This window comes from Mus musculus, chromosome 1 (genome assembly GCF_000001635.26).
Source record: "Mus musculus strain C57BL/6J chromosome 1, GRCm38.p6 C57BL/6J".
Lineage (NCBI taxonomy): Eukaryota > Metazoa > Chordata > Mammalia > Rodentia > Muridae > Mus > Mus musculus.
Window position 1 is genome coordinate 163227370 of NC_000067.6, and position 144179 is coordinate 163371548.

Sequence of the window (144179 nt, forward strand, 5' to 3'; positions counted from 1 at the left end):
TATCCCTGAGTAAGCCTGCTCTCAGTGCCTCTTCCCAGAATCTTTTCTTTGTGCTGCACTGTGTATATCTGACTTGTTTTGAAGATCTCTCTGTACCAACTTCATTCGGCAATTTCATGAGTAATGATCAAAGATTGCCTTTGTCTATCCCAGTTCAGTCTCTTTATCTTACTATTCCTAACAAGTTTCCATAGTAACTCTTTCAGTATTCATGTGCATATATTTACTGTCCAGTTTCAATTCTTGAGGCAGGGCTTCTTATAGATCAGCTTGGCCATGAAGGCAACTCAGAGCCAAAGATGGTCTTACACTCCAGACCCTCCTGTCTCAAGCTTCCCAAGTGTTGGAATAACAGGCCTGTGATACCATTGGTCTAGTTTTAACTTATCTTGCGAAGGCCTTCATTCTACAACTGATGATAAGATCTTCTGGGTTGGAATAGGATTCCAATGAACCTTGGGTTCCCAGTAATCAAAACAATAAGTGTTAATGTGAGTATAGGACTTCATATTGTCTACCTGGCTTTGCTCTCACAATTCTGTAAAGTATGTATATTTAGAGAGGAAAATCTAAAGTGTTTTGGAGACATGCATTTGGTATCATAAACCCAATATCCTATGGCTCTAGCTGAGAACCTAGAACATGTTCCTTCCAATGTCTAAAAGAATGAGATAATAGCAATATTTTAAATTCCATGAAGCTTAATGATTATGAAGGTAGGGTGTTGAAGATCTTTAAAAGGTAGACCCTGCAACAGTCACCCAGGCACATGCTTCTGTAAGTCTCCCAATAAACTGTGCATGTGTAATAAAACAAAAAAGAATTATAAAGCTCTGTATACATTTTAATAAAGAAGAAATGGAGAGAAAATAAGTATTTTGGAAGTGAAACAGAGGAATACCAAAGATTGAGGTGATGAAGTGACAGATGAGGGAAAGAGTCTTTGTATCTCAATGCTAGGAACACAGTGATTGAGCTATACAGTAATGCAGTAAAGAAGGCTTAAGGGGTAGGCTAGTTTAATAGTGTGAATGCATATAGTTTTAATAATGCTGGAAGAATAGGAATTGAATTAAGCAGCAATGCAGTCAGGGAAGTCTAAGAGATAGGCTAGAAAAATTATGCAGCACAGTGCAAGGAGTATCTCTCTAAAGAGTTACAGGAAATAAATTAAAACAAAGGACAATGTGAAGTAGTAAAAGATAAAGCTATTTTAATATTTTTAAAAGATACTACAGATCTACCAAAAATTGAAGTACACAAAAGATTGCTTCCTAAGGTCTGTGATGTCAGCAGCCTCAGAAGCTGGCTAGGTTCCAAGTACCAGGCATGTTTTTCCTCCTGCTGTGTGGGTCTCAAGTCCAATTAGACAGCTGTTGGTTGCCAATTATATGTGAGTGCCACTAATGCACCTTTATGCAGATCTTCCCACGGTAAATGTCATGGCTCATAGGTACAGTAGCCCTGTGGATTGTGAAGGACTGCTTAACTCTTTCTCTCCCTTGGCAGCTTGCATAGTGTTTTCTGAAACAATGGAAACTAGAGGGCAGGAAAGAGACTTTCAAGTTAGATCCAGCTCAAGTCATGAGTGATGTGTCCTAAGTACATAGTATCATTAGCAATTGAGGCTCATCTCCAACCTCCAAGAGGCAACCAAGGACTCTGTGGATAATCTATATTGTTTGGGAATAACATGGACTACCCATGTCAACCCTTGGAATGTAGGCTTCTTGTGTCTGATACTGGGCTTTTTTTAGTCTATGGTTCTTCTGGGGAGCATTGTTAACTCAAGTGGCTTCGCTTCCTTTAATGTTTATACTATGAGCACACACACACACACACACACACACACACACACACACACACACATATATATATATATATATATATATATATATATATATTACACACGTACACATACATACATATATGTATAGACATTAATGTGTGTGTGTGTGTGTGTATGCTCCTAGTATAAACATTAAAGGAAGCGAAGCCACTTGAGTTAACAATATATGTATGTGTGTGTGTGTGTATATATATATATATATATGTGTGTGTGTGTGTGTGTGTGTGTGTGTGTGTGTGTATTAATTTTAGCTAAATAGAAAAAAAATCCCTTGATGCCTTATCAAAGAACCTTGATGCTATTTGCTCCTTCTCCTTCCTCCCCAGTTGGAGCCCTCTTTCCCATTATTCCCTCTACAACTTCCATATCTCTTGTATCCTGCCATTCTCCTAACAATCACCCCTCCAAACACACACACACACACATACACACACTGTGACACACTTATAGTCCTTTTTTACACTCCTTGTTTCTGTTTATGTTGTATGCTCACAACTGAGGATGTGGATCTGGGAACCACAGATGGGAGAGAGCATGCAGCATTTGTCTTTCTGGGTCTGGGTTACTCCACTCAAAATAATCTTCCCCAGATTTGCCCACTTCCCTTCAAATTTCATGATTTAATTTTTCTCTACAGCTGAATAAGATCACATTGGGTTTGCGTTCTATACATTCATTGTCCACATGTCTGTTGAGGGACAGTTAATTTGTTTCCATTTCTTACCTAGCATGAATAGGGCAACTATGAATCTTGCTGAGTAAGTATCTGTAGAGTAGGATGTCTAGTCCTTTGGGCATATGTCAAGGAATGATATAGCTTGGTAACATGGTAGATGTGTTTTCAGTTTTATTTGAGGACTCTCAGTACTCATTTCCAGAGTGGCTGCACCAGTTTGCATTGCCAAAAACAATGAATGAGGGCTTCTCTTTCTCCACAAACTTCCCAGCATTTGTTGTAAGTCATATTTTGTTAATCGTGGCTATTCTTGACTACTCTTGGCTGTGACTGAGGTGAGATGAAACCTTGAGCTTGTTTTAATTTGCATTTCCCTAACTGCTAATGGTGATGAGCACTTTGGGGGTATCTTATAGCTATTTTTATTTCTTCTGTTGAGAATTTTCTGTTTAGATCCCCAGTGCTAGGCCATTTCTTTCCTTGATTTTTCATTTTTTGAATTTCTTGTATATCCTGGGTATTAATCCTTTGTCATTTGTATAACTGGCAAAGATTATCTCCCATTCAGTGGGCTTCTTTTTCACTTGATAGATTTTTCTCTTAGTTATACAGAAGTTTTTTAGTTTTATAAGACTCCAGTTGTCAGTTGTTGGCCTTAATTCCTTGGCAACTAGAATCTCCTGGTTTAAAAAGTGCTATCTTACATCTATAGCTTATAATGCACTACGAATGTTTTATTCTAGCAGTTTTTATGTTTCAGGCCTCAAATTAAGGTCTTTGATCCATTTGGATCTAATTTTTGTTTGGGATGATATGATACAAAATAGGATTTTCCAGCAACATTGGTTGAAGATCCTGTCTTTTCTCTAGTGTGTTCTTGCAGATGCATGCATACGTGTGCACACGCGTGCACACACACACACACACATGAAATTTTAAAATGCATTAAATCTCTAAGCTTTAAAATGAAAATTACAAACCAGAGCATGGTATATCTACACAACACTAGGATTTAAATGCCTTCTTTTCTGCACTTGATACTCTTCAGCCATGAGCTTCTTTTCTTCACAGCGACTCCTCAAAGTAGCTGTGCTTACTCTCCATCTTAGGGTGGGAAAATAAGTCTCAAAAATAAAGTCTGAAAAATTATTAATCGTGAATAAGTGAGTGTGGAGACTCAAATCTGCATGTCATTGGGACATCTGCCTCTGGCTTACTTTTTCCAGGGAAGGCATATCTCTGACCTCAGAAAATGTATCTCCTCTGATTTGAGATAAGCAGGGGACAAGCACCTGGGAGATTACTACAACCTCTTGTCTTTCTGGAGGAACATGAGGAAAAAAATCATAAAACACCATTTCACATGCGTCTCTGAAACACTTAAACTATCTCTGATGTGCAGAAAATACTCTGTTACTGACATTGCCTGTGTTTATGAAATTCATACAATGTCTCAGTAAAAGGAGCTACAGGAAGAAGAAATCTCTCCTAAGAAGGTTATGGTTCATGCAATTCTTTCCAGATCCACCATGTGGTATTGTTGTGCAATTAAAATAACTGCTTCCCTTAGCAATCTAGCTTTAACCAGTCCTGATCTAAAGAGAGTCGTTTCTGACCCATATTGCATTGATCCCATAGTTGTTGCTCACCTACTCACCCCCAAGTGGGTCCTTTTCTGCATCTCAAATTTCTCCAAAATCTGCGAGACATGGCTGGCCAGATACATTTATTTAGAAAAGCCAGTAAGATACATGTTCCTGTGATTCATGGAAGAGGAATAATTTTGATGTTTGTTGGCTGGCTACTTTGTATCACTGACTACTACATGGGAGAGAAAGGTTGAGTCTCAGGCACCCTTCAGGAGACACACGATGTCTTGCACATAGGATATCTATCACCCACTCAGTCTTTGGATGCTCCCCAGCTCCTCAACATGAGAGCCACATAAAAGCACTTAAAAAACAATTAGGTCTCACTTTGCAACTTCCTAAGAAAGAACTATGATGAGGAAGGGCAATTGCTAGAGAAGGAGCACTTGGAGTGTTGGGATTTGCATTCAAGTTCAGGAATCTTCTTTCATACTCCGGGAAGCTTCAGCCCTTAGATATTTATTTCATCTATGCATTAAATATTTGCCTTCATCATCATCCGAAGGGATTATTAAGCCTTTATTGATTTTTTTTTTTACTTTTTGACACTTGCATCTGGACACCCGATATGAGAGCCTCAGAACTATCTACAACTGAGCCACCCACTCAAATCAAATATGAAGAAATACATTAGACAAACAGTAGTAATCCCCAACATTTTTCTGTTTAGACATTTTCAGAGTATTCTTTCTGAAAGGTGTGTGCGATAGGGCAAGACTGTGCATTTTGTATTCTTACTGAGCCCATTTCAGGTTTGACTAGAGTTTGATCTTGATGGAGAATCCCATGGGAAATGACCAAACTCTATTCTAGAAACCCAAGGTCAAGATGCCCTAGGTAACTTACACTGCTTGATTGTGTGAAGTGCCCTTCCTCCCAAAGCTTCCCAGCAAGATGCCAGGAAGTGGTTTCTGCTCTGGACACTGTGATACACCTAGGATCCAAATACCTGAGTGAAGTCCCAGCTGACTGAAATAGAGACTTTCAATTGTTTATAAAATGTATCTGAATGGTCATCTCTTGCGGGCTCCTCCTAACATATGTATTAAAAACTATGAATCAGGCCAAGTGTTGGTGAGGTAAAATGGTTTTCCTCCTTTTGCAAGGTGGGGATTTGATTCTCAGTGTCCTCAGTTTCTACTGCATCTCAGCCTAGCTGAGTGTCAAAATATCATAACTGAATACAGCCCAGTAAATGCAGTTTGGGATGAATGGCAATGGTAGAGTAAGGCACTAAGGGAAGAAATGGCTTCCAGGGAGAGAGTGAAATTTCCATGATCAACACATGGCACTTGCTTTGAACTCTCCTTAGGTAGAATTCTTCTAAAGCAGCTTAGCATGCTGCCAGGAAGTTGATTCCATGGCTTAAAATAAAAGCACCTCTCATCAGCTAATATTTGTCATGGTGTCTTTCACTTGAAAATGTGCTTCGCACATGTGAATGCTTAATAAATGCTAGTTGATAATGACAATGAGGACCAATGAATTGAAATCGCCTTTGGCATTGAAGTTGTCTGCTTTCCTGTGAGTAGCACATGATGAAGAATTCTGTGTCCCATTAGCAGCTTTCTGAGCACTTGAGTCCATGAAAGTAACTCTTTGAACCCACAGTGATGGGGGTCCAACGGTTGATAGCACAAGGCTATACACATACAATGTCAATCATTCCAATGAAAACTGAAAAATTCAGTCAATCATCTGGGGGATTTATCCTCATGACACCAAACATCTGGATTACTGAGTGTTTGCAGTTCTCACTAGAGCGGTGTCCTGTAGAATCATACACCTACTATTTAAGATCAGCAATATTGCGAGGTCCACTTTTACATAGCATGCTGCAAAAAGGAACCCAAGAGCATAATTCATTTATTTCTTCTCTGGGTAGCATTTTAAAAGGAAGTACATGTGACTAGTCATGCTTCTCATACACGAGAACAAACATATATAAAGAACCCACAGCCTAGTGGTGAAAGTCAAGCAGGTTGTGATGGAAGTCCAAACAAGAGGACAACGGAATCCAATGCAAAAATGAACTCTGAGAGTTTACAAAGCTTCAAAAATGGGGTGGCACTTGATCAAGATGCCTTACTTAAGTGGAGTAAGTTCTCTTTTTTTATTTATTTTTATTTTTTTATTAAGTATTTTCCTCGTTTACATTTCCAATGCTATCCCAAAAGTCCCCCATACCCACCCCCCCCCAATCCCCTACCCACCCACTCCCCCTTTTTGGCCCTGGCGTTCCCCTGTACTGGGGCATATAAAGTTTGCAAGTCCAAAGGGCCTCTCTTTCCAGTGATGGCTGACTAGGCCATCTTTTGATACATATGCAGCTAGAGACAAGAGCTCCCGAGTACTGGTTAGTTCATATTGTTGTTCCACATATAGAGTTGCAGTTCCCTTTAGCTCCTTGGGTACTTTCTCTAGCTCCTCCATTGGGGGCCATGTGACCCATCCAATATCTGACTGTGAGCATCCACTTCTGTGTTTGCTAGGCTCCAGCATAGCCTCACAAGAGACAGCTATATCTGGGTCCTTTCAGCAAAATCTTGCTAGTGTATGCAATGGTGTCAGCATTTGGAAGCTGATTATAGGATGGATCCCTGGATATGGCAATCACTAGATGGTCCATCCTTTCGTCACAGCTCCAAATTTTGTCTCTGTAACTCCTTCCATGGGTGTTTTGTTCCCATTTCTAGGAAGGGGCAAAGTGTCCACACTTTGGTCTTCGTTCTTCTTGAGTTTCATGCGTTTAGCAAATTGTATCTTATATCTTGTGTATCCTAAGTTTCTGGGCTAATATCCACTTATCAGTGAGTACATATTGTGCGAATTCCTTCTCTTAAGATGCCTTACTTAAGTGGAGTAATGTTCTCTGTGGGAAAGGAAGCCATTGGGCGTGACTTATATAAAGACAAAAAGATGCTCAGTGACATTCCAAAAGTAAAAGGAGTAATAAAGTAGGAACAAAGCATAAATCTGTGTGTGGCCTCCTGCATTCAAAGGTCAGGCTTCACACTCTCTTAGCTGCATACCCTCCAAGAAACAAAAACATCATAGGTAAATATGACAGCCTGGCCCTGAACCTGGCTCTGCCTCTGCAAACCACAGCCTGATTTCCTGGGATCCAGCATCTCCTTCTCACGTTGCCCTATTGAGTACCTGTAGAGGCCATTCCCCAAAGTCTCTGCTCCCAAAGGAATGTATCACTGATGACATGCATAGCCCTATACCAAGTGGCAGCTCTTTGTGAGCTATAAGGATAGGTGCATGCAGAGGCCCTAATGGTAGACTGAATAGTGGTAGAGAGAGGGGGCAAGCAGATGATAGGACAGGTATTAGGAGCCAGACATCTGCACTCCACTCCTGGAACCCATGATTTCTAAACTGGAATCTAGCCTTACAGGTTCTTATAAATATAGGATAATCAACACAGAGTGATATGGTGTATTTATTTCATGGTTTGTAACCTTTTTTTATAGCATATCAGTATTTTTTAATTTAATTTTTTATTAGATATTTTCTTTATTTACATTTCAAATAATATCACGAAAGTTCCCTATACCCTCCCCTGGCCCTGCTCCCCTACCCACCCACTCCCACTTCTTGGCCCTGGTGTTCCCCTGTACTGGGGCATATAAAGTTTGCAAGACCTAGGGGCCTCTCTTCCCAATGATGGCCGACTAGGCAATCTTCTGATACATATGCAGCTAGAGACACAAGCTTCGGGGGTACTGGTTTGTTCATATTGTTGTTCCACCTATAGGGTTGTAGGTCCCTTCAGCTCCTTGGGTACTTTCTCTAGCTCCTCCAGTGGGGGCCCTATGTTCCATCCAATAGATGACTGTGAGCATCCACTCTAGAGACTACCCCACCCAGGGATCCACCCCATAATCAGTCACCAAACCCAGACACTATTGCATATACCAACAAGATATAGCTGTCTCGTGTGAGCATATCAGTATTTAAGTGAGAGTAGGTTGGCCTCCATTGGTCCTCTTGGTGGGATTCTGTCAATGTTAGGGTTAGTTCTATATTTGGGGAGATGGGTCAGAAGTGGAGTGGGAGAGATTGGAACGAGATGCTAGAGAGTCTCCCATGGCTTGGCAGATACATTCCTAAAATAGATACATGAGCTGTTTGGTGGCTCAAGTTCTTCCTTTTTCCCATGTGCCTCAGCTGTTCCTACCCTCAGAGAGATCCCCCCTTTTCAAACCATTATTCCAATTATAGCCCACTGTATGAAATCAGACCCTTATGTGTGGACTATATCTAATTATAGTGATTATATCCCCTTAAGCTAATAAGCTAACAGATATCTAGAACTTTTGCTTTTGTTTGTTTTATCTTCCATGGTTGTCTTGGACAGTGTTTGGGCAGAAGTTTCCCTAACAGCTTTCTAATGATTCATTTTAAAGGGGCTCTTGAAATCAAGAATTCTTCAGTGTCACCACTGAACTACACTGGCTGCCAGCCTTTCATATTGCTGTACCCCCTCAGGGCTGGCTATAGAGTTTGCATGAACCCTGATGAAAACTGAAAATGTGGAACCACTTGTTTAAAACATATTCAGATTCTCAAGAAGGTGACAGCTGAGCATTGAAGGAAGCCTGGGGCCCTCTGAGCATGGGGCCTTGTGTGGCTGCACGGGTCTGCTTACTTCACTCATCCAGGCAAGATGCTTTTCCTCCAGGCTTCGTGAGTGAATTTGGTGCAAAGGGCCTTTTAACAATTTCCAAAAGTGTAGTCCAGCAGTCAATGATGCTAGGTGGCATGCAGATGGACATTTGTTTAGTGTCATACTTATGTACCAAGTTGTTATGATATGTGTAATAGTTATGCAAATGTGCCTTAGGGAAATATAATTTGCACATCAATCAATAATTTCATGTTTATTATTATTTGGGACAAGGCTAAGTAACAAAATAAGCCAAATTAAAGACAATATTAAGTAAATAAGAGTCCAGGTGGGTGACAGATGTTTGTACGAAGTACAAGATGGTACTTACATGACAAGGTTGGGAAACACTGGGAATATTGCAGATCCTAATGACCTTGACTATATGGTAGGATCCTCAGGTAAACCTGACCTCTCACTTTCTATTCCATCTGATTTCCTTTCCATGTTTCCCCCCATTTAGTAAGTAGGGCTTTGATTTGAACAAAGAAAGGCCCAGTTGAAACCAGACCTGGAAAGTGTCGTAGGTCTACAACTTCACCCTCTCTCCACAGAATACATTCCTGGTGCTGTTCTGTAGATTAGAGAGACCCATTGACCTAGGCAGAATGCTTATAATTACACATGGAGCTGTTCCCAGGCAGCCTTGATGGACTTCAACATTCCCTGTGCTGTTTATTGTTGCAAGTACTTAACATTGCTTATTTGATAAATAATTACCAATTACCCCCAATTACTATTTTCAAAATTACACATAGGCATACAAAATTTAGTAAATATTTCATATGGTTATTCTTTGCATTGGTATGGTGTATTTATTAAGAGTGCATTGCATGGTACAAGTAGTATAAAGACTAACCTTAATTTGATTTTACCGGCAATTTTGTTAAATGTTAGTATTTTCCACTTTGTAAGAGTCTCAGGAGCCTGAGTAGCCTACTCTAAATCCCCTGATTTCTAAGTTCAAAATAGTTTCATCCTCCTTTGCTTGTGCACTGAACATCAGGGTCCAGGAGTTAGATTCTAGAATGGTGTTTCTCCCTAAATTTACCCAGGACTAACTAGTGCTGCTTCAAATCAAAAGATGTTAATCTTAGGGATTTAGAGAACAAGACATCAGAACTTCTGGGAACTCTTAGGAATTATATGTCTGAGGTTATTCTTAATGGACTTCTGACCTCCTGTATATTCTTGGCTCACTATTATAGATGTCTAAATGGCGTAAGAGCTATAAAATATTTGTTTAATTAAATTCATCAATAATAATGTAAATAGTAAATATGGTTTGGTATAATCAAAAAAGCTATAGCTTTTAACTAATGTATAAACACTAGAAAACACCAGAGAACTTTATTTATTATAGTAAAAGACTCTGATCATCTAACATGAATAGTAACAGAACAGATAATCACATGCTGGTGTGAACAATTTAAGGATCATTTTTTGCTTCCAAACTCTATTATTTCTTGAAACACTACCCAAAGAACATGACACAGTGTCCGATTAAGCTTACTAGGATTTAATTTACTTGCAAGAATGACTCAGTATGAGATGCACACCAGGCCATGAACACACATCAGGACCACGGGAGCAGCTATGGGCAGGGCTGGCATCAAGATCCGTTCTCACACATGATACTCACTCACTGATAAGTGGATAGTAGCCCAGAAACTTAGACTACCCAAGATACAATTTACAAAACACATGAAACTCAAGAAGAAGGAAGACCAAAGTGTGGATACTTAGCTCCTTCTTAGAATGGGGAACAAAATACCCATGGAAGGAGTTACAGAGACAAAGTTCAGAGCTGAGACAGTAGAAAGGACCATACAGAGACTGCCCCACCTGGGGATCCATCCCATATACAACCACCAAACCCAGTCAATATTACATATGCCAGCAAGATTTTGCTGACAGGATCCTGATATAGCTCTCTCTTGTGAGGCTATGCCAGTGCCTGGCAAATACAGAAATGGTTGCTCACAGTCATCTATTGGATGGAACACAGGGCCCCCAATGAAGGAGCTAGAGAAAGTAACCAAGGAGCTAAAAAGGTCAGCAACCCTAGAGGAGGGTCAACAATATGAACAAATCAGTACCCCACAGAACTGTGTCTCTAGTTGCATATGTAGGAGAGGATGGCCTAGGTGGCCATCAATGGGAGGAGAGGCCTTTGGTCTTGCAAAGATCGTATGCCCATATACAGGGAAATGCCAGGGTCAGGAAGCAGGAGTGGGTGGGTTGGGGAGCAGGGTGGGGAGAGGGTATAGGGTATTTTGGAGATAACATTTGAAATATAAATGAAGAAAATATCTAATAAAAAAAAAAGAAGTGGAAAAAAAAAAGATCCGTTCTCGCCGTACATTTTCTCATTCTCCTGTCCAGGTAGCTAGCTCAGTGTCACTCCCAAACTCTCCTATGTGATCATTTCCCGAGAACCCTCTAACTTAACAACCTTTCTTTATTAAGTTTGATTTTCTCAGGAGATTTTGCTTAGGATTCAGGATTAGGAAAAAAATTAGATTTTTTAAATGTCGGAAAGAAAAACCCAGAGGGATACATTATCTAAAACAGACAGTATTGTGGGCTCGTGGGCATTTGGGTGGAGCAGTTAGGTCAAAGTATTTGCGTTCCAAGAAAGAGGAAGGCAACAATTAAATAAGGTTTTGAAGAGAACCTCCTTCTTTTAAACGAAAGAACACGGGAAAGCTTATATTGGATAATGAGCATTTTACATCAAATTAAAATGCACCCGGACCCTACAAGGAATTATTCCTAGTTGTTAATTGCAAGACATTTAGAGTGTCTGCGGCTGTCAGGTTGCTGCTGAGTGGAGGCCCTCATAAACAAGAAGGAAGCTGCCTAACGTGTCCTCTGCAGACCAAACGGACATGTGTTTCTCATTTAAACATTTCATTGCCCCAACTGAAAACAAATCAGCTGTGTCCTTGGGATCTTAAGGGGAGAAGGTTGGGATTTATTCCTGGACAAGCCTGAGGAAAACATTACCCTAATGGATGAAATATGTTTGTACTGAAGACTTCTGAAAAGTGTTGAACTAGCCTTTCCTAACTTGAGCTCTCCTGCCTTGGAAAGAGTGAAAATTCAGAAAAGTCCATTGGCAACAGTCTAGCTTTGTCTTCATGTGAGGAATGATATGTAAACCTTGCTTTGATTTAGATAAGCATCAAAAGTAGTTAAGGTCTCCAGGATTTACACACAACCCCTTACCCACCTTCACCAGAGTGGTCTACAAATGCCATCCTTGGCTATAGACAGCAATTGAAGCCCCCTTCCTGTTTTCTCAGGTCAAATTCTTCAATCAATTCAATGTTATTTCCCTGAGAAAGCATTCCCTGATTTCTCAATGCTCAACAAGGCCAGCAAGAACATTGGTTCTAGAAACATTATTTGCCTTTCTACATTGAAAATAATGGTCTGTGAGCCTACTGTGGAGGAATTTTGGCTTCTCTTTATGGTTTTTAACCCTGACAGAGCACAGGAAATAGGAAAATAGATTTATTTTCCTTGGCAACATTGGAGGATGCTTGGTTCAGCAATCTAAAGGTTTTTAAGAGTTCAAGCTGGGCAGCACAACGTGAAGCCACTGTAAGAACTATAGGTCAGATGCTCCAGGATAATTAGAGAACTGCATCACAGTGAATTGTCTCAGTCTTGGTTCCGTGTGATAGAGGACTGCCCAACAAGCAGGGTGGTTGACTTCTTCTTTTCTTTTTCTTTTCTTCTCTTATTCTGCTTTTTTCCAAGTTTCTTTTTTCTTTTCTTTTTTTTTTTTTTTTTGTCCATGAAAAGGCTGAAAAATTTAAAGAAATTTGAGAATTGTGAAGTCCACAGAGTACACACAGGATGGCACTGTTAGGATGACCAAAAACTGGTGACCTGCTCACTCTGGTGTGATGTCTCCTTGGCTTTGAGACAATGAAAGACCAGTGTAAAAGAGATATGAGAAATCTAACTTCATACAGGCAATGGATTTAAATTCAGAATAAAACATAGATATCACCATGTTGTCACTCAGATTTGTGAGACTCCATCCACCTGGAGAGGAGCCAATATGTAATTGCTATCTTAGGCTTTGCCCGCACCAACAATCAGACTTGTATCTGTCAGTAGAGTACATTGTAGGAGAATAACTTGAGAGGTTAATCTGTAGTTTTAACTTCTAGCGTTCATACTTCATAGTATAAGGTCTATCTTTTAATTTTTTAATCTTTTTGAACAACTTCAGCTTCCCTCATAATCATCGTTTTAGAATGCAGCATGAGATTTTATTTGACAAGAAAATTCACATTGATATGAAATATAAGCATATTGTATTATATTGGGGAGACATTGCTGTTTGTAATTTATACCAGCATTATTGGCCTTCAACAGGAGATTGTGATTAACTTTCAAGAAATATCAAAATGAGCATATGAGCAAGTTCACCAAGATAGGAATAACTATGTTCCTGTCAGTGATGAACATTACTTGTTTTCAGACCCTAGTCAATGTCCTTCAGGCCTTGAAGTCAAGTCTACATATATATATATGCTAGTCTCTGAAGACAGACAAATTTTACTTTTGGTAGGATTTCCAGTTATTTGAATTAACCAATGTATGCCAATGGCTAATATTTGAAGATCACTTTCCATTATCAAAATTTATAAGGATAGTACTTTTTGTGTTTTTTTAACTTTCTTTTAAACTAAAATTAAATTTCTCATCTGGTGCTCCACTTTACCATTAATAGAGTTGCTTATGTTACTAATGTAGTCATAGCAGCTTTTCAAAAACCTGATGTGGTGCCAGACACCAGGCTTTGGGGGAAAAATTAATATGTTTAATCTTCATTGTCTATTTTACTGAATTTAGAATCACCTAGGAGATAAACATCTGGGCACAGCTGTCAGGGTATTTTAAGAGAGGTTTAACTGAGGAGAGCATAGACACCTGAATATGGGCTGTACCATTCCATGGGCAAGGGTGCTGACTTTAGTGGTGGGGGGAATAGAGAGGGAGAGAAAGAGAAGAGAAGAGAAGAGAAGAGAGAGAGAGAGAGAGAGAGAGAGAGAGAGAGAGAGAGAAAGAAAGAGAAAGAGAAAGAGAAAGAGAGGAGAAGAGAAAGAAACTCATTTCTCTCTTTTTCATGACTGTGAATACAAGGTGTCCAAGCCTCTTCAGTTCCCCTACACCGTGTCTTTCTCACCATGATGGGCTGTAGCTTTAAACCATGAACCAGAGTAAACCCCTTTTCGGAGTCTAGAAAGACAATCCAATACAGGAAGAGCAAAACAGCATGGTCTGCCTTTCATTGGGGCCACTGCTTGTACCAAATGTGAGCCTTGACATGCACAACCAACATGGCCACCCGCAGAGTCACTTCATGCAGTGATTTTCTCAGTCACCCATCAATCAATCAATCAAACTGGAGAAGCCTATGCAATCCCAGAAAAGTGGGTTTGTGATGTTTTCTGGTCAGGGAATTCCAAACTTTAAGTGCCTGAAGTGATGTCGAAAACTGGGCTCAGCCTTCCTGTGAGCAACCTCTGAGTTTACTTCAGATTACTCGGGACTGCTTGGTGTTGGTGTTCAATTCACTGTTGAATTATCTTTAAGTGCCTCTATGGAAATACATGACTTCTGCTACACGAGGCTTGTTCTTGTGACTGTAGATACCTTGAACTCATGAGAACGTTACTCATGGGACCTTTCTTAACCCTCACAGTGTAAATTGTGCGGGGTCCTGAATAAAGTTGATTATTGTGTGAGACTTTAGTCCGCTCCATTCTCAGAAGTCCCACAGCCTCTAGAGTGGTGACACATATTATAAGAGAAAATATGCAGTGCTATTTTTCTCAAAAGGGTCTCCAGCTCCACCCAGCTTCATGAAAATGACATTTCATCCTAGGTTGTAGTTGAGTAAAACTCCACTCTGTACATCTTGAATCTTTAAAACTCGTTCATCTATTGGTGAGCATGCAGGCATATTCCTTATCTTGGTTACGGTAAATTATATGTTTACATTCACAAAGAAACTCACACAATATGTATTCACTGATAAGTGGATATTAGCCCCAAACCTAGGATACCCAAGATATAAGATATAATTTGCTAAACACATGAAACTCAAGGAGAATGAAGACTGAAGTGTGGACACTATGCCCCTCCTTAGATTTGGGAACAAAACACCCATGGAAGGAGTTACAGAGACGGAGTTTGGAGCTGAGATGAAAGGATGGACCATGTAGAGACTGCCATAGCCAGGGATCCACCCCATAATCAGCATCCAAACGCTGACACCATTGCATACACTAGCAAGATTTTATTGAAAGGACGCAGATGTAGCTGTCTCTTGTGAGACTATGCCGGGGCCCAGCAAACACAGAAGTGGATGCTCACAGTCAGCTAATGGATGGATCATAGGGCTCCCAATGGAGGAGCTAGAGAAAGTAGCCAAGGAGCTAAAGGGATCTGCAACCCTATAGGTGGAACAACATTATGAGCTAACCAGTACCCCGGAGCTCTTGACTCTAGCTGCATATATATCAAAAGATGGCCTAGTCGGCCATCACTGGAAAGAGAGGCCCATTGGACTTGCAAACTTTATATGCCCCAGTACAGGGGAATACCAGGGCCAAAAAGGGGGAGTGGGTGGGCAGGGGAGTGGGGGTGGGTGGATATGGGGGACTTTTGGTATAGCATTGGAAATGTAAATGAGTTAAATACCTAATAAAAAATGGAAAAAAAAATTATATGTTTACTGCAGTTTATATGGAAGTTCTCTTTTGAGTTTTCTGCAGAGCCTCTATATTGAATTTCACCCTCCCCACAAAGGATTCTCCTCAGCAATTGTCACTCGTTTTGTTTTTTTTTTTTTTTGTTTTTGTTTTTGTTTTTTCTTGTCACTGAGAGAAGGTGGTGCCTCTGTAATTTTCATGTGTTTTCCTAATGGACAAGGATTAAAACGCACCTCGTCTTAACTCTCAGATAATAACCAGTTTCCATCCTTCTGAAACAGATTCTTAGAATCAGAATTCCAGAGACCTCTTTCCCACTGTAGCAATTCTTCAAAGCACAATATTTATCCCCATGTTGAAACTACTTCCAAAAGTCAGTTATTAAAATTAATTATTGACTACAGGGCAGTTTCCCATCTTGAAAAAAAGCATTCATATTTGTATGCCAAATTGTCATTTTAAACTATTCACTGTGTCCCTGACCTCAATATTCAGTCCTACTTTTGTGTCTTCACTCACTGGGAGCTTCCATTTGGAGTGGTGGGTTCAACCATATAACAAAGACTGCAGCCTTCTTTCCCTTTGACTGAACCTCAGCTTCTCTCTCTCTCTCTCTCTCTCTCTCTCTCTGTGTGTGTGTGTGTGTGTGTGTGTGTGTGTGTGTGTGTGACTTTGATGAGTTTGGTCGATGATTTGTTCTCTGAGTCACCAGGATTCAGTAAGTGTTGTCTTCAGGGCCCCTCTCTTCATGCTAGGGAGCCCTATTGATTCTTTCTTTGGAGGACTCTCCCTAGATGCCATTTGGTTTTAAATCCTCCTAGGGCACCTCTACCTCCCAGTGTTTGCACTACTCTCTGATATATTTGCCCCTTTACAAAAAGTGTCCTGCCTTCTACTTAAAATCCCTTCTATGGGTCCCTATGGCCTGAAGAAAAGTTCATGTCTTTTGTCTTTTTTCTACTTAGTTTCCAAACAAATTCTCCATCCCACCCAGGCTCATCTTCCCGTGAATCCTACTGTCTGCATCCTTGCCTCACTCCATCCTCTGTTTCTCTGCTGCTGCCCCTCTTCTTACTCTCTCCTCCCACACTACTTCAAACCAAAATCCTCTTAACCTAGTCTGCCTATGTGTCTGTCTCTTCCTTCCTTCCTTCCTTCCTTCCTTCTTTCTCTCTTTCTCTCTTTCCTTTCCCTTCCTCCCTTCCTCCCTTCCTCCCTTCCTCCCTTCCTTCCTTCCTTCCTTCCTTCCTTCCTTCCTTCCTTCCTTCCTTTCTCTCTCTCTTTCTTTTTATCTTCCTTCCTTTCTTTCTCTTTTCTTTCTTTCTTTCTTTTCTTTCTTTCTCTCTTACTTTCTCTCTCTTTCTCTCTTTTTCTTTCTTCCTGCCTTCCTTTCCTTCTCTTCCTCCTCTTCCTCCTCCTCCTCCTCCTCTTCCTCCTCCTCCTCCTCCTCCCCCTCCCCCCTCCTCCTCCCCCTCCCTCCTCTTCTGGAATTATTCTATCTACTCTATTTGTTTGATGACTATTAACTGATTTTCTTGGATTGTTGCATGAACTTGTTTGTGTTCAAGTTGCCTTTTTGACTAGATTTTAATTGGTATGAAAACAATTTGTTTCTTATGTTTTTTTTTCTATTCTCTTTTGTAACCCACTCACGCTGCATACAATGATTGCTTAAAAATGCCTCATTTAGATGTCATTAAAACAAAAGGTTGTGTCTTATATACAGACAATTTGTCATACTGTAACTAGTACTGTAGATGCTAAAAGTATTGGTAAAATTGCTACATTTTTACCAGAAGTTCTATCCTGATCTTCACATTATAAATACAGATATTCCTTCTTCCTCCCACTATTTTTGCTTCAGAATTAAAATAGATTGTTTTCCTTTTATAGAAAAACTTGTTTCTCACAATGTGGCTTTTCTAATCTCTTTATTGTCACCCACCCATGCCGTGCACAATGATTGCTTAAAATACTTAATTTTTATGTCATTAAAACCAAGGGTTGGGGATGACACTCTGATAGGAAATTATTTTGCTTATAAATCATTCTTACTGTCATGTTTCTCAGTGTCTTCTTGAATCTAAGCAGTTCTGCCTTTTGGGAAGTTGAAAGCGAAAATAATCATCTGAGTCCAGTGTATTATAACAAAAGACATTGTATTATCACTCTTTCATTTTATTGAAAAGAAATCATTTCTATTCTAGCACAAACAATGTATATTTTACATCATAAAGCAAGATATAATTTACATATTACATTTCTTATGAGATCTTTATTACCATATGCCATTCCCTTTTTTGTAATTAGGTCATTACTTCTGGTTTAATTTAACCTCCCACGTGCTGAACTAATTGGCCTCTTCTTTGGTAAGGGAGTGTGGACATTGATAGTTCTAATGCCTTCATCTGGGTATATTGATGGAGCGCAGTAGCTATATGCCTTGAGTCTGACACTGAGACTCTCCTCTGGTAATTGACTTACAAGCTAGATATCTAACCCTCCAAACCACTTGTTAAACTTATATTCTTTCACAAAGTTTACCACAAATGAACAAAATTGAGCGTCAGTGCTTCAGGTGTATTTCCTGGTACGTGCTCAGATAAAGCTGCTGTGCTGTGGGTCTACCAGCTGCAGACATTCCTATGATTAACTAGCAGGGGTTATTCTGTGAAATTCCGCGAAGCTGCTTGTACGAAGCATCAGACACAACATCCCACTTCCTCCTTTGAGTTTATGGGATCAGGTTTGTTTGACGTCCACTGGAAATGGATGCCAGGATGAAGGTTTCAGATGACTTCCAACAACTGCCTTCCAAGATTCTGCTCTCCTTAGAAAACACTTTTCATTTATAATTTCTCTTCCTTGCCTATAATCCAAATATTTAAGCTATTCTCTACAAACGCTAAATTCCCGGTTTACCAGTCTCTTGGACCTGTACTCACTTACAAATCAAAAAACATTTTTACAATAAGGATGTACTGGTTTTTTTGAAATGTGATAACACGCAGCAATCGATGGGACAAATACATGAGTGGAGATAAAAACAAGTAATGTATATTAAGCCAGACCACATAAACTATTCTGAAAGAAATGCTTTAATAGTAGTTGTTGAGAAGGAATCACTTCATGAGATCAAAGTACACAAGATGATCTTCCTTCTTATTACTGAACAAAGTACAAAATCACTTGAAATATATTTTCAGATGGGTGCCTGTTAGACTGGGGAAAAAAAATCACCATTAACACAGCCAGATATGCCAAGGGAAGAACAAGTATGTGCTAAAAGTGAATCTTATACGCCAAATACTTTGACTGACACGCATATTGCAATGTTGACATATTTGGCCAAAATCACTCTGAAGATTTTCATTCACTGAGAACTATGGTTAATAAAATCGAGCTGTTGATGAAAATATAAGTTAAAAAATATCTCTATACTTTGTGCCTTAAATTATTCTTTGGTCAAATGATGTTATTGTTGAGATATTTGAAAATATAAACCTATTTATCATTTCCAAATAGAAGGTTATATTTATGTACAGTCAGATACCATTTCCTTACTAGAAAACAAAGCTTTCAAATACCGTGTTAATCCATGAATATTGTATGCTCTTAATGTCCCTTCTCCTTTCACGGCTACAAAGTGCTGGACAAACCAGGAACAAGGAAGGAAGGAAGGAAGGAAGGAAGGAAGGAAGGAAGGAAGGAAAGGGAGGGAGGGAGGGAAGAGGAGAGAGAGAGAGAGAGAGAGAGAGAGAGAGAGAGAGAGAGAAAACAAATGGATGTAGCCTCACAACATCCCTGTGAGGTAGGAATTGTTAAACCATTTTATAAACAGGTAAACTAGACACAGCATGGCAACGTGGTTTGGTCAAGTTCACCAGGAAAATTGCCAAAGCAAAGCTGGGAACAAAGAGAAACAAAGAAATACCAGCTCTGCCTCCCACCCTCGATGCTAAACCTCATTTCAAAACAACTAAAATGTAAGAGTATGATTGTATTTAATTTTTAAAATTTAAGCAAGGCTTTAAACACTTCACTTCAACATATTGTCTTTCATATTCCTATGAAGTAGAGAAAGAGTGCTGTCTTCCCTCACCCTTCCAACTGTATTTCTCATGATAAGTCAGATGATATAGACTTTACACTCAAGATCAGAGTCCAAACTCAAGGTCAACTCTATAGCATCAAATAATTCCTAATTTTATTAAAGCCCTAACATAAAAATGGAAGCTGTTCTCAAACAGCTGCCTGGCTAATTGCTCTCTGACCTTAATGAGGATTTTATATAGACTATGAAAACAAGATGCCGCATTAACATATAATTATTGTGTAAATAAGGGCAGTGGTGATGGCAGAGAGTTTGCTTTTATAGTTTTTGAGAAACTGCAAACTCAAGCTTTCAATATTTTATATATAATATATATAAATATATACAGCATATATATGTATATATAAAAGTGTGCATCTGACCACCTCTAAGGCACCAAAGAAATATAGACTATGCCTTTCACAACTCAGTATTTTTCTTCCTACAAAATTTTTTTCCATCTCTAAAACTGAAAGGATTTCTTCTACCAAAGAACAAGTGAAACAATTGTTTAAAAACGATGAGTATCTTTAACTTAGGATCTTTTATTGTTTGGGTTGGGTAAGGGGTAGGGTTAACGGTGACATCATAACCTAGAGCTTAGAGCTTAGAGTACACCAGACATGACCAACCACATTGATCAGACTGGTCAGTGACCAGAACATGCGTACATTTATTTTTTTCCTGTCACTGATAGAAAAACCTTACCATGACCAACATGGACACAATAATACAGATTCTTCAGAAAGACTTTGGATTTTCAAAAATCTCCTAGAGAGACTTGGAAGGAGACAGAGTAAGGCACTGAAGTCAAGCAGGTTACCGAGAAGTGATCTTTCTCATATATATATTTCTTTGGCTGCTGGAGATTTCTTTTATTCTCATACAATTATAGGAATGGGTGGGCTGAGCCTAACAGAAGAAGCCTGGAGTATAATTAGCTAAGCATGGATAGAAGGAAAACAAAATACACACACAAAAGCAAATGGTGATGGTAGGTATCCGAGAGCAAGAAGAAACATTTGTTAACTAATTTTCATTTTGTTCCTCTCCTGCTTTGCTCCGCCATGGTCCCAATATTTTAGTTCTGGCTTTGTTTGTTTGCTTTTATTTTTTTTTCCCCGGCGGATGAAGATATGACAGAACAGGATAGGTGTCTTATGGTTTTTGATTTCTTCTTAGGCCTGTTTAATTATTTTTTTTTCCTCAGTTGACTGTTGGCACCTGGTTCCTCTGTAAACTATATTCCTTGGCCTTCAGTCTCAGGTTGGCAATGCTGTTGGCCATGTTGATACCCTGTGCAGGGCTATTGTTGGCACATGTGGCAGAATAAGTAGCCATGGCGCTGTAGGGACAAAGGAGAGAGCAGGGAGAATAACAGACATTAGTTTCATGAAGCTGTAAGACCATGCCCTGGATGGATATACTCTCAGGACAGAGGCAGGCAGGGCAGTGGGGTAAAGAGAGGACCTTCGGGGTCTCTTACAGCTCCAGTTTTCAATTAGTTTAAGGTCCTTGGAAAAGGGTGTCCATCTTTTTACAGGGCATGGGGAAGCAGACAAGAATGAGACAGGGTAGGGAAAGGTTTTTGCTGTGTTGGATACAGTGAGTAATGATTTATTTCAGGGGTAAGAGGAGACTGCTCATGTCAAATAGCAGGAGTTTCATCAGCTAGTTCAGAGTCTAATCTTTCCTACCTATACCAGATAACCTGTGAAACCATCGAAGGAAAATGGCAAGCATTTGACAGTGGATAAAAAGAATTTTGCTTCTTCATTCTAGGAAATTGACCTGGACTCCAATGTATTTTGGATAATCAATAATACTATAGAAAATGATTATAGATTATAGAAATGGTTATATGTGCTTATAGAATTATTAAACAACCCATCATATTCCTCTGGCATTGTGATTCATTGGATGATTGTAACAAGCATTGTCAAGTCAAGGCTTTCCTATCAGTGGGTTTTGTTTTTAATAACTTTTCAAAGGTATTTGACTAGCACACATTACCTTTGGGGACAGTCATTTTGGAAATATTAAAATTTCAAAATAAACTTCCCAAGTTATAGTTTTACCATTCTTGATCTCAGATGTAACTGTTCCTCACTATTTGTGTTGTTTGGAGAAACAAGAAGCTAGATGATTGTCAGAAACTATAACTAGGACATAGGCAAGAATTCATTATTACTGGGGTTCTATTCGTTCCATACATGAATCTCTTTTAATGGAAAAAATGGTGTGTAAATGTGGATGCAAATAATCTTTTACCTTATGTGAAATAGTTAAAAGGAAACTTTGAAATAAATAGAATGATTCTAGCTGTTTCTAAGATTAGTAAAATTTCTTCCAACAGAGAGCTGGGATAGGGCTTATAAATGGAATGACATATTCAGTTCTGGTGCCTGCATTCCAATGGGATTTTGTCAGTGACACTGGAGTTTGTAGTTCTGGGATCAGATGACAAGATCAGAAAGAAGGAAACCTAAAGCTAGAGAGACTAGATCCTTAATCTTTATCTGGGACAGCACAAAGTCAAGGATAGAGTTAAGACTCAGTAGTCTATTTCAGCTCAGAGTCTAGCATTTGCCAAGAAAAAAAAATAGTTAAAGAAATATACTGAATATCGGATCTCTTAGTCCTTCTACAAAACAAATCCTTGAAAACCTTTATTACATGTGTATAAGTGATTGGGAGGATGAAGTCTACATCACAGCAGCAGAAGGAGAAACACTCAGGATTACAAAGATTTGTACATTTATTTTACTTGTTCTAGCTGTTATTCTTATTGATCATTTCTGAGTAGCTGGATTTCTGAGTAGCCGGTCTTAAGCCTCCCTCTCCCAGACAAGGTTCACCTGCAGCATCTTCCATTTTTGCCTTACTCACTTCTTTCACTTTTAATTTCTGACTTGTTCAGTAGCTGTCACTGTCCCCTACTAGCTGCAAGGGGTCACCACATTTTCTTTCTTCTCCACTATATCTTCAGGTGAGCTGACACTTCATCCAGCCACACATTTGGCTTTCAATAAACCATTTGGTAAGTAAATAGTCATAGCCAGATATAGAATTATTAAACTGACCTCTGTTCAGTGCCTCTGATGTCTATAACCCTACTGTAGTGATTTCGAAAAAATAATTCATTTATTCTTGAGAACTAGTGCTTTCTGTAAAATTAATTATCTTAGTGGAAGAAACAAAGCCAGAAGGCTGTGGAATACAAGAGCATCATCATTGCATATTCTTGGATCGATAAAACATCTTTTCACAGTTAAAAATGCATTAATACATTAAAGCTTAATAGAACAAACATTGTTTTTATCACCATTCATCCACGAGGCAGAAGAGTCCTCGGTTGAGGCAGGCTTGAATTATGAGTGAATGGAAAGAACAGTCCACTAAGACCAGACAAAAGCCAGATAGATAGCATTTACTTTCTAGATGAACAATGTGCTTCTATCTAGTATCCTACAGGAAATAAATGCAAACCTCAAATTTACAGTTCACATCTTCCCAGGATATACCAAACATTCAAAAATTTAGTGGCTAATAAAAGAGAGAACCAGATTTGGAGAATGTGCCAAAGTCACAGATTATTATAAAATAAAATTAGCCTTTCTAAACCAAGTCTCTGTGAGAATATCAGGTTCTAAATATGGTCCACGGCTATTAGCATTTTAAACAAATGGTGCAAAAGTTGGCATTAGAACATGTCTGTATTATTTGTTAAATACTGGGAAGAAATTTAAGTGACCTTTGAATATACAAGGCTATTAAATATCATGAGAGAAGAAAAAAATGGCAGTGGTAAACTATAGCTTGTTATGGAGTAAGTTTGTGTTTACTTGGCCCGGGTTTCTAAGAGAGCGTCCTCATTCTTTGAGATTCTGGGCAGCAGGCTCTTACTTAACAGAAACCCACCTTTTCTTTGATAACTGAAAGTCTTCCATTTCCTCACTGGAAGGAGGGATTTGAACTTTGGGGAGCATGTGTTCATTTTCTGAAGTTGTTACTATCTTTCCAAATTGTCTACTACAGTATCGATATCAATTCTGTCTATACATCATTTTGTCTGTACATCATTTTGGCTATAATTACTTCATAGTCTCCTATCTATCTTGTCTGATGCTGTAGCTGGGGTAGTTACTATGGTAACACATCTCTTAGAAATACTGTGTTTCTGTCTAAGTAGGTTGACAGAATAGTCAGAAGGATTGATCAATTTTCTCACTCAAAACCAAATGAATGAGAATTAGGGTAGTACTTGCAGAGAAGATTGGATATTTACCAAGGCATTCAAGTGGCAGGCTGCACAAGCATGGCAGAGAACAGTGTCTTTCCACATTCTGTGGCACTCCTGAGATGACCGCAACATTCTAGCAGTGATTTGGTGGCAATGTTATATGGAGTCCCTCAAGTTATGAAGCCAGAAGTTAGGAGAGCAGTTTACATTAACAAGTGAAGTTTGCACTTCCATGGGAGGTTTGGTAAGCAATACCCCTTTCACTTTATAGATGCTTAAGGAAGTCATGAACATCCAACCATTGTGTTAATGTATTATAGCATTCGGTAGCTGAATATGTAGGTTACAAAGAACTGACATCATCTCTATTCTCTACCTCTTAATAAATATTTAAGATGGCCCCATAAGTCAGACTTTCAGTGACATTTTATATACCTCCTTCCAGGTGTTTGGCATGGGTCTACCTTTACAGCTCAAGCTAAATGTGCAATATAGGCAAGCCAGCAGCAGCTTTTTGACATACCCATGACAAACAAGACTCATTACCAGTCAGAAAAGAGAGAATTAACTACTGGTGTGTTACTGGGTAACTAACTGGGTGTCTAAAGAGTTGCTTAGTCATGCTTTAAACATGGCATTGGGATATGGAAGACTTGCTTGCTTAAGTGACAACAGATGCAGGAGAGCTTTGGACGACTGCCAATCCAAGAGACTGTTCATGACCACCTGTTTTCTAGGTCATGGAAACTTCTGCTTTAGGAAACAAAAGAATCCTAAAATCTCTTCCCACCAGAAGGACATCCACAAAGGTAACTAATTGATTTCAACCAATTCATGGGCCAATTCAGTCAATGTAAAATTACTATTTGTTGCTTCACAGAATGAAACTTCCTAGAGTTGAGGGTGAGAGGAAACTTCCTAGAGTAGAGACAGACAGAGAGAGAGAGAGAGAGAGAGAGAGAGAGAGAGAGAGAGAGAGAGAGAGAGGTACTTAGTGAAGTGTATTAGCTAAACACAGGACAACCACCAAGAGCCCGGTGAACAGACAGACATCCAAGTCCTGTATGCAGGAACTCATCTGAGCTGAGTCCTGGGACTGAGGTTTAAAAGATTGGCTAATGTACCATTTCTATTGAATTTTTAACAAAGGTCTTTGTAACCAAGAAGCTGCATTGCCAAACAAAGCATATGGACACATTAGGGATGTGAACGAAAGGCTTGTCTTCCATCTGCTGACTCATCAAGTCTGCAGTGGGACTTCGCAGAGCTGACACGTTTCTGGAAGCATGAAGTTCTCCCTCTTCCTTATTTGGAGATTCCAAGCAGATGCAACCCAGCAGAGTGCTAACCCTACCAGCAGGATTAGATGATTGTTTCCTCCGGAGACAAGTCATTTAAGACCAATTCAACTTTCTCTGAAAGATCGCCAATACCAAGGAAGTACAGCAAATACTCTCAATGGTTTGCTTTCTAATCACCCATAGGGTCAGTCCTGTAAATCACAAAACAACTGGGGAGAAAAACGTAGTGCCTGACTCAATCTTTAATGCTATTTTTTGTTCAGCCTTTTCGAATAAATGATGACAAGCAGCTTAAGGCATCATCGTGATTGTGGATGACAAGCAGCTTAAAGCATCCTCATGATTGTGGCAGCCTGAGAAGCATGGGCATGGTCCTTAGAATCCAGGTTTCCACCCCCTCAGGACTGCCTCTCACAGGCTCTGCTTCACTGTTTTCTGGATTCTGAAATACAGAGGTCAGAGGCCATCTCTTTGGTTTGTCGTCTTGTCAAGGCAAGAGCAATAGAGGTATGTGTGTGTCATCTAAGAAAATTTTCAGTCATCCTAGGAAAACTTACTTCTAAAGAGAGATTCCATGAAGCCTTTGGAGGCATGCCTGTGCAACTTAAATCATCATGTCTTGCTTCTACTTGAAATGCAGAAGCTGAGTTTTAAAATGTAGCCTTGGCTTTCTTGAAGTGGACACATGGGACCACTTCTCATTGGTAAGGCTTTGGTTCCTATCGCTTGTTCTGTTCCATCCCTCTATAATGTTTAACTTTTCTTTCTAGAAATATCTCTCTACTGCCACCAGATCTTTTGCATTTCTCTGATCTCAGTATTGAGTATACATACTACATTGTTTATCCCTGGGTTCCAAACTCCCTTGTGAGGCATACAATAGGCAAGGTATACCTAGCTCTATTTTAAAATATTAAGTTACAAGATAAATCAACTATGGTACTGGCCTGAGAAACCACAGAATCAGGATAATAACATAGTCAGACCCCTGGCTCATACTCTGATATCTGAAGTCACCCCAGTCAAAGTTTGTAAATGGGATCCCCATGAGAATGACTTCAGTGGAGCAACCGAGAGATGCAGAATTCCAACTCCACTCTAGACTTACTGGATCAGAGTCTTCATAGGCTCAGCCCAGTGATCCCTGAATGTAGCTGTGTCTGAGGGAGGCTGTTTTACCAACTCTTACACTCCCTCAGTTGGGCAGGCTTTTTTACATTCTTGACTTCTAATTCCCCATATGGAGACCTCCACTGCTTACATTTCTAGGATGCCTTTCCTCAGTTTCTTTAAAAAAACAACAAAAAAACAAGAACGAAAACCCTAATTCACCCTTAAGCCCTACCCCAGAAGCCACCCTCCTGCCCATCTGACAAGTTACCTTTTCAGTGTCTTCCGTTAGAATCCGTTATGAAGCCCCTCGTGTAAACAACATCTTGGGAGGGACGAAGATCTATTTTTGAAAGTGTGAAAGGGAGAAATGAGCCAAATGCGTTGAGCAGATGTCAGCAGCACCATGACCAAGACCACCAGAGGGGAGGGGCACTGTACAAGAGGAATCAGCCTCTTTCCCTTGCCACTATGCAAGTCCAGCCCTCCCTCTACAATTGGCACTCCTGACCAGTACTACAGAGCCAAGCCATTCACTGTCTACCTCTTGTAGGAACTACGATGTCCAGGGAAAAGTGTCTTGGCAACTTCATCTCAAAGAATTATATAAAATTTAGTTGATTTTTACTACTCATGAGGCAATGACAGTGTACGGATAGTGAGTCTTGATCATTTTAGGGTTGGTGTGCATTTCCATTCTCATAAATCACTTAAAGAAAATGATTCTCACCTAAGAAGTGGGGTTATGTCCCAAAGACATGGTTGCCTCAATTAGCTACAGATAATAACAACCTCTGTCAGGAAAGTGGTTTTTTTTTTTTTTTTTTTTTTTTTTAAGAAGTGCATTGCTTCCTCTAGTACCTTGGCTGCCTGTCTGATGTCATCATCTAATGTGCTCAAGAGAAGGAGTGATGTCATCATGATGAGCTATAATTAGAGTGAACCAAATGTCCTGGTTTGCCTGAGACAATCTTGGTTTATACCCTTCGTCCTAATGTAATCATTAGTATCATTCCAAAACCTTCCCAGTCCAGATGATATAACTGTTATATGATCTTTCCACTCAATAGCAAAGACATCCAACAAAAGCAAAGGGGACAGAGGTTACTTTTCAGCCCATGATTCTGACCATAGGCAAATAACTGCTTTTATGACTTGGTTTCCTGTTCTCCTGAGACAAGCTATAGAAGTCAGAAAACCATTCTCTCTGACAAGAGTCTGCTCTCTGTCCCTGGTTTCATGAGCTAACCATGTAAGCCATTGCCTTAAGATGCCACACCCTAGGATAGAGACCTCAGCTTTAGACAAATTTTGCTGATCAAGAAAGAATGCTTGAGCCATGAGGTAGAATTTAGATAGTTTCCCAATCTTATACATTTTGGCTTTTCCAATACAATGCAATGTTAAATTTGAATAGGATAGGCTGGTCATGCAGCCCAGTGACTTGGGTAGAAATCAGGCCCAAAAGTACTGTTCCAACTCTGCTTGCTGGAGACTTAAACTTGGGGGAAGTGTCTGGTCTCCTCTTGTTTTGAACCAGAGCAAGAATAGAGCTATCACACAGGAGTGCTCTAAAGGTTGACCAAGAGAAAGATCTTTTAATGAATATCTCATGTGAGGTACTAGCTTGACATGATGGTACTGACAGAAACAACAAGGTTTGTCATCGCCTTTGCTTTTCATTATTTCTTGCTTTTATATATATATATTTCCTCAATAACAGTTATGTTTCCTAGAAAGCTTCAAACTGTAAAACCATAATATATTTGATTCTAAACATAGCAGAAACATCCCCAAGTAACAGAATAGTCTTTGACACTTTTGGAAATTAATGAGATTAAAAACACTTCAGTTAACAATAGGTCAAAGAAACATACCATTGATTAAATTGTGGCCTTAAACTTTTGCTTTTTTTACTTATATTGGATATTAGTTTTATTCTTCATACAAAATATGAACAATTAGCTTCTATATTGCTTCAATTGGCTTTTTTTACAAACATTGTGTATAAGAGAAATAAATGCATACCACGAAATTAGTATAAAGTACTAAGTTACACAGTTTTAAACGATAAAAGAGCATAATACAAAATAATATATACACTAAGACTATCCCTATATAAACTAATGGACTCTAATCATAAAATGAGCTAACTAATGTCAAGATGGTGAGATTATGAGTGGATTTTCAAAATAGAATTTCTATATTTTTTTCAATTAAAATAGAATATTTCCCCAAAAGGCACACCAAACCCCCATGTTACTAGTTTCTGCTAGATGCCCACACTGGGGCATGTCTCTTTGGTTCAGATTGCCTAACTTGATGCTAGTTCAGGAAGGATCTCATTTCCATTTGTGCAGTATGCTGTGTTCAGCTCCATGAGTAGGGACCACATGGCAGCCATCTGGATGGTTAATTGCTTGGGGTAAAAATCCCAAAGAAGACATAAGGAGAAAAAGGAGCAATACTTCCCGGGTAGACGCAAATTCAAACCAGAGAGCTTAATGCACCACCTCTGAACTATACCCATATTCCTGTTCACTGACTCTATGGACTACCAATAGTTGTAGGGAAAACAGTCCTTCTCTTACTTAAAATATTATAGAATATGCTATACACAAACAGTCTCCAAAATGTGTTTTTAGTAAGTTCTACAGGAGAAGCATCTAAATATCAAGTAGGTAACATAGACATGGCCACAAGGGTTGGGCCAATGAAGACCCAGAACATACATGGGTTTCTCTCATTCTTACAGACACAGATACCTATCGTTGAGATCAGAGCTGCTTCAGGCTAAGTTCACAAGGGGTGTGTAGAAAACTTCCAAATGCATCTACGACGTTTCTCTGAAGAACTTACTTGGACCTGAGAGAGCATTTAGATGAGGCTTTGGGATTTAGTGGCACCTATCAAGTGTGTCAAAGCACTTGTGTTTCACAAATGTGGCATTTCTCATCTTTATCTGGGCCCAATTCCCTGTAACCAGTTTTAAATCCCTCCATGGGTCAAGCATTAACTTTAAAAAGATACACAGATGTCATTCAATAGAAAAATGAATGTGAACATAGTTCTTCTGGGCAGGATATATAATAGCCTTGACTTGGGTTTCTCCAAGGTTTAAAGAAAGGCATACTAGCCTGATCGGGTTCAGTCCAGGAATCCTAGGTGCGTTTATGTCAACCTGTGATTTCTGAAAGGCACCATGAATGGAGGGCGAAAGTGTCCAGATAGGGATTGAAATAGTCATCTATTATTTCCAGCTGTAAATGATTCCTTCTTAATATAAAAGTTTAGTGTATTCTTCTTTTCTATTTAAAGCATATCACAGGAGAGAGAGAGAGAGAGAGAGAGAGAGAGAGAGAGAGAGAGAGAGAGAGAGAGAGAGATTGGGATACATAAGAAGTACAAACGGAGTAGGAAGTACTGGGAATCTAAAGAAAACCTTCTCCCTAACAAAGTTCTAGGGTCATGAAAGTGATTAAAATGAGCTTCTCTGTTGCTGACTTTTCCTCTTTCCCTCCTGTCTCACTCCTTTCTCTCCTCCTCCTCCTCCTCCCTCCATCCTTGCCTCACCCCTCCTCCCTTCCAGCCTTCCTCCTTTCCTTTTCATTCAAAATCAGATTTATTGTGAAGAGTGCCTTTAGTCCTACACTTGGAGTAATTACACGTTGATTCCCTACTTGGCCATAACACAGCAAATGTGTCTTAAATGGGATACTTTTGTTCCAGAATGGTTCCAAGAGGGCCATCGGGCACAGTTTACAAAGGATCTGTTCATTTATATTCTTTCCCAGTCTTGCAACCTTGGCAAGAATTCCTGAGTCCAGAAGGAGACTGCTGGTGGCTGCCCCTCTCTCTTCTGCCCCAAGCCCTGCTCCTGGGGCAACTAGAAATCTCCTGGAAAAAAAAAAGTGTGTGGATGCCAGCAAGTTGAATGTCTCTGAAGAGGTAAACCCAGTAAGGAATGTCAGCCAGCTGCAAAAGCAGCCTTGAGAGTGGTGGATGGCTGGGGAGCGTGTGGAAGTGGAGCAAGAGAGAGTGGGCCAGTCATTCACCTGTACGGAGAGGCTGTCCCCCAGGAGAGATAATCGGTTGGTCTGGGAGCAGGACGAGGTACGATGGGTTGCTCCACAGCAGTCACGTCTCCTGAGTAGGACTTGAGGAGAGAAGCGTTTTTATTGGCCAGCATGGCTCGCTCATTCCTGCGGAACTTGGCTCTTCGGTTCTGAAACCACACCTGGAAGATTGTTAGGAGGGCAGAAAGATGTCAAGAGGGAGAGGAACAACAACAACAACAACAATAGGTTACATGAATAAAACTTTGGTTGATCTTTTTACTATATAATGCCCTCTCAAGAAAAATACAAGATGAGTCTAGACCCCTTCCTAAAAATCATAGAAATCCTGCAGTGTTATCCTTCTTCCACAGGCAATGAGTTTTAGAGTTAAACCTCTGTATCTGTGGAATTCTTCAGGGGTAGAGCTTAGCATAAAAAAGGCCCGGCACAAAAGGACCATGAAATAATTGTAGTAATTAAAAATCCAGAGATGGGAATCTATGAACATTCCAGAAGACAATAAAATGTTGGTTATAAACCCTGTTGAAATTATATTCAGTAAAATTAGAATTTCCTTAGATGTTGGCAATGGATACAATAGGTTTGATTTTTTTTTTTTTGGCATTTTAAAGATTCTTCAAAATTTTTATCTGCTTCCATTGTGTTCATTATTTAAAGAAAACTCTCTATCTCCCCACACCTTCTGGCAAGGATTAAGAAGAAAATTATCCATAGAAAAGGTACAGGAAAAGCCATAGGAGGAGTGAAGGCGCAACAAAAGAAAAAGAACCACTAAAGAGCGCTCCAGTAAACTGGCAACCCCGATGGAGCCCAACCAAATGGGGACTCTGTAGACCAAGGCTAAGGGACCATAGATGTTTAGGGGTATCCCTCTCTCCTCAAGGGTGGATCTGTACACTAGGTCCTGGCTTTAGGGTCCCAGCACTTCTACCATATTGAATCAGACAGAGAAACCTATCTACATTCTATACAGGAACTCTCAGCACGGAGGAAAAAACAAACAAACAAACAAACACATCAGGCACTAAGCCCTGAGATTCAGTTGGAGGACATTTATTTGTACATCTCAAGGGATGTGCATAGCCGGACAGGATCTGCAACAACTAATTATAAACTCTTAACATATTTAAATTGATACTAGGACTAGTAACCAACATTGTGACTTACGGTATTTCTAGTTAGCATGATAATTCTGCATGTTGGGTTTTATCATTTCTACTTTAAAGTTGAGGAAATGTGTTATAATCCTGAAGTTCATGCTAATGATAACTGCATTTATTTTTACTTAAGGGTATCTAGCCCATGACCATACAATTCTTCCAGACTGCAATGTGATTTTATTCATTTATTATATTCATTCAAGAATGCTCTATGCAGTACTCATTAGAGTGCAGACCTTGTACTAAATGGGAAGAAAGAGATGGCGAGGACTTATTGACTGCTCTTAAGCAGTTCAAAGTTTGTTGAAGCCTGATGTGTATCTACATCTAAATATGTAAACCAAATATTTTTGGTCAAGTTTTTAGAAAGTATGCTGGTGTGTGGGAATAAATTGCTCTAGGGGACAAGATTTACCTAAAATGCCATGTGACTGTTGCCCCCCATAGAATCATGCAGCATGCAGGGCCTGGATGGAAATCAGCAAAGGTGGTTTTAGACACCTCCTCCCTATCTGCCCAGTCCTCAGATCTTTCCTTTGTAATAGGAACAATTCATTGCCATTAGAGTTACCATTTTAAATGTAAATGTAACTGATGCCTTGTTTGATACCCTCTACCACCTTCCTACTGGAAACTAAACTGAAAATTTCTTAACACACACACACAAAATATCACTGTCCAAGAATTAGCTCTCTGTTTATCGTAAAGCCACACTTGTTTTTTTAGTGTGTCTTAGGCTTATGCCTGTCAGAGATACAACACAGTAGATGAGTGTCAACCACATCCAGTGACACCTTACTTTCACGCTACCTCTAGTGTTCCTGCTCTCTGCCCAGGTTTCAAACCCAAGATTTTATTCTACCACCACTTCCTCTGTGAGGTGTTATAGTGAAAGGTATGTGACATTAAGGTCTAAAAGAATTGGATAAAAATGCCAACTCTCCTCACCAAGGGTTTATCCTCAAATTGTTATTTAATTTGCCTGTTACTCTCTGTCTTGTGGTTGATTCGATGACCCACATGAATACAAATAATTTTGAGTTGGTTGACAGTGTACAGGTAATACACAGGTAATAATGGGGTACTCTTCCCAGGTGGTTCCCTGGGTAGAGTAGAGTGGACCATTCTTTCCTCTACTCTATGGGCCATACTTTCAGATCCCTTTACTGTGGGAATCATCTTGTGATGACATCATCAGTCAATGGCCTGCACACCTTCTCTCTGTTCTAGGCAATGGTACCTTTAATAAGAGGGCCAGTGCCTTATTTATCTCCAGCAAATCAAATCAAGTCAAAAAAAAAAAAAAAAGCTGCAGTAGCTCAATAAGCATTTGAGGCAAGGGGGAGAAATGTATTTTGCAATGATGAATAAAACTTATCTCCATGAAGGAAGACTTTAGCATACAGGGAGAGGACTAAACCCACAGATAACTTGATACAGTACACGCCCTGTTACGACAAATGCCCTGAATATGGAGTCCCAGAGTCAGTGATTGGTTTGGTCTGAAAAAGGCTAGGAGATTAAGGAAAAATAACAAAATCACAGAGGGACAATTCTTTGCCACTGGCCCAGGAAATGTTCCCAGCAATAGAGGAGTTGCTTTGTAGTGTAGTGGGAAGGAAGAAGAAAAAAGATACAATAGACATGGGTGATACATAGATGGCATTTTCCTGTATTTCCTATCATGTGCGTATGTATGTATGTATGTGCATATGTATGCATTATGTGTGTACATGTATGACATTCAACCACTGAAATTGGTCAAGCTTTATCTCCCAACTCAAAAGGCTACCCTTCTGCATTTTAAAAACAATTTTCACCATCACACAATCTATGTTTCCTTTTTAAAATTCATAGCACTACAACAAAGTGGTGCTGTGGGAAACTAGGGGATATTAGTTCATTTGATTTCATTGTTTTACCTATAATATATTTGACCATATTCTTTCCCTTCCTCCAACTCCTCTCAGATCCTCCCTACTGCATTACCTATTTAAGTTTATGTTCTCTCTCTCTCTCTCTCTCTCTCTCTCTCTCTCTCCCTCTCTCTCTCTCAAAGTTAAAAATAAAAACCAAAAGATCAAAGTAAATAGAAAGGAAAAAGAAAACACCCAAACTAAGAGCATGCTTTTTGATGTGCTTTTCTTTCTTCTCTCTTTCTTTGTTTCTTTCCTGTGTGGGTTACTCGTTTGCAGATATCATTTCACTGCAGGTAGACGTTGGGAAATAGGAGATGTAGAGGATTAGGAAGGTGGAGGGAGTTTATAGCACTGTGTGAAAAGCAGCCTGGGGTGGTGTGCACTGAGGTTAACATCAGTTCTGTGAGGATAGCGGGACAAGGAGAACAGGGTCAATGCTGATGCTACGGAACTATGCTATGATGCTATGGTGCATCATCTGAGCCCTGACTGCTGATGCAAAGGTGTATCCTCAACATTCTGTCCTCATTTCCCTGGGGCCACAGATATATATATATATATATATATATATATATATATATTCTCCCAAGCTGGTGAGGAAGGCTCAGGTGAGGAAGAGTTATCTATGGCCACTCTAGGATTTAAATTGAGAGCTGGCGGTACAGAGGCAAGCCCTCAGTGGATAGTAGTATATCGAACACAATATAGAAAGTTTACAACAGAGAAAGGAGATAGCCTTCCCTTCCCTACAGCATATTCCATCCTTTCTAAAGGTATTCGGCTTGGATTTTTTAAGATGCCATTCTACCCAAAGAAGCACAGTAAAGATATGAAGCCTGTTGTTATACTTTACTTTCATGACCCACATCAGTACGAGCTCCAGCCCCAAACCTACAATTGGTATTCATAAACAATGTTCAGCGATGTGTCACTGTGGAGGGCATGCTTGGTGCCTGCCACTCAAAGCCTGAGTTACCTGCACTCTGGCCTCAGTGAGGTTCACCCGACGTGCGAGATCTTCTCGAACAAAAGCATCCGGGTAATGTGTCCGCTCAAAGACACGCTCCAAGGCCTGCAGTTGGCTGCTGTTGAATGTTGTCCTGTTTCTCCGCTGCTTTCTCTTCTTCTTCTCCTCAGAGTTCAACTGGTCATCTGGAATGAAAATGGTGATAAGAAAGAAAGGTCACTCTAGAGGTCCCAGGTGGCCTGGATTTACTGCCATCTATAGTGAGAGATTGCTTCGTTTGCTCACGTCCTTAGCAAAGTACGACAGTCAAATGCCATTTTTCTTATACAAATGCCAGCAAGGGCCAAGAATCCTCCTCAGTCCTGGGGCCTCACTACTGCATTTCTATATAAAATTAGACCTGAGATGATTGCCTGAAGAATGCAACTTGCAGCTCATTGAAGTCTGTTCGGTAAAAGAGGGCTAAAGGAACAGTCTCACTCTTTTCTATGTTCTCTGCATTTCACCAAAGACGGGGAAAGAAAAGTAGGTCTTATTTTACCTCACTCCCTTATACTCTATGATGTGCATTTATGCAATTTCATCACAAAATATACCAGCTCATCACAGACACACAGACACAAATGCACAATATACAGAAAAGAGACTGTTCAAACCAAATCAGAAAGGTTTCCATGTTAAATTTCATTCCTTAAAGGCAGTGACTGATTCAGAGCAACACTCATTAAAACCTCCATGCCTTGCCATTGCGCAGTCAGGCTTCAGCTTAGATCAAGGTTTGGTCCAGGAACAGTATCAGGAACCCAAGCAACCATTACTAAGAACATACAAGAATGAAGAGCTGTTCCCTGAAACAGTTGCATCCCATATTGAGATGTAGGGTCTTGAGAACTGAGGGACCTTCAGAAAAAAAAAAATCACATCTCTGAATTTTTACCTGCAGAGGTCCTTCTTGAGTTATCTCTGAATCATCCCAAAGCCACCTTGATGTACCCATCATTCAGAGAGCAACGTGAACCTGTCCTGAAACCCCTCCCAGCCCCAGTACAAGAACTGACTGGAAACCAAGTGGCTGACCAGATGTGTTAATACCACCATCAAACAACTATCTCAGAGGTTTGTACTACCAGAGCCCATATGGGTCATATACATTCTTTTATGGCACACGCTGTCTAGAGAGGCTCAATCACAAGTAAATCACAAGGAGTAAAGATGAGGATAAAGGGAAAATTGTATATTTGCTCATTTTTAACAAAAAGGGGCTCTTTTTGTTGTTGTTGTTGTTGTTTGTTTGTCAAGGCAGGGTTTCTCTGTGTAGCCCTGGCTGTCCTGGAACTCACTCTGTAGACCAGGCTGGCCTTGAACTCAGAAATCTGCCTGCTTCTGCCTCGAAAATGCTGGGATTAAAGCCATGTACCACCACTGCCCGGCCAAAAAGGAGCTCTTAGCTCTCTGTTTCTAACACGTCTAATCAGTTTCCTGTGTGTAAAACCACACAGAGCTCTCAACAAAGCTGCCAGCAAGAATCAACTTGTCTTATTCACAGCCACTTCAGCTGTAATATCATTACAAAGTAACAAATTAGAGCCTGCTCTACATTTATGTTTGGGATCAAAGTGCAGGGTAGACTGGAGACTCCTGCAGAGTAGCTCTCTAGATGTCTGATGGCGGAGACTGCTATCTCTTTTCCCTCTTAGGCTCCTCCAGGACTTAGAACAGATACTGTATATTGTCCTTGGTAATTAAAGACCCAGTTAAAATAAACACTGGCTAATTTTTCCCCCACGGGAAACACAAAATTTCTCTTGTCCTCAGAAAGTGTTTCTGTAGTAAAACGTGTAAGATCTTATCCAGTTTCTCGAAGAAAGAAGTTGGGGACTATCATTCCTGATTGGTGGATGCAGGTGTTGACTATCATTCCTGATTGGTGGATGCAGGAGTTGACTATCATTCCTGATTGGTGGATGCAGGAGTTGACTATCATTCCTGATTGGTGGATGCAGGAGTTGATTATCATTTCCTAATTGGTGGATGCAGGAGCTCCATTAATCCTCCCTCTTCATTATGCTTTTGCACCCTGATGGAGCATATGCCATGCTGTGCTGAGACTCTCAGATCAGCCTCGTTTTGATTTGAATTATAATTTTTAAGATCTCTCCAGGCCTGGAACATCCTAGCTAACATGACTGGCATGGCCTACCTATTAGAAAAATGAACTGACCATAATATCAACACTGTAATTCAAACATGTAGGACCAAATATCCTTTAGGATATACAGTCTCCTCCCTGTTCAATTGTTTGGAAGCATATGTATTGTTCTTTCTTATCTTCTTCATACTAGAGCTCTTGAACACAGTTTCGTGTGCCTGGATCTTCAGTTATCCCTTGGTCTTCGGGGACTTTGAGACAATACCTTATTATGGATGTCATGTTTCTACAAAATGTGAATCTGCAAAAAGTCCTTAGTTTCTATACTTTTCTAAATTTGAGACCAATCAGACCACAAGTTACTTTTTTTTTTTGTCAAATAAAGAAAACACAGGTTAAGTAAATACTTTGATTTTTCTTCACCCAGAATTCCTTTTTCCTGCAAAACCATAAGTTCCATATCCTTTGTTCTGTCTTGTAATCCTGTCTCTTCTTGTACTGCCAAGCTCTGATCAAGATCAAGAGTATTTTTATGTCTTGTTCTTAGTGCTACAATCATCTCTTGGTAGTTCTTTGAGATCTCCCACTGTTGATTGAAATTCCACTGACTGTCCACTATAAAACCACCAATTCCCCTGATGTGGGAGTAAGGGAAATGAAGGATTACAGTTTATGACACTGAATAAATAGCAACGATGATCTGAAGTGATTCCAGCAAGAGTTTCCCAGTGAATGTTCTTGGTCTTTTTTAAACAAATGAAAACATCAGTTCAGATCAAGTTGAAGGTGAGAAAAGACATGAAAATCACAAGGGTCCCAGGAGTCTGGTTCTGGCAAATGTCCTTCAAACCCCAAGTCAAATGGAAAGAGACACTGAGTAGGCAGAGGCGCAACTGGAGCAGCGAGTGGTCCATTGGCTCATCTGTCTTTGCTCACTGCTCACAGCCTGAGAGGTTTCCCTACCATTGAAGAACAGGACCCGATAGAGTGTCTTCCACAGCAGGAGAGGGTAAATAAACTCTGCTGAAGTTGACAAACTCAGGACACTTGAAAAACGTGTGATAAATCCATCTATCACATTTGGGGCTCTGGGAAAACACAGTGAGGGCTTATCATAGCAGGAGAGTTATCCTTCTGCTTGGCCAGCTACAGTGAAGACTAATTTCACTGTGATTGAAAGGCGCTAATATTCAACTGGCTGATGGAATGGACCCCATTTTTAGGCATCCTGAAGGGATTGGGGTTTACTAAGATTGGAATAACCAGGAGTTATGAATACATTTTCACAAAAAGAGATCATATGTAAATCCAAAGTAGATATGGATTTTACAGGTTTGGTATTTGAATGTCTCGCAAGTATACAGTTATTGCTACTTTCTTGGTGAATGACTAAACTGGCTTAAAGGACAGGTGCAGTCTCACTTGGAAGCCTAAGGTTCTGGCACCAAATACAATGCAAGAAATTCCCCAATCTATCCCACTCATTTTGCAGATGAGGTAAGGATCGAGCAGAACAAAGTGATTTGCCCCAAATAACAATGACATTTTGGGATCTCTAGATAGAACTGGGGGGGGGGGGTGCAGGGCAGCCAATTCGATTCCATTCTTAAGTGCAAACACATGCTGTACAAAAGAAAACCACAAAGACACCAGCAAGGAAAGTGGACTTAGCCGTGGAAATGGTTCACGGGAAATGATTTCTCATGCTAGCTGCTATAAAAATATTATAAGGCGGGTCTGTGAACAAGAATCAATGTGTCATGGACTATTGCTGCCCAAGTGTCCATATGTGCATCTTTAGTAGTTGTTTAGGTCTGATGTCCAGTGCTTTCTCTCTCGTTGCCTCCCTAAATACCTGTGGCTATTTACACTCAACAGAACACCCCTGCCTTCCATCATTTCCCCGGGAACACATGGACACACTTCTCTTTCATTTTAAGGAACACATTAAAATCAAGGTGTCCTAGGAAGCACATTTCATGTTTAACTTCTTGTGTTAAGATTTGGCCAATAGTTTCAGTCCATATTGACCTATCTCTTTCTAAATCTCCATATATATGTTGCTATTTTATCAAATACTATGTAAAAATTACAATCCAGTCTAGACCCTCTAAATGTATGTAGCAGCAGATGTGCAGTTTGGTCTTCATGTGAGTCCTCGCCCCACTACAACTAGAGCTAGAGATGTTACTGACTGTTGTCTGTCCATGGATCTTATTCCCCTAACTGGGCTACCATGTCTGGCCTCAGTGAGAGAGGATGTCACTAGTCCTCCAGTGTGAAGGAGGGAGACATGGGGGGGGGGGTTAGGGGGGAAGCTGATATTGGGATGTAAAGTGATTGATTAATTAATTCATTCATTAAAATTCCAATCCAGTTCTTTCTGTGTGGGCATTTTCTTGACTTTGTGCATTCAATCAGTGTTACGAGAGAGATACAGGCAACATAGAGGTGCTGGTGATAAATGTTGGAAGGATGGACCCTATACTGTCATATAAAAGCAGGACCAAGAGTTAGAGCCTCCACCGCCAAAGGGCTCAGTGAGTCCTGAATTCTGATGATTCTTTTTAATAGTGAAACGCAACTAGTTAGGTCAGGAATGTCTTTGATTCTGGGTAATTTTAAATACGAAAGGAAAAATAAACCTTTTATAGCCGAGTCTTCCCAGATCCAGGCACAGGAAAAGACTTAGGGTCTTGTTTCTTTGTAAATGGTGAGAGCTCAATCCTTTGGTTTCATCTCTTATGTGAAAAGCATCTTTGAGATGATGAATGAGCAATTTAAATAATCAGAAAACACATATGAGTCAGAAATGCTAAAAAAGAGTAGTGTTTTCAGTGGGTTGGAGTGTTGGTGGTATTGGAATAGGGACCAGAAACACTTGCTAGATAAATTGTGTATACCTACATGGGTTGGAAAGAAACCACTAACACACCCTGGCTGTAGCATAAAATTCAGTCTGTATTCTGTATGAGGCTGCTGACATTTCACCAGACATAGGGTAAAGAAAGCAGAAAGCACCAAGACCAGGCAGCTATGGCAACCCCTACTTACTAAGACCTTGTACCCCATGCAGACTCCGACCCGCTGCTGTGCTATATCCAGTAGGAGGAACCTCTGAGGTCCAAGATCAAGGGTCAGCCCAGTGTAATTTAAAGGTACAGTAAAATATATATTTTAGGAAGAAAATCGCAGTAAAAATGTGCTCCCTATGCCTGAGTCACATCAATTTGGGAAGAAATCTGATGCAAGAAGATAAAAATGCCAACTTCGGTAGCAGAAACCAACCACCACATCAAAGCTCATCGTCTGTCTCTGGGTTGAAATCATGGCAGGCAAGCGGATCTGAAGTGCAGACCGCTGATCACTTTATGGGCATTGAAGAATGTTTTCAAAGCAATTTATATTGCACAACAGCTACTTACTTTAATGGGATTTGTGTGGTTCGGGCCCTGTAACCTTTAGAAAATTGAAGGGAGGTATGATTGCAAAAGCCACTAAGAACTGTTTTGCTTAGGTTGCCAGACCTAGGAAAAGCATGAACACAACTGTGGTGCTCATTAACATTTCTTTGAGTACACTTAGCTTTAACTGAAATTGGGACAGCATCCTTCTAATATGTGCCCTAATAAGTGGCCCGGGCACCACTGAACTGGAGACACTGTTGCAATGTAAACGGGGCTTAGCTATGTATCACAATGACCAAAGCCAGGTTTAGCATCATGGTACTTTGATGGTTCTCCATCACTGAATCTCATTCACTCTGACAAATATGCAGCTATTCAGTCATTGTTGGTCAATGATGATCTTAGAGCTGATAGGCCTACCCGGTGTGATAACATTAGACATGTGCCTTTTTCTTTACCATCAAGTTGTATTTGGCTTAATTTTGTTAGTTATTAATCTAAGTCTTACAAAAAATGATATTAAAACATGTAAAATGTGATTGTTCTTTAGAGGAAAAAAGAATGTTCTAAACACATGAAAAGGGGATGGGGTGGGGTGGGGTGGGGCTGGAGAGATGGCTCTGTGGTTAACAGTTCAGATTCTTCTTGCACAAGACCAGAGTTCCCAGGACCCACATCAGGGGATCATAACCACCCATAACTTGAGCTCCACAGAATCTGTCACCCTCTTCTGGCCTCCACATGTCCACAGGTATCTGACTTTACAAGCACAAGTGTTCACATACAAATACAAACACACACACACATACACACACACGCCCACACACGTCTTTTTAGAAATTTATTTTTAATGGCTCTTTAGAGGTGAGCCTCTGGCTCTGCATACAGTCTCAAAGTTTAGCTTTCTCAGTGCAGACAACGTTCCTTTGAAACAGAAAGCCCTAAAAACTGTGAAGTACCTTAACATGGTTGGTATTGCTTTACATCTCTCATCTCTATATTTTATTTTTGCATCTGAAAGGCAAATGTATTTCCATAGTACTAAAAAAATGTTAATACAATCTATATCACTTCCTGTGCTTTAACTCTCAAGATGTGTCTTAAGGCATTTCCAATCAGAACTCCTGAGAGAATCCAGTACAAACAAACTTTCCTGTGCAGGCCTATATCAGAACTCTAACTTTCTTCAGGATCTGTGGAGAATGTGTATAAAGCTCTAGGTTTGATTTTCAGCACCACCAAATAATAATAATAATAGTAATAATTTACAAGTATTGAGTTATTGGATAGAGTACCTTCTCTTTGATAGAGACAGAAAGATCTAGCTTTAGATATGTACACTACCCTCAGTTTCTCTATGGAAAATATTAAAAGAAAAGAAAGAATAACAAAGTACGAAATGAAAACCCTTGATCAGATCCACTTGACTTTAATGGAGGTGGATATAGGGCAACAGAGAAGAAAGCTTAGCAGCTTGGAGACCAAGATAACCGTGTTTTCCTGCAGCCCTCCCCGTTATTAATTGTGATGGGGGACAGTGGGTTTCACTTCTCTGAGTCTGTTTTCAAAAGAATGGCATAGAGGAAAGGACTTAGGTGTCAAGGTTGTCCTAGGCCTTCAGGAGTGCATCCTGAGCAGCCAGTGGGACTCAGAGAAGGCATTTGCTCCTGGCTGTGCTCCTATCATCACTGAAGTGATTTCTCCTTGGAAATGGACTAGTGAAAGCCATTGTGCTGTTCTTTCTTATTGTCCTCTGCTCCCTGTTGGTAATGAGCCATCCTATCACAAAAATAACTGCAGGGGAAGTTGGAAGAGATTTCCGATATGGTAACTACAGCTTGATCAAATTTGGTGAGTGTGTAGATGAAGCTGGGTGCAAAACAAAACAAAACAAAACAAAACTCACAAAAGCTTTAAAAGTCAGTAGGAACTAAGACGTGGTGGTAGACCCAAAAGAGCGTAAGGAAATCCACAGTTTGTCCTAGACACCCCACTGGGGGATATTCTTCTGCTGTTAGTTAATTCTTGGCTTTCTATCAAGCCAAATTTTCTCTCTAAAATTCACTTCTGAAAAGAAATATTCAAATATCGAGCAGATGCCCGCACTCAACTAGGTAAGGAATTCATAACTTTTGTAAACAATCTCACCAGAAATTAGTATTTTGGAAAACACTGGAAAAAGAGGAAGGCCAAAGGCTAAACGCGGACTGTGAAAATTCAATTATTCTCAGCTCATTTGCTTTGTGTTAAATAATTTGGTTGCCACATGCCTAAACTAAAAGTCACATTACTCAGTATTTACACAGTGACTTTTCTTTCTTCCTCCTCCTTTCTTTCTTTTCTTTCTTTCTTTCTTTCTTTCTTTCTTTCTTTCTTTCTTTCTTTCTTTCATTTTTAATGTGTGAGCATTTGGGGAAATTCCAAAAGTTGTTTTTTTTGTTGTTGTTGTTTTGTTTTTTAAGAAAAAAAAAAAAGAAAGCAAACACGGAAAGAAACAACAAAGTAAGACAAAATTCCAGGAAAAGAATAATTTTAAATCAGATTTTAAAAGCTTTCCAAACTTTTTCAGTATTCCAGGTGTATGGTCCCCTGAGGGACCAGACAGCTCTGGGTGAGGCCTGTGTTCCAGCTTCTTCTTCCTCTGACATTCTTCCTTTGTAAAGAGGGTTTCCAACTTTAAGGAAGGCTTAGCATCAATCGTGACATGACCGGTAGGACTGGCAATATGGTGTGGATCAACCTGCCCCAGGTCGTTTTTAAAGATGATGCTTTTATTTTTGTTAACCTTTTAAAATGTTACTTTAAGAGCTGGGAGGGAAAAACAAAACAAAAACAAAACAAAACAAAACAAAACAAAACAAAACAAAACAAAAAAAAAAAAAAACAGGCTCAAGGAGCTGACGGCAGTGAGGGAAATGTCCATACTTAATGAATGAGCTCAGCCTTTGGAAGGACAGGAAGAATAGAACAGAGAGGGCTCCTCTCCTTGGATTTAATAGTTACAAGGTATTTTAAAGTATGACTTATACTGCCCTGCATGTTGTTATTTTAGAGGGAAAGGACAAGATGCTTCAAGGAGAGAAGCTGTGGAGAACAGAGAGTTAGCTGTCCATCACAATAAGACATTGGGCAAAGGGCTCCGTCTCAGTAATCTGCAGTAAACAAGGAAATCTGGAGGGGAGATTAAGTCCCTCCGGGTGGTTACTCTGGTCTTGGATACCAAAAGGCTTGGAAGACGGGAGGACGCAGATGTGCCCAACATAAATAATCTGAAATTGAAGAGTAATGTTTAATTAAAGGAAATTAAAATTCTCCCCAAAGAACAAGAAAAGTGAAAGTATCTATGTGCTGGCTCAAGCTTAGAATTTTTTTGTGGGGTTGGGAAGTGGACACGACTCCACCACATCTCTTGGTTTTAATACTTTCACACATAAAATCTGTTGCTGTCTCAGTCAGTTCAGGTTGCCATGAAAAAGTCCCGTAGGCTGGGAGTTACACAGCAGAAATTTATCTCTCACAGCCTGGAAACTGGGGAGCTTTAGTGCCTGAGTGTGGGCCTATTGAGATCCTTAAAAAATATCTGTGGAGAGGGTGGCGGTGGTGGTGGCTGCTATGTTTTCTTGAGGTAACAAGAATCATATTCTATTGTGAGGGCTCTACCCTCATGACCTCATCTGAACCTCATTACTTCCCCAAGACCCGACCTTCAAATATGTCTGTCTCACAGAATATTACAGCTATAACACGTGAACTGGATTGGAGGTGAGGGTGGGGTGGGAATACACATTACTGCAGGAGAATTGTTCTGACCCAAAGAATTCACTCACATACTTTTAGAGGATTCCAGTTATGAGGACTTCGTTGCATTTTGCTTAAAGATTTATTGAGTCTTAGCAATTCTGGAAGTTGAGTACAGGTTGGAAAATAGGAAGATTGGATTCTAATTCAAGGAGTTGCTGGCCAAGTCTGATTTGTCAACCTACAGTGCCACCAACATCTCACTGTGTTTTTATATTTCCAGTATGCAGCCAGTATGTAGTCATTGTTTGTTTTAGATGACAACTAAATTATGCTCTGTTTGGTGGTAGTATGCTCGTTTTTCTTTCTTTTTAAAAGAAAATCATTGCCTGGATTATAAATCATGTGAGAGTTACACTGTAATTAGCTAGCATGCCTGAAGAAATCCTGAGAGATTGATAAATACCTGGATGTGAAAAGGATCCCACAGGGATAAATATCCAGATTAAAAATTATGTGAATGCTCTTTTATAAGAAACAATTCATGTACAATTATTGTCTAGACAAGGAAGAGCCCTAACAATCAGTTGCCATGTCTTCTAACTGACCTAAAGGAAGTAGTAACAACTATAATTTACTTCCCTTTCTTCCACCATCTTTGACCTCCTTCCCATGAGTTAGAGGGCATTCACCTTGCTGCAAACCCTGTTTCTATCAAACATTGTAGACTAATTCTAAAATTACTGACACTAACTTTGCTCAACAACCGATCGTAACCTTCATATCCTTTTACCACCAGCCCAAATATCCACCAATTTCCTGTTGCCAAACAGGGAAAGCAGGCTCTCTGAATGCAGAGAGGTATGACAGACAGTCTGTTCTCAGAGGATTTTATGGCAAGCATGTCAGCAGAAAAGTAGCAGCAGAGAAAACATATCCATTTAACTTAATGGCCACCAGAGCCAGCGGTAGGCAAGGGAGGAGGCCTGAGGTATCATGTGCTAGGGTAGAGACACAACCTTCATGAGCTTCATTCTCTAAGGTTGGAATCTCAACATCCTTCCTCAGTTTTAGCACCACTTTCTCTCCATTCTCTCCACCCTAGTCGTAGCACCAATGATGACCACCATCTTCATTTTCATACTTCAATTGTGTCTGTTGTGGCCTAACAAAACATCCTTGGCCTTACTCTTATCCATACACTTTACGTCAGTGGTGCCTTCTCCTCTTGGAAGTCTTATCTTCCTGCTTTCTCTTCGCATGAACCTCCTCCACCAAGCATTGTTTACCCAACTCCCAGAGTTTTAACCCATGTTATAACCTTGTGACCCCCTTATGGCAATCTGTAACATCTTATATTCATGGTTGGCATAGTAGACTGTTATGTCTGGAAGGCAAGGAAAAAGTCTGGATGGACTTTGTCTGACTTGTTAAGTGTGATATTGTGGCATCTAGAAATAGTACCCAGTACAGTTTAGGAACTGTTCTTAGAATACCTAAAGGTATACATTAAACTGGTTAGTGAAAATGCTCTTTATGACCTACCCACTTCACACTTAGCTACCAAACATGGCAAGTCTTTCACTGTAGTGAACCTTATAAATGTCTTCAGATCTTTGATGTACCTTTTCACTCAGTGGCTTTCCATCAGAAATGGAACTCTTGAAGGCAGATGAAGTAAATGTAATACCACAGTCCTAGTAGCCTTTAATAAATGTTAGACTCTGATAGTAGGGGCACTACGGAATTATTGACCAGTTTGGTCTTGTGAAGAAGGCAAAGGAAATCTTGAAAGATGGCTCAGTACAGCTCTTTCTGTGTTCTAAAAGTCATGTGTACTTCCGATTGTTTTAAGTCAGTCATCCCTAGGCACTGTGTTTGCTATTACCTTTCCCTGGCAAAGAAAGCTCTGGCGAAAGCTTAGATAATTGCCTCTCTAACATACAGGAACATGACTGCCTACCAACCACTTCTAACCTTAACTAGATGATGAACCTTAACTAGATGGAGAATCCCTTCCCCAGGGATTTTCAAATGTCTTAACTAACAAGGAAGTTGATGTACTGAGGGTATAAGAGAAAAAGAAAGTTATATTTGAGCAAAACTCCCCCTAAACTCCATGTTGGACAATCTTATTCCATTGAGTCATGTGCCCTGGTTTTAAGCACCCTAAGGAAGTCCTTGTTAGTAGATGTTCTGGGGTGGAGACTATGTGAGAGACCTGTGTGTCACTGTGACTCACATCATGACCACATGTCCACACCCTAGCATCTGAAAGCCAGTAGAAGGAAGTCATGCTATCCCAAGAAGCCACGGTAGAGGATGTCCATTAAAAAGGCTTTATTGATTAGAAGAGGATGTCACTATTTCAGTGTCCCCTGGGGTACTCCCTCAGCGTCGGTTTTCAGTATGCCTCCCATGTCACACACTTTTCTTTCCAGATCCGTGGGCTTTTTCTCTGCTTCAGTATCTCATGAAAACTTTCTGACTTTTCAATTTCTTTTAAGGAAGACTTTTAAAAAGTTTTAATTTTTTTTTAAATTTTGAGACAGGGTCTCTCAATGTGGCTCTGTCTGTCCTGAAACTCCCTCTGTAGACTAGGCTGGGCTTAAACTGAACTCAGAACACCTGCTTCTGCCTCCCAAATGCTGGGATTAAAGGAATGAACCACTACCACCCAAGTAAGGAATGATTCTTTTTTTTTAAACTATTTTTAAATTATGTGTTATGTGTGTGAATGGGTTTGTGCACATGAGTGCAGGCACCTGTAGAGTTCAGGGGTGTGTTAGAAGATCCTCCTTGAAGCTTGAATTGCAGATGGCTATGAGGTCTTCAATGTTGGTTGGAAAATAACTTGGTTTCCTTGCAAGAGCATTATGAGATCTTAATCTCTGAGTGCCCCAATGGGTGATCCAAGCATAAATGGTAGACATAAGAGCAACAACAGTAAGTGGAGTCAGCAGCGTGTCACACACACACACACACACACACACACACACACACAAGGTCAGAAAATCCACAGCTGAACTAATAACAACAGTGCTATAAATTTAAGAACTCCAGGCACATCCAACTGTCCATGGTGGAAAGGCCCAGACTGCTGCATTGTGAAAGATTTACTTATTTGAACTGTCTGCATAGCCCACTAAAGCTGCTGAGTCCTATCATCATTACCTGGTCGGATACTAACTATATCTGGTAACTCACTTTGACATATTAGTTGCTGGTGGGAGTTCCCAGATAATGGTTCACATGTCACTGCCAGCTGGACTTAGCTTCAAAACAAAGGAACATTTAAATAGGTATTTCAGACGTTTGAAATTTAAATAAAGCAAGGCAGAGTATGTAGAGTTCCAAGTGAAGCCAACTGGCACATTGCATTGGTTGGCATGACCAAACACCACATCAATGAGATCTTAAATCATTGTACAATTCAAGCATGGAAAAAAATGGAAGTTAATGGAGACATTGTAGACAAATCACACAAAGAAAAAAACCCTTCCATTAAAATTTGAGTGTTTATACATTGACACTGAGACCACCCCAGTCCCACTAGAACCCAAATGATATATGCACCTTTGGAGCCATTTGTGGTGTATATTTCAAAGTTCTGAGCTAAGCCACTATGCAAGTTTTATGGGTCCCTCTAGAAAAAGAGGGTTTTGGTCAGAACTGGAAAAATAGTAGCATAAAGCATCCAGTCACAACAGAAGAGAAGCCTGTTAGGTTCCAAACAGATGCCTCTTCCAAGAAAAGACAGAAAAACAATTTATTCTCCAAATTCGATCTGAAAGTCTAATGCTTAACATCAGAAAACTTTTTGTTCATGGAATATATCACACGTGCAGACCTACTGAGGAAAACCTGGTTATCATTTTCTTTGTTAGGATTATGACTATCAAGACGGTGAGTTTCTCCAAGACCATCATAGGTTAGGGTGGAGAACATGACTAACGTGCATGTCACTGGCTTTCTGAAGGCTACCCTGCTTCTCAAGTTTCCTTGAAGAAAATGATACAACTCAGAAGGCAGGTTTGCAGATGGCCCCAGACCATCACTGCAGTGACCCCTAGCCAATAAATCAGTTACTTTTAAGGCATCCAGCTATACCTATGGATTCAATGACTATTTTGAGTGTGTTTTTTATGGTCTTGAGCCAAAAGCTAACCACAGCCTCAAGATTTTTCAGTCTCAGAAAAACAAGTTGGACTCTACATCCCCCACTCTATTATTGCATGGTTAGAGCAGAGTTCCATCAGCAAAGTGTAATGGAATTGTGTTCTCAGCTTCGGAACATTTGACAGGTCAGGTTTGTATAGGTCTTCTCTTCCTAAGATCATAAAACATCTCACATATGCTATTTCATTTATGTTCTAAATGTTTTGAATATAGCAAAGGAGCACTTAATACAATGTCAACCAGAAGGTACTATTTTAATATTTTTAATGTGACTTAGCAGAGTCACATTTATCTAATTAATTGCAGGGAACAATAACACCTAATAATATTTTGGAAAAAAATAGCCAATGAGTAGGTTTATTATTTCTTCCTTTTAATTAAAATTTATCTGGGAGGTATGGTGGCTCTAGAGAAATGGTTCAATAGTTAAGAGCATTGGCTGCTCTTTCAGAGGACCCAGGTTCGATTCCTTGCACACACATGCAGGTTCACAGCTGGCTGTAACTCCAGTCCCAGGGGATCTGATGCCCACTTCTGGCCGCTGTGCTCACAGACATACATGCAGGAAAATCACCAGACAACTATCAACAACAACAAATATTTTTCTTTTCTTGTTCTGAACCTCTAGGCCACCACATTAATTACATTTTTCTCCCTTGAGTTGGTATTTGATTCAAACAATTTATCACATTGAAGCAGATTTCATACTAGTTGAAAGACTGAACCAGTAGGATCTGCCATTTACTTCAGCAAATGCAGCCTTCTTGGACCCAAACACATTAAATGGCAAATGATGGAAACAAACCCTAAACATTTTCGAGGGCAATGTTTTGTGGTTTAGGCAAGCATCCTGGTGGAGGGCTTGCAGCTGACATCTAGCTTGATGTTCAAGGACTCAATGATCTTGAAAGAACTCAGAGGCTATAAAATGCTGTTTCTAAGAACTAATAAGCAATGGAAAAAACTGGGTGTGGTAGCGTACGCCTTTAGGGGGTGGAAAGAAGAGGATTGCATACAGGAGAACATTCTAGGCTACACAGTGAAACCTGGTCTCAAAACACCAGAAAAGGCAAAAGAAGAGAAGGAAAGAGAAGGGGGGAATGAAAGAATTCTTTCAGTAGATAGGAGTTTTCCCTGAGTCTATTGCATGCCATTTGAACCCTGAAACTGAAACAGGCTCATGAGCCTTCGCCTTCATCTGATCAGGGTGTGATCCTGTGACTTTCGTAAGACATGTTCTTCTAGGAAATGTTTGTGCATCTTAGAATTTTTGTTGCCTTTGAGAAAATGAACTTCTGGCCCATATTTCTATCCCTCTTCAAATTCTCATTACAAACCTTTCTTGGAGTCATGGGAGCATCGATCTGATAATGGGGGTAAGATAGTTGCACAAATCTATTACCTACCCATCACACTCAGCATCCTAGATTATATGCTACATCGTTGGTGTTCTGAAATTCCCAAGTTGTTGGAAACATCCCCCACCCCTCCAGCTATGCAGATGGGAGAGGCATATTCAACTGCCTTCATCTCGAGTATAAAAGAAAAAAATAGGGTGCTCATGTTCACAGAGGGGTTAGATAATAAACATCAGAAAGCACAAGAAAACAAATGAAAGTGTGACATCTGTCAATATATCATAGATAAGAGGCTTGATCTTCAGCCTTAGGTTCAGCTATCCCGTGCTTATGAAATCAAACTGGATAGTTCCATGTTTAGTCCTTTTGTTTAAAAGAAAAATTACTTTTATTTAGCAGAAGTGCAGATCTGCTCCCTCCTCAAACGTCCATTCCACAATACCTACTGCATACAGCAAAGTCTAGTAAACCTACTTCTTAGGTGCTTCTTAAAAACTCATTTATGGCTTAGACGTTTTAGGAAAAAAAATTGTACACTCTCTGAAGCCTGAAATGGTAATGCTTGAGCAATGCAAGGAGAACGTCTGCCATGAACAGAGAGGAAAGAAGCAGGAGAACATCTGCCATGAGCAGCGAGGAGAGAAGCAGACGCCCACAAATCAAACTGAGTTCGCCCCAAAGCTTTACCTAAGCTTGCAACTGGTGGGATTCAAATTAAGCAGCAATTTAAAAAATCGCAATTCAGCTTTCCTATCTTCTGTTTTCTTCCTGACTATAAGGATGTATGCTTAATGAACAAAAAATGGTTGGTAATTATGAAAGAAGAGTTCCTTCCAACAAGGAGCTCCCAGTTTAGTGGGGGGAAGAAAACTATGTCAGCAAGTAACTTCAACAAATGAGTTAAGTAAAATATCTAAATGAGGGTGTGTACTATAGAGTCGACACAGGGGGACCGACTGTATCATGATAGATGAGGCTAAATATTAGAAAAGAGTCATATAGAATGAGAGGAACTGAATGAGTTGCATTGTCAAAGAAAAAAGTATGTATTTTGCCTAGTTCGGGGGACTGTTTCTAATCAGTAGAGCAGAGTGATAAAAAGCTGTATGATTCATTGCTAAAATTTATTTTCCTCATTTTTATCCTAAGACCACATCACTGTATAATTTTAGGTTCAGAAAAGTAAGTCTGTCAAGAGCCCAGTGTCAGTCAGAGACAAGATGGTGGCTTTTCAGCGTTGCAGGCACTGAGAGTTTGGGAGCTTTGAGGTGGATGGCAGTGGGCTTTTCGCAGCACTCTCGGGTGGTTAGACTACAGCCTCTGGCGCATGGAAGTCAGTAAGGGTTTCCAGTGGGAGAAAGTCACATGAGCACTTTAGCCTTTCACATAAGATCATGGCGCCTGTACAGAATTCACCTTTGTCTGGGCATGAAAAAAGTGCCTCTACGTTCTAAGACTAGGGAAAGCTTTAGCACTAGCAATGTGCATTGTCCCGCTGCTTTAATGCTTAGTGTGCTCACGCCTCTCTGATTCCCAAATATCTACCTTGATCCTGCCCATCACATGCACCCCCCCATATTCTCTTCTGTCCTGTTCTTTTTTGTTGTTGTTGTTGTTGTTCCCAGAAGTTTTTTTAAATTAGATAATTAGATGTTTTCTTAGTTTACCTTTCAAAGGCTATCCCCTTTCTAAGTTTCCTCTCCGAAAAATCTCCTATACCCTCCCTACTCCCCCTGCTCCCCAACCCACCCTGTTCTGTTTTTAAATCTCCAAAGTCAACATCCTTAATCATCAGGGAAATGCAAATCAAAACAACCCTGAGATTCCACCTCACACCAGTGAGAATGGCTAAGATCAAAAATTCAGGTGACAGCAGATGCTGGCGAGGATGTGGAGAAAGAGGAACACTCCTCCATTGTTGGTGGGATTGCAGGCTTGTACAACCACTCTGGAAATCAGTCTGGCGGTTCCTCAGAAAATTGGACATAGTACTACCGGAGGATCCAGCAATACCTCTCCTGGGCATATATCCAGAAGAAGCCCCAACTGGTAAGAAGGACACATGCTCCACTATGTTCATAGCAGCCTTATTTATAATAGCCAGAAACTGGAAAGAATCCAGATGCCCCTCAACAGAGGAATGGATACAGAAAATGTGGTACATCTACACAATGGAGTACTACTCAGCTATTAAAAAGAATGAATTTATGAAATTCCTAGCCAAATGGATGGACCTGGAGAGCATCATCCTGAGTGAGGTAACACAATCACAAAGGAACTCACACAATATGTACTCACTGATAAGTGGATACTAGCCCAAAACCTAGGATACCCACGATATAAGATACAATTTCCTAAACACATGAAACTCAAGAAAAATGAAGACTGAAGTGTGGACACTATGCCCCTCCTTAGAAGTGGGAACAAAACACCCATGGAAGGAGTTACAGAAACAAAGTATGGAGCTGAGATGAAAGGATGGACCATGTAGAGACTGCCATATCCAGGGATCCACCCCATAATCAGCTTCCAAATGCTGACACCATTGCATACACTAGCAAGATTTTACTGAAAGGACCCAGATGTAGCTGTCTCTTGTGAGACTATGCCGGGGCCTAGCAAACACAGAAGTGGATGCTCACAGTCAGCTAATGGATGGATCACAGGGCTCCCAATGGAGGAGCTAGAGAAAGTACCCAAGGAGCTAAAGGGATCTTCAACCCTATAGGTGGAACAACATTATGAACTAACCAGTACCCCTGAGCTCTTGACTCTAGCTGCATATGTATCAAAAGATGGCCTAGTCGGCCATCACTGGAAAGAGAGGCCCATTGGACACGCAGACTTTGTGTGCCCCGGTACAGGGGAACGCCAGGGCCAAAGGGGGGGAGTGGGTGGGTAGGGGAGTGGGGGTGGGTGGGTAAGGGGGACTTTTGGTATAGCATTGGAAATGTAAATGAGCTAAATACCTAATAAAAAATGGAAAAAAAAAATCTCCAAAGTCATGTTGTAGGCCAATCTGTGAAGTATATCTGTATCTAAGTCACTATCAAAGGACATGTAATGATTTTTGTTTGTTTGTTTCAATACAAAGGAGATCTGAAATATTTCCCAAAGGGTACAGATATATCCCCTAAAGGCCCATGTTCACCTCTATAAGCAACAAGTGGTCACACAAGTCATGATTGGATGAGCCTTGCCCTCTTGTATTTCACCTGAGACCTAGTGAACTTCCTGGGCTCCTGGAGGGCCTCACTGTAAGCATTCTTATTCATAAAAACTAATTTCCCAAACCATAAAATCAGATATGTCAATTTACTTCCTTTTTGAAAAAGAAAATGACCACAGGATGTGTCTAGGCTGCCAGCTTCACTGACATTCAAATATCATTACAGGCATGTGTGCGAAGGGCCTTGAAATCCTTCTGTCTGTGTTGTGAGGCATGCTGGCTCTTCTCAGCATGTGGGGGAGCAGTAATAACAATTTAATTCTAAACAAGCCAAAGAGAGTCTGCCTCTACCGTTCATAAATGAGGCACTACTCCTTGTCACCTTCTATTCTATGTAGAGATGGGCAGGCCCTTGGGGAAATCTTTACTTGGTTCTATACCCCATAGCACCCCAGCATTCTGTGAGCTGACTACAGAGTGTCTTCTTGGCCCTTATGTGGAGGCTGGAGGTGCTTTGTGCAAATCAGAGCCTCTGGATGGAAGAGGGAATGAGAGAAGCGTACACAGACACTCAACGAATCCTCATTTCAAGGTACTAAGGCATTTATTTCTGAAATGGTTTTGTTAAAGTTTAAAAATATAGGTGGGAGGGAACTTTATTAATGTTTTTTTTTTAGAAAAACAAAACTGTCTTTTCATTTCATAAGAGAAGTCTTTTCTGTGCTGAAATTGGCAGTCAGTCTGCCTGGCATTTATCTCCCGTGTAGAAAGTGCTCTGTCAGGCGATCTGTGACTAACAATAAGCTGAGAAACACACCACAGACGTCCACTGTATTTTATTTGGCAGAGAGGAATTATTTCTCAGCACAAAGTATTTGCAACTGGCATTAGTTAAACAAGAAATTACAACTTTAAAAGCTCTATTTATCATTAGCTGCAAAAGTGCAGACTTCGCTGTCAATTAACCTGACAAAGGATTAAGGACCATCACCAAGAAATCACAGGCTTGGCAGCCAGGTCTCACAGAAGGGGGGACTGGAAGGGGCTTGGCCAGGGGCCCCTTCTCTAGAGACCCTTTGGCCCTTCCATTCCACTCTTCTCTTACAGCTGTCGGTTGACTCCCCCATTCTCTCTCTCACTTTAGCTTGGCTAGCTGATACTGGGGGACGAGCAAAGATGTGAACACTGTATGCCAGCCACATCTTATGGTCCACTGGCTGAATCCAGTCCACAGCAACTTCCCTCTGGTTCTGTTCTGAATTTATTCTGATGGATGGTGCAAATCAAAAGTACAGGATTAATTTCTGGAAGTTAATGAAGTAATAAGGTGCTATTTCTCTCAACTGCTACAAGAGGCTAAACAAACAAAAAACAAACAAACAAACAAAACCACCACCACAAAAACAAACAAACAAAAAAACCAACAACAGCAGAAAACCTACAAGAAGACAATGTATTAAATGTTAAATATTAAATTCATCTGTCAATGATACAATATTGATATTTTCTTTTCTTTTCTCTAGTCTTCTCTAATTGTCCATAGTAAGCTTGTCTCACAGTTATCAGAAGAAGAAGAAAGAAACTGATGATGTTGGCAAGAAAACTCACCCAGACTAACATATTAGCCTTGTACAATGGTTTTCAGGAAGCTTTAACACATGTAACAGGCTCAGATTCAATTACAACCCTTCAGGGAAGAGAGTTGGTTTCCACTACAGTAAAGTGACTGGGTCTTAAGGAGGTGAAGTAGTTATCCCAGTAGAAACCAGCTCTCCTCCACAGCCAGAGCTAAGGCACAATTGTTCTGTACAGGCAGCCTACGTCATTCCTTCTGTCCTTCCCATATGTCCTGGCTATGTATGTGATTGCTCTTGTAGCTCCTGGTTCATATCTTTTCCAGTTATTGTATGTTTAAGAAGTGGGTCTATTCATGCCTATGGCCCCTAATCTCTTCCTTTCGTGTTTGCTCTGCAGTGCGTACATAACAACTATCTCAGGGATATCCTGTGTGGATGACCTTCTCCAAAAATCATGCGAGTTTGGATAGCTTTATTTAGCTCTACTAAGTTCAAAGAATGTGCCAGGCAGATTCGCAGTCCAAAAATAATCTCCTTTTATTGGCACTCGAAATTACCTCATGGAGCAGTGAGCTGAGCTAAATTAAAGCTTTCATACAGCAGGGCCCAGGGATTTTTACTGAGTGGTAAACGTTTTTCTCTCTGTGTGAGAACTTTACTGTTTCCTTCCTCTGAGAGAGACTGTGCTTAGAGGCAAAGTGGCTCAAAGCAGATCTGTGAGAACTCATTTTATTTGACAAAGACTCTTAGTGTAAGCCCCTGGTGTGGAATATTTAAAATTTTATAGGTTTTCCTAGCATTTTGACTAATTTGCATATAAATGAAGGGACACTAACCTCTATCACAAATGGCTGAATACGTTCATTGCTTTTTCTTAGGCAGAAAGTTATGCTCCTAAGAGTCATTGAGTGTGGGATTTCTCCTTGTAAATGACTTTAAATAGCTTGACAAGTCTTAACCACATCCCTTCTGGACCTCCGGCTGTACTTAATGTTATCTTTTCATAACTGCTGGAATTCTGGGATATATTCTTCTTTGCCATCTGCACACTAGGGAAACAGCCAATATAAAACAGAAAGGAAAGTTTCACAACTACGTTTTTTTTTTTCTTCTTCCTCAAATTCAGAATAGGATGTCCTTGCTGATCTCAGCTAACAATGGGTTCAACCACTGTTCTTAAGGTTTCTGGGTGATAACCACTGGGGTTTTGGACGGCCAAGACTGGCATGCCTGCTTCTCCTTACTACCATATTACCCTGGCTCTTCTTAGTGTCACTGTCTGTTAAATGAGGGATCTGTGCAAGGGTGAGGCCTATGTGTGTCCCCTGTGTCCCTGTTTCTCTACTGAGTTTAGGACACACCCACTGCTCTACACAAAATAAACTAAAGCACCATAGACTTCATGTAGGTTAAAGAAAAGTCGGCTTGTATTTTATTTCTCCACACCGAACATCTGGATTCTAGGTGCTGGATTATCTACTCGGATGACGGGTTCTAGAATATCTAGAAAAGACGCCCGATGTTTCTCCGAACACATATTTTGACTTCAACAAAAAGCAAAAGAATTTACCCAGGAAAAAGGTGGGAAGAGAAGGCAGAGGTCAAGGCATTATGGAGGAGGGGTGCAAAGTTAAGTTTTTCATACAAGGGATTCCATGTGAGAAAATGCACTGCTCTTGGGGTTCTTGTTGATTGGAAAGAGGTAGAAAATGTAACCAATTGGATGCTATATCCAAGATCCCGACGCTAGCGGCGTGAATGCCGTTAGCCCGATTCAAAAGCAGAAAACACTTCTCTGCTGTTGCTGAGAATCTCATAAAATTTCCACTTAAAAGAATAAACAGTCCAACTCAGAACATTCACAACTCCTACCACGTCTACATAAAGTTCCTGGTGGTTTCGGTAGAAGGAAGAGAAAAAAAATAAAGCTATAATCACACAGAATGTTTAGGTATGTAGTATTGAGTATATAGCATCTAATAGGATTAAAAATACTGAATGGGTAGAACATAATGGCTATGGTAAAGCCACTGATGGACTATGATGAGCAGCACACAGGGGCTCAGGTACATGCTCTGCAAACTAGCAAGCGACTGTGTACATCTCTCTTTTGCTCAGTTTGCATGTAAGTGATGACTTGGAGGGACATGCTCTTCGCCTCCTTTTCCCTCTGATAGTCCACGGCTACAGTTACTGCTTTGGGTCATGCTAACATCCAATGCCTCACTTCTCATGCCTCCAAAGACATTCGGTGAACTTCTCCCACCATTCCCAGGGAGTGAGAGTTGACCACTGCAAGTTCAGTGATCGCAGATCAACTCTGAGAACCTGGGCTTTCTCTTCCATAACAAATTACATGGAGAAGCTAAATGACAAATTTGAAGAATTGATGCCTCTAGCCTGTTCCTAGTTCCTTAGTCCACTCTTATTACAACAACAACAACAAAAATCCTAAAATGCTAACATACTTTTGATTTTTATCTGTAGGACCCTTTCAAGCACAGCTGTTACTCATTAGACTCCAGTGGGTAAAAGCATTTGGTTGCTGCAGAAAGAGAGAGAGAGAGAGAGAAAGAGAGAGAGAGAGAGAAGGAAAATCAGTAAAGTTTTATTTATAATATGTTCTCACCACAGACATTCTAAATCAATAAAAATATATGTTTGGTGCCAACAACAAAAGTATATCCCCTTAAAACTGCAGTAAAGACTATGGGCACCCTTGCCAGGTTTATACACAATTTCACTCTGGTCTTAACTTCCTCATATGTAAGGCTGTGATTCTCAGCACTGTGGTCAGCTTTTAAATAAGAAAATACAGCTTTGTGGGATTGGGCCTTTCCTAGCTGGGTATACAAGTTATGCACATACATACCTATAATTCTCATATAATTTTGTAACAAGAACATGCACCCCCTGAAGGAAACACCACTCTGAGAGCTAGTGTACTCTGTGAAAATCTTTAAGCAAGGTTGGCTCATGTCTGCCAGGAATGCGAAGAAGGAACTGAAGCTTCCCGGATCGGCTTTGGTTGCTTGCTTACAAGTTCTCTTTCAGTTTTGATGTTCACAGGTCTGTAAGTCACCAGTGTTTCCTAATTTCATTTTGAGAACTGATCCTGCCTCTCGTGAAGTGGCGGGTACTGCATACAGCAGACGCAAGTGAGAAAATGAAAACGCATGGTGTTGAAATTTCGATATCCTTGCACCTGGGGTCTGGACCCCCGTGCACCTGGAAAGCAGAGTACGTGGTAATAAAGTCCCTCTGGGCAGCAGCTTTCTTCCAGGAACTACAAAGTCTTCCAAAAATTAAAATTGTATTTGTTTCTTGGAATCTCTGTGTGGTGGAAAATAGTGTGCTCCCTTCCTATGGGCAGGAGACATAGAAAGTAGGATGTAGACAGGTATAAGTAAGATGAAAGAATTGTCCATAGCCACTGCTGCTTCGAGAGCATAAAACCCACCTGAGCCTCATGGCCTGCAGGTGCTTCATGTCTAACTACATCTTCCCATACCCCCAGGACCAGATTTCTCAGAGAATATATTTCCTTTATCTTTTATCTCATCTTGTAAAACCTAGGCTTGCCCAAGGCCTAACTAAGCCTTTCATCTGTTTTGATTAAATTTCTGAAGAAACTGTAAGTAATAAATTGCCACAGTAAACGGGCTAACCACTGCCCATAATACTATCTATCCTAGAAAATCTGTTATTGCTAAATGTTTTCTTTTAGGAGGCTGGCTGAGCAGCCTTTACTTAACACACATATTTTGACATTTTTCATGGTGGTGAGAGTTAAATTTAGTGGCAGCCAGTGACAGGGAGAGTGGGATCCCAGCACAGCAAGAAACCAAAGTGTTTTTGTTCTCTTTACCCCTCCATAAGCAGAGCTGTACTGCCACGTTGAACAGCCTGCTTCCCAATGCCTGCTTCTGAGATTGGTATGTGCAAGGATTACATCATAGTGGAATTCGGTCACCCTGACCCTAACTGCACCACACTCGAGCAGTCATCCTCTGACCCCATCTCCCTAATCACATTTGCATGCTGTCTCCACTCTTTATAGTAGATTTAGGGCTCTTTTTTTTTTTAAACAGCATTTTCTATTTTGCAAGCCATTTATCAATGCTTATTCATCTTTTTTTGCCTTCATTCCTTTGAGGTAGGGCCCTGTGATTAGTAATAATAATAAAGCCATATTATGTAGCTTTTCTGGAGTTCTGTCCCCTGAGAACTCTACAAATATTAACAGCACACACAGAGGTCTCCTGGAATGGCTTAGGTCACAGACAGAGTAAGGGAAAACGCAGTGACTAGCCTAAATGGAATAACTTGAAGGTTGAGTTGGAACTGGATCAAGATGCTAGTGTTAACATGCCTGACTATTTAGGAAAAGTTCCAGGATCACTTAATGATGAAAAGCAATAAGCCTGTCAAAATTTGCCTGGAATATATATAGGATTAGGCCAGCTCCTAAAATTTCCCAAGGTACCTCTGGGTCAAGGACTTTCTGCAGAAGGTAAGCATTCTTGATGTTATAAAAATTCCAAAAGTCTTAGTTGCAGAAAAAAATGTAGTAGTTGGGGGGGGGAGTGGAAGGAGAGAGAGAGAGAGAGAGAGAGAGAGAGAGAGAAACAAAGGGTTTCTTTCTCTTGTTTCCATGGACATTATTCAGTGAGCTTGTATTAATCCCCAATATTTGTCATAGATTATCACTTCTAGGGAAAAATAAGATTCTATAGCTAGGATCAACCCAATTGTCAAACAGTAGAAGAACTCCAGTGGTCTGAAATAAAATACAGCTTCAGATGGTCTTTAAGCCTGCCTGGTGATTTAATAATATGTAAGGTGGTTCTTTCTACAGGGACGTTAGATACAGTCTAAAACAAAATACAAGAGTGAGTCAAGGAAGTTTACCCCTAATTATTGAGAAAGGAAGAGAAGGAGGGAGAGAAAGCATAGAAGACATTTTTCTCAGTGATGTAAAAATTCATATAAGGGGCAATTCTATAAAAGCAAGCTCATTCTCATTATTCTTCCCTGTCAGTGGCCCCTAAAAGCCAATACTTTATATTTAATCCATAGATTCATCCAGTTCATGTCTGGTTGCTGGTACCTAACTCATCATCCTGGACAGCCATGGAAGACCAATGGTGAATGAGGTAAGAGCCTCACTTGAAAGCTTTGCTCTGCTCTCCTCGCTGTCCCTAAACTCAACTTGTAAATACTATACACACATGAATGTTACCAAACATTTTCTCCCCGTAATCAATCCATTGCTAACAGACGCTTGACAAACAAGTCATCGTATCCTTGTTCTGATCCCTGCCAAAGCCTGAATCAAGCTGCCTTTTTCTTTTTAACCTCTTACTTTATGAAATAGCCATCCCTCCGAAGAGCTTCTAATTTTCATTTTATTCATTTTATCCCACAATCACACTTGCAACAGCTTCCTGGCACACAGTCGAGATTCCCATATTTAATCTACCTGACCCAATAAAAATATTTGAATATTAAAGCCCAATTTATATTATAATTGGAATGCACATGCAAAGCCTACACTACTACTGGCTGTGGCGATGCAAGCCTGTAATTCCTGCATTTGGGAGGCTGAGGAGGGAGTTTGAGGTCATCCTAGGCTACGTAGTAAATTCAAAGCTAGCCTAAGCTACTACAGAGTGACACTCTATTTCAAACAAAACAAAACCCAGAAAAGTACCAATGCAAGAAGCAAACATAACTAAGCTGTTCATGTTAATTCCTGATTGTTCTTCTAAAATTGACCATAGGTAAAGGCTTAGACCCAGCCAACTTTTCTTCTATATACTACACATGCTTGAACAGCTCAGGGAGCAGAGCCTTGTATTACGATAATTTCCTTAACGTATATCCCATCAGCCAGGTTCAGCTGGAGGTTCACATTCATCCTAGTATTTGTTTCTTTACCCTTTAGACTGGCAGCTCTCCTTAGTAAGCCTTGCCTTGACTTTATTTTCATGATGACTTCATAAAATGTGGCCAGTTTAAGGTTTTATACCAACTTCCCAGGCAGCGGGTACCAGGTATTATCTGCAATGATATTTCTAGAGCTTACTTCACTGTGTGGGCCATGGTTGGTAAGAGGAAAGGCATAGAAACTTTTTGTGAGTGAAATACTCATCAAATGGCTATCAGGATCAACAGGTCCAGTCACTCCTACATTTTCCAAAAATGGATTACATGTAATAAAACTATTTCTTTCAGATAAGCGATGCTAACCTATTGTTTCTTAGTCAAAATGTAACTAAATCTTCACTGGGTTCCAGCTTTTAATTTGTCTCTCAAACCAGCGTACACACTCATGCACACACACACACGTGCACACACGTGCACACACTTGTTTGTTCTCCAGATCTCAGTGGGTTTCCTTTTTAATTTAGGACATAATCTAAGCTGTCTACCCACCATGCACCTCACAGCTCACCTCTCATCGCCACCTGGTGCCCAAAAGCAAGAAAAATACCTAAAACAAACAAACAAAAACCTGAATCATAAAAATAATTTTTATCTCTTTATTTTTGAAATTACTTCCCATGTTGGCCTCAGTCTTGCTATGTAACCAAGGATGACCTTGAACTCTTGTACCCTTTGCCTCCACCTCCCAACCACAGGGATTATAGGCATGTGCTACTATGTGTGGCTGAAAATGATTTTTCAAGGTGATAAATATCCAGTCCCTGGAATCATGTGCTGACAGTGTTTCTAAGAGGCCATATGTTTTCTGATATAGACACATGGCCACAAACATGATTTAAATACAAATTTGCTTCAGAAACCAACGTTTCTATTCACATCTTTTTATAATAATATAAACACTCTCCAGTCCCTGAGTTTCCTTCCCCAACATACTGCATATCTCAAAACCTTGTTTATCAAGCAAACTGTTCCTGTCATTTGTATTACATAACCTTGGGCTATGTAGCCTGTGATAGCCACGCATAATATTTATTTGCTGATTCATTTCTTGACCATATTCTAAGAACTATGCAAAACTCCACAGAGATATTGCCTATATCAATCCAATTTTAAAATAATAGATTTTTTAGACAATATAAAAAAGTAAAGAATAGCCATCACTGCATAAATGAAATTAGCCACTGTATAGTAAAATATAGCAACCAAAAGACATCTCCATCAGTGATTTCCAGTACACACATCTCAGAAGTGTAACAACCTTCAAGTGTCACAATAAAATTGGGAAAATAAGTACAGATAGCAATTATTTTTCATAAGTTAAATATGCTTATTTTATTTTGGAAATAAACTCTATCATTTTAGTGCTGCAAAGTGATTTGTTCTATGAAATAGCAAATTGTAGGTTAATTTAAATATTCTCACTAATCTACATAGGCATTTTCCCAGTTTCAAAAAAAAACCCAAAATTTTACTGCTACATAGATTTCTAAATTCTGGGTCCATTTAAGCATGAATCTAAAATTAATTTTCAAGGAAAGTTAGAGGTTGGAAAGCATTGGAAATATCTGACTTAAAGCTATCCTTAGAAGCAAGAATAAAGCATCCAATTACTGTTTTTCAAAGTGATTGGTGAAATAGGAGCACAAAAAAAGAAAGACAGAAAGACAGGAAGGAAGGAAGGAAGGAAGGAAGGAAGGAAGGAAGGAAGGAAGGAAGGAAAAGAAAGAAAGCTGGCAGTGAAGAATCAGAGTTTAGTTTTCAGCCCAGTGCAGTCTGGGTTCAGAAAAGAATATTCACATTCTATAAATCATTTTTTCCTAACCCGTGTCTGCTGCGAGTGCGCCAACGCTTCCAGAAGTTCCTTTCTTACTTTACTTTGTAGGTTCAAAGTCCATACAAAGGTCTAGAATTAATCTTACCTTCAACAATCTCTAGGTTAATAATGATGATAACAACTGTTGGGATGTATAACAATGAATTCAAAGGTCGCCCCAGTGAGTGGATGTACTGCCTACGTGTCTGAACTTCTGTTTACAGGAGAGCAGTGTGTTCCCATCAAAGTGTTCCTGTGGCTTAACTTTATGCAAAATCTATTTCCCCAGGTCCCTTCCTTTCTCCTTTTCCTATTCTCTTGCCATAAAGGTTTGGAGATTGAGGAGAAGTATTTGGTCGCTTGCTCTGTGACCTCCAGGTCTTCTGAGACTATATATTCATTTTGAGATTGAGTCCCTTTAGTTACCTAAAGGGTCCACACACTAAATTGTTTCCAGATGTTTACAAATATTTCAAGGAAATATCCACATAGTTTTTATGGCTGAGTGATAAAGGACTCCACAGTGTCTGTCCCGTTGTAAAATGAGCTCCGAGCACTTATTATAAAATAACTTTGAATTGACCAGGACTCACTACATGACAGGCATAGTACTCACCCCCTTCAATACATCATCTCATTAAGTGTTCATGAACACGTCATATGGGGGTCTGGGAGTGTTTTAGTCTTCCTTTTAGGGGAAAGGAAAGGAGGCTCAGAAAGTCCTTCAGAACAAACAAGACAGGGAAAAAAAAAATGCTGTTCCAGGCTCACATTCTGCATCTGTGTGTTGTAACTCTCTCAGAGAAGAACTTGCCACTGTTGGTGTAATATGGGAAAGATAGGAGAGAATTTACAAAAGTCCTGGAGCATCCCTAAGTATCCAAAGAGACTGTCGTGAGAGAGCAGAGAAGGGGGCTTCTAGAACAAAAGTCCTACACTTTCAACCAGTAACATCAATAGACATGTCCACAAAATACAGGCTACCAAGGCCCGAGGCCAACGTAGTTTTGTTGTTTGAAAAACATCTGTTGCATGTGAAGTTCTGAAATTTTCCTGTTGCATGTTTATATTGTTTTTCACTTATAATACTCGGACTTACGAAAAAAATAATCAAATGGTCAAGATCTCTTATTAAGCTCTTTTCATAGAAACTATGCTTTATATTTTAACACTCTGACACTGAAAAAAAAAAAACAATCCTCAAATGTATTTGAAATGAGGTAGGACGATGTGCAATTGTTATTTAGTTACTCTACCTAAGCAAAGAAGCAAAGCATAATGATTTGGGGGGAACTCAATGAGAGCTGGCTCCTTTACTCAAAATAAACAGTAGTTCAAAATGCCCTATATTTGTTCTTGGAAACCATTCTAACTTCTTCCTGTCAGTTTACTGTATTTATCTGGGATGTTTACACTGCTGATTAGTATTGCCCTGGTGTATTTCCACGAGATTTTGTATAGGCTGATAATAAGATTAAAAAAAAAAAAAACCTAGGAAATGTGCACACATGAGAGAGAAGTGTCTACTGTGGATTAGCCAAAGAATTCACGAGGTGGGAAAGTCCATATGCAGGCAATTAAGAGGTGACTGCTTGTCCTGGATGTCTCTCAAGGAATCCACTGTACAAGCTGCTGCAGCCTGTTTGTCTTGTAACCATGTTAAATGTCATCCACCTCTCTCCCTGATCTCGTCAAATCGCTCCTCCAACCCCAAAAGGCTAGAATTCAAGTAAGTGTCAGAAGTGGCTAGCCTTAGCCAGCCATCTTTCCTAGCCCATTCCCTGAGGCACTGTAGTACTCTCAGACTTTTGACCTTGCTGAAACCACAGGAGAAATCTTTTTCCTCACAGTTCCTTCTCCCTTCCTGCTCCCTCTCCTCCTCAAGCCACCACGACTCCTTTTAAAGAAAGGATGAGCTGTAAAACAGAGCTGCCTATTTTTGCTTTCTTAGGTTTCTGGTCCCTAGGGCCCAAAGGTTTTTTCCCAAGCTATCATTCCCTACTCTCTAAATTATAAAAAAGAAAGAAGAAGAGAAGGAAGAGGAGGAGGAAAAGAACATAAGACATAGGTTGTGATAATGTTTTTGCATTTTTAATGAAAAACATGCCAATATTTATTGATTTTTCAGTCTTTTAAAAAGATTTCTGTTTTTAAATTCTCTCTCTCTCTCTCTCTCTCTCTCTCTCTCTCTCTCTCTCTCTCTCTCTCTGTGTGTGTGTGTGTGTGTGTGTGTGTGCAGATATTCATGGTGGCCAGAAGCATCAGAGCCTTTTGAATATGGAGTTCCAGTCACTGGTAGGCTGCCCCTTGTAGGTGCTAGGGACAGAATTCAAATCCCCTGGAAGAGTACCGAGCAGTTCTAACTGCTAAGTCATCTCTCCAGCCTCACTGCAAATCGTGTGTGAGTTGAACACCAGTGAAAAGAGCCAGAGCAGAAACCTAGCAGGCAAAGGCACAATGTCAACTGCTACCAAGGGCATCCATGAGACTCCACTCAGTCCTCGAGGTCTCGTAGGATTGAACAGGTACCTCACCAACTGAATCTGCTTGTTTGCTGTTTACGTTAGTCTTAATGCACAATGTTTGGACTTGTAAAAGGAAAAGAATATGGCACTACACTCCAAGTACCAATCAGATATCACCTCCTCCCAAAAGCCTTCCTTCTGATTCTCTGGTAAATATCAAAGGGTTGCCCTCCAAGCCTATAACAGTTTGTTATTTATATGGAAATTTCCACTAGACCTCAAACTATACATAGACTTTTTGGCTTAAACAAACTCAACCAAGCATGAACATTTTTCATTTTCTTAATATGCAGAGGCCATCAGTGGCACCCTTAGGCAGAAATGAAAGTGGAACTGAAATGTAAATGGTGTGACTCCAAATGCCAACTCTTTATTCTCTATCTATCCAAATGAATACTTTTCAAACTAATGAGATTGGCTCAAGGCACTTTCCTCCATGACTCATATCCTCTGAGTTCGTCTTACGGAAGGGCTAGCTTCCAGTCAACCTGCTGGCCCTAGCCAGCTGCTGATGCAAGCTGAAGTCACCTTTTTGACATTGCATCTCAAACTCAGGGTGCAGGCTTGAGCCATGTCACATCATCCCCTTTCTTCCTGTATCAGGAAATGAACCTGGTTGATTGGTCCAGCCCCATAGGTGTAAACTAGCTTATCCTGACCCAATTTCCACTTTTATTTTTTTCATTAATGAAGACATCTGGGGAGGCTCAGAGTTTGAAGACATGAACCTCAAATAAGCAAGACCTTATGAAAAAGCTGATCTTTCAGCCTTAGGCAAAATGTAGATTAAATTTCCTGTGCTGAGCAGTGAATACATTTTAAAGCATGTGAGAAGATTCAGAATGCTGAGACAGAAGAGAGACAGAGATAGTCTTGCTTCTTTTTCGAGATATTCTAAGAATCTGAGTGCTTAAGAAATCTGGAGTAGAAAATATTCTGCAAAAGCTACAGTTTCTTCTGGTGATTCCAAATTAATGGCGTCTTACAGATTTGAAATTGACATGGTTTGAAATTATATCAGGCTCATAGAAAGTATCCTAGAAAAATTTGATCAAGCCTTCTATGAGACAGCATGCGTGCCCTGGGGGAAAAAAATGGATGTTTACACAGGCATTTGGAATGAAGACAAGAAGAAAATGGAGGAAGTATGGAAGCTTTGAGCTGTGTCTAGCTCTGTAGTTCTCAACCTTCCAAACCTTCCAAACGCTGTACAGTTCCTCATGTTGTAGTGATCTCTGACCATAAAATTATTTTGTAGCTACTTCATAACTACAATTTCTTTACTGTTATTAATCATAACAGAAATATTATTTAATATGTAGGATAATCAATGTGTGATCCCCATAGGGGTCACAGCTTACAAGCTGAGAACCACTGGTCTAGCAGAAGTCTTGAGACACCATTGCATGGTAGGGAAAAGGCAAGCAGGATGAAGCATCAGTGATGTTGGGATTGAACATATTAAAGGCAGGCTACTTAGGTATTGTACTCAGTTTGTCCCTTGGGCAAGAGGATGTGCCAGATACTCCTTCACTGTTGTCCAAATTGCTTAGGTGGGACTTACCACAACAAATATTTGCGATTGGAATGACTACTGCTAGGCAAACGTTTCTGGTTTCAGCCCTTCTGAAGTATGATTTCAGTTTCATTGTTGGGAGAAATGATCTGACTAATCTATGACCTTCGATTCCACTAACACACACCCCTTAAAGAGGAGGGGCTCAGAACCAGGAAATAAGTAACTTCTTGGGGAATTTCAGTTACAAGTCTTCATATATCGGAATTATAACATATAGCAATGTAATCTGCTAATGTGATAAACTTCAAGGATGTTGCTTTTGCCAGGATTTAAAGCAGGCTCTAATCATTCAAATCATGAACTCCAGAAAGGACTTGTTCCCATTTCAAACCCGACTGCATAAAGTCCAGTTCTCCTCTTTCAACCACTCTCAGGGACCCTGCAAGTTGAAGAGACCATCCAGGTAGAAAGGTAGAGATATGTAGAAAAGATGGGGCTAAGAAAATGTTTCTCCAGACCAGGTTGCACAGCCTCCCTAATAATGTCGTCTTTAGTTCTCCTTCATCCTCAAATCTTAGCCAGCATCCCTCAGCTTTTATGTCATGGCAGGGCAGTATATGAATAGCCTGGCTGCTCAGCGGGATTTCTCAAAACACCAGCCAGCCTCCTGCTTGCTTCAAGATGCCATCACCTCCTCCTTCACCTTTGTTGTTGTTGTTGTTCCTTCTCTAACATCTATTCTCCTAGAATGGTCTGGTTGTTCTTTTAAAGATCAAAATCACACTATAAAATTCCACAACCTTGTGCTCCATCCAATGGATGACTGTGGGCATCCACTTCTGTAATGAAGGAGCCAGAGAAATATCCAGGGAGCTGAAGGATACAGAAGCCCCATAGAAGGAACATCAATATGAACTAACCAGTACCCTCAGAGATCCTTGGAACTATACCACCAATCAAAGTAAACACATGGTGAAACTTGTGGCTCTAGCTATATTTGTAGTAGAGGATGGCCTAGTCTGTCATCAATGGGAGGAGAGGCCCTTATTCCTGTGAAGGCTCTGTGCCCCAGTATAGGGGAAAGTCAGGACCAGGAATGGGAGTGGGTGGGTTGGGAAGCAGGGGTGAGGGAAGGGATAGGGGATTTTCGGGGGGGGGGGACTAGGAAAGGGGATAACATTTGAAATGTAAATAAAGAAAATATCTAATAAAAAAGAAAAAACGTCCACAACTTGGCCAATGGCTCTCCATTGCTACCATACTAAGGAAACAGACCACACTCCCTCAGCACCTAAGTCCCTGGCATCTTGCTGTGATAACCTTCTCATGTTGTCTTCTCTAAAGTCCCCATCACATACTGTTTTCTGGCCACCTTGTCCTTCCTCTGTGCTCTGGATGGTCCCACTTCAGAACCATTACACCTGTTTCTTCTGATTACGATTAATTTTTTTCATTAACATTGTTGTTCAAATAAGCCTGTTTCATTTTTTGTAGAACTCACCTGTAGTCATAACTAAGTTATTTACCTAGGTATTTGTTCATTTACTAGTTTTGCTTCCCAGGAAAATGTCAAGTTTATGAGACAAAGCAGTTGGCTGTTTTCTGTTGTAGCCTTAACATCTAGGATAAGGAACAGAATGTCTGGTACTCAGTGCATACTTGCCAACAGTGTAAAATCATGAATGAGAGAAAGACATACTGGAATGGCAGTCTGCATTTATTACTGAGTTGATCCCAGACCTCCTACCTTGTTGTAGAAGCAAATCTTATAAACCAGGGATGCTCATGGCTTATTGAATGTTTGTCTAAACGATGGCCGTTTGACATGTTATTTGTCAATTACTCTTCTGTGTGTTTATTTTCCTCACAGAGAACTCTAAAAGAATCAGTAGAAAGACTGAGGCCATAAAATCCATTGCATGCCTCAAGAGACCATGTGTTGTGGCAGTTTTATAAAGGATACTATGAGCGTGCACAGGAGATACAGAAGACAGACTGTTGAATAAAACAATCCAGAGATTAAACTCACTAAATTCTAAGTTTGGCCTAGCATGGGCCCTATACCAAAGAAGAGGAAACATTCACCCATTTCTTTTTCACCGTGGAGTCACAAAATCACTTCCTTCCAGGATGTGGCACTCTGGGTGTCCCCAACCAAGACCACAGTTCAACTACACCATGCATTCACTAATCATTTTAGGTTCCCTGGGAAACAAACCACTACTTAGAACATCACATTTGAACAAATGAATCTCCATATCTAAATAGTCAAGTTAGAAGTCACCGTAAGAATCTCTCAAAAAGAAAAAAAGAAAAAAATTCCAGTCCAACAGTTTTCAAAACCCCATTGTTACCTCCAAAGACATAACCAGAAACTTTCAATGTAATTTTTCCTTCACAATGATCTACAACTTAACATTAGACCTGATGCAAATTAGGAGGTTGGTTACATCCATCTGTGATAGATAGGTCCGTGGGCATCTTGTTTAGCCTCCAACAGACTTGTCAATAAGATGGTTCTGTCACTCTGATCTCATAGACCTAGAGCCCAAAATAGTCAAAGTTGAACTGTTGGCAAGATCCTTCGTCAAAGTCAAGTGTCTCTAGTTCACCTCGGCTTCCTCTTGGCTCAATGCCTTGAAGTCAGTTATTTTCAGAAATCAGAACTAGTCTTGACCCCTCAAGTACATTATATTCCATCATCCTCCATTAGTCTCTCCCTTATCCTCTAGTAGTTACAAAAGTAGAAGTAGTGGTGAGCTAGATCTATAAATTTGGGACGATACCTACCATTCGGCATTGCTATGGACAGTTAAGCAACTTAATTAGTATAAATCACCCAACACATAGCCTGCTTCGTGATGGCTGTTCAAGAAATATCAGTTTCTTCCCTTTAGAACTCTTATCCCAATGAGAAATCCAAAGTTCAGTAGAATCATGTCTGACCTTAGGGACAAACACAAAGAAATATGGAGAAAAGTCCAGAGTCTCCTTGCTCACCCAGAAGCCCACTTTGCTGTCTCATTGAAGCAATGATACCTCCTTGGATTAACAGGAATAGAATCTTGTTTCTCAGTTTGTACTGTAGAGGTTAGTATCACATTATTTGTCTATGGAAACATACTTGCTACTCATAAAACTGCCTTTAAGCCAGAAGCTGTCTTTAATAACTACATACCCCAAATAGGAAGACCCATTGGAAAGGTGAACCAGCCAAGATACCTTCAGGACAGTCATAAACAAGACCAGAATGAGCTAGGCCTGAGACCTGGGATGCCATGACACTTGGTGAATGACTTCTGATCTACTTGATTATGTAACAAGGAGATTTGCAGGAGCATACCACATAGCTCCCCTGGGTAGGCAGCCAGTATGCTCACAAATAATTAAATGGAAAATAAACAAGAGCAAGCTGTGAATTATGAAGCTGTAATTCCAGCAAGGGGGTTCCAGTGACGTCATGGACCACCAGAGCAAAGTTTGTGTCACCAAAGGCTCTCAGATGGGATTAGAGGCCGATAACTCTGTAATAAACTCTGATACAGACCTAGATCCAGGAAGACCGCTGCCCCTGGTTTAGTGCAAGCGTCCACGTTTCATGTTCTCTTCTTTCAAGCATACTAAAGTCAAACTCACTCTGTTTTTCTAAGTCATTCTTTCTAATTAGTCCAAGATTCTATCAGTTAAGATAAGCCAACAAATAGACCATTTGGAGACCAATCTACTGTGACATATACTCCATTAGAAAGCATGCCTTGACAGAAACAAAGTTTGGAGCTGAGATGAAAGGATGGACCATGTAGAGACTGCCATACCCAGGGATCCACCCCATAATCAGCATCCAAACGCTGACACCATTGCATATACTAGCAAGATTTTATCGAAAGGACCCAGATGTAGCTGTCTCTTGTGAGACTATGCCGGGGCCTAGCAAACACAGAAGTGGATGCTCACAGTCAGCTAATGGATGGATCACAGGGCTCCCAATGGAGGAGCTAGAGAAAGTACCCAAGGAGCTAAAGGGATCTTCAACCCTATAGGTGGAACAACATTATGAACTAACCAGTACCCCTGAGCTCTTGACTCTAGCTGCATATGTATCAAAAGATGGCCTAGTCGGCCATCACTGGAAAGAGAGGCCCATTGGACACGCAGACTTTGTGTGCCCCGGTACAGGGGAACGCCAGGGCCAAAGGGGGGGAGTGGGTGGGTAGGGGAGTGGGGGTGGGTGGGTAAGGGGGACTTTTGGTATAGCATTGGAAATGTAAATGAGCTAAATACCTAATAAAAAATGGAAAAAAAAAAAAAAAAAAAAAAAAAAAAAAAAAGAAAGCATGCCTTGGTATTAATAGAACGGCCATGTGGGTCAAGAACTTTGGAGCACACTTAGAAGGGAATATTGAAGATATAGCCCTAGTTTATGCCAGGTCCAAGGATGTCACTAATGGAATAAGTTGGGGAAGTTATAGTGAAATCTTATATACAGCCTTCTCATAAATATGCATGTGAAGGGGGGTCGTTTAAAACTTTGTTTACCAAACCAGATTAAATGTCAAAACATCGAGAAATCCATGCTTTATTGACTGAAAGTAAAGAAATACTTAATTTTAGAAGAAGGAAGAAGAGGGTGGATGGCATCTTCCAAAGGCAGGCAGCACACTTTCCTCTGAGGATTACTTTGGCTGAAAACTAAACAGCAAAGGTCTGTGGGACAGAGTATACGTTTCCAGTGTAGGCTTCTTCAACACGGAGAGCTGAGGCAACAGTCACCTGAGGATCTACCCAGAGGTTATGTATTTCTTCGTAGTGTATTTCTTGTCTTTTTAGAGTAGTGCTGTGTACCTATACATGCTGTACACAGACTTTTTTTTAATTTCTCGTTGGTTTGTTCAAATATTCATTTGTACAACAGCTGCTTTAAAGCAACCTGTAATAGGAAAAGCACCATGGCAGGTACTCCGAGGTATAAAACATCTGTCTCCTCTCCTCGCCTTTCAAACTGCACGTACCTGTACCTGGCTAAAGACAGAAGATTGTCACTTACAGTTTAAGTGACACTGGAACCAAACCTTCACCCATTGTTACAAAGAAACACGTTGTCCTGTTACTTGATACCAATTGCTGTGTATCAGAATGATCGGAGGTAGTGCTTTCAGGCTTGGTGCTTCAAAAATATTCATCTGTAATATTTAAAGCATGCGCGTGTCAGAGTCTCATTCACGGGATATGATGGAGTCCTAACTGTGTTTCTTGGGTCATTCTGATGCTAGTGAATCTAGTTTGTACAGGAAGGAGCATGACCGTGTTAGAGAAATAATCACACGATCTGGTATTTCTGTTTCTTTCTCTACAAATCAACAGAAATTACCAGCATTACAATAGCATAAGTAGCACCTAAATTATGAAAACAAAGAAAATATTTCTAGGTAAGAAAGGACTCCATGGCTTTTTAAATATAACGGTGACTTGGGATTAGCCATGCACCCTAGTACAGACTGCATGGGTCATGCAATTAAGACTATTTGTAAACACACACACAAATGTTTCTCAGCAAATAAGACTGCTACTTATTCTCAGGGGGAAAAAATCCATCTAATCTTTGCCTCATATTCACTGAGACTGTTTGGGGCATAATCTGCCTCACTCTGGCAAAGAGGCAATAGCAAGCTGTTTGCCTGGACCACACTGGGGAAGACGCATCAGCATTGCAATAAACTGTTGTCCAAATGCCTCACCCATAGAGACTGGTTTGTTCCACATGTGTCACAGCTGTGAGCAATACAGATCCACTGCTTGGAAATGCCAAGGAGATTTGATTGTTAATAGCTTCACAAAAAGAAAACACAAAACAAAAAATAATGAAGACATCTTAGATACTTTGTGATATAGAAATGCAGTCTTTACATATTCTAGGCTTATTAGATTTCAAAGAGGGGTGCAAGAAAACAGAACACATCAGGTGGAGGGCAGATTGTTTATTCTATGCAACTCATTAGGAAATTGAAGAACAGAAGGGCAAATGTATGTGTAGTCATAGTTAACATGGTATTATATCTGCACAAAAACTTAATAAGCCCCATCGAGATCTCAGTGGAGTTGTCAGTCGGTGCTACATTGGAAGCATGACAAACCAGGGAGACTGCTTCATGGTAGGTCCCTGGGAACTTATTAAATCGGGTCTTAGTTTAACAGTCTTGGTACTTTGTGCCCTAATTGTGTATCATATGATCTACACAACCTTCAGAAGCTCATAATGGTGGCTGAAGCAGTGGGTGTAAAGATTGCTAGTGCCCCCTGAAACATTATAGGGTCAGCATGACTAGTTATCATAAACGGGGGTGGGGGGGATCTTATTCACAAAGTTCTAAGGCAGACACACGCCTAGCATTCATGGTGGCATTTGTGGTGGAGCCGTATGAGCGTCACAAAAAGTCATGAGGCATCAGTTTCTAACTGCAGATTAAAAACGTATGCCTACTTAGTCACTCTGTAAATGACATGCTGGAAGTGTTTGACTCTCAGAGTATGGGAATATTCTAATTTCAGTAGTACTAAATGGCCTCCAGGATCGACTGGTAAACCACAGTGAATATATAACCAAGCTGGGGAGAAACGATACACGTCAGAGATGTTTGGGCTGAGTGCAGACTAAGAAAAGGGCAAGCGTCTATTTGTGCCTACAACAGGAAGCGTACTGGCATACTGAGAACTTGGCATTTATTAGCTCATTACTCTAAGCCAATGGTTCTCGACCTGCCTAACACTGTGACCCTTAAAAACAGTTCCTCCCGTTATGGTGACCCCCAACCATAAAGTTCTTTTTGTTACTATTTCATAACTGTAATTTTGCTACTGCTATGAACTGTAATGTAAATATCTATGTTTCCCTATGGTCGTAAGTGACCTCTGTTTAAGGGTTATTCACTGCTTAAGCTAAGCAGTGAACCCCGGTCTGCCATGTTAATGTGGCACTTTTATAGACACAGAAATGGAGACACAGAAATTTGTACAAAATCAAGTCATAAGTGCATTGGTAGGACCATAATTGAACAGAGAATTCCCTGGATCCACAGTAAATGCACAGAAGTTCCTAATACCCCTAAAACCCAGATGAGACATTTTTCATTTTGTGTGTATACATTATAGGGATTGTTCTCATGCATATTAATAAGCACATACTCTCATGCTCACCTATATTCCCAATCCCAATGATTCCTTACAGTTTGAGAGCTTGAGTCTAATAAACTGTATTTTTAATTTTTGATCTCTTCTTGATAACTTAATTTTGAAAGAGTCTATCTCTTACATTCCATTAATGCACATACATTTAGCCCTTTGTTTTGCTTTATTTTTATCTGTTTGTTTTTTTCAAGGCAGGGTCTCATTATGTAGCTCTGGCTGTCCTGAAACTCACAGAGATCCACTTGCCTCTGCCTCCTTAGTGCTGGGATCCAAGGCGTGAGCCACCACCACGCAGCTTGTTTTGCATTTACTTTTACAAAGTTTGGTTTCTCCTTGGCTTACTGACTTCCCAGGAAGGAGTGAGGCAGAGCAACTGTGTGATCACTTTTCAAATGTTTGCACAGCTTGGGGACATATTGTAAAGCAGCCCCTTGGCTCCTCATCCCTAACCTACATTGTCCTCCAGGAGAGCAATGCACCCAAAATGATTTGATTGACAACAAGGGTCACAGTAGGGTACAATGAAAAAAAGTTAAAATGGGATCAGGAGAGTAAGTCACTTCAGAGTAAGTAACGCACTAGGATTCTACACACAAGAAAAACCCCTATCTTTAAACAGAAAAGAGTTACAGGGCTCCGTCACCGCAGGATTAACTTTATGGGATGGAACAGCAAGTGTGTGCTTTTGGTGTTTGTAAAATAGTTATATATTTTATATCACTCTATTTTTCTTGTATCGATACTTTATGACAACGTAAGTCATGCAAATAATAAAGGACTTGCCTGAAATAAGCTACCACCATGAATGAGTAAATTAGGTCACTTAAATTAATTAATGTCACTTCCAGGCCTAACCCAACATAAGCAACACAAGCTACACTTCCTCCCTCAAAGAAGTGCTGTTCTTTCAAAAAAGTAAACAAACAAACCTCAAACACTGCAGAAAACAAATATGTGTGCCTCAAGGAAGCAGAGTCCTGGAGGTAAAGGAAGCAGGAAAGACAAAGAAAACATTTAAATAAAAGCCTGAAAAATCCTCACACTTAGGAAAACTGCCCCTCCCCATGAAGGAGGTTGAGAACAGCTTGTAACAGGCGAGTGTGCGGAGATATTATTTTCTGTTTCTCTTGTCAGAAGGGATTCAGTCTTTGAAATATGTCTAGCTAAACTGCAGAATTCGGTTCCATGATTAATGAACTAAATTACGTTTTATTTCTTAAATGTGTTGGGGATTCATCCTGTGGTCTTCCCCCGGTCTTAAGGATTAGAGCAGCTGGAAGGCACATCTGGTTACAGGCAGGCGGCTCTCTGGGTGTTCTTTCTCCCCTCCTTTAGAAGAAGGAGGTGTGGGGAACTGCAGAAACTTTTATTGGGTAAGTGTGGTTTTTTTTTTTAATTCTCAAAAATGATGCTTACTCTATTCCCTCTAATGAGAAAGATAAAGAGTAGTTATTGAGATATATAAAATATATCTAATTCATAAGTTAAAAACTTTATTCGGCATGGTGTTAGACCCTTTATTAATCCTTCCCTTCAGGAAAATGTTTGTATTTGTAGGGCAAATATTTTAATGACATTCTTCCTTGGAATGACTTGTAAATAGATTTTATAATAGCAATTTTATATTTTACTTATATTTATCACTTTAATCAAAAGCTCATGTCTGGATAAATTTCATTATGTTTGATTTTTTTTTAAATGCTTCTTCCTTTGTTGAAATGCTTTAATGGGGCGCCAAATCTGCCACTGTAACTGTCATTCTCCACGGTAGAAAGAAATGTATGAATCTTCCAGCATTTAATAAAAGGAAATGTAAGACCCAAGAACCTACAAGAGAAGAAACCCTGTCAGTCTCCCCTCTGTGCCCACTTGGTGAACATTCTCTCTCCCCACCATATCAAAAGTTAATCCTGTGGAAAATTCTCCTCGAAGCATGCTTTGGAGCATCACTTATATACAAGGCTGGTTTTTCCAGTTTCATAAAACGTGAGCTCATGTCTAGGGAATCTTCCCAACTAGAACAGGCAGAGAAGAAAAAGAAACCGTTTATTCTCAAAGTCTTGGGGCTGGAGAGGCTTCCCCTGGAAGCTGAGAACGCTGAGAAGGGCCAGGGCTGCGGTGACCAAGGCTTGCATAACCCTCCAGAGACCTTTGTTTGCTGTTTGCATGTTTATTTGTTCAGCTTCACTGATGAGAACGAGTGGGATAAATGTTTAAGTGTTTTCTTGTTTAAAAAGAAACAGGATATTTGGAAATGGGCTTACAGACTCCTTTACTGATTAAAGAACAATCAGTCATCAAAGATGTTAATGCCACATAATCAAAAATCATATAAACAAAACTGAAAAGAAAACACTTCAATGTCAAAATATTAACTGTATTTACCTCAGGGTAGTGAAGTAATGGTAACTTTACTTTTTCATTTTTAATGTTGGTGTAAATAAATATAGTTTTCTAAAATGTGCATGTGCACTACTTCATTTTTATTTTATAAAAGTACAAAACAAAACAAAAATACTTGCAGCTAGAAAGACAGGGTCAGAAGAATGCCTCCTTGCCGAGGTGTCTATACAGTGTCTGAGGAAATATGCCCTACACTAGTCTCTAGTCCTAAGAAAAACTTCAAGGTAGGTTCTCAGTCCTAAAATAGTTAGAAAACAAGTAAACAATGCATGTAGAAGCATTGAGTGTCTCCAGACCAAGCACTGGAGTCATGTACAGGAAGGTACAGAAAGAGATTTACAGGGCCTGCAATTAAACAGAAGTATCACAAAGAAGTGTCATGGCACTAGAACCTTGGAAGGTAGCATATACCGAGCCAGCTCATTCTCTTAAGAAGCTGAGACACAGAAATGAGACTTCCACATAGGAATACACCTTCCCAGCTAGCACAGGAGGGCACAGCAGCAAGCCAGCTTCTCTCAAGATTTAGGCTTGTGAACATGGCAAATTGCTAGAGCAGGATGAAAATGAAGACTTTAGAGAAAGAGGAGGAGGAAGAAGAGGAGGGAAAGGAGGAGGAGGAGGAAGAGGAGGAGGAGGAAAAGGAGAGGAGGAAGAGGAGGAGGAAGAGGAGGAGGAAGAGGAGGAGGAGGAAAAGGAGGAGAAGGAAGAGGAGGAGGAGGAGGAAGAGGAGGAGGAGGAAAAGGAGGAGGAGAAAGAGGAGGAGGAAGAAGAGGAGAAGGAGAGGAGGAGAAGGAAGAGGAAGAAAATGTCAAGATAACTCATTCATCCTTGGTTCCATGATGTTGGAAAGTTTGAAAAGCAATTGTGTGCTCTAATGTGGGCAGAGATAGGATTTTTAAACACTGTATCTGGTAGAAACCATAGATAGATGTGCTTTAAGGATTCTAAGCACTGCACATCTCCTTATCTGCAGGTAAGAAAGGACAAGTAGGCACATGTGGAGAGCTATCAGGAAAGGAGAGGGTGCAGGTTGATGGACTAGGGATTTTAAAGAGGAGGGGTTTAGGTAGATTTTTAAAGGTAAACTGGAAGGGAATTAAAGATGAAGCCTGCAAGGGCATAAGAGAAGGAGAGTTGCGGGTGGATGTTTCACTTCTGCCACGTGTTGGCCCCTAGGAAAATAGGGAAATCTGAGGATCAAAGGATGGGAGCTCCGCACGTTGTTATCTCTGTGGCCAAAGCACCTCTGTGACACTGGAACAGAAATATCAAGTAGGTGACTGCATACATAGATCTGTGACTTCAATAGAGTTGTCTAGCTATGAGCGGGGAATAATAATATATAAATGGCTATGGACAGTATAGACCTGGGCAAGAAGCAGAAATTGGGAAGAGAGACTAGAGTGCTTAGTACTGTCACTAGATGGTGAAAACTTTTGACTGAAAGTGCTTACTAAGCACCACCAGTTGACAACCGTCTCTGTGTTGCAGCTGCGACGAGCTATGGCAGTATCTGTGGAAGAAACGCCAATAGAAAGTGGATTAGAGAGTTGGGATGCCGATCATTATTTACTGCCACTTTCTGCTCTAGATTAGTGGCGGTGCATGGGAATGACAATGAGCAAAGATTTAGAATCCATGGTATATTTTCCATTAGGACCTTGAGTTCCGTGAGCTCATCAGTTATCCCGAGAAGGAACAGACACAAGAAACAACTCAAAAAAAAAAAAAAAAAAAAAAAAAAAAAAAAAAAAAAAAAAAAAACAACAACAACAACAACCAGTGGGTTGCTAACTGGGAGAGAGGACAGGTGCTGTAGTACACCGCTGTGATTTTAACATATAGGAGTCGGGAGACAGGAGTACCATTGTAAGTCCAAAGCTATTCTCATCTGTGTCATGAGTTCCCAGATACTCAGGACTACATGGTTGAGACCCCCGTCTCAAGAACCCCCAAGTCAAAAGTGAAATAATGAAGTGGATTAGCAAAGAGGAAGAATACAGGTAAAATCTGGCATGGTATAGATACTGGAGCTCAGCACTCACCCCTCTCTTTCAGAAGATTCCAGAACATAATATTTAAGGGTTGTTTTAAGTTCTAGCACTAAATTTGTTGAGGCAGAGACACAAAGAACAAAAAGTAAAAAGGGCAGGTTGCTGGAACCTGACTCTCTCCCCACCCACCAGGCCCAAGCCAATCCTACCAAGCCTTTGGCAGACTGGCACCGGATTAGTATAAAGCGATTGCCTGTAAACATGAGAAAAAGTGGTTCTCTGATTGTACCTACTGCTGGCCAGGCCCTACACTTTGCCCGTATTCAAGCTGATTGGCACAGGTTTTGATTGAGTTGGCCTTGAAGTTGTCTTTCTGAGTCTCCTTTGAAAAGACTTGGCTTCCTTGTATGAACCTAGCTGAGAGAGCACCCATCTGTTTCTCATGCTTATTTATAACTACACCTCCTTCTGGGGCTGTGAGGTCCTTTAAAATATAATGCAGTGAGTAATAAGGAGAAAGTAGCTGAATGGGATCAATGTTCACACTCTCTGACACAGGATTGTGGGAAAATAATCTCCCTCACAGCTCTAGCCTCCTGCTCCAGCTTCTACTGAGCGTCTCAGGTCAGATTATCTGGAAACGTCTGTATTCGCTGTCATCTACACCGAGACAACAGTATTCGCTGTCATCTACACCGAGACAACAGTATTCGCTGCATCTACACCGAGACAACAGTATTCTCATTCAGCCATTGTGCTGTCTTCTTCCCACCACCACTGAGTAAGAAGAAAATGAAAAGAACTGTGAAATTTACAGAGGGGGTTAAGAATTTATCTTCAAGTCCCTGAAGCAGGGATTGGAAGCGATATCAAGTGTTCAAACTTCAGTATCTCACAAGTATTTGGGCAGTTAACTGCTTTCCTTTGAGGAAAGAGGGTTACCCTCCATTCCAGGGTGCCAGACTTCCTGTCCTATTTAAAGACTTACAGGTATTCTAAGGGTTTCTATTGCAGCTTGAAATATATCTTGCTAATACCAGCCAAATCTACACACACACACACACACACACACACACACACACACACACACACACACACACACATCAGCATGCCCCCTCCATAGAACCTAGGGGCCAGTTCTAACAGCTATAACTGAAGGGCCAGTCTTGTGGCAATGTCTTCATGCTGTGGGGATTTTCTATGTTTTGCCATTTACACAGAAGAGTCCTACAGCTTGTGTCTCCCAGCTAAGGGCAGTATTTATTTATTTATTTATTTATTTATTTATTTTTTTATTTATTTTAAAAGCAGACTACTTCCCAGCCTCAGTCCTGGAGAACTGCACCCCCTATTGGAAAGAAAAGGCAAGCAGGAACCAGTCAGGCTAGGCTGGTGGTCCTGCCTTGCAAAAGGCAGGGATTTTTGGACTAGGAGGAAGCCGGTAGAGGTGGAGGAGGCTGGTTTGTATCTTTGCCTGGGCACAGACAAAAGCAGTGAAAACCAAAGACACTGATAGCTATGTTTTAAAATTAAAAAATCTTTGTTCAGTTAGTTCCTCTTTACCTAAAGCACGCACACACACACACACACACACACACACACCCCAGAACACTACTACTTCTCATTTCTCATGCACATTCCAAGTGGATTCTTCATTTGATGCTGAGCCTGGTGTAACCAATGATCATAAAAAGGAGACTGGCGTCCTCAGGGCCCGAGCCTTCCTTACTCTGCAATACGGAAAAGGGTTTTAGGCACTCAGGATCCAAGAATTTATGTGGCCACAACTCAGCCCTCTGTCCCTCATTCGAGAACTCCAGAAATGATGAAATTATAAGTTTTGACTGTCTTTGGGCTCCTCTAAAAGGTTACTGTTTTATTTGTTGACACGATTTCTGTTTCTTTCATAAGCAGCCGCTAAGTCATCACAGGTAGAGATTATTTCACTCCTATAAGCAACCAAGGTTGTAACCCTCTGGAATCAGCTTTAGATTTTTTTTTTAATTAAGTGATTTCAAGCCAATAAAATACTATTACTTTTAAAGTCAGTATGTCACAGAGGTCTACACAAATACTTCTTTGAGAACTCGGATCTATTGATGCTAAGAACCTGCTAATATTCAGTCTCCAGTAGAGACATCGTTCTGTAAAACTAAACTTGCTAACTCAGAAGCGTCCCTGCCAGTCCTGCTTCCTTTCTCTGGTACCTACACCTATCCTGGCTTAACCAGAAGCTGCACTTTGCACAAAGGAGCCCATGCGGCTTTGCTGATATTTTCACTACTATTTGAGATTATTTACTTTAGGGCTCTAAGTTTTGTTTTTCCCCAAGAATCCAAATTCTTGTGGATCAATACCATTACGAAAGGCACACAGATCTTTTTCTTGATAAAGAGGGAGAGAAAAAGTAGGAAACCCATGGAAGGTGGCATCTCATAGCATCAGAGTAGATCAAGGAAATGGGACAAGGCATGGCTCACCATTTAGTGATGCTCTGCCTATAAGTAATTCTCTAATTGTTAGCCCACAAATGGCCATAAGGACATTTAACAACAACAACAAAAATAATCATTTTTTTTAAAATTAAATGTTGCTCTATCCAAGACTGGATAGAGTCTTCTGAGATCCATATTTTACTTTTTATTGGGGGAGGGGGGATACTGTCCGCCTGAAAATCTCTTTCTGCCCACTCCCAACACAATGCAAAACCCATCTCCTTTTCTATAAATACCCCTTTCCATTTTCAAAGTGGTTCCTCATGTGGCTCTTCTACAGAGTTAATAAAATGAACATTCCACAGCATACAAAGAGGATGGAGCCTTAAACTGAAGGTTCCCTGGGGTCACAGTGCAAGACCCACAGGCACAGAAGTTTGAAACAACTGGGTACCCGCAGTCCCAGAGTTTTTGCCTGCTTTGTCTAGGCGGAGATTCTGCTCACTACGTGTCAGTGAATCCCGATAAACACCGCATAGGGAGAGGATTGTAAATTCTTTAAAATAAAACATCCAATTGGTCTAGAGACCGTCATAGGTCATAGTTGAGAATCTATAGCCGCCATTTAGAGCATAGGGCTCCCAGGCGGAAACTCTTTAGAAACTCAGCCTTGGGAGTCCGCCCCTGTAATAGAAAAGCACTCGCTGCTTTCGCAGGGGGCCTGAGGGGTGGCATTTGTTGGTTTGGGGATGATTTATACATCCCTGCTGTTAAATCAAGAATGATGGGAAGACAAAGGAACTACTGACATTGGTGTGATCTGCTGCGGGCCTGTTTTTTGCTACCCAGCACTGTGACTTGAGTTAAGAAAGTTCATCCGCACAGAGCAAAATCTAAGGCTAGGAAGCTACAGGGTCTCAGAAGGGTTTCATGGAATAGGAGAATGAGCCTCAAGGAGTCTGGTCAGCCCAAGTCCTTGGCTCTTCTGGGTGCAATTCCCTGATATTTCAAACCCCAAGACATCCTTGGTCCCCAAACTTTCGAAGTTACTAAATTGTCTTTTTCTCTAAAAATTTTAAGAGGACGCACCCATGATCCTCTCTGTCCCAGTACGTAAAATAAGCAAAATAAGCAGGTCACCACCCGCCTTTGAGATACACTTCAGGACTGGGGAACTCCTTTGCTCCTGGATTTTTATCCCTTGCTCCTGTGAAGAGAGAAATTTCCAGGCCACCCTTAAGAGGACTTGTTTTATGATCTTTGTCTTGAATTAAGATCCTTGAGGCCTGAATTCAAATTCAGAGTACCAGCATGGGGCACAAACCCTAGGGTGGTGCTGCCAAAGACACTTGTGGCGCCATAATTATTGTGAAAGGAGCCACAACTGGGAGAGAGGGAATTGATATTATTTTGATGCAGATTCCAACTGGGGAGCGCCCTAGAGAAGGTTCTTTTCTCCTCTGGCTTAGAGAAATTGGGAAGCTGGGCCAGGGAGAGTGTGGCTGGTGGCTCAGGAGGGCGATCCTTGGCCTGCGTTTACACCTCTGCCTTTGTGACAAATCGATTTCCCGCGCCGCTGTTGTTCCCCATTTGCATCCACCACGGCCCGGGGCCCAGCTGTGCCCGGGTGCACACTTAGCGCCGGCTGGTGAATGTGTGCGTGCGCGCGCGCGCGCGCGTGTCTAATTGACTTTCCGTCTACCTTTTTATGACTACATGTGTTTTCAACAAAAGGTCTTATTAGGACAATCTGGTTTCACTAATTTAGAGGTTGGGAACGTGGAAGGCAGGCGTGTTTTTTTTTTTTTTAAGAGTTTGCAGAAGTTGAAATTAAGAAGTTGACAGCGAGATGAACTGTTCGCCCCAAGAATAGGTCTGCCTGTTTTTATGACTTCTTCCTTTCCCTGCTACTCAATCCTTCTCTGCCATCACCGGCGTTCACACACTCGCAGTCGTTCCTCCTTTACATTAGCCGTAGATTTTTAACAGTGTTAAATGAACCAAAAATTTCCAGAGAAATATACAGGGCTGGGAGAAACAATAATAAAAGCAGTCCTTCCACAGAGAAGAAAATAGAGTGGGGGTCTGCCCCTGACCAGAAGGAGGAATGAAAGGGCAAGATTACTGACTTAAAGTGGGAGAGGACAGTAAGGGCTCTTAACTTTTGATAACAATTGACCAGGTTAAAATGCAAAGTTTCACAAAATTAAGGCTATTATTGAGGGCATGAGTCGAACCTTAATGCTAATTTCCTCTAGATAGATCGAGAGGCCAACTTTCCATATAGCTGGAAGACTAAGGCAGCTGTTCATTGTTTCCCATCTCTTTGAAAGGTATTTTCTTTTCTCACTCTGAGCACCTGACTGGCTGTGAACTTCTCCATCCCCTGTGACCCCTACTGTGACCCCTAAATCCCTTACAGCCAAATCTCCCACAGCAGCTCTCCTCTTTTGCAGACTCCCCTCTTCCCTGTCTCTAATCTGAGCTCTGATGTCTGCTACAGGCTGGGAAACAGAGGGTGACAACCTGTCACAGGTCCCAACTGCCTCTGCGTTCTACCTGGTGCTCAAGAGTAAGGAAGGGTATCTATCTAGGGAGCTGCTTGATTTGAGATAAGAGTCTCCTGTTATCTATCACCCCCTGTGGAGAAGGGGAAGGTTAAGAAAAAATCCGCTTCCAAAAGCAATAGCTTCTTAGTATAAACCCGAAGCCCATCTCCCCCAGAAAGGCAAAGACAGTCAGCCCCGTGTGGGTGTGTGTATGTCTCCCTGACTTCTTTCTAAATTCTAAGTGCTGCTCACTGATACTCCTCACCTCATCCAGCATTTTAAGTTGACTGGTGACTGTCCTGTTTGGTGTATCCTTTACCTAGGCAAGCCTGATTACCTCCCTGGGTCCTCTCTCCATTGGCCTCTCTAGTCACTACAAATATGAGCTGGTGCAGAGTTCGCTGCAGATTCATGAGATCTTGTCCCCTTTTCTGGGGGACAATAGGTCCTCTGACCCCCCTTTCTGGAAACCTTAAAATCGGTCAGGGGATTTATATATGTGCTGTGACCTTGGTGATTCTAGTGTCAACCAGCTTCCGTACAGCCGCTCCAAATCAGCTCCTCAGTGGCTTCCTTTACCTGGCTTTTTCTATACTCAGTGGAAGACCATGACCATCCCGGAGCTCCCTTCTAGCCTTTCCTTAAAGAACAAACAAAACAAAATCCAGATGAACCAATAAAAACAGTACAGGGGTTCTGTCCCTTTCTAGCCCAGCACGGTTTCTAAAGTCGACTGCCACCCTGGGGTTCTGGCTTGCTGAGGCCAGTCTTGGTCCTGCTTTTCCTATGTACCAGCCTTTTGTGGAGCAAAGAGCAGTATTACCCTCTCTTTTCTGACCACCCTGGTCTTCAACACAGCAGTTTCTGCAATACTTGTTTTCTCTTGGCATCGTTTATGGGTTGTGGTGGTGGTGGTAGTATAAAGTTCTAACATTAGCTCTTCAAATAGTGATAACTTTTGAGATCAACAATGAGCCGTGTAGAAACTGTCTTGATAGAATCACAGAGTTCCAGGTACTATCTTCCTAGATATTGTTTTATATTTTGCCCCAGTGAAAATACTCATAGTATTTTGTAGTCCATTTTATTAGAGCTTCAGATACTGTATCCGTGTGATGCTGGCATGTATACCAGGATCAGCCTCCCTCAAACTCTACACAGAATAACTATAGCTCGGAACCTAGCCCTTACCCAGGCTTTGGGGACACTGATTCTTCCTGGGTGTGGTTTAGACTGGTATATATATATATAATTCAAATGGCTAGTTCATATCTCTTTATCCAGCTCATGTGGTGCTCAGTGAGCCCAATCCAGCGTTGACTGTCCCCAAGATACTGCCATCTGAACTACTTCAATCCTAGCAGACTGCAGAACTAGGAGCCACTGCCCTGATCACATAGGGCTCTCCTGTGGCTTCTGTGAGCTTGGTTCCCCCCACTGTGCCCAGGAACCCTTTCCAGCTGGCTCTGATGCCAGTTTGTTTTGAGTGCCTTAAAAATTATTTGGTAATCTAAGAGGGACAGTGCCTTGAGAGAATCGCAGAATGGCAGAGGGCCTTCGGAGCTCTAAAGGAGCGATCAGCACATAATGATAAGGAAAGAGGTCATTTTAGAATGTTCTGCCGGGTCCAGACTTTTGCAACTTCTCTGTACATCTGACTAGAGAATGAGCCCAGGTGACAAGTGTGTTATATACTAAGAGACCACGATATACACTTGCAGTCAGTCTTTTTGTAAAGGTGAAGTTAATAACTGAGATGTGACTAAGGCTGGGGAAGGCAGCTTGTTCATAGACTTTTCTGGAGGTCTAGGGGCCAACAGGCCGTGCTGCACAGGAACTTGGGCCTGCAACCCGCGATTCCCCTATGCAAATATGGTGTTAGACCAAGCCAGGCAGTCTCTGGATTTTGCTTCTAACGAAAATTCTCCTAGCTTCATCAAGGTTTAACTTAATAGGTGGGTTTTTAGCTCTATCTTAAACAAGGTAGAGATGACAGCAGAGGTCAGAGAGCAAGCCTGGGCGACAAGAATTGTGTGTTCCCGCGCTGCCCTTAGTCTTTTCCAGGCTTGGGTCATATGCACAGAGGGTATGCGACCTTAGTCCTGTCTTCCAGGTTCCTCTGAGCACAGTGCTTTCCCTTCAACCCCAGGGAAGACGCGCTCCCAAGCCTGCCCTGCATCTTTGTTCCCTGTTTTCTCTAACCGAGGTGGCTGTGTAGCCTGCGCTCTGGCCGGACCGGACCGCTCCTACCCTGGCGTGGACGCCCCGCCTGCCTGCGGGATTTCTGACCGCCGCTCCGCCCGAACTGGAGATGCAGCCCTGGCGGCTGGAGACAGTGGTGGCCGCAGAATCCCTGCATGGGATCCCCTGGCCTCCCAGCGTCCCTGGGCCTCCGGGTCTCTCTCCAGCGCCCGCTTGGCTTACAGCATTGGGGGAGCCCTCTTTTTCTCATCGGTCTTTCTGCGATCAGCAACCAGCCACTTTTCCCAGGACTCCTAACTTCTTAACGCCTTGTCTCCCCGAAACCGAAGCCTGGAACACGCTCCCGCCGCCCTCCCCGGGCCTCCACCCTGTGTCCCCAGCGCACACTCCCCGGAGCACGCGCCCTCACTCACTGTCCTGCTGAGGGGTGTCGCTGCCACTGGTCAGTCCCGGTGACTCCAGCAGGCTCCGGCCCGCCTCGCCCACACTTTCGTCTGCTTGTGCCGCCACCATGTCCCCGGCCTCCTCCAGGTCTAGCAGGTGACTGACGGAGAAGTTCTTTTTCGCCTGCAGGGTGTCGAGGTTGCCCGGGCTGTCCAAGCGGCCGCCCAGCGCCGGTTGCCGCTCCAGAACGTGCCCGTAGCTGGAGGTCATGGTCTCCCCTCCAATCCCACCCACCCCCCTCTTCCCGCTCGAATCAACACCAAACGCTGTGGGCGTGAGGGGGGAGAGGAGCCGAGTGGGGAAGAAAGAGGGGGGAGTGGAGAGAGAGAGAGAGAGAGAGAGAGAGAGAGAGAGAGAGAGAGAAACAGAGGGTGGGACCCCTTCTGAAGTGTAGAACTTTCGGGACAAGTAACTTTCCCTGCAGCCTCGGTTACTTCGCTAAAGCCAAGTCCAGCGCGGTCCAGAGAGATAATCCACACCAAAAAGTTCAAAAATAAAAACAAAACAAACAACCTATGCTTAGATCAAAAAGAAAAAAAATATCCCTTTCAACTCTTAAAAAGCGTCCACTCGCAGACACTAAAAATAATAATAAGGGGGAGCGAGGAAAGGGGAGGCCAGCGGGGCGGGGGAGTTAGGCAAACAGAAGAGAGAAGAAGGGGTGGAGAGAAGAATCAAAGTGGCTTTAAAAAAATTAGAGAAAGAGGTTAAAAAAAGTTATTCCCCCGGCAAGAGTTCAAGCGCCAACAGAAGAAGGCTTGTTCCAGCTTTAAAATGTCTTCAAGAAAGCGCGTTCCCCCTCTCTGCACTCCTGTGGATTCTCGGGAGTGACTAGAATTTCAGGAGAGTGATGTCTTGCAGATGTATTAGAGAGCAGGATTCTCACTTTACTCTTCGTAAGGAGGAAAAAAAAATAAGAAATAAAGAAGCGGGGCTTCAAGAGTCTGCAGAAGGGTGGCGGTCCCCCTTCCCTCCGCTCTCTCCCCCTTCTCCGTGCGGAGCTCCTTTTCCCTTCTCAGTTGGATCAAGAAGCTCTCTGGCACTTCAAAAGGCACAGGCTGGCATGGAGAGGAGGCTTTGTAGGGAATACAAGAAAATTGGAGACCCCTGGGAGGGCAGATCTCCACTTAATAGGAGCCTGTAATTACGTGGCAAAGCCTTTGTGCGGCGCCTGACGTTTTACAGACCCCCTTTCTCCATCACAATCTCCTACCTCCTTTTCCTCGGACCGAAAAAACAGTCTGATTAAGAAAACCCCTTTGCCAACATCAGAGCCAGAGAGAAAGGGAGAGGGAGGGAGCAAGAGAGGAGGAGGGAGGGAGGAAGGAGGGAGGGAGGGAAAAGGGAGGGAAGCTAAGGAGAGAGCCCCTTTGGATTTTTAAAATAAAGGTCTAATTATCATTCCCTTGCAGTAGTATCACAGAGAGAAAAGTGCCCGAAACCCGCAGTCACTTTAAAACGGGGCTGATTATTTTGTTTCAGCATTAACTCCTCCGGATTTGTTTGAGATCCTCTTGGAATATCTCATTTGCATGTTTTGATAACAGCTGAGGGCAAACTTGTTAGGAAAAGAAAAAAGAAAAAGGAACAGGGAAAAGATGCACATCTATAACAGTCAAATCTGCGGCTGCACCGCCCCCCAGTAACTTTTCCTGCAGCTTTGTTTTGGCGGAGAGCGCAGGGAGAGTCTGAGACTGAACGGCAAAAAAGAGCAAGCCTATTAAAGCTCGTTTGGCTCTGTAGAGACAGCCTATTAAATAATGTAATAAAATAACAAGAGCGATAATAACGGGAGGCTCTCTACGATCTAAAGACGGCTTGGGCAGATCCAGAAGTCTTCAGCTTCGAATGGATTCGAGACTTTCGCTGCCACCAGAAATCCCCAGGCTTCAGACAGTAGAAAATTTACATATTCATTAAACCAGAAGAAAGTCCGTCCTGATAATTCCCCTACCTTTGCCAATGTTCTAATTTCTTGCTCGTAGCCGAGGCTGCCCCAGATCAGAGCAGACAGGAACACTGGGGCTGAAGAAGTTGGGGGGAGCAGGAGGAGCTGGGGGTGGGGTGGGCTCTGTGCTAATCTGTATCCAGTTCGGTGAGGCCCTGGCAAACACAGAGACTGAGGAAGGTCGAAGTCTATGACCAGGCTTGACAGAGGGCAGAGCGGTGCTGGACGGTGTTTTCATGACCTGTTGGAATCTGGTAACAGCTTTAATAGTCTCATTAGGAATGAGTTACTATATGGCCAGTAAGTAAAATAGTATGTGCTTATTTGTGGCGTTTTATGTTCTTTAAACACACACATACATACGTTTCCCCTCGCTCCCCTGATTGCTAGATTTCCCCTTCTCCTGTAGCTATGAGATTGAATTGAAAAGAAGGAAGGGTCCCAGTGTGTATAAATGGTTTCTGTGCTCCAAACGGCCATAGTTAGCCCAGAACTTCCAGCCCTGATCTGGGAAAAGAACATTTGATGCCATCAAAGGGCTGTAGATTGAAACCAGATGTGCGCGCCTCGGTTCTTTCCATGCATTTAATTAAGGAGCCAGGATGGAGGAGACTTTTTCATCATTAGTCCACCCGCCGCCCCCTCCTTTTTCCACCCCTCGCCTCGCTCCAGCCACTCGTGCCGTGCCCCCGACCGGCAGCCCCCAGCCCCGCCAAAGTGCTCTGGTCGCCCCTGCTCGGCAGCTCAGGCTCTGAGCCGCGAAGGTTTGTCTGCCGGAGGGCATCTAAGCCAGAAGAGCTGGTTCTTGCGCTGGGGACTTGCCCGTGGGTGGGCCAGACAGAGTGGGGACTTGAGTATCCTGAGGTGCTTTCGGAGATGCCAACGGTGAGACTCCTAGAGCCTAAAGTGCCTGGAGTGGAAGCGACTCGATGGTCAGGTTAAAGTGGCATATTTCCACCGGTGTCTCTGGAACTCTCTGCTCCCTTAGGGGAAAGGAGACACCCTTTCTCTCTTCCTAAGGCCAGACAGCATCAGTCTCTCCCATATCTTCTCAGACTGGAGGCTCATGCGCTCCATCTTTACTTACACAGATGGATTCCTTTTTCTTTCAGACGTGAGGATTGCCATTTGTGACCAAATCCTGAGTAAAAGATCAGGACTTCTAGCACCCTAGATATTGCCTCCAAGAAGTATCCTTGTTTCTGTTTGCAGCCAGTATGGTTGATACTCCAGAAGACTGTCAAGGAAAAGAGATCAGAGACCATCCCCAGAAATATCATTAAGTGCCTTTCCTTGCATTCCGCCTTTTCTCCAGGAAGCAGGCACATTTTGAAAAACCGCAGCTGGTTACCCATGTTCCTATCAACCAATTGCTACAGTATCAACCTGGGTATTAATGGTTTCTATGGGAACATTTAGATACATTTCTAACATCTGTGTAGCAAATTTGTTTAGATAATAACAAATATAGCATCTAGCATATATAGAAAATGCAAATGTCTGGTATTTTCCTAAAGGTCAGAGGCAAACCAACTACTGCCACTTGCTGACTTCCCCTCCCCCATTGTTCTAGAAACCTGTAGCAAGGAGAGGTATACTAGAAAGGTGTCCTTTGACATCTGTGGGCACAGAGTGTGCTCTAGTCCTCCAAACTGGGGCTCTGGAGTTCCACAGAAACCTGTATCTGCTGGTGCCTAGGGAGGGCAAGGGAGGCGGCTAGGCTACCTAACAACCTTGTTTAGCATTCCTTAGAGGCTGTGCTAGCTCAAAAGACTCCTGGAACCTTTTGTTCTTCCTAGAAGGTCTCCTGGGCTTCAGCTGTGTGCACTAAGCCCTTTTGTCTGGCCAGAAAACTTAGACTATCCCTTGCAGTCAGGGGGAAGGATTGGCTGGACTGGGAAAAGCCCCTCTGAAGCAAGTCCTCTAGGAAACCCACACCCTAAGGAACTTTTGTTACCCCAGGCCTTTTCAGGTGTTTCTGGGTCTGCTCTTTTCTTGTCTTTCCTTTCCCTTCTTCTTCTTCCTCTTCCTCCTCCTCTTCTTCTCTGTCTCCATCTCTGTCTCCAGCTCCATCTCCTCCGCCTCCTCATCCTTCTTCTTCTTCTTCTTCTTCTTCTTCTTCTTCTTCTTCTTCTTCTTCTTCTTCTTCTTCTTCTTCTTCTTCTTCTTCTTCTTCTCCTCCTCCTCCCCCTCCTCCTCCTCCTCCTCCTCCTCCTTCTTCTTCTCCTCCTCCTCCTCTTCCTCCTCCTCCTCCTCCTCCTCCTTCTTCTTCCTCTCTCTCTCTCTCTCTCTCTCTCTCTCTCTCTCTCTCTCTGTCTGCAATTTCAACTGGATTGGATCTGCATCCTGATTGTGTTTACATATGGCATTTGTGTTTTCTTGAGATTCTGGATTGCAACTAAAGACAGTAGAATAGCCCTAGGAGGAAATGTAAGACATTTACATCAGAGAACATTTACATCACATCTGAGCTGTGTGCTTGGGCAGGAGAAGGTGTTCCCAGGTCCCATGGAGTCAACACAGTTACTGCTCTACCAAGCACACTCAGCTCTGGGCCAGGGAGGGCTTTGTTTGTTTGTTTTTGCCTCTTATCTCTTTTATGTCCAGGCTCTAGGATCGATTGTTGGCTGCAGGGGCAGAGCAAGGAGAAAAAAGTTGAACCTAGTTCTCTGGGCTCAGGGCTCAAGGCTCAGTGCTCAGGCTGCAATTACCAGGAGAGCCAAGAACTTTCAGAATTCCAGAACAGAGTAACCATCTGGCAGAAATGCTCAGGAGAGGAAGCTGTGGCTACCAGTACACAGTTATCTTCAAGGAAGGCTGCTGGCCAGGCCTGAGCACTCTGAAAGTCCTAGAGGAAAGTGGCTTGGGTTTGCCTTTGTCTTTCTTTAATCACCATTTTGTCTTCCAAAGTGACCTCCTTGGAGGAAGGTTGGAACATGTGTAGGCTTTCCCTTGCCTTTAACTTTGACTCCTACCCATCAATCATTATTTATAAAAGTCTGTAACCTTGGATGACGTAACTTATAGAGTTCTCTTCCTAGTAAGTCCATCCAGTATTGGGCACTGGATTTCTACCCACTTTCTGGTCTAGCCCCTCTAAAAGCATTTTTGTTTTCAGACTTCCCACCCTGACCTCAGTGGGAGCAAAGGTAGAGCTAGGAATGAGAGTTGCCAAGAGACTAGACTAGGGTAAGAAGGAATTTTGGTTGACAGCCATGTAGCATTGGGTGGTCCTGCCTACAGGCTTGATAGTGATTATTGTCTAGGATGTTCCTGGTGCAAGAAGCTCGCAGACCATTGCTTCATCTGGTTAACAGGATGTCCCCCACTCTAGGCAGCCCCCCCTCTGAGCGAGAAGCCGAGACTTGTGCTCTCTGACATCTTAATTTGCTGACATGATAATCACACATGACAAACACAGGTTCCCTGATACATAAAGAACACGGTATTACCCTCATGCAAACAACACGCCATGTCAGGGGTGGAAGTGCTTTCCTGATCATGGCTGACAATCTGGTACATAGTCATTAATAGAGAAACCAGGGGTGAAAGGAAGCGTTCTCTGGATTCTGCAGGGTGCCCATACCTTAATATTTCTATGGAGCTTTTATGCTAGACCCTATTGTGTATTTCCAATTCTGTTTCCTGTAATCCTAAGTGGCAAACTAGGAAAATTCCTCCTGTCCACACACACACACACACACACACACACACACACACACAAAGTGGATGTTCCCTACTTAACCCCAACTCTGTCCAATATTTCTATTGTAAGGTTTTAAAACTTTGCAGTAATAAAAGAAACTAAAGACTAAGGCACACTTCCTATCAGTGAATTGATAATGGTCTGTTCTACTAAAGGATGTGAGGTCAGTAAATTCAGGGACCTAGTATAGGTCTATACTATATACTTTCACTATATCTATTCAAGTCATTAAGGAGCTGCTTATACCATAGGAATAGTTTTAGTCAAACTTCCCTTGGTGTTCATAGAGAAATTCCTTCCCTTTTGAATACTGATGTTTTCCGGAGCTATGCCCATTGTCTTTAACTGCCCTTCATAATAAACCGGTTGTTCTTCAATTTCATACACACTCATAGGCTAACTGCTACTTGTTTGCCCAAACTATCCTTGCTATCCTGTTCCTCCTGCTTCTCCCTCTTTTGTACATCTTACTACTGAGCAATATCCCAAACAGCACTTATTTACTGACACATCTAAAATCCATCACTTCCTTTTTATTTTATTCTTCTCTCACACAATATATTCCTAATGCAGTTTCCTCTCCTTCTACTCCTTCTAGTCCCCTCCTCCCTCTTCCTCCTCCTGTATCCCCTTCTCTGTTTCCCTTTAGACAAGAGCAGGCCTCCCAGGAATATCAACCAGACATGGCATAACCAAGTCACAATAAGACTAGATGAGGTAGCCCAGGCTTGCCTCTCACTGGTAGTCTTTCTGCGGCAGTCTCCTGAGTGATTTGATTACAAAGGTGTGCCACCAGGACCAAGCTCAAAATTTGGTAAAATAAGGCTGATCATGGCTGCTACCACACACTTCCTTAAAAGTTAAATGACTGTGCATGCAATCCATCTAGTTCACTGCTGAGCACACTGTAAGCCTTGATAATAAAAAGACAGCCATCTCCCTTACTATTGTCGTGTACATGCATTGAGGAAAGTGAAATTTTATATGTCTAAAACTTTTTTGTTTGTTTGTTTGAGACAAGGTTTCTCTGTGTAGCCCTGACCCACTCTGTAGACCAGGCTGGCCTTGAACTCAGAGATCCTTCAGCTTCTGCTTCCTGAGTGCTGAAATTAAAGGTGTGTGATACCACGAGCCAGCTAACAAGTCCGAAACTTAACTCGTCACCTCCTCCCTATATGAATCATCTTCATCCAATAGAAAATGAATTATTTCAGCATCTTCATTCTCAGACAATACCCCTAGCTTCTCCAGGTAATCAATGGTCTCTATCAGTCTTAGGGCTCAAGAGATGATGGCTCAGTGGTTAAGAGCATATTCTTTTGAAAGACCTGGACTCTATTCCCAGCACCCACACGATGGCACACAGCTGTCTGTGACTCCATTTTCAGGGATGTGGTGCTGTCTTCTGGCCTCCACAGGCACAGCACACATATGGTACACAGACATGTACATAGGCAAAATATCTGTACACTTAAAATAAGGTGAAATTGAAAAAGTTTTTAAGGGATCTACCAGTTGCATATAGCAATCCATGATCTTTACATAAAATAGTCACTGCATGCTAGTGGAATTTGATGGATGAAGATTAAGTAATGATAGAGTGGGAGAATAAGATAAACTCCATGAAAATATGTAGGTGTGACATTTGGGTGTGTTTATATTGTAAACATGATATAGTCTGTGGTCAAGATTTGTCAGCAAAGTATGTGTGCAGATGCCTCCTTGAAGGAACCCAAACCTTTATCATTAGGTCATTTTAGATGGACCACATCCAACTCTTAGGAAGATTAAGAAAGAAAACAAAGAGGAAGTATCATATTATGATCTTTTCCAACAATGAATAGTTCTCTTTTTTTCTGTCTCTTTCCTCATATCCAAATGGCCCAGGCTACAAGTTCTCTCAGGCTGGTTGCACTAAATAATAAGTGACCCAATTCTTGCTAGCTCTCTATTAAAAAAAAATCTTTAAAGATGGCAAAATGCATGCAACCTCGATGCTAACATTAAGACAAATAGGCAAGTGATAGCACATAGAGCTACTGAGATGGCCGTTACTGACCCTGCAATCCCTTGCAGGAAGAGATCTAGTGCTTAGTGGGGAGGGTGTCTTATTCTGAGAACTCAAGATTCTTCATATTCATTGGATTCTTGGCCTGGCCTAAGATATGTGTACCAAAGTTCAAACTGGATTGGGGCCTCTACAAGATCCCTCACTCTGGGGACATAGATTTGGTCATGTGCCAGGCCAAATGACAAAGACCTTTATCAGAGAAGTACAAGATGGGTAAATTTCCTAGGTAAATTTGGCTGATCAGTCTCTTTGCTGACTTTAGTGTTGATTTACAAAATGTATGCTTTGGATAACCTCCCTTGTCTTGTTTCCCCCAGATATCTGGACCCAAGGCACTTCTCTACCTGCTTTCTCCCCCTGAATGTTCCCACGAATTTCTAATTATTTTAGCCTCCCTCTTCTCTTTCCCCCCACTCCTCTGCTTTTCCCATAGTGCCGGATGGTTGAAATTTCTTCTCTAATTTCACATGCTAGGTTAAGTATATGTTTTTACCCTCAATTCTTTATGTTTTTCTCTTTTTAAACACATGTGGATCTGTCTTACTTCAAGCTCTGCCATAGATTAAATAGTGACAACAAAAAGTCAGAGACTTTTTTTTTTTACCTTGATCCAACAGATGCTGTGAGCAATGTATGTGTAACTTGTGGAAGTCACAACTGTGTATAAGACCAGTTGAGTTAACATCACTCTCAGTTGTTTTTTTCCTAACATCCCTCCCTTACCTCTTATACCAGAAAGAAGAAAGCTTTAAAGAGCAGAATCGAGGAGTCTGACTTTTAACAATCTGAATACTGTATTATTTTAATATGTAGAACTGTCAGGAAAACCATTGCTTTCCAAAGCCCCATATCCACACATTGTTGCACTGGGGAATTATGCTTTCAACATGAGAATGTTTGGTGATATTTCAAACCCTAACTATGACGCCAGGTATGGGGGTGGATGCCTGTCATCTAAAACCCAAGAGACTGAGGTTAGAAGATTCTGAATTTCAGGCCATATATAGACATATTTTAGCTGAGCTATATAGACATATTTTTTTCTCAAATACCAAAACAAAACGCAAACAAAACCCCCAAACACAATATCTGAAGGTGAGATTCATTGATCTCTAGTGTTCTTTATTATTTGGGTATCTTGGTCTCCATTAAATTGTTATCTAAGGCCTTAGATGTTAAAATTTATGTTCGTTTTTGTACTGGATGATTTAAAGTGGAAGATAGCCATTAGTTTTTTATAACCAGTACTAGTCATCTTGTTCTGGGCATTTAGAACCCGGGATGGATGAGAGAAAGGAGCTTTAGTCTTGCCCTTTCAAAGCATCCTTAAACAAGTTATCTGGGCCCCTCCCATTCTCCCGCTCTGAGCTTTGCCATCTCAAGTTACTTCTGAAGCAGTAAGATAACAGGAACATCTAAAATGTGTCCAAGAAACAGTAAATCGTCACTACAGGTTAGTTCAGTCTCCACATTTGGCTATGATGTAGTTGTTTGGACCAGACAGCAGTGCTTTCTCCAAGAGCAAATAGAATAGCTGAAATATTTGTGTCCCTGTCATCTCCTCAAATACCAGAAGAAAGCCAAGACTTGAGCAACAGTATTCCAAAAAAAGACACCCTGGGGCTAACTAAATTTTCTTCCTTCTCTTTTTATCCTTTGTTTATCTTCAACACTTCAGGATATAAGCAGAGATTGCAGAAGGAGTAAGGGATCGTTAAGAGAAGGAATATGCAGTAGCCGTGCATACGACTGTATGCTTGGAGAAAGCCAGAGCTTGTGATTATGACTTCAAAGAGAACAGAAGCTGAGACAAGGAAGAATAACTCTTACCTCAGCTTCCCCTAAAGGTGTTTCCGAATATAGAAGTATAGGTAAAAGGCTGCAGGTCATTAAGTGGATAAAAACCAGAGCAGAGATTCTTGTAACCCCTAAGTTCCAAGAAAATCAAATTTTTTTGTTTTTGTTTTTGTTTTTGTTTTTGTTTTTGTTTTTTGTTTTGTTTTTTGTTTTTTTTGTTTTGTTTTGTTTTTTTGTTTTTCGATTCAGGGTTTTTCTGTGTAGCCCTGGCTGACCTGAAACTCACTTTGTAGACCAGGCTGGCTTCAAACTCAAAATCCGCCTGCCTCTGCCTCCCAAGTGCTGGGATTAAAGGTGTGCGCCAACCACCACCCGGCCGAAAATTAAAATTTATGTTCACAATTTTCTGAGAACGAAAATCCACAAGACACACTCTAGTGTATCTGTCAGAGGTTCTAGAACATTGAGCTTTTAATCAAGTCTCAAAATTATTGAGAACAGTGAGACAAGTCAATTAAATCTTCAAGCTAGATAGAGTTCAAGTGAGATTAATCTATTCTTCACCAAGACAGATAACCAGAACTTCTCTGAATTCTTAGAAATTAAGCTATTCATTTCCACAAACTGATCATCAAGGAAGAAATTAAAATGCAAATTAAAAGTAATTTGGGCCATATATCATATCCTATATATTCAACTCATATTTTTAAAATATGATTAATGGGGATTTTTATACTCTTAAGACTTTTTTAAAAGAAGAACTAAAACCTATTTGTTTAGTTCACATAAAGGTAAAAGTTGATATTTCAGCAAAGTTAAGGCTGAAAGTGAAAGCACATGCCTTTAACCCCAGCACTTAGAGGACGAGGTAGGTGGAGTTCTATGAGTGTGAAAGTCTCCCCACCAAGAGATCTTCAGACTCAACTGGAATGAAATTGAATTTTTCCAAATATTAAAAAAAACAACAGTAACATCATAAAACTTAGTGAAGAACAAAGAGGAAATGCTTCTCAACTTTATATGAGAACACTGTGATCCTAACAACACTACCAAAACTGGAGAAGAAAAATAATCACAAAGAAGAAAAATTGCATGCTAATCTTTGTAAGTGGACAAAACTTCTACACAAAAATTTTGGAAAAATCAAGCAAGTGAGATACAAGGAACCAAACACTTCACAACCAAGCTGACTTTCTTGTGGGAATGCAAGGTAGGTCTTATATTATAAAATAAACTAATGGGAATTTAAGCATAAGGACTTGCTGGTAAAATGTCAAAGTATTTCTCTTAAAGTTTTGGATGAGGAACCTACAACTAATACTTCTATATAATCTGCCTGAAGGCAGAGGGTGTGCAACAAAGATAGAGACTATGTTGGACAGGAAAATGGCTTTCTTTGTGTGAAAAAAGAGCAGAGTAATGCATCTATTCTGAAGAAACATCCATATACCATAATTCAGTCTCCAGAATGGTTAGCTAAACTGTTACATTTAGGGATTCAGAACAATAATAATTCCATTCTAATGCCCTGAGAACACTCATGCCCTGCCAGTAAATAAGTCCACCTAACTTTAAATCTCATATATTGTTGTGGGACATATGCACAGCTACAACTTTGAAAAAGTGATAACATCTACAAGTATCAAATACATACTATGACCCTAATATTCAATTTCTAAGTTAATATACAACTAAGGGCATGTGCTTACAACACTAGTATATGCCTATAATCTAAGCCTTGGGATGACTGAGACAGGAAGGTGATGAGTTCAAGACCACCGTGGGCTACAGAATGAGACCCTATCATAAAACAAAAAACAAACAAAAAAACTTGGAAAGACAGAACCAATTGATCAAGGCCAAACTACCCCCAAATATGCCAACTCAGTATTATAGATTAAAAAATGTATGCTAACTAAATAGAATACTAGCAAAAATATTAATAATTTTCTCAAAGATAATCTTTGAAAGACAGCAGCAGACACCAATGGCAAAGGTTTTACATATCATTTATTTGAAGAAAAATTATTTCCTCACATATTCCTTTTTCCAAACTGAAAATATCTCATATCTTATCTCATAGAAATGATAATTCAAGCAAGAAATCTGAGTGAGTTGGTACATGAATAAAATATTTGTAACATAATGTGAATTGGTCTAATGAATAGAAAATGTTTTTTATAAGTTGCTGTCTAATACTGGGTAGGATTTCATCCATGATTTTCTGTGTCCAATAAAATGAGAGAGTGTGCTGGTTAGTATTTGTCAACTTTACACAAAACTTAGACATATCTGGGAAGAGCAAACACTAGCTGAGAAAACACCCCCATAAAGCTGACCTGTAGGAAAGTTTATGGGGATACTGTCTTGATTAATGATATTTAATGATGTCTTGATTAATGATTGATATGGGAAGGCCCAGCTCTCCATGGCTGGTAGTCTACTCAGGGTCTTTGGTCCTGGGTTGGGTAAGAAAGCAGGCAGAGAAAACTTCAGGAAGAAAGCAAGTAAGCAGCACTCCTCCAGGGCTTTTGCTTCCGTTCCTGCCTCCAGTTCCTGCCTGGAGCTCCTGTCCTGATTTCCACTAGTGACGCAAGAGTTGTAAGATGAAAGAAACCCTTTCCTCCCCAAGTGGTTTTAGGTCATGTGTAGTTTTTAGCACAACAATAGAAACTCCAACTGAGGTATATACCAAGAATATAGCACTGTGCACAGTGGCCTAAACTCATATGCTTGTCATAATTTTCTACCATGTGTGCAGTTGTTCACACCACTCTGAAGTTTGTAATTAAAGAGCTGTGTTTTGTTCTCGTTCGATGAGTCTGAGCAGTGTGCCAGACACCACATTAGATGCTTTTTATCCACGCTGTTTCATGGTCTTCACAGGAGCCATGCACTAGAGGCATTATTCCCCTTTACAAAAATAAATAAATAGAAAGAAAGAAGGAAGGAAGGAAGGAAGGAAGGAAGGAAGGAAGGAAGGAAGGAAGGAAAGGAAGGAAGAAAGAAAAATTCAAGCTGATTCCCCAGGGAAGTCATCAAGCTATGATTAAAATCTGCCCCTCACTGATGGTCAGTCCTTTACAGTGTAAAGAAGTACTAACTCAGAGATATGCAACTCTAAGTATGACCTGATTAAATTTATCCGTGAGAGCAGTGATTTCCCTTGCTTAGGTCATGCCTCTTGAATTCCATTGCTCTAGGGGGAAAAAAAAAGAATAAAAAACAGAAATATCAAACGCAGAAGAACACCAGTACCTGTTTTTATTTCATCAAAGAAGCCATCACCCAAGATAACTTTAGTAAGGAATGCTTAAGAACTGGTCTACTCCGGTTCTTTCTACTGTGTTCCGAGTAAGGGGGAGCGGTCAGCCAGCATTCAGATTCGCTAGGAAGTTTTGGGTGCAATATAGGGTAAAGGAATTGTAAAATTTACACTTAGCTATAAGCCAGAGGACTCCTGGTCATCCCACCCCCCCCCCACCCCCATCTTTTTCTTACCCTCGTTTTGAAAGCTGTTGGTTCTTGGATTGTCAGACAGGTGTGTGAACCTTAGCATACGGAGGCAGCTGCCTATTCTTGAACAGAGAGGAGACCTCTTTTCATGGCTGCCTCTGCACTAGCTGGGTGAAACATCTTCTTTTGGAGATAATGGTTATAATTGAGAAATAAACCCGTACTTCCACAAGCTGAAGAAGAATGTGAGCCCCTGCTCCCTCCTGCAGCACGGGAACCAATAAAATCCTCGAACCCATTACTCACGCATCAGAACAAAGAGGGCTTTATTGATGACCAAATAAAAAAGTATAGCTACTGAGCCAGGCAGTATTTGATGTGAGGATTCCAGAATTCTTTATTGTCCATCTTGCTTTTAATGATAGGTGAGATTCAAGCTCAGAAAGAATCAGCTCACACAAAAATGATGACGGGCCAGATTTCTCCGTGTGTGCTGATTTAGGTAGGATAGTCACAGCTTTAATCTAAACGAGATACCTGTCTTCAGCATACTTCTCCGGTTGGTTTATCTAAAACTGTAGCCTTTGAAATGTGTACTTTAAAAACAACCCCTCAGACTTTTCTGTGCTCAGCACGCATGCCCACTATCCCTAGAAATAAATCCGACTTGCCCATAGTGTACTCACTGCTACGGGAGAAAAACAAACTGGTGTTCGCAAAACCGTTTGTGTTGCAGGGTCTCTGCTTCTCAAGACTTAAAAAAGAGGGGGGGTCGGGAAAAAATTTCTACAATTTCTTTCCGTCTGCAGAACCAAAGGAAAAATCTAAGTTGCTATTTCATGATAACTCAAGTGCCTTTGAAGGTAACTGAACTTCCGTGCCTGCTGTTTCCTGGTAATTTTTTTCCTTGCTTGCTTCCTTTTGACTTCCTCTAGGATGGGGACCTCAAGTCTCCCATGGACTGGCGGTGGGGGGGGGGGGGGGGAAGGTTAATTTATGAAAGTTCTGCCTTGACTTTAGGGTCCTCTGTGACAAGGTGCCTTTGGGGGCTCAATTCCCAGGCTCCTCTTTGATAATCTCGTTGGTAAAGATGTGTTTCTTTTCTCTTTAACTTTTAGACTTGTCATCGAACCTCATCCAGCACCGCTTAGTTTCAGCTGAGTCCTGCTTCCCAGCGCCCAGACCTTTGCAGAAGTCTCCCATCTCTCCCAACAAACATCCCGGTCTAAGAGCTTGGCCCAGCTGTCTTCCACATCCCTAGCCAGTCCCATTCTGCACAATGAAGGATGCAAACTTCTAGACTTTTCCACAGTCTGGGGGAGAAGAGGAAGCCATTCAGGGGACAACTTAGTACTCACAAACAAGCCAGCTCTTTCCACCACTTTATTTTGATTCAAGATAGAGTTCCACGAGGTTACCACTTTCCAAAGATCTGGATGAAAAGTGGGTTTTTGAAAAGACCATGAAATTGGCAGGATGCCCTAAAAGGAGAGTGGATAAGGCTAGGAGGCTAATCCTCCACTTCTCCCCTCTCTTTTTCTTACTTCCATCAAGTTGGATGACAGGATAGCCTCACCCCCATCACTTATGTTTTATGAAGTTGCTGTAGCATTGGAAATCTGATATTGAAGTAATATGTCCTAATTCTTAGTGATTTATAGGAGTTTTAAAAAAATAGAAACATATTTTCTTTTCCCCAGGGCTTGCCCACTAAGAATGTTATCATAAAAATAATTCAAAGGTCTGTTCCCTGTTTAATCAATTGTTGAATTATCAACTACTTTTTTTTCAGTTTCTACTTTATGCCTTTGTGCAGAGTCTGTTTCTGAATAACTTACAGTTACATGTATTTCAAGTTTTTAAAAACTGTATATTTTAAGATTTACTATATTATGACCTATTTACCACATCTTGAACTTAAAATTGAATGTATAGATTTATATTTCATATGCTGATGTTCTATGTTTCTTCATGTGTATGTGTGTGCTGTGTGTATGCAGGTGCATGTGTATGTAGAGCCCAGAGGACAGCCTTGGCTGCCTCCCTTAGGAATGCCATTTACTCCTTTGCGACAGGGCCTATAATTAGCTCAGTGCTCACCAAGTAGGCTAGACTGGCTGGTCAGCCGGTCCCAGGAATTCTCAGGAATTCTCTAGTCTTCAGTCTCTGCCACCCCAGGATGTCACTGTGCCCAGTATTTTTACATGAGTTCTGGTACTCAATCTCAGGTTCTCTTGTTTGCAAGACAAGGGCTTTGGAGACTGAGCCATTCTTCCTGCTTCTGTTACATTTTAAAAATATGCTCCCTCATTGTAAACTTAGAAACTACAATGGAAACACCAAAAAGGGTGGCATGACACTGCATAGACAACCAAAAATGCCTAGAATGGTTTTCCTTTTGATAATTTGGTACCAGAGAAACAAATAAGTTCCTTTGTTAGAATTTAACAGCTTTTTCGATGATACACACAGGATTTTCATGCAAATATGTGAAATGTGGATCCTGTGTTAAGAAGCCATTTAAGATTTACGCTAGGCATAGTGACACATCTGAAGGAGGGGAATCACAAATTTAAGAACTGTCTGGGTTACAGAGTGAATTATAGTGAGCCTCTGCCTCAAAATAAAAAGTTGGATAGTTAGGTATATAGCTTTATGATAGAATGTTCATCTAATATTATTCATGAAGTTCTGGGTTCATTCCCTAGCAACGCACACACACACACACACACACGAAAAAACTACAATAAAATTCATTAACCTTTAGACAAATGATGAACCTTTAGACATTATAAAAAAATACAGTTTTTCTATCATGCTAACATTAATAGAAATCAAATAATGTAGGTTTAGATTTTTCAAAACCTATTTTAATAAGGGTTCTTAAATGCTTTAATTTCCTTTTTAGTCCACCTAGGGACAAAGAAAAGTTAATAGGAAACGGGCCTCTTAGAAGTAGTTTTTGGGGCAATTTCAGTCTTTGTTGTCAGAATATCAGCAATCCAGTCCAAAACATCAAACACAAATCAGTAGCAGCTGCTCCATCCAGAAGAAACTGTAAGGCTCTGACAAATAGTCAGGAGTTCGAAGAATCAGCAAGAAGCAACCAGAACAGCACAAGGAGTTCTTTGGTGCTTTTCTCTCTATGAAGTCATGACAAGCAAAGATCAGCAAAGACCGCAGTGTTGCAAGGTGAACCAACTCAAGAGTCTCATCAGCAGAGACCAGTAAAGCATTGCAGGGTGAAGCAGTGCAAGAGTTGCCTCTCACTGTCTGTGGGATTATGTTTATATTCTTTCTAAACATCATGTGCTCCCTCAAGTGTCTGTTCCAGCAAAACATCAAATGTCACAACCGAGTCTCCAAGGAAACCAGACATTTCCACTTCAGAATACTGTTACTATCATTGGGTACTTAAGAATATATCTGGGAGAAGAAAAGGAAACAGGCTGTGAACAAAGGTCCATACACTGATGTTCCAGGTAATGAATCCCAGTGCTTCATAACTGATACACACATCTTCCTATGCCCAGAAAACACTACTCTGCCAATTTTTACAGGAGCATCATGTCAACTCATTTTGTCTACACTCTTCTGAAAAAGAAAGTAATTCACAAAATTGAAGAGTGAAATATTATTGCCTTAATAAAGGTTACAACCTTAAAATCTCTTTGATGCTAATGGTAACATCTATGTATAGAAAAGACAATATTTCCAAAATGTTTAAAATATATACAGAGAAGGTGTTGTTTTGGGTTTGACTGCTTCTTTGTTTCAGGCAAGTGTGGACTGCCTTAATAGTAAATGGGCAGCCTGGTCTTATCAAAAGATAATTCACACACTGTCAAAACTATTCTGCTTGCTTCTGTGGTTGGGGAATTACAGGCTGACAACACTTTGCATTTTCTAAATTGTGTTACATGCTCTATTTTTTAAATTTTCTATTGATTATTTTATTTATTTACATTTCGAATGTTATCCCCCTTCTAGGTTTCACCTCCGAAAACCCCCATACCCCCTGCTTCTATGATGGTGCTCCCCCACCCACCCACCCACCAACTCCTACCTCACTGCCCTAGCATTTCCTTACAGGGGCATCAAGCCTTCACAGGACCAAGGGCCTCCCCTTGATGCCAGAGAAGGCCATTGTCTGCTACATATGCAGCTGGAGCCATGGGTCCTTTCATGTGTATTCTTTAGTAGGTGGTTTAGACTCTGGGGAGCTCTGGAGGGCGGGGGGTCAGCTCCTTCAGTCCTTCCCCTATCTCCTCCATTAGGGTCCCCGTGCTCAGTCCTATGATTGGCTGAAAGCATCTGCATCTATATTGATAAGGCTCTGGCAGAGTCTCTCAGGAGACATCTATATCAGACTCCTGTCAGCAAGCACTTCTTGACATCAGCAATAGTGACTGGGTTTGATGGCTGCATAGGAATGGATCCCCAGGTAGAGCAGTATCTGGATGACTTTTCCTTCAGTCTCTGCTCCACTCTTTGTCCCTGTATTTCCTTTAGACAGGAGCAATCCTGGGTTAAAAGTTTGAGAACGGTGGGTGGCCCCATCCCTCAACCAGGGCTGTGCCTAACCTCTGGATATGGTCTCTACAGGTTCTTTCTCCCCTTTGTTGAGTATTTCAGTTAATGTCATCCTCATTCTGTCCTGGGAGCCTCTTGCTTTCCTGGCACCTGGGACTTTCTGGTAGCTACCTCCAGTTCCCCAGTTCCCCATCCCCCCCCCACACACACACTACACATCTCTGTTCAATTTCCTGACCTGTACATCTCCCCCATCCCCTCCCACACCTGATCCTGCCCTCCCTTTCCCTCTACTCCTCTTCTCTTCCTTCCAAGCCCTCCCCCTCCTGTGATTATTTTGCTTCCCTTTCTAAGTAGGACTGAAGCATCCACACTTTGCTCTTCCTTCTTCTTGAGCTTCATATGGTCTATACGTTGTATCATAGTTATTCTGAGTTTTCCACCCCCCCCCAAGTATCCACTTGTCAGTGAGTACATACCGTGTGTGTCCTTTTGTGACTGTGTTACCTCACTCAGGATGATATTTTCCCAAGAGATGTCAACAGTGTGTCCAAATGTATGGGAAGGCATGTACTGAGGATAAAACGTGACTTGGTATCACTAGAACTCAGTGTGAAGCTGAGTGGGAATGGGGCTACATGGCAGTATCAGATATTTACAGATAGTAAAAACTTAGATAGTGTTTATTGACTGTCACCTCACCTCAGGTTCTTTTCTCAATGCTTTTCATACAGTAGTTGACTGAAGCCACCAAAGTCACTGTGAGACACAGTATGATTAAGTGCCTTGGTGATGAAGCTAGGCAGGATATGCCATAGCATAACTGGTGGTTAGACTGATTTACTCTGCTGGGTGTGTAGAAAATGAAGTGGTTGTTGATAAACTAAGACAATGGTAATGGTTTTGGAAGGATGGAGGATACCTTCAGAAAGTACAATTGACAAAATTGGTAGTTGATTGGCTAATGAGGGCTGGGAAACCAAAATCCAGAATGATTCTGAGATTACAATCTGGGAAAAAAAAATGAAAGAACATGATGACTGCATTCCAAAAACAGGGAGCATTGGGGGTTAGATTGTTTTAACATGTTTTACCCATTCATTCATTCATTCATTCATTTATTCATTCAGTGTGTATTGATCACCTGCTATCATCCAGGCAATCTGATAAGTGTTGGCTATCCAGTGCTCAACCAATTGGACTAAACTCCCAATTCAAAAAAATAAAAGCAAATTCAGTTTTGAAAATGTTAAGTAATCTATTGTTCATCAAGGTAGATATTTCATGTTTTTGTTGTTGTTGGTTTTGTTTGTTTGGTTTTTTTGGTTTTGTTTTTTGTTGTTGTTGTTGTTGTTGTTGTTTTTTGGTTTTTTTTTTTTTTTTGGTTTTTCAGGACAGGGTTTCTCTGTATAGCCCTGGCTGTCCTGGAACTCACTTTGTAGACCAGGCTGGCCTCGAACTCAGAAATCCACCTGCCTCTGCCTCCCAAGTGCTGGGATTAAAGGCGTGCGCCACCACCGCCCGGCTGATATTTCATGTTTTAATTAGCATGAATTATCCATGCTCTTGGACTTCATGACAACATTTTCATTGGTGGACATAATGCATTTTGAACATAATCACCCAATGGCACTCTGGAAGATTTCTTTTCTTGCCAGCCATTCTTCTTTTATGTCTCTCATGTGCATGACCCAGTGAATTACACTAGGGTCGGTTGAAAGGCACTGAAAGGAGTCCATTGGCAGGAGCATGGGTGCTTTAACAGTGGCTATACCACTGAAGAAAATGTCTTCCTTTCCCTTAGCAACCACAAACTGTCTGTAGATCCTCAGGAACAACTGAAGCTTGGGAGCTCTCCCCCTTCACTGCCTTTAACTTTAGAGACATTTCTTTTCTTTTTTTAATTAGATATTTTCTTCATTTACATTTCAAATGCTATATTCCCTCCCCCTACCCTGCTCCCCAGCCCACCAACTCCCACTTCCTGGCCCTGGCATTCCCCTGTACTGGGGCATATGCTCTTTGCAATACCAAGGACCTCTCCTCCCATTGATGATCAACTAGGCCATCCTCTGCTACATATGCAACTAGAGACACAGCTCTGTGGGGTACTGGTTAGTTCATATCATTGTTCCTCCTATAGGGTTGCAGACCCCTTCAGCTTCTTGGGTACTTTCTCTGGCTCTTTCATTGGGGGCCCTGTGTTCCATCCAATAGATGACTGTGAGCATCCTCTTCTGTATTTGCCAGGCACTGGCATAGCCTCATACGAGACAGCTATACCAGGGTCCTGTCATCAAAATCTTGCTGGCGTATGCAATAGTGTCTGGGTCTGGTGGTTGTTTATGGGATGGATCCCCGGGTGGGGCAGTCTCTGGATGGTCCTTCCTTCTGTCTCAGCTCCGAACTTTGTCTCTGTAACTCCTTCCATTGGTATTTTGTTCCCCATTTTAAGAAGGAAGGAAGTATTCACACTTTGGTTTTTGCAATGTGTGCTTTGAGCTTTACTATAGTTTTTTAATGAATGTGGATGCCCTTGTATTTGGAGCATAGATATTCAGAATTAAGAGGTCATCTTGGAAGATTTTACCTTTGATGAGTATGAAGTGCCCCTCCTTGTCTTTTTTGATAACTTTGGCTTGGAAGTCAATTTTATTCAATATTAGAATGTCTACTCCAGCTTGTTTCTTCAGACCATTTGCTTGGAAAGTTGTTTTCTAGCCTTTTACTCTGAGGTAGTGTCTGTCTTTGTCCCTGAAGTGGGTTTCCTGTTTGCAGCAAAATGTTGGGTCCTGTTTATGTAGCCATTCTGTTAGTCTATGTCTTTTTATTGGGGAATTGAGTCCATTGATATTAAGAGATATTAAGGAAAAGTAATTGTTGCTTCCTGTTATTTTTGTTATTAGAGTTGGGATTCTGTTCTTGCAGCTATCTTCTTTTAGGTTTGTTGAAGGATTGCTTTCTTGCTTTTTCTAGGGTGTAATTTCCCTCCTTGTGTTGGAGTTTTCCCTTTATTATCCTTTGAAGGGCTGGATTTGTGGAAAGATATTGTGCAAATTTGGTTTTGTCATGGAATACTTTGGTTTCTCCATCTATGGTAGTTGAAAGTTTGGCTGGGTATAGTAGCCTGGACTGGCATTTGTGTTCTCTAAGGGTCTGTATAGCCTCTGCCCAGGATCTTCAGGTTTTCATAGTCTCTGGTGAGAAGTCTGGTGTAATTCTAATAGGTCTGCCTTTATATGCTACTTGACCTTTTTCCCTTACTGCTTTTAATATTCAGTCGGTCTTAATTTACTGCATTTGTTGTTCTGATTATTATGTGTCGGGAGGAATGTCTTTTCTGGTCCAGTCTATTTGGAGTTCTGTAGGCTTCTTGTATGTTCATGGGCATCTCTGTTTTACTATGTGTGCAGCTTGAGATGGAATGTCCTAGAGTGACTTCAACAGCTGATAGACACAGTTGCTTATAGGCTTGATCCATGTCTTTCAATTAACCTGGCTTAAAGGGAAGGCTAGAATCCAGGAGCTGTCTGTTAAATGTGATTATGTGACCTACATGCAGTCGTGGGACCTTCCCATATGATTTGACTTTCCTTAGATCAAGTAATCACAGCGTAGTTGGGATTTTAAATCCGGTGATCTAATATAGCACAGATAAGTGCTCTAGGGAATAAAGTGGATATTGTATTATCAGACCTCAGCAATAACTAAAAATCATCGATTACCTGTATAATTAGGGTTTCTCGTGCTCTGATAATAATCATGACCAAAAATAACTTACTGTAAAAAAGGTCTGTCTCACTTTACAGCTGAGAAGTCCAACACTTTAGCTGGGACAGGAACTTAGTAGGAACATGGAGGCAGTAACTTGATTCCGTGAAGCAATCATTGAAGACTATTGTATACTGGCTTGCTAAGTCTATTTTCTTATACCGTCCAGGGCCATTTGCCTAGGGATAGCCCCACCCACAATGGATTGGGCCCTCCCATACCAGTCATCAACTTCACCCATAGGCCAACCTAGTGGGGCCATTCTCTCATCTGAGGTTACTTACCACTTTGCAAATGACGTTGGCTAGTATCAAGTTGAAACAAAGCTAGCCAGCACCTTACCCAAAACAAGGAACAGAACACAGATCTGACCTACTAATGAGAGGATCAGCAAAGTAATTGCAGTCATCTTTTAAAAGAACCACACTTATAACAAAAAGTTCACTGAGATTGGCTATCTGTATATTGCCATTAAAAACGGGTATAAAAATGAACTAGAAATAAATTGTGCTAGAGTCAGATTTGCAAAGATCACAGGTTTTACAAAGAGTATTATCTGGACCCATTCAATGGTTGAAAATATGATAATTAAGTTTTTAAAAGCCTTTTTTTCAAATATCCAATGAAATTTATGTATTTATTTTTATTAGATATTTTCTTCATTTACATTTCAAATGCTATCCCCAAAGCACCCTATACCCTCCTTCCACCCTGCTCCCCAACCCACCCACTCCTGCTTCCTGGCCCTGGCATTCCCCTGTACTGGGGCATATGATCTTCACAATACCAAGGGCCTCTCATCCCATTGATGGCCACCTAGGCCATCCTCTGCTACATAAGCAACTAGAAACAGTTCGGTGGGATACTGGTGAGTTCATATCGTTGTTCCTCCTATAGGGTTGCAGACCCCTTTAGCTCCTTGGATACTTTCTCTAGCTCCTTCATTGGGGCCCTGTGTTCCATCCAATAGATGACTGTGAGCATCCACTTCTGTATTTGCCAGGGATTGGCATAGACTTACAAGAGAGAGATATGTCAGGGTCCTGTTAGCAAAATCTTTCTGGCATATACAATAGTGTCTGGGTTTAGTGGTTGTATATGGGATGGATCCCCAGGAGGGGCAGTCTCTGGATGGTCTCTCTTTCCTTCTCAAATCCAAACTTTGTCTCTGTAACTCCTTCCAAAGGGTATTTTGTTCCCCATTCTAAGAAGGAGCTAAGTATCCACACTTTGGTCTTCCTTCTTCTTGAGTTTCATGTGTTTTGCAAATTATATATTGGATATTCTAAGATTCTGGGCTAATATCCACTTATCAGTGAGTGCATATCATTTGTGTTCTTTTGTGATTGGGTTACCTTACTCAGGATGATATCCTCCAGATGCATCCATTTGCCTGAGAATTTAATGAATTAATTGTTTTTAATAGCTGAGTAGTACTCCATTGTGTAAATATACCACATTTTCTGTATCCATTCTTCTATTGAGGGACATCTGTGTTCTTTCCAGCTTCTGGCTATTATAAATAAGGCTGCTATGAACATAGTGGAGCATGTGTTCTTATTACAAGTTGGAGCATCTTCTGGGTATATGCTTAAAAGCCTTTTTATAAAGATTAAATTTGGGGGCTGGTGAGATGGCTCAGCGGTTAAGAACACTGACTGCTCTTCCAAAGGTCCTGAGTTCAAATCCCAGCAACCACATGGTGGCTCACAACCATCCGTAACAAGATCTGATGCCCTCTTCTGGTGTGTCTGAAGACAACTACAGTGTACTTACATATCGTAAATAAATAAATCTTTAAAAAAAATTAAATTTTGGTGGTATAGACTAGAGATAAGTGACAGAGAATTGATAGAAAACACGAATGAAAAGATTAAGGACAGAGATAGGCACATGAAAAAAGCAGCTCAGACTCATGAGGTTTCACACTTGATAGGAACTGCCTTAGCAGAGCAAGAGATACATTTATCCATCCGTGAGAGAACAAGGCAAGGAAGTCATATGCTCTCTGTAAGCATATGTAGAAAAAGAAAGAAAAAGTGACTGAGCTTATGTGCTAGACAACAGTTTTAGGAGTCACAGACTATCAAAACTGTACTACCCAAGTTCAAATATTATACAGATCATTGGAACTGAGTGCAGAAAAGGAGACAGGTTAGATGTCACACGCAATGTATAACTGATGATAAACAAGCATGGAGCTGCGGGACTGGAGAGATGATCCAGCTAGAAGCACTCACGGCTGGTTTTCCCGAGGTCCTTGCTTTGTTTCCTAGCACCTACGTAACGGCCCACAGCTGCCCTGCCATAACTCCAGTTCCAGGGGATCTGATGCTCTCTTCTTGCCTCTTCAGGCACTAGGAGCTCAGGTAATGCACAGACACACCTGAAAGCAAAAACATCCACACATATAAAAATTAAAAAGGAAATGAATGGGGTTACAAGAAAAAGAAAAAGGAAAGTGAAGATGCTATAATTATGTATTTCTTTTTGATGGTATATGATGGTAGAACTAACAAATAGAGCATACACACACAAATACACACATAAACACACACACACACACAATTATAATAAAGTAAAACTATTTATAAGCCATACACTGTATTCAGTATCTCAACGTTTTAAAAACTCCTATTAACTAACTTAACCCAAAAGGAAAATAAAGAAAGGACCAGGAGAGTCACAGACAAGGAAACCAGTCTCGTTGTAATCAAGGAAATGCAGAATCCAGTAAAACAAAAATTTTAAATAGTAATTTTTACTCTTATGAACCAGCTACAGTTAGATGGCATTCCTTCCCTGCTCAGATTCAGGTAAGTAGTGGTTGATTAAACGAGATGGACATATACCCACCAAGCTGTAAATGTTGACAGTGCTGTTGAGAGACAAACACAGTCAAACAACAAAGTACCACTTAGGCAAAGTTTTAAATTAATACTAATTCTACTATATAATGGCTAGGACACATCCTTATGCAGTGACATCTGAAAGCAACGTGAACGAAATCGGCACTGATTTCCGCTCACTGCTGTGCAAACACAGGCAGAGACTGAGAGGAGGGGCGCAGTACGGTCTTCAGCTCAGATGCCATTCTTACAGAGAATTACAGCAAAGCTAAGCTTGGGAACCACAGCTAGTGACATCGTACTATCTTGGATATACTAAAATAATTCATAACCAATTCTGTTTTAAGTCATAGAAATGTAAACAACAAGGTATAATGTCGTTTAACTCCTCTCTGTAGAACAACTAGGGGAAGCTTCTTGCTCAGATGTGGCCATGGGGCACATGCCTCTCCTTACCCAGTGCTATTCTCTCTCCACTGGCCTTTTTGGGGTCCTAGTGAAGTCTCTCAAACCTTATGATATCAACATCAATTTTTATACTTCAGAATAGAATTTTTCCTAAATATATCAAAGTTTGTACAAAAAAATGAAGAGGTTTTGTGTCTTTTTTTTTTTTAAAGAAAAACCTATAAAAGGAGATTCTGAAAAATATCCTTGTATACAGCACAAGCCTTTAATCCCTGCACTTGGGAAATGGAAGCAGGGGGATCTCTGTGAGTTCATGGCCAGCCCGAGGTACACAGTGAGACCATGTTTCAAAAATACAAAGAAAAAAAATAAAAAGGAAAATATATTTGCAGCTCCTTCCTTCATCTGATTTTCATGTTGCACTCTTCTATGTTGTGCTGACATATGGTTTATTATTGTTATTATTATCATTATCATCATCATCATTTAGCTGTTTGATAGAGAAACAGTAGTTTGAGTGAGATCAGAGAAAATGTCTCAGTTGTTGTCCAGGACACAGACATTAGGAGGTTTTTTTTGACACTTCACCTCTAAAGATATTTAATGTCTAATCTATACTACTCAGAAGTATGCTAGAATATGAGCTATCATTTCATCACATAGACATGTAGTCAACACAAGGATACTGGGGCAAAGCTCTCTGGAGAGTCTGAGACATAAATTACCATTATACCTGGGTCATTATAGCAACCTGGCAAAGAGTAGATTGTGTAGCCATTTAGAGGCTGAACCAACTCCCACCACATGCCCGAGCAACTCATCCTCTCCGTTATATTCCTCACAGTTACAAGACTAATGATAATTGGGACATATCTTCCAAAAAGGTTTTATCTAATGTAATACTACCCAAGTTTCTTTTCTTGGTAATAGCACAGACTAAGCATACCTCTGCATAAGAGCCATGCTTTGTCTGGGCACCGAGCCCAGTTTCTGCCATGCACACTAGAATTTACAACTGGCAGTGGTTTCCGTCCATCTGTCTGTCTGTCTGTCTGCCTGCCTGCCTGCCTGTCTATCTATTGATCTATCTACACACATACACACATATGCATATATGTACATATTCATATCTATATACAGATATATATAGAGAGAGATCCTGTCTTGTACATTGCATTGTCACATGACCTATGTCAAGTCATTCCCTTCTGCTCCACTATAATATAATGTTATAATTACAATGATTTCCCTCTCAGAAATGTGATGAGAAGCTATTCATAACAAAGATTGTCAAAACTGCAAACATCATGAGAAGTAGATATTAAATGTATAAAAATGTTCTAAGTTGAATATTCATTTCCTCTTTGGCTCCAGGAATCCTTAAAATTTATATGTAAAGACAAGAGTAGAAAGAATGCCTGATTAGACCCTTCTGTTAATGCTATTCATGAATTAAACATGTATTTGGTCTCAGATATGACCTTGATCTTCAGATAAATACATTTTGCACAGGGGAACACTATCTTTTCACTGTTTTTTCACCAGGCACATGTCTTTCTCCTTTCCCAATAAAGCTGAGGTCACTTGCTTGATTTTAAATTGGGAATGCATGCTTGCTCCGTGCCAGACGCATGACATGTCCTAGTAGCCGTCTGGACTTGGATCTGGGATCATATTCCCTTCACCCCAAGTCTGTGTTCCAAATGCTTGAGTGCAGGAGGGCAAAATGCTTGAAGAGGTGAGCCCGGGCCAGGCTGGCATCCACTCTGTAGGATTCAGTGAGAGAGTCATACTTCAAAGTGGTACAAGGGAGTGATTGACAGTCCACTAGGATTGCTCATGGTAGGTGGAAGGACAACAGGAGAGAAATAAATTGGACCTTCCCCCTCCCCCACCCCAAGTCTCTGTTTCTCTTCCATCTGTAGACTCTTTAAACCATCTTCATATTTGGATGTGGACATTGAAGTATTGCTGACCAATGCCAGAGTTGCAGGAATATCCTGCTGTGCTTTTGATCTTCCCATATGACTGAGTTTCCTGAATCATCATGTTACTCTCCGTGTGTGTGTGCACACATGCACACGTGAATCTTCTGGCACATCTCCCAGAAGAGCTAGCTCTGGGACAAAGGGCCCATTGGTGCTTTCAGAATGTAATATTGATCACTTTGGCTTTGCTTGGCTCAGAGCCAGACACTTCGTCTTTCAGTGCACAAGATGGCTGCCAAATCCCTTGGTTTGTCTCATTGTGACAGCCTTCCACACTGTTTCCTGAAGAGTAGGGTAATTCTTTAGGAATCTTGTTTAAAATTGGAACTCCCTATTTTACCAACTCCGGGCAGGAATTTGCTTCTTTAACCCTTACCGGCTGTGGTACATTCTCTTGTCGTTTACACAGTGCAGGGAAATCAATGTTGGAGAATAATTCATGGAGTTGTCTCCCTTCCTTCTGAACACTATCTGTCTAGCATCAACCTTAGTTATAGTCTTAATTTATACTTCAAACTTCATGTTAACTCAAAGGGTAAATATATAAGAATAAGAAGAAATCTCCAAAGCATATTTTTCATGCATCTTATTATCAAAATGAAAGTATTCAGAAGGAACCTTGATGCCAAAGCTAGATTTTTGAATTTTTTTTTAAATAAACCAGAGTACACTAGCATAGGGCAAAACCACTATGATTATCTTCAGGTAGATATCAAGAACAGGGTTATAAACTTCAGACCTGTTACAAGTATCTAGACTTCAAGGGGAAGTGGTTCGCCAGAACTGCCATTTCTCTTTTCCCCCCTAAATACTATGTCTAGGGCCTGGCCTGAGCAGAATGTGAGATAGAGGATTCTTTCATTTTTCTACTGGGGCTCCTCTCTGTGTGTAAGAGTTATCACCTGCTGCACACCAAAGACACGGCTGCTTTTCTTCTCAGAGGAAAGTATTCAAGTAGTCTCAAAACGCTTGAGTGTGCATTTATATCACATGCAAATTGTTCATCTTGCAGACAGTAGGTTTTTGTTGAGGTTTTTAAAGGAGGGCCTAGGTCTAAGCACATATAGTGACTTGGAGATGCTGTCATCTAAGATAAGGGGTGGTGGAAGAAAACTTGCAATACATCCATGATAGGTACTTCAATAGTGAGACCGGGTCCCTTGATATATTAAGGTTTATCTTGTTAAGGGACGAATCAACTGCTTTCATTATCTTTTATTTTATTTTGCTTCTGACAGATGTCCAGAGCAGATCTTCAATGCAGGACTAAGAAGAAACTTAACCTGAGGCCCAAGCACTCCTGATGTAAGGGAGGAGCACTTGCTTTGGAATCAGAGAGTCCTGGTGAGGCTGCTCTGTTACTACTGCCAGGGAAGGTACTGAAACCCTTCCAGCCCTGTTGCTAAGTTACATAATAAAGAAACTACTAGTTAGGGAAGGTGGGAACACGACAAAACTATACTAAATGAGAAATATTTTAAATAAAAGAGAAATGGTTACTTAAGTTTTATTAGGCTGAGCACAGTGTGTGATAGCGGACTCTCGTAAGGTAAAGTCCGTCTAGTGTGCCCTTACGTGAGAGTAGTCTAAGGCAGACCCCGTCGAGTGCCTTTAAAAGGACAACTTATGCAACCCAGAACTTAGCTGTAATATTTTTAAAAAGTTATATTCCATGGTTATGATATCACTAGTGTCAGGTTAAACTTAAGATGACAGAAGAGCTGAGAGTTCTCTGGGTGGAAGCAGAGCATGGTGACAGTCCTGGGCAAAAGGGTCATGTTTGACATTCTATGGGCATGCTTGTTAGAGCCTTGAATTTTCAGATAAAAACGGCTGATTGAATCTTTCTCACTCCCCCTGAGTGGCATACTTCAAGTCCTTTTTTGAAATCATGTACCTTATAAACAAATGTGTAGGGTTACTATATTCATATGTGACTATCCTTCAGAAGAAACCCATTAATATTTATAATAGTTCATAATAATTTGTCTTGGAACCCATCTTTCAAATTAAACATTTAAACTAATATAATTTTTAATTATGGAGTAAAATAGTTTTAGTTCAATAATAGGTCCATGACTCAATAAAATAAGGAGTTATTGTTATTTTCAGAATAATAACATTAGCAGGCTTGAAAACCCAGACATTAATATTTTGACCCAGGAAATTATTCTCTCTTCTACTCTTGAGGAAACACAGCATTTGCCACAATTGTTATGCAGTGTACCCTGGCACTGTCTGCTTAAATCCCACACATCTTGATGCCATCTTTGAAAACTAGAAGCAGGTTGTAATTAAGAACCCTGCTCAGACAACAGTAGGGTGAAGGATACATCAGAGTCCAATTAGCCACTAAGTAGGTTTGCAATTCAAAACCTGATTTGGGTCCTTGTTGCTCTGACTTTGAAATCATATTTTAGTTCTCATTGTAGGCAATTATTTCTTCAGTATTGTACTATTCAGACTGCATTTGCAAAGAACGGGACAATGAATTCATTGCTTCCCCTTCTCTGCAGACTCTCTTAGAGAAGCACTGAAAATAAGGGGGACATGAAAAAAAGTATTGTTTTTAATTCATCTTAGGGTAATGCTTTGCATTAATGAAATATTCACATCTACAGACTTGAGACAAAGCTTTCTGCTTTTGCATTAAGCAAGAGCCATAGTCTGGGCAGTTATTTGCCACAGAAAAATTGCACAGCTGGGATTTTGAAAGCATTCTAGTCTCCGAGAAAGCAAACAAACACACATTTTCCTTCCACTGAAATCAGTTTTAAGAGTTTATATTTTGAAGACACCATGCTTTGTCCTTCATACTTTTCTTAATATTGAAAATAGATTTTTCTCAGATAATATATGGCAGTTATGGGTCTCCTCCCTCTGCTCTTCCCAGCTTCCTCCCAGCTCCCCGCCTCCTATCCCATCCTGACCCATTCACTTTCAATGGCTACATCATCAGCTTCCCTTTCTGAAGAACTCTAGATATTCACAAAGACCAATTGACTCATTACTCTCTGGCAGTGGCACCAAAGATAGTGTTTCTTCATTTCATAAGAGATACATTAGATGTCCTGTGTATACTGTGTGGAATACTTGGGATTTCAGATGTCACAAAACTAAGTGGAGGGCATAGTTGTACCTCCATGGGACTTGTCCAGTGAGAAAGATGAGGGTCGCTGCCACGATATAGTCTAAGTCAGAGATAGCCATTCATCATGCAAGTGAGTCTCCACTCTATAGTCTAAACTTAGGACCCTGTAGCTACATCCCTCCCTCAGACGTATTTGATTTGGTTCATTCAGTACTGTCAAACATCATTTGGAAAGTCATCAGTATTCTGTAGTGGAAATGCATTTCTTATAGGTGTGGAATTGAGATATTTTTTTTCTTAAGTAGAGAAAAGCGGCAGCATTTGGATGGGGTGCCCTGCTTCTTCTCAATCCTAGCCACTCTTCCGCTGGATTCTCCCAGTTAGAATTTCTTCAAAATATACTTGGAATTTTCCAGAAAAAAAAAGTGTTAACATAAATATAGCTAGTCTTCTTCCTTTTAATTTAGCTTTCTTCTGTTTTACCAAAGCTCACCGATGCGCACTTGTGTGAGGTTTACCAAAGCTGGCTGACGTGTGTGTGTGTGTGTGTGTGTGTGTGTGTGTGTGTGTGTGTTTCACCAAAGCTCACCGATGCGCACTTGTGTGAGGTTTACCAAAGCTGGCTGACACACGTGTGTGTGTGTGTGTGTGTGTGTGTTTCACCAAAGCTCACTGATGCACACTTGTGTGAGGTTTACCAAAGCTGGCTGACACACGTGTGTGTGTGTGTGTGTGTGTGTGTGTGTGTATGTGTTTCACCAAAGGTCACTGATGCACACGTGTGTGTGAGGTTTACACACTGGTGATTTTAATATGTTTAGCACTATTAGGGGGTATGGCCTTGTTGGAGTAGGTGTTGCCTTTTAGGAGGAAGTGTGTCACTGTAGGCGTGGGCTTTAAGACCCTCATCTTAGCTGCCTGGAAGCCAGTCTTCTCCTAGTGACCTTCAGATGAAGGTGTAGAACTCTCAGCTCCTCCTGTGCTATGTCTGCCTGGATGCTGCCATGCTCCAGCCTGGATGATAATGGACTGAGCCTCTGAGACTGCAAGCGGGCCCCAATTAAATGGTGTCCCTATAAGAGTTGCCTTGGTCAGGGCCTGGCGTGGTAGCACACGCCTTTGATCCCAGCACTTGGGAGGCAGAGGCAGGGAGATTTCTGAGTTCGAGGCCAGCCTAGTCTACAAAGTGAGTTCCAGGAGTTGCCTTAGTCATGGTGTGTCTTCACAGCAAATACAGAAGTGGATGCTCACAGTCAGCTATTGGATGGATCACAGGACCCCAAATGGAGGAGTTAAAGAAAGTACCCAAGGAGCTGAAGGGGTCTGCAACCCTATAGGTGGACCAACAATATGAACTAACCAGTACCCCCAGAGCTCGTGTCTCTAGCTGCATATGTATCAGAAGAATGCCTAGTCGGCCATCAGTGGAAAGAGAGTCCCATCGGTCTTGTAAACTTTATATGCCTCAGTACAGGGGAATGCCAGGGCCAAGAAGTGGGAGTGGGTGGGTAGGGGAGTGGGGGGGGAGGGTATGGGGGACTTTTGGGATATCATTGGAAATGTAAATGAAGAAAATACCAATGTTGAAAAAAGGTTTATCTAACCTTACAAAATAATTATGACTGCCATTCTAGGTCATAGGAAACAATAAAGGACTTGTGATGGTTTGTATATGCTTGGCCCAGGGAGTGGCACTATTAAGAGATGTGGCCTTGTTAGAATAGATGTGTCACTGTAAGCATGGGCTTAAGATCCTCCTCCTAGCTGCCTGGAAGTCAGCCTTCTGCTAGCAGCCTTCAGATGAAGATGTAGAACTCTCAGCTCCTGCACCTCCCTGCCTGGATGCTGCCCTGCTCTCACCTTGATGATAATGGACTGAACCTCTGAACCTGTAAGCCAGCCCCAATTAACTGTTGTCTTTTATAAGATTTGACTTGGTCATGGTGTCTGCTCACAGCAGTAAAATGCTAAGACAGGGCTTGTTCTCCAGCTAGCTATGCTGCTGAGAGGACATTGGATCCTGGAGACACTGACCTTGTCATCTGATGAGTTCCTAGCAGGATGGGTGAATAGAAGGTGGGCCCTTGTCGGACTGTAGTCTAGTGGTGGCACGTCCTCATCTGCCTACCATAGGCGTGATGCTTCCATTGTCTTTATTCTGCTGTTTCATTTTTTTATAGAAACTTCTAATGTGATCGAATCCCATTCATTTGTTTGGTTTAGACTTTATTCCCTGACACTGGATGCCTAATGTGGACTGGCGTGATGATGGGACAGTTGATACTGCATGTGTGTTGCGGTCCTTTACTTGACTCTCCACTGTGAGTGTCTCAGAGCTTCCGTTCCATTCCCACTCCCATTCCCGAAATCGTCTTCAGCTTGTCGAGTGATTGATAAGTGTTTATTCCTTTCTATGTCACTTCTGCAGGAACTTGTAGGCAACCCTCTTGCCAGAAGTCTCTCTCTTTTGCTATTGGTAACTTGTGTTGTTTATTAGTTTGACTGTAGGGGTTTTATTAGTTCTATGGATCTTCTCGGCAAATCGTCCTTCGGTTACATCGATCTGTTTTCGTCTTGTAGATTACTGCCCTAATTTTTATTGTCTCCTTTCTTCTGCTATTTTAGGTTTCTTGGGATCTCCATGATCTAACATATTAGGTAGGCCAGGATCACCGTGTTAAGACCTCTCTCTCCTGCTTTGAAATGAGACTGTAACTTGTACATTCCCTGCTTGGGCATTGATTTAGCCATACTACATGAATATTCATATATCAGATGTCTTAGCCTCCAGAATGACTGCAGGGATTACAGCATGTGCCTCCACACCTGGGCAGAAATTGATAGTCTTAAAAATGGAGAAAACATTTTTTTACTCTTATGAAAAATATAACATGTAATCATATTCATTTAAGTGCTCAGGGGCATCAATTATATTTATGTTCTTGTATAACTGCCTCTACTTTCCTTCATAACAAATTTATGTTGTCATTTGTCATTGAGGCAGTCTCTAGCCCAGGCTGGTCTCAACCTCCCTAAGGAGCTGAGGTGCCTTTAACTTCTGGTCCCCTGCCTCTGCCTCCCAAGTGGTAAGTGATGGGATTGCAGGCGCATGAAATGGGCCAGTGAATGCAGGCAGGCAAGCAGTTCTGCCAGCTCCTGAACTCTTTGTCTTGTAACTGTCTGTATCCATTTAACTATACCTCCTTGTTCTTTTCCCTCAGATCCTACCCACTATTATTTCATTCTTGTGATTTTAATTCCCACAAATACCTCCTCTAGAAGGAATCCCACATCATTTTTGTGTCTGACTTACTTTATAGCCAAATGTCCTTGTCATTCATGTCAGGAGTTTTTTTTGTTTGTTTGTTTGTTTTGTCTTGCCTTGTTTTTTTTTTTAAGTCTAATTTTTTTTTCTGTGCCTATTTAACAGCATGTATGCCACATTTTGCTCCTCCGTGAATTTAATGATAACACTTGGGTTGTGTCCACATTTTTGTCTATACTGAATGTTTCCATGACCGTGGCTATAAAAGTATCTTCAAGACTCTTGATTTCTAAAATTTATTTGAGACTTTGTTTATTTGTTTGTTTGTTTGTTCATAGACAAGTTCTCACTCCCTTGTCCAAGCTGGAATAGAATTTGAGAGGCTCCTCCTCGGCCTCCCAAATGCTAGGATTTCAGGCATGTGATACCACACCTGGCAAGACCCTGCTCTTCATTCTTGGAGGATGTACCCGGTGTTTATTTATAGACACGTTCTTGCTATGATGTTCAAGATGAACTAGCACTTGAAAGCCTCCTTGCTTGTCTCCTCAAATACTGTAATTACAGGCATGTGCTACCACACTTGGCAAAATACTGATCTTAATTCTTTGGGGACATACCCCGGAAAGATAATTCTTGGATCATGTGGTAATTCTATTTTTATTTGTTCTTTTTAAGTGCCATATTGTTTTCCTTAGTGCTATACCATTTTACATTTTTATGAGTAGAGCACCAGGTTTCCAATTTCTCCACATCCCTCTAACATTTGTTATTTTCCATTTGTTGTGCTGTACAGTACATTAGTCAGTCTGGTGAGTGAGGTGGTATTCTTTGTACTTTGTAGTTTGGGATTAGATTTGGGGCATCTAATCAGGTGTTTACGGGACATTTTTACACATAACACACACACACACACACACACACATCCCACAAAAGCTTTTCCCCCAGTTTTAAACTGAGCTATCTGTCTTGCTGTTGAGTTTAGAAGTTCACAGTTGGCTCTGCATTAATCTGCTGTTGCACATATGATCTGTATGGATGGTCTCTTTGCTATCAATAGTCTTTTTGGATGCATAAAAGTTTATGAAGTTCAACTGGTCTACCTTTGTTGTTGTTGTCTGTGTCTTGGTGTCATATGTAAGAAGCCATTAACAAATTCAACATAGGGAAATCCTAATCTTGTGGTTTCTTCTAAAAGTCTGCTTTACATTTTAGATTTAGGTTATAAGACCAGTTTGAGTTATTTTTTACCATATGGAGTTAGGTACGAGTCCGATTATTCTGTACATGGATAGCCGGTCATCTTGGCACTGTTTGTTGAGAAGGATTTTTGTTTGGTTGGTTGGGTTTTTGTTTGTTTGTTTGTTTTATTTCTTGAATGATCCTGGTAATTCATTTGAAAAACCCCCATGTGTAAAGTATTATTTCTGAGCTCTATTCTATTTGAGTATGTCTGACTTTACGCCAATTTCAAAGTTTGGTACGTTGACTACATAAATGAATTTTAACTCATTTCTGCAAAGAGTAACATTAGGAATTTGATAAAGATTTTGTTAAACACGAAACTGAAGAAGAAGGAAGACCAAAGTGTGGACACTTTGCCCCTTCTTAGAATTGGGAACAAAACACCCATCGAATGAGTTACAGAGACAAAGTTTGGAGCTGAGATGAAAGGATGGACCATCTAGAGACTGCCATATCCAGGAATCCATCCCATAATCAGCCTCCAAATGCTGACACCATTGCATACACTAGCAAGATTTTGCTGAAAGGACCCAGATATAGCTGTCTCTTGTGAGACTATGCCAGGGCCTAGCAAACACAGAAGTGGATGCTCACAGTCAGCTATTGGATGGATCACAGGACCCCCAATGGAGGAGCTAGAGAAAGTACCCAAGGAGCTGAAGGGATCTGCAACCCTGTAGGTGCAACAACATTATGAACTAACCAGTACCCTGGAGCTCTTGTCTCTAGCTGCATATGTATCAAAAGATGGCCTAGTCGGCCATCACTGGAAAGAGAGGCCCATTGGTCGTGCAAACTTTATATGCCCCAGTCCAGGGGAACGCCAGGGCCAAAAAGTGGGAGTGGGTGGGTAGCGGAGTGGGGGGGGAGGGTATGGGGGACTTTGGGGATAGCACTGGAAATGTAAATGAGGAAAATACCTAATAAAAAAATTAAATGAGAGAAAAAAAGATTTTGTTAAAACTGCAGATCATTTGGTTAGTGTTGACACTCCTGATATTACTGAACCTTCCAACCCATGAGCATGGTTGTCTCTATTGTCTCCTTCACCTTCTTAGTTAACCCATCCCCCCACCCCCATCCCCAAGTGCCTTTATCTTTCTTGTGCAATTGCAAGTGGAGCTACTGTTTTGATTTCCTACTTGGATTGCTCTCATCAATGGGTTGAAGGACATCTGATTTCTGCATGCTTATTGCACATCTTAACACTTGGCTGAACTTGTCAGTTCTATTGGTTTTATTTTTGTACATTGTTTAGGATTCTCACCATACCAAATCCTGTCACCTACAAACAGAGAGAATCTTATTCCATTCTAATTGGATTGATTTGTTGTTGGTATTTTTCATTTGATAGCTTTGACTGGGACTCCCAGAAATATGCTGAGGAAAAATAACAAACTGAGCATTACTGCTTTACGTTAAAGGAAAATTAGTCATTTGCTATCCAGTGAAATATTCACTGTAGAGTTTTTATATACATGATACTGATAGTGACTGTTGGTTTGCTTGCTGTTGCAGACACAGTCTCATTATGTAGCCAAGGCTGGCCTCAAGTTCTGGGCCTTCTGCCTCAGATTCCAGAGGTGTATGTTACCTAAACTTTGTTGATTTTTTTTTTTTTAATATTTAAGACTTCATCTGCCATGAAATCTCAACATTATAGGTAACTAAACAAGACCTGAATGATGACACCAGTTGCCATGGCAATAGAGATGTGGGAAATTTAATAAGGCCTCACCCCTAGATGAAGAGCTACAAGCAATTAAAGACTCCTGAGAGAGGGAGACTCAGTATTCTCCAGGAATGAGCTCCCTAGTTGGTTATTCAATACCAAGTAGTCAGCTCTAAAAACATACATAAAGCAGCAGTAGGTGGAATAATTTGTACATATGTTATATGTACATTATTATATATACTACAGTTTATATATGTATGTATAATATACATATATATACACAGCAGATATATATTGTATATATAAATACAACACACATATATAAAATTATAATGTACATAATTAATTAAAAAGAGACCATGAATTTGAAAGGGAATAGGGCAAGGGATACAGCAGCCCTTGGAAAATGGAGAGAGGGAGGAAGATAATATTAGTACAGTACTCATAAAATTCTCAAAAAAATGTATAAATAAAATTTTTACAAAACTCTAATCTAGCATTCATGTCAAAGCAACTTTGAAAGCTTCTATGTATGGCTTTTTACGTTTGTTTACTTGAGTACATATTTCATCTAACTTAATAGTGTAAAGACACTGTTAAAATTTATTCACTTGACATTTTGTTAAAAGTTGAATGTCTTAGGAAGCCACTGAAGAGCAGCATTCTTGAACAGTGTGATAGGATGCTGAGGTGTAATGCTCCACAACTGATGGCTTCTGGCAGGGGTGAGAGTGGGGAGGACGCAGTTCTATTTAAGGCGCAGGCCACTGAGATTGACCATGCTCCAGTGAGAATATAGATGACACAAGTTGGACTTGTTTACTTTTTATTCTTATCATCATTTTTACTTTATTGGGGGTGGTGTTTACAAGAGTAGGGGAGCAGACATAGAAAGACTGGGAAATATGTGTGATTGGGATGCAAGATGCAATATTCGCAGAGAATCAATAACCATGTTGGGAAAAAAGAAGTTGAATGTCTTTGATTGGAAATACTTGGGATTAGCAGTTTTTTTCAATTTGGAAGATGTTTCAATTGTGAAATCTGTAAAGATTTTATAGTAACCAAGCATCCCAAGCCTGGAAATTCAAGATCTAAAATTTAAACATTTGTTTTTCAAATTGTGAAAAAAATTTAAGTGTTATGTTAGATCTTTGGACTAAGGATATTCAACCCACCTTCCTTTAGTAATCATAGGAACATTTTGCAGTATGTAAAAGTCACTACTTACTTATTCATTTTCCTAATTTTGGACATGTCTAATGTTTCTAAATCTTCGTTGTTATAAATATTTTCCTCAGCATGGCTGTCTACTTACTATTTTTCCAGACAATATTAATAATGTATTTATTGGGTTGGTTTGTATTTTAAGAACCCTCACTCTGTCATACCAGCTCACCAGTTATTATTTAATAAAATGCATAAAAAACTAATTCTAGATATCAGTCCATGAACTGTCTCTGTTTCTCTGCTGCAACTAGAATCTCAGGACGTCCAGTGGGCCAGGCATTTATTCCTAGCTTACAGCCTGCCTATGGACAGGGGGAAAGTTTAATTAAAGAAACAAATATATCCCACATCTAACATACGTAACAGAGCTCAGAATATCCTCAGATCTAAAACAAGTTATCAGTACTCTCAGCATTTCATTCAGCATAACACTAAAAGTTCGATGCAGAGCAATCAAGCGAGAGAGAGAAATATGTGATACATTGACAAAGGAGAGTTCAAATGGCACTGTGTATAACTGGTGTGATCTTATAGACAGAAGCACCCAATGACCCCAACAAAAATTTGTTAGACCTAATAAATGAATTTGGCAAAATCGTAGGATATGAAATTAAAAATAAAAGTAAGAATCATTGCTCTATGCCAATATTAACATTCCTGAAAAATAAAGAAAGCAATTCTGTTTATTTTTTAAAAAAGCATTTGAAATAAATTAACTAAAGGCACACCCCCAAAAAACTATGGTGAAAACTATAAAATTTTGATGAAAATAACTAAATATAGCTACAAATAGAAACATGTGTTAATCGATAAGAAGGAACAACACTGTTCAGTTATCCACACTATGCAAGTGATGTGCAATATTATCAGTCCTTCACAGAGCTAGGGAAAAAGTCTTAACACTCATATGGAATCACAAATCTCTAAACAGCCAATTTTGAACAAAGTAGGAAGTACCAAGCTTTCTGAGTTATATACTACAAAACCCTGGCACAATACTGGCATGGGAAGATGGATTGCTGGACAGAAGAAAGCTATAAGGTATTTGAATCCAACTGTTCTTAAGTTGCTACAAACATGAATTTAAAAAGTTTAGTCTTCGTTGAATGGTGCAAAAGAATGAATTTAGATCTATCTTTCCCCGGGTACAAAAACTGGCCTAAAACAATTTAAGACCTGAACTTGCGAAACTACTAGCAGAGAGAATGTAGGGATGCTTGAGAACAGGGGACTGTAGAGGGATTTATTCTTTTAGATAAGACCCTCAAAACACAAGCAACAAAACCAAAGATATATTCACAGGAAATTACAGTAAGCTAACATCTTCTACAGGAGTGAAGAAAATGTTTCAAACAAACATCAGACAAAAGGTTAATATTCATAATACATAAAAACACAGTAAATTCAATGACAAAGAAAAATAGTATTGTACTTTTAAGCAATGGGGAATGGACCTAACTAGATACTTCTGAAGAAGACACACAAAAGCCACTAGACAAATGCAAAACATGTGCAGCATCACTAGTTATCAGGAAAAAGCAACCCAGATCTGCAAGTGAGATGCTGCTTTGAAAGTTTGAATGACTGTTATAAAAAGGATAAAAGATAGCAAGTGCTGGCCAAAAAGGGGAGAGAATTTCTGCATACTGTTGGTGAGGATGTAAACTGTGTGTAGTCATTACAGAAAACCATAATAGAGAGTCTTCCAGAATTAAAGCTCAAACTGCCATATGAACCAGCCATCCACTCCTGGGAATTGATCCAACGGAAATTAAACCAATATGTTAAAGAGATATCTGTACTTTGATGTTTATTATAGTTCCATTCACAACAGCCAAGAACTGAAAACAACCAAAATGTACTTCAGCCAATGAGCGAATTAAAAAGTAGTGTGTTTACATGCAGCGGAATGTTACTGGGTTATGAAAAGGAAGGGGAGGAAGAAAAGGAAGGAAAGATTTTTCACTTGTGACATCACGGATGAAGCCGAGATGATGCTCGTTGAAATGGGCCAGTCACTAGACAAGGACCTCTCAATCTCACTTGTGTGAAGAGTGTATTTCAAAAATAATCTCAGGGAAGCTGAGAGCAGGGTGTGGCTTTAGGTGCTAGCAAGAATAGGTAGATGCAAAGACAGGAAAAGTCGATCCAGGACTCCAAAGTTGAAACAGCAGACACAGTCTCTGCTCTTTCTCTGCATACTAAGGTGACTATAAATAATGGCAGAGTATTGTGTGCTTCAAAAGGCTGCAGGAAAGGATTTCATTTTTCTTTACTATAAAGAAACACTAAAATTTGAAGGGCATGGGTATCTCTAGCCTGACATAAATGTGTGTGTGTGTGTGCATGCATCAAGCCAGGATGCATATGTTACCTCACAAAAATGTATAAATGATTATGTGGATAAAAAAAATAAATTCAAACTTACAAAATATATAACCTTAAGAAGATATGTTATTTGCTAAATATGTGTATATAATCTATAAAGGTTCAAACTTAAAAATAAAAAATACAATAATTTTTTTTAAAAAAAAGAAGTAGATGCATGCCATAGAGAAGCAGCTGGTAAAATCTGTGATTTTGAATGCTCTGAATTTGAATGGTACTCAAGGGTCATTGTGTTAAGAGCCTGTTTCCTAGCCCGAGGCATTATTTTAATAAGGGGGAGAACTTGGGAAGATGACACAGTGATGAAGGTACTGGAACCACCAGCTTCCTCTCTCTCTGATTTCTGCACTCTGTAAGGTGAGCGGGGATTTTCATCCCATGATATGCTGTGTTGTCACAGAGCCAAAGTAACATGGCCAAGTGACCATGGTCTCAAACAAGAGACTAAATAAATCTTTCCTTCATTAAGTTTTTGTGATTGTGGTTGTTAATACAAAGGTAACTAACTAACATATCCAGAAACTCTTCATGGAAGAAGTTATCTTGTACCGTAGCTTAACAATCATCCAGGACTCAACGTCCAAAAATATAAGACAGCAACCAAGTTTGCATTTGTTTCTTGCCTGCTATTTTCTTTACTTCTGAGTGTTCTCACTGGGATTTTGCAAGACTGAGTAAGAAATTTTTCTTTGTTGGATCTTTATGTGGTTTAGGTATCTGAGTAATTGTGGCTTCATAGAATGAATCAGGTAGAATACCTTCTGTTTCTATTTTGTGGAATAGTTTGAGGAGAGTTGGAATTAGGTCTTCTTTGAAGGTCTGATAAAACTCTGCACTAAAACCCATCTGGTCTGGGCTTTTTTTGGTTGGGAGACTATTGATGACTGCTTCTATTTCTATAGGGGAAATGGTTGTGAGGCTATGCCAGTGCCTGAAAATACATAAGTGGATGCTCACAGTAATCTATAGGATGGAACACAGGGTCCCCAATGGAGGAGCTAGATAAAGTGCCCAAGGAGCTGAAGGGGTCTGCAACCCTATAGGTGGAACAACAATATGAACTAATCAGTATCCCCAGAGCTCATGTCTCTAGCTGCATACGTAGCAGAAGATGGCCTAGTCGGCCATCATTGGGAAGAGAGGCCCCTTGGTCTTGCAAACTTTATATGCCCCGGTACAGGGGAATGCCAGGACCAAGAAGTGGGAGTGGGTGGGTAGGGGAGCAGGGCAGAGGGAGGGTATAGGGGACTTTTGGGATAGCATTTGAAATGTAAATGAAGAAAATATCTAATAAAAAAATTTAAAAAATAATGATTTATTAAAAAAAAAAAAAGAAATGTTGACTAAGGGGTACCTTAGACTGAAAGTACTTCCTTTGAGTAGATTATCCAGAATGAAAATTTCAACATTACCACTTTAAAGTCCTGTGAATGTGAGAATGCCAATTCATATTTAATTTCTTTAAGCCCTATTCTCCTTCTCTATAAAAAGGGGATAATTGTGTGCTCTACGTAGTTGAAGTAAGAAATGACCTGTTTACATTGATAAACTCCCTAGCTCATTAGATAGTCCATCAACAGCAAGAAAGCTGTTAGACCCTGATGCTAATGAGATGTGTCTTCTTCAGACTCCAGCTATTTCATGGCTTTTCCTGCATCTCCATCAGAAAAATATGTCCTTGTCCATAGTGAATAACTATATACAAGATAGCCATTGAATATAGGCATTAGAATAGCCATCAAATATTATTGGTTATCAGATGTCATCAGATGTTATCAGATGTCATCAAAACTCAAGAATTGAGCATCATTTGGACAGTATTTGATCTATATTATTATAGGGATCAAAGCCTACCTTGTTGGGTTATTTTTATACTTTGAGAGTTAAAGTTTCGTTTTAACTCTCATTTTTTCCCCAAGTGTTACACTAGATATAACACACACAGATGTTATTCGGTTGTCTCTGAATGAATTCAATTACTAAGACTGAAATAAATGAAACCCAACTTGACAGCTCATTTTGGGAATGCAAAAGACAACACTTTCCCCAACAGTGTCTTTGAGAGAATAATTGCCACTGTTTAGTGAAAAAAAAATGAAAGAAAAAATTCACACTTATTTTCTAGTCTATTTGTTCAATTCATCTATCACCTTTACAGAGTTTCAGAAACAAACTTAAAGTTAATTATTCTAAGAGTAATCTAATGCCCTGGCTTATATGATGCACTTGAATTATTCAGATATCTAGTAGATAAGCCATCAACAGCAAAAAGTTGTCAAAGCCCTGATGCTGTATAAAAAGTCCAGCATATAAAAATGATCAAGGCTGTGAACTATGGCAGTAAGAACGCTTGCTGGACTCTCCAGGACTCTGTTATTGTGGCGATGAGAACCTCAAAGGTCCTGGCAGAGATGAGTTCTCTAGCCTTACAGCCATGGAAAGAGGGACCTGCTCAGGTGAAGATGCTGAAGGTGAGTCCTTGTGGCTGTGGATCTGAGCTGGAGTTGGCCGGATGCATTCCAGAAGATAATCCAGTGCCCCAGATATGTTCCTGTGTCCTGTGAGGCAACAGACCATACCTTGCTATCACAACTCAAGAACTGAGCATTAGTTGGACAATATTTGATCTATATTATTATAGGGATCAAAGCCTACCTTGTTGAGTTATTTTGATACTTTGAGAGTTAAAATTTCATTTTAACTCTCATTTTTTCCCCAAGTGTTACACTAGATATAACACACACACATTTAAAACACACTCAGTCTCAGTCCCCTGGAAAACCCAGGACTGAGTACTTTTTGGTCACCAGTAGCATCTTTTTTCTTTCAAACACTGACTTCTTTGGTTGCCCCTGTGAGTGTTACCATCCCTTATGCTGCCTCAGAAAGTCCATCCACAAAGTACTGTAAACATAATGGATTTATGTCTCCCTTAGCAAACAAACAGTAAAACCAATAATATCTATACATTGACTTGATCTTCTGAGTCATGTAAATAAGTTGACATTTTCCTCTGTGTGTGTGTGTGTTTCTGGTAACTTCTTGTTGTTCCTGGAAGCTAAGTAAAAGTTTTCCTGAAGTTCATCTTGGGAGCCTGTTGTTTAAAGAGGTGTGTTAGCTTGTATTAACACAAGCTGGTTATCCATTACTTTCACCTTAGGTTTTAGTCAGCTGTCCACCACTGGAGCAAAACACCCAAGGAGATCAAAAGAGAACATTCTTTGTCTTCAGAGGTTTGTAAACTTCAGACATCATCAGTTAGCCCACTTGCTTTGGGCCACTGGGGCTGCAGCTCATCAGGGCAAGAAACAAAGGCAGAGCAAAACAACTCACCTCATGGTCAGGAAGCAAAAAAATGGTAGTGAGAGTCAGTGAGAGACTCCATGGGTAAAGATGCTTGCTTACAGTCTGGAGGCCTGAGTTCAATCCCCGGAACCCCAGAAAGAGTGGGAAGTGAGAACCAACTCCACAAAGCAGTCGTCTGACCTCTGTATACGGTGGCATACATCTGCATGCGCATATGTACCGTGCACACACAGTAAGAGCTAATTTTTAAATAAATGACAGTGAGTATGGGACTGGGGACTTAACAATCACCTTCCAAAGCAAACATCCAGTGACCTAAAGACCTCCCATGAGAGCCCACCTCCCAGTAGCAGTGCCTTGAGGATGAAGCCTTCATTAAGCATCAAGCCTTTGGGAGATAGTCTAGATCCAAATCATAGCACTTTGTAACCTGTGTCAATATTGTGCCTTCCTTATTGGAAAACTTGGAGCACAAGGAAGAGGCTCATTTTCTCTTATTTTTCCTGTTTCCACCTCTCCCTTTCTCGGGTACAATGTTAAAACCTGATTGCCTCTTTAACACTTACAAGAGTTTGCCTTCAGCCCACATTGTCATTCCTCCCATGTGCTTGGAAGGTCTCTGGCATCACGACAAAGACTTTTTCAGACTTCTCTGCCCTTTTTTGGTTTGCTTGTTTGTATTTTTCCTGTCTGAGGTTAGACTGACTGTGGACTTTCCACAGGAGAGGCAGGAGTTTGGATAAGCCAGTAGTTTAAGCAGGTTTTATGAGCAGCCATGTAATAAAATGCATTCAGGGGTCACACGAGAAACTTTAATCAGCACCAGGGGTCACTGGATAGCACTTCTAGCCAGGAGAGGAAGAAAAGGGGGAACAGAGGTTCAAAGGGAAGGAAGAAGAATTGGGGGAGGGGGCAGTTTTTTTTTGAAGGTTCTCAAATTATCAGAAATAACTTAAAAAAAAAAGCCAAAGTGTTTTGCAATCAGAAATGGTAAAAAGAGCCTTAATTGCCCAGCGGAAACTGGTAGAGATCTGCTGTAAATTACATGAGAATTTTACCCAAAGACTTAACATTCCCCCCGCCCCCTTACCCCCGCTTGCACAGTTTTGCTTGAAAGTATGGCCTTATGACTGGTCTCAGGATGGATATCAGATATCTCACCCTGAAGGGAGAAACATTCCCACCAAATCCTTCTCTGGAAAAAAAAAAAAAGAATCTCTATCCAAAAATCAGAGTCTGGGCAGACAAATTGGCACCAGTTTTTTCTCTCTCCCTAGCCTTCCTTTTATATTCGGTGAGAAATAAGACTGTAGACTTGAGTCACAATTCACAAATATTTAGTAGTATTATGTTGCAAAAAAACACTGGGAGGGAAAATCCAGGGGAAGGTAATTCTTAAGAGCTTTGCCTTCATTCGTGCAAACAAACTTTATGCCTCTCAATAAATCTCCTGTTTTGTAAGTGGCCATTAAAATAACGGATCATTTGATTAAAATTCTGTTTTCTTTCCACAACAGTCATTTGGAGTTTTGGAGACCTCCAAATGTGGTCTTGGCTATGATGTCATTAGCATTTTATTAATGCATCCAAAAGGTTAAAAGCTCTTGGGTTTTATAGGGCTTTTAAAAGCAAACGTGATTGTCTCTTGAATAAACTGAGCCTGAACCCATTAAAATGTGACAACAACTTCAATACTGACCCTGTTTAAAGGTTAAAAAAAAATTGATCAAGGATTTGCCACATTTTTAATTGGTTTGAATTAAATGGAAACTGAACAGAGGCCAATATTTGTGAATGGAAAGAATTAAATCCAGTTCAACACCTTTCAGTATATTGTTTTTTAAAAATTGGGTTCCCCACGTTTTTTTTTTTTCAGTTCAATGATCCTTTATGGCACACAAAAAAAAAATAGTTTATAGTTTGAAAGGTTGGCCTTTCTTTCTCTGGTCCAATCAAAATGCAGCCAAATAGAAAAAAATCATATATCTATAACTATATCTATAGATACAGATATAGATTTCAGCATTTAAGTGGACATTTAAAAACAATGCCCAAAGCACAGCCATTTCCTCTGTGCTGTTTATTTGGATGGAAAAGGAATTCAAGTATTGCCCAGTGATGGTCCTATCAAACTTTTAGGACCCCAATTATTTTCTGAAGATAGCCTGGAACTCACTATGTAGCCCAGGCTGGTAGCAAACTCAAGCAATCCCCTCCTCCCCTTCCCCCCACCCATGGCTCACCCTCCCAAGTGCTGGGATTACAGCCACCACACTTAGCTTTAGAAACTCTTAAAGGCCATTTATGAGAGTTACAAAACTAAACCCACAATAAAGCAAAAGACCCAGAGAGGCTGCCACATACATAGCTGTGCACTGTATCCCGGTTTTCTATTTTGTCTCCTCTTCATATACATTTTCAGATTTGGGTTGTGCAACCCTGTTAAATGATCTTGTATACACCAAGAAGAAAATTCCCTCCTCTCCCACTCCCCGATGGTGTCCACTGAAATGAAACTGTTTGAGCTGGTTTAGATTTTTTCCATATTCTTACATTACTGACCATGGAACGTTCTATTTACCTTTATTGCTTTATTAGTTAACTTCTGGCAACTAACCTGATTTCTCATTCTAATACATTCTGTGCTTTCAGAGAACATTAGCACTTTTAATTTAATTTAACTTTTTAGCCCTCACGGATGAACTACTGAAAAGCCGTCTCCCTGAGTCTCCTCATGTAATTGCTCCTGTGTTCTGAGGGAGCTATAACTTGCAGAAGCCGATGGGCAGATAAGCTTGCCCAACATGCGCTTAATTATACAAACAAGTCTTTCTGGAGAAAGTCTTCAGACAATTACCTCCCGAAATAAATATACCCCAGCGACTGTCAATAGCAATAAAACCCACACAATCATTTCTTAAAGCTTTTATTGTTTGCCTGTAATTAGCATGTTGATGTGATTAAAGCTACATTTGACTTCTGATAAACCCCAGACTCCTATAGATAACATTTCCAGTGGTTCAAAGCTGCTTTCATTAGAAGCGATATTTATCTGATTTGTAACCAATCAATTGGAAATAAAACTTTCCTGTGGCATGCCAGCAGCAGCCCCTAGCTTCCCCCCAAACCCCTCCAGCAGGCTAGGTCCTTGAGTGAGATGGATTCCATATGGTTAGGAGGAGGAACCAGCCAGTCCTGCAAAGGTAGAGAGCACAGCTCTTGGGAGAATCACTCAGACCTGCGTCGTCTCTGCACACTGCCACTACAATCTGGAAGGCGCAACGGCTGCAACCAATTTTCTTGAAAAATATGCTTCGTGTGGCAGCCTAAAGCCTGCAGAATTGGGGTTCGCTGAGGCCATCATCTGTAATGTTTACTCTGCTTCCATATTTTAAGTTTATATCTGATTGTTTTATCAGATTCTTTAAACTTGCTTTTTTTGCTTTTATATATACTCTATCTTCTCTCTCCCCTTCTCTCCTCTTTTCTTTTCTCCCCCAAGCATATTCTCTCTCTCTCTCTCTCCCCCTTTCCTTTCTTCATCCCTCCTTCCCTCCCTCTCTCCCTTCTTTCTGACTTTTGACTGTATATGTTTTTCCCCCCTATAAAAATATTTTGTTTGCAATCACTTTAATTTGCAGCTCTAAATGTTGAGGTTTTGACAACTAGGCTTTCAAAAGTTGATTTTACCCAGCAAATGTTCTGAGAATTTCATAGTGGAGGAGGGCCGAGGGAACAGTACCCCTATGCTGTAGAAATGCCCTGTCCTACATCTTGGCGCTTTGTGTAGTTTAACCACTACACCAATGTATTTATTTTTGTTCTTAACGGAGAAATAGGGAAAGAAAGAAAGCCAATTAATTGCCTTCAATGTCTGTATACAGTATTCAACGCACTTCTCTTTCACTCTCTGCCCTCTCCAAACATTCCATATTTTTAGAAATGAAGTGGAGGAAGGAAAATATTTTCTATAATGGAATAGTGTTGACACGCAGACCTTTATGTATTTATAGCCATGCCTCATTAGAATCTGTCTTTAAATATGTGGTAAACATGTGCGTAAATACGATGTGTGCCATGCTTTTTAAATCGAGTTTTAAAGTGAATGTACATAAACAAAGTAGCTTACTGCTATTAAAATGAAAACATGAAACTTGGGTCTGAGAACCTTATACTAATCTGGGCAAGTTCAAAGGTTTTCCATTGTTATTTGACTGTTTGGTTTCTCAATGCCCATTTCAAGTGTCTTTTGCAAATGTTGTGATTTATAACTTGATATTTCTATATCATCCCAATTTTATTTACACATGCATAGTTCTTTGTACAGAAAATTTAAAAGCCCTGACTTGAAATACTGATAGTTTACAACCTAAGAATGGCTAAAATTACATTTAATATCTTAGAAATGAATGTTACCTAGCATATGTATAATCTACAAAGTATTCACACACACACACACACACACACACACACACACGCATACACACGCATGCACGGACACACACACACTAAGAGAACAAGGGGACTTGTGCCAGCAAAATGAACTTCTTCAACAAGAAGATTGGGTATGACAAGTCTGTCTCTGTGGGTCTGCAGTTTATGAACAGATCTCATAGCAGGAGTGTTTCTGAGGGTGTTAGGCTCAAAGGAAAGGTCTATGTGAAGTATACTATGTACCTTTAAAAATCAACTTCCATCAAACAGTTTAAACATTTCTTTCCCACAATTTAGAAAACATTTCAGAAGTCATTAAAAATCCATTTAAAAACATCAACCATGTGTTGTTCTCCATTGTAAATACATTTCCTCAACCCTCCATTTCTTAATTAATATAAATCAAGATAACTCCCTTGCTAAATGAATTAAACTACTAAACACAAAATATTTATCCTCATCACCTTAGATTTTAGACTAATTCACTTAAGATCATTAATAACATTTTTGGATAAAAATTTTTTCTGCTAAAATGTTAATTATAATTTGGACATTAAAGCTGGACTCTCTTTTGTGAATCCATTAACTAACTATTCTGTAGCATCTACGTGGTTACTAAGACAACAGAGAGACCATTCTGGACCAGAACATTGCCTTTACTCTGCACATAACTAAAACCACAGTTGCAGTATCTCAACTAACAGGAGGAAAATTATTTAGATCCACAAAGAGAAATTGTATATTTTTATAGTTTTATTCTTGAAGGAGCTATTTGCCTTACTGATGAGTGATTCTGAAATAATATATCAAATAACTCAAGTCAGAAGAGGAAATCTGGCCTAACTGGGTTTTTGTTGGTGGTTTTTAAGTGTGTGTCCATACACGTATTACTATATTACACTGAGGACACATTATTACAACATGATTTAACAATACATTTTGTGCATTTTTAAAAACTTTATTACTTTAAAACTTGCAAATGAAAGTCAAAAGAAAGAGACATTCAGCCCAAAGAAAGGAAGGAAGGAAGGGAGAAAGAAAGAAAAGAAAAAGAAAAAGAAAAACCCAATGCCCAGCAACAGCTATTATTTATCCGACTTGTTTTTTTCCTGAGAGAAAAGGCATTACAAAGCCATCAAAAAATGGCAAATATTCTAATTAAATGGATAAATGCATAGCTCTCTGAACTGTTGCTCTTTACAAGTCTTTAAATGTCTGAAAACTGAAGCATGTCCTAAAGAGTTCACCTTTTATCCCGTGTTAGGTATCTTATAGACACAGCCCTCAGCTCTGATCGTCTCTGCTGAGCTTGCCTGCCTGTCAGTGGTGTGATACGGGACATTTCAGAGTCCTCAGTGGAATGACTGTGAAGCGATTTAGGGTGACATTCCCCAGACTTCAACTCAAAAGAAGGCTTGGACATTTTTTTTTTTCCTGCAAGTAGCTGAGCCAAGTAATTCCAGTTCACAACTCTCATCTTAGACGCTAGAGAGGATTTTCTCTCCCATCAGTCTTTGCACTTGTGTGTGTTAATTCCATTTAGTCGCTGAGAACTTTTAGGTGGGTTTTTGGGGGTGGGGTGGGGGGCTGGTCAGTAGGGTGAGAACTAGGAGTGAATCATAAGACATCTATCAGGCAAGCTACCCAATCACAGGAGTACATCTTACAAGCCCCATAACAGTTTTAGAAATTTTTATACACAGTGGAGATGTTGGTTTTGCTTATAAATCTTACACATACCACCAGCAAAAGGCTGTTTCCGTAGCTCTGAGAAAACTCTGGCCTAGCCCATAGGGAGAGAGGAAAGAATCTCTCACTTGAAGTGTTATCTGAAAAGAGGGGGGGGGGCTCCCTGTAGTTCTTCCAAAAAAAAGAATGTGTGTGAGCTAGAAACAGTTCCGTTTCTACTGTACCATTAAACTGTAAGGCTGATTCAAGTTTAACTAACTGTCAATTTATTAGGGGGAATGACTTTGCCACACACCCACACACACATGCTAATCCGAAGCATGTGCGTTCTGTTGTTAAGTGGCCCTTCCAAAGGCTGATCACTCATTGGCGGAAACTACTCCAGATGCAATCCATAGCAAAAGCCCAGTTTAAAAAAAAAAAAAAAAAAAAAAGATGAAGATAACGGTGCAGTGATCTTTAGAACATATTCCATATATGTACAAAACTTGTTTGCTTAAATTCAGGGCGGGGAAACATCTCTTCTTTTTAGGTCTATCTGTGGTCACGTGATTTTCCACAACTTGAACATTCCAATAAAAGCACGTTCTAAAAATAAATGGATACAATAACCGACTCTCTGGATTTCAAATTGCTAATTTTTAAAAGCAAAGCAGAAGGATTGTCCTGATGGAAACCCTTCACACAAAATGGCAGTGCAGGGGTGTCAGGCCGGAGTAGGATCCGTTTTTTGAGCAAAGGCTGGGGGAGAGAGCTTATGGCTTCTTGCAGAGGAGTGGACCAGGCAAGTGTACATTTGCACTCCAGAACCATCTGAGGCTGTTCCTTGAAGCCTGCTCTTTACATTTTGGGTGAATATCTGATGGGGAGGGACAGTGTGGGCGTGGGAGGCTGTTTAATCTCATTTTGCCTCCTTCTCCCCCCCCACCCCCACCCTGAGTCATTATGGGAATCTAGAGGAAGAACACCAAAAGAGAAATTTTGAAAGGAATGAAAAGAAAAAGAAGAGGGATGAGAGCGGGGAAGAAGAAAAGAGCAGACGCCCTCAGCTCCAGCGGAAGCAATGCCAAGAAGCAACTAACCAAAACCAGACAGAAGTGGGGCAAGAATAAGATGACTTGGACTCAGGCTGACAAACGCACAAGAGAAAAATTCACATGGCCTCAGGGCGGGGCTTGGCATCCGGCTCAGAGATTACTGTGGATGTATGCACGTAGTTTTTATTTCTGGAGCCTTATTTTGCAACTTCTTCCTGAAAAAAGATGCGTTGGTTTTCTTCATTAAAATAATGGAAAACACACCCTCAAATTCTGCCTTTCCTAACTTACTACTGTGAAAAAAAAAATCACTTTCTTCTAGATCATTTCCTAGGGGTTCTAGACAAATGAAATGCTAAAACTTCAAATGTCTAATGACTTTGTATCTAGTTTCCGAACACTCCATTTTGAAGAGATAGGGGACCACTGTGCCTTTTAACGCAGTCCATTGTGAAAGCAATAAAAGTAGCTGGATAGAAGTCAGCCTGTGGCCAGGGCCAAGGCCAAGGCCAGTTTTGATTCTGAATTATTTGCATATTATTATTTGCATTATTTGCATCTAAGCAGCCTGTGGCCTCTGCAAGCATTTGGCTTGTTAGAGTTAATCCACTGATGGCTTGTGTGGTAATGAGTGTCTGAAGTGCTTGTCTATAGGGATTCTTTTTAATGCTGTCCTCATGGGCTCTGTTGAACTTTTTCTACTTTGTAAATGAAGGCTGAACACACTCAAATCATCTGTGGAACTGTGTAAACTGTTGCTACCCAAAGAGAAAACCCACCACTGGGATGTAATTTTCCACTGTCATTTTTAGATAGCAGGAGCAATTATACACAATTTATGAAAGGAGTACTTCTGGAATGAGAGGACACAGGAAACATGGGAGACACAGGACTCTGTGTGTGTGTGTGTGTGTGTGTGTGTGTGTGTGTGTGAGTGTGTGTGTGTGTACACATACATAAACCTATATCATATATATATATATGTATGTATATGTATACATATGTATACATATACATATACACACATATATATATATACACACACACACACACACAGAGTCACATATATACATATACATACATATACACACACTCACACACACACACACACATATTTATGGAATGATTTATCTGAGTCCAGAACACCATACATGCTAGGCAAATGCTCAGAAACATTTTGAAATAAACTGAATACCTTCAGATAAGGTATATAAATGCAGTTTGGACTGGATTGCTTCCCCTTGTCTTCTTATCAAAGCACTGGGAGATTTCAGCTACTCAGAAAGCCAGGTCATCAGAGTGGCGATTTGTATTTGGACCTCTTTCCAGGAGGTAACAAGAAGCAGGCTTGATGACACACAGATGCCCAGCAGCCAGACTTCCTTCGACAACAGACACATTTTCAAAGTGCTCACGCTGTCAAGTCATCAGACTGACAGTGATGGTCGTTAAAGGGGAGCAATCTACTTGGTGTGGTTCTGTTCTAGTCTCCCTTCTGTACCCAGTAAAATAAAACAACAAAACAAACAAAAAACCTTAACTGAATTGTGCCCTGAGAAACACAAGAGGAAAGTCACTCTGGATCAGAGAGTAGTTAGATGTCTCCCATGCCTAGGGTAGCTGCTATTCTTGATTTGAGAACACTTGTGTAGCTTCTCAGTGTCTTTGAGAGAAGACTTGTCAAATACATATTTCATTGAGTACACGAGTGCATCTCCATTCTAGAATGGGGTGTGTGCAGGGGGTTTTTCTTTTGTTTGTTTTTTTTTACAACAGAATTGAGTCCCCCTGGAAGGCTGCAGTTTTTGGTGGCATTGTAAGATGACAAAGCTCAAGTGGGTTGCAAGACAAGACACATGCCTCCTAATGGTGAAGCTTGCTTATCCTTTTGGCCAGTGTCTACTGGGAATTGGAGGGCACACCCTCCAACCAAAGTCAAGCAGCCACAATGTTTGCTGGGTGTTTGTTGGTTTTGGTTGATTGGTTGAGCTACTCCATCAGTCCCTGCTAATGGTTGAAATTTCCAGACTAGTGATAAGGTCAAATCCAGTCATTTCCATGTAGCAGAAGTGGTGTGCTCTAAAGCTGAGGAGCTTTAAAGTTGGGCAGCTTCAGAGTCATACAGTATGTATCACCCATGTGACCCTGACCTTCCTATATCACAACTTTCTTATGCCTAGATGAATGCCATATCAAGAGATTTTTTTTAATCAGATATAAAATTTTCCAGGCACATTGAAACAAAAGCATAGTCAATATTCAATAAAAGGGTTTTTTTTCTTTCTCCAATGACCAACAATAATTATTTTTCCAGTGTATCATTTTGTTGCAGATCTTTTTAGAACCTAGTCAGTAATTTTCTAATAACTGCTGGCCTGGTCCTGATATAACTGCATAACTCAGATAATAGTGTAATTGTACAAGTTGTAGGAGATATGACAAATGGTATCTTAAATGCTAAATAAACTCTTACATTCACCCCTAACACCAAATATCCAGATGGTTTTTGGTGCTTTAGCAACAACAATGATATATTCTTATAACATTTTATTGCCAGCTGTACTTAAATGTATTTGTTTTGTTTGTTTCTCCTAATGATTGTATGAAATAACATGCTTCAAGATGAGGCAATGGGTACTCAGTAGTAAAATAAAAATTGTTGTGACATAAAGCATAAGTGTGAAACTCAAACCCAGGTCGATTTGACTGAAAGCTTAGGAACTGTGCATATTGTCTTGAGCTCCTGATCAGAAAGAACAGAAGCCCCTGGGACCTCAGAGTCACTGAAACACTGCTAGATGCTTAGATAATATAAAAGTCACTTTTCTATCTAGGTAATTCATTCTACAAGTTGATGCAGTTTTTTTTCTTCCAATTCTTTGAATCAGATAACCATTATAACAAAGCTAAAAGGAACTTTTGAACAAAATTGTTATAGTCATAAGGTGGGGGGTGGGGGCTTCTGGATTCTCTCCAGGGTTCCTGCCACTGTCAGGTGTTGGTGAGATTCTCCATGGTCATTAAGTGTTACTTTTGTCAGCATATTTTCAAGATGATCTATAGAACTGCATTCACACTGAGGCGGGAAGATTGAGGCCAGCCAGAATTACACAGTGAGACCCTGTTTCCAACACAAAACAAAAACATACTCAGACTACACTTGCTATACCTGGCTATATCGGGTGTCTTCTATGCGGAGGTATGCAAAATATACTCTAGATTGCAGCCCGGAAGAATGTAAAATACCTCATTTATGCATTATCTAGCAAAAGGGCAACATTTTGTTAACATTTCTGGTAGTTCCGATGTGAAGTAAGCACACTATTAAAATTCTTTTGACGTGTTTATTTTTACTCATTTAAATGTGGCAATCAAAATCCTTTCATGACCTTTGTGGCTTCCCTGTGCGACCCTGTGTTATATTTCTATTGGGCAAGAACTTATCTCAAATCTTCCAACAGGAAGATAGTTCTGTTTCTATCCTCAGGTAGGCTCACAGAAGAACCAAAGCACAGGCCCTGGGAGCTGCTATATCCAGATCTGTGACTTTCACTATAGGTTGCTTTGCATAAATGGACAGAGCACCTCCTTCTTGGTGTGTAACTGGTTTTCAACAGAGTGTCCCTTAATTAATCTTGTTGAAAGTTAATGAGAGCTAATTATGCTGTTAGAGCACTGTTTGTACTGTAAGTGAAGGCATTGCTCTATTCCACGAAAACTATAACGTCAACATTTTTTAAAAAATAATCATTTGCTCTCCGCTTTGCTATTTATACATAGAAGGGAATGGAGGGTGGGTGTGGGACAGAGTTGTCTTAAATGGAGTCGGGTCTAAGCTTGCATCAGTAACACCGTGAGTACTCACAGCGGGCACACACATCTTTCCAGATTCCGTGTTCTCCATCTGAAAAGAGCAGAAGACTGTCCAGAGTGAAAAATGCTGCTGAAGACTTTGATATCTGTTCCTTAAGAAATCAAGAGACATTACGCCTTACTCCACCGTCGTAGGATTGGTTCAGGAGACTCCAGCTGATTTCCATCCTGAAGGAAGGAATTGTTTCTGTCAGCCTGCCTGCCTGAGACTGCAGTTGAGTCGTATTTAGCCTCTCATGCTAGATGTTTTAGTGCCTGGCTCTTTTTAACTGGCATATGTTAAGAGCTTTGAATTAACAGGTGCATAAAAACTGTCAAAAAACACTTAAATCTCAAGACAGACTGTCAGTTGTATTAAAAAATATGGTGTTACATAACCACGCAGCCTCCACACAGCCAGCGTGTTATAGTTGGAATGTCCTTTTCCCTCTCCACGAAATGCAGCGATGCTAATCCAGAATAGGAAACAAAAGGCCGTGCATGGTCCTCCAGCTGGCTGTGGAGGACCCTGGTTATGAGGAGGATGCAGACAGTAGATCCCAAGCATCAAGCTTTTCTTTTCCTACAACTGAATCTCCTTTCAGGCTTAGAGATCCATTTATAAGCCAAGCTCCTAAAAGTTGATCCTTTGAAAGAAACATCACATCACAGGACTGCACTGAAATTCAAATTTATACTATCACAAATTACATTATCATATTACTATGAAGAAAATTAATTGATTTTCAAAACGTTTTACTTTTATTTTGTGTGTAAGCAAGCTTTGTCTGCACGTGTATCACATGCAAGCCTTGTGGCCTGGGGGTCATTAGAGGGCACTAAGTCCCCTGGATTTGGAGTTACAGACAGTTGTAAGCCTCCACACAGGTACTGGGAACTGAACTCAGGTCCTCTGAAAGAACAGTAAATGCTCTTAACCACTGAACCAACTTTGGTTTGCATTGATTAAAGCTGTGTGAATTATTGTCATTTCAAGTAAATGGATACAGCCTGCCTAAACAAACAAACAAACAAATAAACAAACAAACAGCGGAATCAAGGCAGTTATTGCATAGGAGAAATCAAGTTTATATTTATATCAAGCGTCCCTTTTTGTGAAAGACAATAGTTATTTCAGGAATGCTGAAACTTGGTTAGAACCAAGTATTTCTGATTTAACTACTCCCCTTGCGCGTGGTATATGCCATTAAAACATTTTTAAAAAATGAAATCAAGTTAAATTTAGACTTTAACTTGACTGTATTTTAAAGTATCTCATATTTGGCACTGACCCCTAATAACTGGGTGGCCAGGAATAAGTCACTTTTCTCTAAAGCTTTAAAAAAAATATCTTTAAATGTATTATAGAGGAGGATGGGTATGGGACATGTGAGAAAGACTCAGCACTTATTTTAGTACTAAAAGGAGCAAGGCCTATGGTACATGAGCTTTAACCACACATCTAGATACCCTCTGTGGAATGCTAAACATCATACTGAAAAGTATGTTTTTATTCTGCTTGGTTGTTTTGCTGTATTCTGACATTTATATTGCTGGGTTTTGGGCCATGTTTCCCTTCTTGCTAATATTTTCATGTGTGCCCCAGATCATAGACGGCTCTCATACATCAGGTTTTGACAAAAGTAGACTCTGAAACACAGACATGCTTACAAAAGTTTACTGGTGAGGATGCCGGAGGAAAGCAACGGAAGGGTGGGTCAGAAAGGAGCACTGGGTGGAGTCCAGGGAGGAGCGCCAGTCACCAATGACTCTCTCCTCCACATGCTGTGGGCGAGGTCTGGCTCCAGGTTTTTTCCCAACTTGGGGTAAGGAGAAATCATTTATATACTCATAACTATCGTCTGGCTTCTTTCTGTCCCCCCACCCCCCCTCACCACCAAAAGAAACTATTTTTGGCAAAAATACTCTTTTTCAGTCCACAGTAAGCCTGGGAGTTATCAGTTCAGCCTTGATAGTTTCTTTAGTTGGAAGATAATTTTTATTTGTACATATGGAACAGGGAACCCCCCCCTTTCTCCCAACATTAGACTGAAACCAAGCCTTTCTCAGACTATCAGCAAGTTATAATGCAAATGTCTTGCTCTGTAACCATGTCACACTTAAAGTGATTATCAGAATTGCCAGTGACCCATCAACAGCCAATGCTTCCCAAAAGGTAACACAGTCCTGAGGGATAAAGGTCCCAGCACACCATGTACCATAGCACTCATCACAAAGAGGATGTAGAATCTGTTCTGATGGCTCTTGTAGGAGCTTTGACAATATATACCAAATACTACCTTTCTAAGCCCATCCTTTCCTTATTCCTGATTTGGAGAACCAGGCAAAATCAGGAAGATGGAAACAATATTGTAAAGGATCATGTGTGTGGATGTCTTAACTCTTAGGTTCACTGTCCTCTCTTACTAGATAATAATCTTTCTTTATGACTAAAGATAACTTAAGAAAATCAAGCAGTAAGAGATATGCAACTGTCCTGGAGTTTCATCTGTGGAGGGAGATGTTTTCCTATTGGAAGCTGTTTTATCCCCTGAAGAGGGCTGGCATTTCAGACTACTGCATCATCAGAAAAATGTCGTAGGCTCCAGCCTCTTTCTGCCTCCATCCTGTTTCCATGCTAACTCAGCTTCTGTAGCATCCTTCATCGCCTACTGTTAGTGCACTAGGAATGGAGGCCGGAGGGCTTCTCTAGAAAGGCTAGTTCTACCCTCCTTATGTATCAATTTTAGGGACATCATTAAATGTTCTGCCAATTTTCTCTGAAGTCAGTTTAAGACAAGGAGGATTTGGATAGGACAGATAGGAGAAATGCAGAAGTATTGAGTTATTTTGCCAAATCCCCTTTTTAAAAATATAAACCCAAGTCAAAAATAGTTTGCACAAATACCAACAAGCTGCTTTCCCATTGGGAAGTCTTGCTTTCTTGACCATTTTGTTATGTATCACCATCATATACAGTCTATGACACACCAACGTATATTATTAAATTACCGTGATGACTGAAGGAGGAATATTTTTGTTATTTTGTCCATATTGAATAGAAAGAAGTCAGTTTCTTAAAAAGAAAATTAGGAGAAATGGTTTTACCTTTTAAACCTCAAAATGTCCAGGTTTCAAACGATACACATTCATTTCTGACTACTCAGTCTGGAGGTCCTGTTTGGAATCCCAAAGTGCACAGCAATCATCAACACTGTCTTTATTCTTGCTACTCCCTCTCCCTGCTTCCTTTGCCCAGCGAGCTTTTGGGGTCTCCCATTCCCAGCATCAGTTAATCTAACTTAACCATCACTGCAGGCCAAATATCATAAACCAAATACTAATAGTGAATACTCTGAATTTAAAACAAAACAAAACAAAAAACACCTCAAAACCAACCAAAACAAAACAGAAATGAAACAAAACATCTCATTTCAGAAGTCAAAGGACAACATTGAGGGAGGAATGTCCTGAAAAAGCACCGGGCCTTCTGATATTGGCAATTTTCTCCTTACCCCTGTCTCTCCTCTTCGTCTCCCCCTCCCTCTGGCTCTCATCTCCCCACCTTTCTCCTCTCACCTCCCCATCCCCTATTCCTTCCTCTGTCTGTCTGTCTGTCTGTCTGTCTGTCTGTCTATTGGCTTTGGTTTGGCATGCAGTTAACGCTGGCCTACAATGCACCTCCCTGCCCCAGAATCCCTCACTACAAGGATGATAGTCAGTTCTACCACACTCAGCCTTCATTATCTTCCTTAGCTGGGAGATAATCTTGATTTTTAAATATGGAACAGGAAAGCTCCTTTCCCCCAACATTAGACTGAAATCAAGCCTTTCTTAGCCCATCAGCAAGTTATACTGAAAATGGCTTGGCCTGTAACCATGGCAAGCTTAAGAATCGTAGCGGTAAAACAACCTTTAAAAGGTCTAAATAAACAAAACCTGCTTTCTCGTCCATGGTAAGAACTAAACAGCCACACTTTACAGGGTGAACTGGTTTCACTTCAGTTTATTTACATTTAGACATCCATTTTCCTCTCTGATAGAATCTAAGGAGTTTTGAAAATTGAAAGGAGTTTTCTGCTAGCAATGTTCATTGTGTTATTTTGGTTGTGATAAAAGATGTCAGGTGCTTAATTTTGAAGCATGTAGCGGGTCTTTTAGAAAGATTATTAAACCGTTTATTTTTACTGCTTCAGCTCTCAGAAAGGATATGAGTATGTGGTTTCATAACTAATACCTTACACTGTGTCAGAATTTAGCAGAGTCTTTCCATGTAGCAAATTTCAAAGTAACAAGGCTTGTGCTGAGCCACAGAGTTGCAGCTGATCAGGAGACTCAAGGAAGAGAAGGAGATGGGGGGTGGGGTGGGGCAGAGGTGCTCCTGCCTGTTCTACTTCTAAACTAGGGCTCTCCCGAGGGTCTCAGGGGTCTTTTGGTGCTTTGTCATTACCTGCCAACCCAGCCTGGCTTGGTGGCTTAGGGATGGACAGCCTCTTGCTTTGCGGCTGGCATCAGGTCTCCTTCTCAGTTGATACTCACGTGCCAGGGAGTATCTGTCTTCTACCATCAGAGTAGAGAAAACAGGCACATTGCAGCCATACTGCTCATACCACACACAGTATCTAAGGCTCCAGAACCACAGATACAGTGCAATCTGTATTAATGCCCTTGGACTTAATTGCCTACCCATCAGAACACGTAAAAGTGGGATTTGTCAGACACATTTTCTTTTCTCCCTCCACCTGTGGACCAACTGATCTGATGCATCATCTTGCTACCTGCAAATGCTCCTACTAGAGAGAACTCCCTGGCTACCTAGCTATGTCACTTCCTTATCATTGCCAAGAGGAGGCCATCACAATATCCCTGCCTATTCCTTTATTCTTCACTCAAACTGGCCTCCTAAGTAAAATCACAGCAGTTCTTCACCTCAGCATCATGGTCCTTTAGACCTCAGTCAAACAGCAGGGCAGAAAGAAGTCTTCTGAGAAACTGGTCGTTTAACAGGGTGAATAGAAAGAAGAATGTGCCCATCAGAAACCCTGCTGGGGACCACAGAACAGAAGACAGAAAACTCTAAGATGCTGGTGACAATGTGCATCTTTCAGGGTGTCAAAGGGTCAAAACAGTTCCTCTACAGGCCAGGTGGATGTGGGTATGCTCAAAGACCACTGGATAGCAAGTCTAACCACAGGCCTCTGTAGCTGCAATCATCAAATAGCTTCATAATAAAATGGCTGAAAAGCTAGATAGCAAGATAGCATGGATAAATGCAGCCGGGGTGAACATTGGTGTGAGAATGTGGGTAGAAAAATTCAGGGAGGGATCTCTTAGGTTTTAAACATAAATTTGGGAGAGGGGAGAGTTGAGAGAAGGATCTACAA

At 40.7% G+C, this 144179-nt stretch overlaps 1 protein-coding gene and 2 long non-coding RNA genes across 6 annotated transcripts; 1 reads left to right on the forward strand and 2 right to left on the reverse strand.

Annotated features, from left to right (window-relative positions):
• Positions 1–17749: 17749 nt before the first annotated feature.
• Positions 17750–87776, reverse strand: Prrx1 (paired related homeobox 1). 4 transcript variants are annotated; one of them, NM_175686.3, is made up of 5 exons: positions 85026–86281; positions 34471–34646; positions 30392–30573; positions 26608–26679; positions 17750–21027 (listed from the first exon to the last, which is right to left on the reverse strand). In NM_175686.3, the coding sequence occupies exons 1-4, from the start codon at positions 85264–85266 to the stop codon at positions 26625–26627; spliced, it is 654 nt and encodes a 217-aa protein (NP_783617.2). In that variant the 5' UTR covers positions 85267–86281; the 3' UTR covers positions 17750–21027; positions 26608–26624. The 4 variants fall into 4 exon arrangements, with proteins under 4 accessions (NP_783617.2, NP_035257.1, XP_006496766.1 ...); XM_006496703.4 differs by lacking the exon at positions 17750–21027 and adding an exon at positions 22658–25668 and having other exon boundaries at positions 85026–87776; NM_011127.2 differs by lacking the exon at positions 26608–26679.
• Positions 52283–59129, reverse strand: LOC108167740. The gene is made up of 2 exons (XR_001779518.2): positions 56507–59129; positions 52283–53727 (listed from the first exon to the last, which is right to left on the reverse strand). It is a non-coding gene; the product is annotated as an uncharacterized LOC108167740 (long non-coding RNA).
• Positions 52681–68147, forward strand: Gm20471. The gene is made up of 3 exons (XR_865689.3): positions 52681–53053; positions 59118–59194; positions 67715–68147. It is a non-coding gene; the product is annotated as a predicted gene 20471 (long non-coding RNA).
• Positions 87777–144179: the final 56403 nt, after the last annotated feature.

Excerpts from the sequence above, each read along its gene's own strand:
- Prrx1 (NM_011127.2), bottom strand. The coding sequence starts at position 85,266 with ATGACCTCCAGCTACGGGCACGTTCTGGAGCGGCAACCGGCGCTGGGC. Across the intron at positions 30,574-34,470 it reads TCACTGAGGCCAGAGTGCAG|GTGTGGTTTCAGAACCGAAG; the intron begins GTAACTCAGGCT and ends ACAATCTTCCAG. Across the intron at positions 21,028-30,391 it reads GGGACAGCCTCTCCGTACAG|CGCCATGGCTACTTATTCTG; the intron begins GTGAATGACTGG and ends TTGTCCCTACAG.